This window comes from Micromys minutus (assembly GCF_963924665.1).
Source record: "Micromys minutus genome assembly, chromosome: 12".
Classification (NCBI taxonomy): domain Eukaryota; kingdom Metazoa; phylum Chordata; class Mammalia; order Rodentia; family Muridae; genus Micromys; species Micromys minutus.
In genome coordinates, this window is record NC_137981.1 from 28,476,286 (window position 1) to 28,597,164 (window position 120,879).

Here is a 120,879-nt window from a genome sequence, read left to right on the forward strand (position 1 = left end):
TACACTCTCTCCAGTTTCTTTTTGGAGGCACCCAGAGCTATGAGTTTTCTTCCTAGCTCTGCTTTTATTATATCCCATAAGTTTGGGTACGTTGTGCCTTCATTTTCATTAAATTCTAAAGAGTCTTTAATTTCTTTCTTTATTTCTTCCTTGACCAAGTTATTATTGAGTAGAACATTGTATAGCTTCCATGTATGTGTGGGCTTTCTGTTGTTTTTGTTGTTATTGAAGACCAGCCTTAGTCTGTGGTGATCTGATAGGATGCATGGGACTATTTCAATATTCTTGTATCTGTTGAGGCCTGTTTTATAACTGATTATATGGTCAGTTTTGGAGAAGATACTACGAGGAGCCAAGAAGAAGATATATTCTTTTGTTTTCGAATGAAATGTTCTATAGATATCTGTTAAATCCTTTTGGTGCATAACTTCTGTTGGCTTCACTGTGTCTCTGTTTAGTTTCTGTTTCCATGATCTTTCCATTGATGAGAGTGAGGTGTTGAAGTCTCCCACTATTATGTATGAGATGCAATTTATGCTTTGTGCTTTAGTAGTTTCTTTTATGAATGTGGGTGCCCTTGCATTTAGAGCATAGATGTTAAGAATTGTGAGTTCATCTTGGTAGATATTTTTTTTGATGAGTATGAAGTGTCCGTCCTTATCTTTCTTGATAACTTTTGGTTGAATGTCTATTTTATTTAATGTTAGGATGACTACTCCAGTTTGTTTCTAGCTTTCATAGTCTCTGTTGAGAAGTCTGGTATAATTCTGATAGGTCTGCCTTTAAATGTTATTTGACCTTTTTCTCTTACTGCTTTTAATATTCTTTCTTTGTTTTGTGCATTTGGTGTTTTGACTATTATGTGACAGGAGGAATTTCTCTTCTGGTCCAATCTGTTTAGAGTTCTGTAAGCTTCTTGTATGTTCATGGGCATCTCTTTCTTTAGGTTAGGGACGTTATCTTCTATAATTTTGTTGAAAATATTTACTGGCCCTTTAAGTTGGGAATCTTTGCTCTCTTCTACACCTATTATCCTTAGGTTTGTTCTTCTCATTGTGTCATGGATTTCCTGGATGTTTTGGGTTAGGAGCTTTTTGCATTTTACATTTTCTTTGACTAGTGTGTCAATGTTTTCTATGGTATCTTCTGCACCTGAGATTCTCTCTTCTTTTTCTTGTATTCTGTTGGTAATGCTTGCATTTATGAGTCCTGATCTCTTTCCTAGGTTTTCCATCTTCAGGATTGTCCCCCTTTTTGATTTCTTTATTATTTCTATTTCCATTTTTAGATCCTGAATGGTTTTGTTCAATTCCTTCACCTGTTTGGTTGTTTTTCTGTAATTCTTTAAGGAGTTTCTGTGTTTCCTCTTTAAGAGCTTCTACCTGTTCACCTGTGTTCTCCTGTATTTCTTTAAGGGAGTTATTTATGTCCTTTTTAAAGTCCTCTATCACCATCACAAGATGTGATTTTTAAATCCAAATCTTGCTTTTCCAGTGTGTTGAGGTATCCGGGACTTGCTGTAGTGGGAGAACTGGGTTCTGATAATGCCACGTAGCCTTGGTTTCTGATGCTTAGGTTCTTGTTTGCCTCTTGCCATTTGGGGTATCTCTGGTGTTAGCTACTTTTGGTGTTTCTGACTGAAACCTGTCCTTCCTCTGAGCCTGTGAGCCTGTGCACTTAGGAGTGACAGCACTCCTGGGAAACTAGCTCTCTCCAGGTAGGATTTGGGTCCTTAACGTTGTGCCACAGGGTTAACTCCAGGGTGTAGATGGAGACTGGAAGGATTATGTCCCCAGTTGCTCCGTGGTTCCTGAGCCCTGTGGTCTCCTGGAAGGTCTCTCTTTGGCTGGTTATTGGAGCTAAAGTGTTCGTCTCACCTTCCAAGGCTCCAAATGTTTTGCTCCAGATAGATGACCAAGTGTATGTCATCACTCTGGGACCTGGTACTCTGTTCTGCTAAATTGCTGCCAGCACTTCCACTTTTCCATGGACACCCCTTGTTCAGCTGCACTGCCCAGTGCTCCGTGGCATGAGCTTGCTCACTCTAGCCCTGAGCAACCCCTAACCCACCCTTTATTGAACGTTTTCATTCTAAGGTCTGAGAAACCCGTTCCTGCTGGTCTGGAGCTGCAATAGAGGGCAGAGACAGCAGCTTTGTTACCAAGGCAAAATTCTCCTTTGTGAGATCCATCTTCTTGTAAATTTTGTTAAAATACAGCAGTAGTCTGTGTTGGGATTCTGTAAACCCCACCCCTCAGTTACCTGGCAACAGCCAGGTATGCTCCGCCCCAGTTACCTGGCACTATAAAAGGGGCTGCTTGCCCCCTCCTCTCTCTCTCTCTCTTGCTTTCTTGTGCTCTTGCTCTCCCCTCTTGCTCCTCCTCTTTCCATTCCGTTCCCCCCTCTCTCCACGTGTTCATGGCTGGCGTCTACTTCTCTACTCTCCTCTCTCTCCCCCTCTCTCTCTCTTTCTCTGCCTCTACTACCTTTTTAACTACCCTCATGACCTCATGACCTGAATAAATTCTATTCTGTACTATACTGTCGTGTGGCTGGTCCCTCAGTGGGAAGGGATTCCCAACATGGGTCCCCAGAAGCACCCCCTTTGCCCCTAGGCCTCCATGGACCATATCTCCCCCCACACACACTCCCTTCATCCTTTTCCCTAACGTTGGCGCCGAAACCTGCGGCATCATCTTTTAACAACAGTCTGCCTATCACAGTTTTACACAGAAAGTTGTCAGAAAAAACAACATTTTGTGGATATGGGATTTTTCTTTGATCAATTCCAAGTGGGCCATAAGTCCCTGCAAATAGTAGTGGCCAGGCAAGAAAAATGGCCTAGAAATACACAATGAGTGGAAGGCTTAGTGCAGTTTTCCCATAATAGAAGACCTCTGATGTCTGACCAAGGACTGTTTGCAGAAATACATGCACATTAGAGTGACTTTGAAACATGGTTTTGATAATACACTTGAATACATTTTTTAAAATTAATCTTTTACTTACTCACTTTACATCCAGCTCACTGGCCCCTCCCCCAACCCTTTCTTCATTTCCCGCTTCCTCTCTCCTTTGAGTGGGTGGGGGCCCCCTGGGTATCCTCCCCACTCCCAGTGCTTCAAGTCTCTTTGAGGCTAGGTGCTTTCTCTCCCACTGAGACCAAACAAAGCAGCCCAGCTAGAAGAACATATTTCATGTACGAACAACAGCTTTTGGGACAGACAGCCCCTGCTCCACTTGTTTGGGACCCACATGAAGACCAAGCTGCACATCTGCTACATACGTGTGCGGAGGCCTAGGTCCAGCCCGTGTGTGTTCTTTGGTTAGTGTTTCAATCTCTGAGAGCCCAAGGGTCCAGGTTAGTTGACTGTTGGTCTTCCTGTGGAGTCCCTGTCCCCTTCAGAGCCCACAATCTTTCCCCTCTGCTTCCACAACAGTCCCAAAGCAAGCATTGCCAACAGAATGCAGGAGATGGGAGGAAGAATCTGAGGCAGAGAAGACACGCCTAAATACATTTGAACAAATCCAGTGTATTATTTCAATGCTGTCAGAAATCTCCCATGAGCCTTTACCTTCAGCATACCTGCAGGGAGGTCTCATCTTCCCTCGGACACTCCTGATTTATAATCACACATAGGAGCATCCTCTCTGTTTCTGTCTGTGCTTCTATATTTTGACTAACAAAAAAATGTGGAAATAAACATTTGCCAACTGTTCCTCAAAATCCACCTCATGAGGAGATTGTGGCATGTTTTTTTATTTGATTCCAGTAGCAATAGGTTTAAAACTATTTGTCTGACAAATGAACACACGTTTGGGACAAATCGACAACCATTCCTAGAAGCAGACATCCAACGGGCAGAGAGTAACATTTAAACTGCTAAAGTATTTGTTGTATTTTACATTAAAAAAAATACCCACCGTATTCCTTGTACCACGTTCTAAAATTTCAAATATCAGAAGGCTTCCAGTTCCTTATATATTCATGTTAAAGCCACCTCATCGCTGTAAACTGCCGGAGCTTAATAAACCTGCTTGTTCGAGGCCTGGAGCCCTAGAGTGAGTGTGCGAATTACAGGAAGCATTTTAATGGTGCGTGTGAATGAATGAAAGGACAAGTGCATCACTATCAAGCAGCAATGTGGATGACAGTGATCGTTAAACCAACAGGCTTTCCAAAGGATGTTTTTGCTAATGTTCCGGCAATAAAGAAGAAAACAAATGAGAGACTGGACCAGGAGGAAAGGAGTTTGCAGTGTATCCCTAGCATCCTCCAACTGTGATCTTGAGTTAGGATTTAAATGAATACTTCTTGAACCTTTTTGGCTACATCTTCTATTGTACTCCAGCTGTCTTTTCTAGCTGAAAAGACATTATTCTCCAGAATCCTGATTCCTGATTCTTTTTTTCCCAAGTAGAAAACGGAAGGCACACTGGGCAGAGAGAAAGCCCAGGTCAGGGGTCCTTCCTCATGAAAGAAGAACAGGAGGGATTGTGGGAGCGAGAGAGGTCAAAGACACTGGGAGAGCATATCTCACAGAATCACCTAAGGAGGTGACCAAAGTAGCAATTGTAGAGCCTGCATGTGTCTGTGCTAGGTCCTTTGCATGCTTTAGACTTGTTGGCTTAGTGTTCTGGGATGACTCCTTAGTCACTGTCAGGGTATCTCTGACTCTTTTGCTTGCTTTTGAGACCCTTTTCCTCCTGCTGGGTTGCTTTCCCAGCCTTGATGTGAGGGTTTGTGCCTGGTCTTATTGTATCTTGTGCCAGGTTTGGTTGCTGTCCCTTGAATGCCTGTTTGTTTGTTTGGTTTGGTTTGTTTCTGGCGGGGTCGGGGGGGGGGATGAATCTGGAACTGAGGGTGGCTGGGAGAAGAACTGGAAGGAGTAAAGGGAGGGGAAACTGTATGAAAGAAAATAAATAATCTCAGTGGCAGTGTGGATCGGAAGGGCTATGATGAGCAACTCGATCTAGTCCTCACCCTTCAGTCTCATCTTCAGCCTAAAGCAGAGCTTCTCAACCTGTGGAGGGAGACTCTTTGGCAAACCTCTATCTCCTAAAAATTACATCCTGATTCATAACAGTAGCAAAATAACTGTTATGAATTAGCAACAAAAATAACTTTAGGATTAAGGTCACCACACCATGAGGAACTGTATTAAAGCAGTGGAAAGGTTGAGACCGTCTGATCTAGAGAAACATTCCACGACTAGGTGAGGAATAGGGCCTCTGTGAGGTGATCCTCCTGAGAACAGATCCTTCCCAACATGGCCTGCTCATGTATCTGAGAGCTACGACCCCTGGGATAACCCCAACCCACTGAGGTGCTTGGTCACTTTCTATAGTGACCCCTCTCATCCTTGATGTCCTGCCATGGGCTGACACTGCCATGACAACCCACATGGTTACTGCAATTATTTGGACAATTGTTCCAAGTCTGGAATGTGCCAGTCAAAACCACAGATGCCTGTGAACAGGCCTCCATGTACCATGAATGGGGTACACAGCCTAATCCCAGACCCATGGAGGGCCATGGTCACCTTGTCCATCTCTAATACACACATATGCCTTTCTTGGAAACAGAAAGTGATTATAGAAATAACAACACATGAAGCAAATGAAGCCATGGTACGTGCTCAGAAGAGGTAGTACTAACATCCAGGTCTGACGGGTAGTGAGAGCCAGGAGGAGGTACTGGAGAGAAAGTGTAAGTTGGGACAAAGGCAGACAGACCTCTGTCCTAAGCAAAGCTTGCCCTTCTTTCTGCCTTTAGATTGTTCCTAGCCTGGCCTCTCTGGCCCTTCATTGACATTGTACAGCCCAGACTAGGATCATTTAATTCTGTGCACTTAATGTCCAGTGCAGACTTAATGTGCATTCCTGGCAACCAGCCAGAATTATTAATACATTGAATAAAATTCATGTACTAAGCACCATACCCTGCTACCTCCTTCAACATTAATATGTCTCAGTGAACTCTGTTTCCCTACCTATGAAATGGGAATATTATGGGAAGGCTCTGGGCAAGGGTTTTCCAGCTATAAGGGGAACTTTTCTTCTGGCTTGTAACCTACCTCTTCCCTTTATAGGACAGAGGGCAGAAGTGGGCATCAGTAACCTTCCAATTCCCCAGTTGATAACATTTAACCATTTTGCTTCCTTCTCTTGGTGTCTATACATGTGTGCATATAATTTTTACAAACCACTTGAATAGAAACCTCACCAGACATTTGATGTTACTTTGAAATTGAGGCTACATTAAGACAGGTATGTGGGCTGAAGACATGGCTCAGAGCTTGAGTTCCTGCTACTCTTGCAGGACTGGAGGAGTGCAGTTTCCAACACAAGGTGGCTCCTAACTGGCTGTAATTCCAGGTCCAGGGTTCTAGCGCCCTCTTCCTGTGCTTGCAGCCAATGTACACCACATGGTGCGTAAACATACATGTAGACTTATGTATATTTTGTGTGTATATATGTATGTATTGCTATGTAGTCAAACCTCGCCTCCACATGCTATGTGCTGGGACTACAGGTCTGAGCCACTATTTCTATGCATAATACAAAAATAAACAACTCTTTTAAAATGACATTAAAAAAAGGACAGTCCCCTATATATCACAGTAACAAGTATCATATTAAAAATGATAACAACTTACCAGATATAAAGGCATATACCTTTACCTCCAGAAGTCAAGAGGCAGAGGCCAGCAGATCCCTAACGACATACTGAGACCCTTTTCTGAAACAACTGAAAACATAAAACGACTCGATATTCAGGATGGATCAAGGAGCAAACCTATGCCCAGTGTGAAGTATTTGCAGACATTAGACGGGTGACACCTACTATAGGGGAGGGTGATGAAAGCACAGACACTGCCCAGCCACAAAAGGCAGATGCAGTCCCCACAGGGAGCTGGGACTTGGGGGGGGGTGTGGCTAGTGAGTGCAGACCCTCCCGAGAACCTGCGCTGTGATCTGCTGTCTGCAGCTACAGTTTGAACAATAAGTTCCAACTCACAATCTCCTCACATCCTTTCTGTGGATGTTTAGTAGCTGGTTATTGTTGAAGTCATGCTGTTGTTTGAGATGGGGTCTCTTATAGCCAAGAATGACCTTAAAGTTCTGGTCGCCTTGCCTCTACCTCCCTACTGCCGGAATAACGGGTGTGCAGACAGGCCAAGTCTCTAACAACTGAGGAAATCCCCAGTCCCAGTAGCTTTGTTTTGACATGGTTTCGGGGAGCCCAGGTTTTCCTCAGATTTGCTATGTATTCAAGGACACCTTGACTCCACTTGGTATGTGCTGGGACTACAGGTCTGAGTCACCACTCCTGCCTTTAAATCACCCCTATTGTTCAAAGCTGTCATGATGCCTTTGGCTGTTTTGTCTTTTACTGCTAGACGACCCCTAAAGGAGGAAGTGGGTAATGCAGTCTGAATTTTAGAATTAATTATCCGGACCCGCTACTGCCTGAAGAACCAGACCTCCAGGGCGTGAGCGGTCCTGGGGGAAGTTCCTAGCCGGAAGCTTCCGCCCGCGGTGCCGAATGGTCCCGCCCCCTCGCAACGGGCCCAGCGTCCTTCCCTAGAGACAGGAGGCACCGAAAACTTTGCTGTTTTGGGGAGCCGGTAGGTCCATGAGGCGGCGGGATGACTGGGTTGGGGAAAGATTCATTAAGACGCAGAAGTGAGTGGACACAGAGGAAGCACCCTTCCCCCTTAAGATCACCATCCTTTCCCCCAACCTTACCCCAACGACTGTCCCCTACGAACCTTGACAGGGTCGGGGCTGAGGGACTAGAATATAGGAGAAGGCACTTTAAGGGCCTTGCTGTTAAATCCCGATTTAGCACAGCATTTGGGGTGAGGATTCTAATCCTATACAGGGAGTGTGCGACTCAATGCCCTCCTCCTACCAGACACCCATTCTCTCTCTTTATCTGACCACAGAGTTGTTACAGAGATCCCATTGCTTCCTTTACAAACCTCATTCAATTATTTGTTGGTTCATACATTCACTCAGCAAATGCATTCTGAGGATCTGCATCCCAAGCCAGTGACTTCCCGGGGTAGGCACCCAATTTCCAGAGATCAATGTTACTTGAAAGTTCCCATACAGCAGGCAGGGGAGAACAAAGTGCCATATAACTTCAGCCTGTGTTCAGTGGTACAATGGCACAGAACCAGTTTTCCTCAGAAGGATGGAGGAAGCCCCGAGCTTGTGAGAGAAATGACCACCGACCATGCTCTTTGCCCAGTAGTCTCAGCAGAGGCTTCCAAAATCCTTTAAAGTTCACATTCTTTGCCAAATAAGAACCTACATTGTACCCTCTTCAAAGAGATGCAAGTACAGGGTACTTTTGGAGTCAGCAGGTGGGTAATTTGGAAGCCTTCTTGCTTGGGCCCTCCTTGGGCAGCTATTTTGCACACATTTCAGAGCTTCTCCATACACCACTTTGGACCTGAGTTTCCTTGTTTGAAGTGGTGGTGGTGGAGGTGGTGGTGGTAACAGTGTCTGTTATGAGGACCACACACCTCTGAGAAACGAGAATAGCCTTAATTCCCACATTGGTTTAAAATAGGATTGTGTTATGAAATGAGTCTACAAGCCCAATAACACCGTTCCTAGTTTGGGACCTGCTAGGACCAAACCTGCCATCTCACCAGCTTGTTTCTTCACACACAAGAAAGGGTAGGGAGTAGAAAGGAGTTCCCAGGGTGACATGCCACAGAGGCTAGACACACTCATTCCCAGACCAAGGTCCCTGTCACCCATGGTAAGGCGGCGGAAACTTGTCTTTCTGTTACAATTCCTGCACATGCTGGTCTGTTTAGATACCCAATGTTGGGGCAGAACTGGAAGACATTTGTTGTGATGGTTTGGGAAGTCGTAGAGAACGGGGTTCTGGGTCTACTGAGAATGGGTGACACCCAAAACATCTACGACCCACATGCCAAGCACCTGCTTGCTTTGTCACTGTGTGTAGAGGAAGTGACAGAATGAGATGAAGGCTCACCAGCTCAGTCCTTGGCTTCTTTTTGTTAAGATGCCTTCTTTTGTGAGGGAGAGATGGCTCAGCAGGTATAGTGCTTGATGCACACACCTGAGGACTTGAGTTCAAATCCCCAACCCACGGAAAAGCCAGGTGTGATGACACACATATAAATCCAGTGCTAGGGAATGTCAGAGATAGGTGGATTCTGGGAGCTCACTGACCTGATACCTTAGCTGAACTGGTGACCTCTAGGTTCCATGAGGTACCTGGTCTAAGAAGAAAAAGAATGGGGCCTGCAAAATATCTCAGTGAGGAAAGAAAGGCACTTGTCACAGAGCCTGAATTCAGTCCCCCGGACTCATACATTGGACAGAACTCCCAGAAGTTGTCCTCTGACTTCCACACATAGGCTGTGGCACATGCACATACACACATACTAAGTAAATGTATAAAAATATATGGAGAAGTCTAGAGAAATATAGCTGAATTCAGCCTCTGGCCTCTGCACATGTACACACAGCTGAGCACGTCCAGACACATGAAGACACACGTTTATTGAGCTGACTGTAGACTTTCTTCTTACTAATGTGCCTTAACTGAAAACCTTCCCCACATATATATCTAATGTGCTGTAACTGTCTCCTGCTTTAAGGGTTTCCCCGATGATAAAATGTTTTGGGGTATCGAAAAAGCAGCAGTAGTCCTGGAAGGACTTGCTAATAATGACCTGTAAACCCTTCTCCTCAAGGTGGTGGATGGACACATGGCCCAGTGTCAACTGCTACTCCCTATGTGAAGACAGGAGGGTATATGTTCCTTGAGTTGAGCTGACCCTTGAGTCAGGATGCCAATTGTAGCTAATAGGAGGATCTGTGGGTCTAGGGATGGTTATATTTGGCCTACTATCGGCAAGATCATGGAGTCCTCTGACTCCTGGGGTGTGGGAGAGATGGAGCGGGCAAGCACACGTGTGGACAGGTATGGAAGCCTTGTGTCCACATGGAGGAGAAGGAAGCCCAGCAGATCTCAGGACACTGGACCTGCTTCTGAGTCTATGAAAGCCTTTCACCGGGTAGGTGAGCTCTGGGAGGTGCTTAATTGGAGGCATCTACAGAGTTTTCCTTCCCTCAACCCTTGACTCTCAAGGAGAGCCATTGTCACCTGTGGGACTCCTGGCATCGTCTGTCCTCTTGTGTTACCCATGACTTGGACTTGAGGTAGAGGCAGTCTGACCATCTGTGAGTCACAGTGTTAACTGGGCTGACACAGGCTGTCAGAGTATGAACAATACTGCGTCTTTTCCTAGGACCTCTGGCTGGGACAGCTCTCTGAAGAACAGCATGGAGGAGTGTAATAAAGAAGAACCAAGCAGTAGCTCTCAGGGCCCGAGATACTGTCCAAGGAAGGTCTCTGAGAGCCATAACCTGGAGAAGATATTACAAGAATCAAGTAATCATCCAGAAAAAACTCCCCCAAATCCTGAACCCAAGACCCCACCTTTGCCCCTCACAGACTTAGGGCAACCCAGGAAGTCACCTTTGACAGGCACAGACAAGAAGTACCCCCTCATGAGGCAGCGTGGATTCTATTCTGACATCCTCAGCCCTGGAACCTTAGACCAGCTTGGGGTGAGTATGCCAGCTGTCCCTTGCCAGCCACGATCCCACCATGCAAGTCCCGCCCACCTTTGTCCTGCTCAGTGTCAGCTCTTCGGTTCACTTCCGAGCTGTTATCTGTCCATCTGTCTGTCCATCCATCCGCCTAGCTATCCCATTCTTCAGCTCCTCGCTAAGCCCCTCCTATGGGCCAGTCCCAGGACTGAGCATCGGAGACATAGCAAAGCTAAGACAGTCACATCCCTGTTGTGATGGCCTTTGGAAGTCCCCCAGCACCTGTTCTGGTTAAGGAGGGGTGTGTGGATGAGATCTAAAGGTTAGGGGTTTATTTGCTGGATAAGATAGGGGCTGAAGTGCACACCAAAGCAGGGAGAGATGTGAGTACAAAGCTGCTGGGACCCTGAGAAGGCATGGCCCATGTGAAGAAGTGGTGGAGGGGGTCGGAGAGATCAAGGGATGATGCTGGGGCCTGGGGGAAGATGGGATGAAAGCAACTAGAAGAGAGTTCCCGGATCCCTGTAGGTTCCAAGTATCCTTAGGAATGTTTTAGGCAGGAGAAAGACTGGAAAAGCAGCAAGATCCACTGGTGCCCAGCTCACCAGGAGTGCCACAGTGGCCTCTGGGAAAGAAAGTACACCCAGTGACAACTCCTGACTTTGCAGTTCCTGCCTCATGGCCTGGCCCTTGGACATATGCTGAAATGTTCTCTGGAAGGAAGGAAGCTAAGCTGAACTCAAATGGGGCAGCCAGCCAGGGGTGTCCCAGGTGGCCTCAGCCAGACATCCCCCATGGCCTCTGAACAATGTGTCTGAGCTCACCCCCATACTTCTGGGGTGCTGTCTGCTGGGCTGTTGGGAAACACCCAGCCTTGGAGTGACCCCTAGGTCCTGACTGTGTAAAGTGTTTGTACACATTCAGGGTTCTGGGCTTTGTTTCAGGATGTGTGCTGTGGCCCCTACATGTCCCAGAATTTGATTCGTCAAGCTGACCTCGACAAGTTCACCCCAAAAGGTCAGTGCCAGGAGCATTGGACGGGTAGTGGTAATGGGCATTCAGACTACCTCAGGTCTCACGGTAATAGCCTCTTCTTGACAGCTTCAGTTTGCTCAAGGGTGAAATGGTGTTAGTGAATCACAAGCTTTGCAAAGGCCCAGTTCTCAGGAGTGCTTCATCATGACCCTCAGCAGAGGCGTGTACGGGTGGGACACTAGCCTCGGGCTTCTGAAGGCCACAGTTCTCTCTAATGGACCAGGCTTTAGTAGGGTTTGGGTCTCCTCTCCCAGAATCTGGACTGTAGGGAAGCCAAGGTCATATCTGAGCCATGCCTGAAACAGTCTGGAATAGGTAGGCGCCTGAGAGATCTTTGCAAAAGGGCAGGAGACTGCCCGTGGGCTTCATGGTATGTCTTGGAACATGCCTAAGGGCAGGCCTGTGGCAGAGAGAAGATGGTTGTGGCAGAGTCCAGGTTCTAAGGACTTGTCCTCCTCCAACAGATAGCACACCGGCCCATCAGATCCAGATGCCCCATGGTAGCGGGTATCTATCCCATGTCCACCCGAAGAAAGGCCTGGCTCCTTCCTAACACTGCTCAAAATATCCCTGTCAGCCCCCGAGTCTATGCACCCTTAAAATGGCACAGAAAACACCACAGCCACGGGTGTATTTGTACGGTTGTGCAAGGGTCTAGCCTTTTCTCAACAATCTCAGGTGAAGAGCCATGGGTCTCAGCCTGTGGAGGATGTGACTGATGTTCCTACCATCCACATCAGGGCTGCGCTGTGACTAAGGCCAGTGGCTCAGCAGCCTACCCACAGAAGGAAGAACATCCAGACGGGCCCCAGGGTGGTGCCAGTCAGAGGCCTTGGCAGGCACAGATCGTCTATTCAGTTACCCAAAGAAGAACCTCAGACACTAGTCCAGGGTTCTGTGGGATTCCAAAGGACACCCCCAAAGTTAGCTCATGCAGTATAACTGCTTTTTTACTCCAGAGAGGAGGTGGGATACCAGGGTGCCACAGAACACAGAGGAGAGTAGTCGCCCATGGAATTCTATAGCATATTCCCACACCCCCTTTCTCCACCTATGTGGTCTTGCTTTACCTGGTACTTTTACCTTAACACCTTGTGTTACAGGATACCCCTGCCCTGGCCATCTGGGATGGTCAGCCAACCTATCTAAGACCCTCTTCCCACTGACTCCCTCTCCCAGAATTAAGAATGGACACTCTGTCTGACATTGTCTAAATAGGGCTGACAACCATTTGGTGGTATAGGGGTCCCAGGGAGACCACTCGCTCCTACAGTATCCAGGATGCCTCACTCCTGAAACGTGGAATTCAGACACTAACATGTAACACACCATCTCTGTCTGGGATTAAGTAACAGGAAGGGATCCCACTTTACCTTTCTTTCCAGCTGAGCCCCTCACCAAAGCTGCAGCTTGAGCCCTGGCCCCAGCATTGGAATAATCGGTAGCTTGAACAGGAATGAGTAAACATGCTGGCCTTGCACTGGCAGAACGGCCCAGGGGTTCTCATTTCTCTGTGAGCATGCCAAGCCACAGGCAGGCCTACCTGGTAACTGCCTGAGGACGTGCCATATGGGATGGCTCTGGGTCAAGTCAACGGCCCTGGCCTGAACCCTCGGCTACTCTCCTTTGTCTTCCCGTAGTTGAATCGTTCATCATTCCTGAGGACTTTCAGGAGCGTGTGGAGCAGCAGAGCATTGGGACTACCACACAGCTACTCACCCAGACGGACTTCCTCTTACAGTCCTACGAGCCCAAGGTGCAGGTCCCGTTCCAGGTGCTGCCAGGCCAGTGCCCTCGGAAGATTGAGATTGAGAGGTATGCTGGGGAGGTAGCATCTGCCAGGCTAGAGGGGCGGGGCACTGAGGCGGCAAGCCCTGCAGCAGAGCCTGTGAAAATGGCCAAGCAACTCTCCTTCAATAGGAACACACAGCTTTCCTTGCTGTGGAACTGGGAGGGTAGCAATTAAGTCACTGAAATGGGGCTGCCAGGGCAACACAGAAGTGGCACTTGGAGTCCCTGAAGCTACTTCATGAGCTTCCCCTGCTCTGGCTAGGAGGAAACAGCAGTACTTGCGCCTGGACATTGAGAAGCTGTTGGCCAGTGAGGGCATCGACTCTAACAAGCTCATGCCCAGACACCCAGACCTGCAGCACCCACAAACCATCGAGCAGGGCCATGACCCACTCTTTCCCATATATCTCCCACTGAAGGTGAGTCACGCTTCCATGTGTGCTGATACACAGCAGTCCTGAAGGTGTCACAGTCTAACGGCAATTCCCACTCCAGTCACGGGCACTCATTTGTCACGCAGAGCAATAACCAGAACCCACTCTGCATGTTTCAAGCATCCTGGGTTGAAGCAGGAGTGGTTCCCAAACCAATAGGTTACTGATTCCCTACTTCTTCCCTGGAGTCCTGGACAGCCTAGGTGCCAGTTCCCTACCCCAACCCTGAGCACGGCATCTATGAACAGGTTGAAATGTGGAATGATATACAGACCCCCTAACTAGAGTCATCCTGAGGGTGGGAGATTGTGAAATGGGGGAGAGTGGGGTATAGGAGGGATTTGGTACCATGTCCTCAAGGTACAAGCAAGGAAGCTGAGTCTGGAGAGGAGAAAGGAGGAGCACAGCCAGGCCTTGGCTCTTGCTGTCCTCTCCTCCCTTCCTCTGTGTCCTGTGTATCTCTTGCCTGCAGTCCCCGTGGGAAGCAGAACTGAATCCAGATGAGTATCACTCTACTAAGGTTGCCTGCTGACAGCACCGAGTCTCTGTTGTTTCTGGTCCGCATAGATTTCTCTGGAAATCCCAGAGCCACCTGTCCCCTTGGGCCTGAGCTCGGTGCTTCCCCACAGTGGTCAAAAGAGCACACATCCTCCTCTGAGACCCTAAACATCCTCAGACTGAGCCTTGAGTGGCTTGGCTAGCCATGGATCCAGAGCACCACCCCGTTCAAGCATCACGAGTCAGTGGAAGCAGCAGGGGTCTTACAGACCAGTCTAGGACAGCCTGTAGCTGCCTGCTGTGGGGAGGCTGCAGAGGCTTCTGGCATGCTTAGTTTTGCTTGGCCACTAGAGGAGCTGTTTCACTGGACAGTTGACTGTTTTCTCCAAGGTGTTTGACAATGAAGAGTTTGATTGCCGGACTCCCACAGAGTGGCTCAACATGGGCTTGGAGCCAGGCTCACAAAACAGGAAGCCCGTCCCTGGAAAAGCCCTTCTTCCCACAGATGATGTTCTGGGGCACGGTGAGCAGAAACTCCACAGGGTGGCAGAACTGTCTTGTCCCAGCAATCCCTGCGAAGACCTTTAGGCTCCTTTGGAATCTGGAAGCCAGGAAAGCTGAAATCTCCCAGCTGTGATGTAGTCTAAGGATCTGGCCACACTGAGGCAAAAGCAAAGACAGTATTGTCAGAGGGCTGGGAACAGAACAGCTAGGTGCTGTCATGGATTTTCAAACAAACAAACTGGGAGGTTAGGAGATGGCTCAGTGGGTGAGAACACTTGCTTCTCAAGCATGAGGACCTCTGTTAGATCCCTAACACCGTGTGAAAAGTGAGGTTTGGTGGGTACCTCTATAAACCACAGTACTAGCAATGTGGCTAGAGACAGGGAGATCACAGGGGCTTGCTAGATGCCAGCCCCCACACACACACCCCAAAATCAGTGAGTTCTAGATTCAGGGAGATGGTGAGATACTTGGTATGAAGGAAACAGCAGAAAGCAGCAGAGGAAGACACTTGATGTCCCTCTTTGGCACCCATGAGCATGTATACAGGTATGTTTATCTTCCCACATACACACGCACACACATATACACACATGCACAGCACATACATACATGCACAGGCATGTACACACATATACACAAGCACACACATGCACAGCACATACATACATGCACAGGCATGTACACACATACACACAAGCACACACACGCTCACACACACACACACAGCAGACACAAGAAAACCCTTTATTGGCAGTAATGTAAACATACTGAAGATGTCTAAGGGCACAATTACAGACCCTTCATACTGTGCTCCTGCCCTCAGTGAGTTCTCAGCTCTCTCTTTTGCATGGACTTCACACATTGGCTTTGCAGGAGCACAAATGCGTAGGTTGTCACATGCCATCATGCCATTGAGCTCAAACACATATCCACTACCAGTACTCATGTATCTCTTCCACAGCCACACATTCACAACCACATATGCCCACGGGATACCACCCAGACGGGCATGTCTCATCCTTGCCCACATCTGCTTACAGGGCGCCCATGGTTCCTCCACTGTCCCCCAGTCTGCCGTGATGGCCACAGAGGTTGTCCCTGATTGCCTGCTGTCAGGAACAGTGACAGGGTACACACAGATGCCACTCTGACCTGCATGGCTCGGTCTTGTGCAGCCTCCTTAGGCAGAATCCCAAGTATGGTCTGGGGGTTGGTAATGGAAGAGCTGAAGGCTGTGCAGGATTGGAGGCCACTCTGCTCCATGTTTTGGGGTGGGCAGCCACGTCGTGGTGTGAGTAAAGTCAGTTACCCAGTCACCAGGTGGAAGGCAAGACTGTGGGAGCAAGGACAGGCTTTAAAACTGTCATGGCAGCTCACCGAGCAGGCAGCAAACAGGTTTCATTTTTAGGATGTATTAATATTGGAATCAGTTTATCAGAAGCAGACCAGAAGCAGAGTGCTTTCTTCACTTTGGACTCAAATGACAGAAATAACTTGACTAAATTGATCTCAGATCTCCTGTTCCTGGCAACGGAGCCATAAGGAATAGGGCTGCATCAGATGCACTGAGTACCAGCTTCCTTGCTTCACTGTGGCCCCGGCCTTAAGCAGGAACACTAGAGCAAAGAGAGGCTCACAGGAAGCATTTGCCAGGGACCTCTCAGCTTTTGGTAGTCTCTTGGGACAGATTTTTCTGTAAGTTGAGCCAAGATGAAGTTGGTGTTTTCACAAAGGAAGCATCCCAGGAAGGAAAAGGCAAAGTCAAACCTGGGCAGGTGAAGTCACAGAAGTGGCCTCCTTGACCCATCTGACGGCAGAGGCCGGGGTCATTTTCCTAGAATTTTAGCCCTTTCTTCCTTAACCCAATCTGGAGAACCCCCAGTTTGTTTTAAGCCACTACAGGTTGTGAAGTTCTCTGCTGAGTACTATGTGTGTGCCCCATTTTTTTCAATAACTTACTTAGCACCAACTATGCACCAGTTTCTATCCTGGTCCCAAGTCTTCTGTTGTACTTAAGATAGAACTAAAATGGCTCCTGCCCTTAGGGAACTGGCAACAGCATGGCCAAGTTGGGGTGAAAAATACAAAAAGAACAGGTTAGAAAGCACATGGGCCAAAGATGCTATGTGGAGCAGAGGTGCTTCTCCAGTGAGGAGCTGGGAATTAATCATCAGGCAGAGGTCGTGGTCAGTGCAAAGGGACCAAAGCAGAAGACAGCCCCAAAGTCACAAAGATAGGCACACATGCAGCATATGGGCAGAGCAGTGGTTCCTTCCCTCTTCTGACACAAAGAGGCCAGAGGTGCTTTGGGGAGGGCTTTACCTGGCCTTGGTCACCTTAAACAGAGTCATGTCAAGAGTGCTGTTTATAGTCCTGGTTTTTGTTTTGTTTTGCTTATGAATATTTTGTCTACATGTATGTCTGTGCACCTTGCACGCGTGCGTGCGTGCGTGCGTGCGTGCGTGCGTGTGTGTGTGTGTGTGTGTGTGTGTTTTCATTAAAGGTCAGAAGACAGTGTGTCAGATCCCCTGGAACTAGAGTTACCAACAGATGTGACCTGCCATGAGTGCTGGGAATCAAACCCAGGTTTTCTGAGAGCAGCAGTGTTCTTACCACTGAGCCATCTCTCCAGCCCCATCCCACATCCCTTTTAAAATAAAACCTTTTTTGTCTTGAGACAGGGTAGGCTTGAGTTTCCAAACGATCCCTGAACTCACTTTGCAGCCCAGTCTGGCCCTGAACTTGCCGCTGTTTCCCAAAGTAGCCAGAGTTACAGGCACGTGCCCCAGGCTCTACCCTCAGCCCACCAGGTGTTGTGTTTGGTCACACCTTCCATGGTTCCCCATCAGTCTGTGTCTCTTTGCTCTTGTGAGGGTTGTGCCAAGAGGCCCAGTCTGTTGGGTCCTCCCGTGGCTAAAGTTTTCTCAGAGGCCAGCTTTTCTGAGAGGAAGCAGGATTGGCCCTTGCTCAGCTGGAGCCAGAAACTATCCTGGAAGAAAAGACACCAGTCAGGTGACCTCTGACATCCATTCCCAACATCAGCTACCACATGCAGAAACCCCTCTTCGTTTTCAAGGCAGAGAATACTGGTAGGGTGTCCCCATCTGTTTTAGAGGACCCCAAGAGTCGGGAACTGAACTACATATGGTGCGAAGTTGGCGTCCTTGACTACGATGAAGAAAAGAAACTGTACTTGGTGCAGAAAACTGACAAGAGAGGCTTGGTGCGCGATGAGATGGGGATGCCCATCGTGAATGGAGGGGTCACCCCTACAGGTACAAGCTCTACACCTTCCCTGGGTGGGCCCCAGCTCAGGATTGGTTCAGGCTATGACTACAGCCCAATCCCTCCAACTCGGCCCTGAATTTTACCTTACTGGGGTTATTAATCAGGGTATGGCCCCTCACCAGTTTGAATCAGAGGACCTGGTGAAGGCAAATGACCATCGGTTGGCATGTTGCTGTGAGCAGCTAGCCCGGTAGCTTTCAGCATGGTGTTGTAAAGGAAACCGGGGACTCCTAATCAGTAGTTTGCCTGGAGTAGTGTGGAGGATGGAACAAGTGAATAGCCATCCCTGTGTAACTCCTGCCAGTACAAGGCTCTTTACTGGTTACTATGGATTTCACGAAATGCCATTTTGCCCATTTCATATATTTGGCTATTGGGAGGCACCACGCACCATGACAGCGACAAACTACTGAGAGCCACCAGCTGAGGTGACCAGAGATGAGAGCCTCAGATGACCAGAGTCAGTACCCCAGCCCAGAAAGCCTGACTGTGTGCCCCTTTCACCTCCCTCCCACCCGATTACCAGGAAGGCCACCACTCCTGACCACCCAGTACTGGGTTCCGAGGATCCAGCTCCTCTTCTGCGCTGAGGATCCACGTGTGTTCACACAGCGCGTGGTCCAGGCCAACGCTCTGCGCAAGAACACAGAGGCGCTGTTGCTGTACAACTTGTACGTCGATTGCATGCCCACAGAGGGCCTGCGAATCATCAATGAGCAGAGCTTGAGCAAGATAAAACAGTGGGCTTTGAGCACACCACGCATGCGCAAGGGGCCAAGGTGCGTCGTGTGCGTCAGCCAACGTGAACCTTTCTTTGTGGGTGGTGTTGCCAGAGCAATCGCTGAGACATCTCTACTAGGTGATGTCATGGGGCTTCTGTTGCTGTGGTAAAATACTGACCAAAAGCAACTTGGGAAGGAAAGGGTTTATTTTATCTTGTACTTCCAGGTCCATTACCAAGGAAATTCAGGGCAGGAACGCAAGAAGAGCAGGAATCTGAAGGCAGGAACTGAAGTCGAGTCCATGGAGGATTGCTGCTTACTGACTTGCACCTCATGGCTTGCTCCTCATGGCTTTATCAGCCTTATGTTTTTTATACAACTCAGGACCGCCTGCTCGTGGGTGGCACTGGGCTGGGTTCACCCACATTAATCATTAATCAAGAAAATGTCCTATTGACATGGCAATGGGCAATCTGATGGAGGCATTTCTCTTTGAGGTTCCTCTTTGTAAATAAATACACTAGTATGCATTGAGTTGGCACAGATGTCTTGCTGATACACAGACTGTAAATTCTAAGCACTGTCTGGTTGTCCCCAGGAGCTTCATTGTGGAGTCTTATGGACTTGTGGATTCCTGCTAGGTTGAAAGGCCTAGAGTGCATTGTACCCTTTTTAATTTCCATGCTGGAATGTGGCCAGTGCCCTATCCAGGCTAACCTCCTGCCACTTTGCTATGTTCTCATCATGTTCTGAATAAGTTCACACTTCTTGGGGTAGCAGGAAGTCCTCAGCTTAATTTGTATTTTCCCAGTTCAGCCTTGAAATGGACTTTTAAAGACTTTTAAATTTTGAATTTATTTGTGTGTGTGTGTGTGTGTGTGTGTGTGTGTGTGTGTGTAACATGTGTTTGTCTGATGTCTGTGGAGGCCAAAAGAAGGAGTCAGAGCCCCTGGATCTGGAGTTACACGTGGGTGTGAGCTGCTTTCTGAGTTCTGGGAACTGAGCCCAGGTCCTGGAGAAAAACAGACAGTGCTCTTAACTACAGAGCCACTCTCCAGCCTCTGAAATTTTTTTTCCTTCCAAGAAGACCCTGTTGCTTTCTGTGTGGGAATTTAGAAGCTAGGATTTAGGCATTCAGTGTAGTCATTGATACTGGGAAATGATTCCTGTAAGGTTCTTAGAGTAGAAAGATCTAGGGGAAATATTTTTTCTAGATATCGTTAATCTTATATATAGCACCTCCCCACACCTCCATATTTTCTCTATGTCAATCTGCTTTTTCAAAGTGTGAGCCTCTAATAATACCCTCATGCTGACTGCAGCACCACGTGGCTCATTCTGACTTCTACAGACTGTGGCTTTCTTCACCTGAGGAGGATTAGTGTCTATCGTTGGCCTATTTGCTTGGTCCTAGAGTACAGCAAAAGTAGCTTCAAGTGGCTGGTCTATGCTGGTTAGAATAAAGAGTCTACAGCTTTTAAATTCTTTTTGTTGTTTTGAGACAGTTCTCAACTCACCAATTCTTCCCCACAGGACCGCCATTCCTGCTTCTCTGTGAACATTTCTGGCATTTGTGTCCTTTTTCCCATTAGGATGAGGGAAATAATCAAAATATTGTGTTCAAGGCTGATTTGGTTTGATTATCCTACATCAGTAGGGTATAATATACTTACCATTTTATGAGATATAGTTTGGTTCAATAGTTTTAATTTTTTTCTTTTTTAAATTATATTTGTTTAGTGTGTGTGTATGAGTCTCTCTCTCTCTCTCTCTCTCTCTCTCTCTCTCTCTCTGTGTGTGTGTGTGTGTGTGTGTGTGTGTGTGTGTGCATACACACCAAACTACATATAGAGGTCACAAGATGACTTTTGGGAGTCTGTTCTCTCCTTCCACCATGTGGTTCCTGCGAATCAAATTGCAAGTCATCAGCCTTGGTGACAAGCCCCTTTACCCACCGAGCCTTCTCACGGGCCCTTGACTTGTTTCTGTTACAAATAAACCATATTACATTAATAATTTATGCTCAGGAGTGTGTGTGAACCTCCTGTCTCCTCTCTCCCACAGTGTTCTAGAGCACCTTAGCAGCCTGGCCAGAGAAGTGAACCTGGACTATGAACGTAGCATGAACAAGATCAACTTTGACCAAATTGTCTCTTCTAAGCCAGAGACATTCTCCTATGTGACTCTTCCCAAAAAAGAGGAAGAAAAGGTGCCCAATCAAGGTGAGAACCACTGGACCCTGGCTGCCCACCTGGCTAGCTCACTCCACCTCTGCCTCTCCTGATAGGATTTTGTTCAGTCACTAGGTCTTTCATAAACCTGGTATTCTCTGTGCCCACCCTGCCCCTACTATTTCCATTCTTATTTTGCCAGATGCCAGGAAATCTTGTCTGATGAACGACTGAGTGTGTGTCTGCCTGCCTGTGTGTATGTGTGTGTGTGTGTGTGTGTGTATCTGAGTCTGTGAGTGTGTCCCAGTACTGAAGAAGCCACGAGGTAAGTGGTATGTATGTACCAGGAAAGCCATGGTTCAGGGTAGATTTTAGGCACCTGATAGTCAGACCTGAAAGACATATAAGCCTTCTTCCTCCTATAACAAGAATAGAGTTGCCATTGCTACAGCTCCGTGGACATATAGAAAACCAAGTCACTGAATAAGACGCCAAAAGTCCTCCTTGCTTTGAGCCCACGCATACATGCTGAGTACATTTTCCGGTCCTAGATTTATGGGTGTGGTGTATGTGCCCAGGATACAGGCTGGACTGTGGATAGCAAGCATTCTTATACCCAAATATTCATTCTTTGGGCTCCCAGGGCAGGCTCCAGACCAGCCTCTGGCTTTGTGTAGCAAGGATAAGAGATAGGGAGGCGATCTACAGGTGTCACACTACTCACAGGGGCCAATGATGACCAGTGTACCCAGAGGGGACTTACTATGGACCTTGGGGAATACCCCCAAAGACTAGAGCAAAAAAAAAAAAAAAAAAAAAAACAAAAAAACAGGAGGGTTCTGGGAATGAAGTTGACGCTTCTGAGGAGGAAGCTGTTGTGTCTCCTCCATCAGACACTCTGTAAATGAGTCCTAAGGGCTCTGATGTGTGTGATGTGTGTCCCAGGCTGCTCTAATGCTGGGTCTTGCCCCCTCCTCAGGGCTGGTGAGTGTCCCGGAATACCCCTTCCGGGAGCAAAAGGAGGATTTCACTTTTGTGTCCCTGCTTACTCGGCCAGAAGTCATCACGGCTCTGAGCAAAGTGCGGGCTGAATGCAACAAGGTCACCTCTATGTCCCTGTTCCACTCAAACCTCTCCAAGTACAGCCGCCTGGAGGAATTTGAGCAGATCCAGTCTCAAACCTTCTCCCAGGTACATGGGCATCGGAGCATGGAGTATGGGGCCTCGGGCCCTTAGAGCCAACAATCACAGGCCTCAAGGCCTGAAGTAGGACGAGGGTGGGACAGTGGTTTAGTCCATCTTGCAGCGCAAGGAAAACCAGGGTGGGATTCTTCCTTCCCAGTCCTTCTGAGTCAGCCCTAATAGTGTTAGGGGAAATCTCCTGTCTTAAAAGAGAGAGCAGGAACCCCACTCCCATATCACAACACCAGGGGACAGGGAGCAAGACACATGGCTATAGCCTCTCTCCACTCAGTTCTATCTGACTCTCATTCCTGTGTTCTTGTTTCTCTCTGCCTCTTTCTCTTCTGTGTGCCTGTCTCTTTTCCATGGCCGTGAGTCCCACGTTCCCTGCCTTCCTTCTAAGCATCCCTGGATCCCAGATATTACACTGAGGCCTTGGCCTGCTTGCTGCTTGGCAACAAATTGTGGGAGATGTCCCTCCATTGTCATACACATGAGTCCTGGGGCGGCCATCTTAAAAACCTTGCTATATTATCTTTGAGCACAATAGCTTTGAATGGTGGGTGCCTGGGATGGCATTTTGATGACAGGTGTGTCCACACCAGGTACAGATGTTCCTCAAGGACAGCTGGGTCAGCACACTGAAAGTAGCTATGCGCAGCAGCCTCCGAGACATGAGCAAGGGGTGGTACAACCTCTATGAGACCAACTGGGAGGTTTATCTCATGTCAAAGCTGCGCAAGCTGATGGAGCTCATCAAGTACATGCTGCAGGACACGCTGCGTTTCCTGGTGCAGGACTCCCTGGGCAGCTTCACCCAGTTCATTGGTGATGCTTGCTACAGCGTGCTTGAGTGCACAGATAACATGGACTGGGGGGAAGAGCTCGTCTACAGTCCCTACAAGTGAGTCCAGATGCACAGAGGCACGGGGCGTGGGGGGGGAGTGGCTTTGTTTTTGCAACCAAGGGCAAATGCCCAGCACATCAGGTTCTTGACATCAGAGAGAGTTTGGCCATCTCATGAGTGTCTCCTCCAGCTCTGGCTTACATTCGAGTGTCCATCATCTTTGTGGTCACTCTTTGAGTGACTCAGTTGATAATACTGAGCCCTTAGCAAGAACCAGATGTTGGTATTAGGGGACTCTGAGATAGAGTTCTTACTGCCAGTGCAAGGCAGGCATAGCAGGACATTTAGTACATACTATCATTGCCAGTTCTCTGATGAACTCTGGGGACGGGCCCTAGCCTTGGACAGAGGGCCAAGAGTGGCATCTGAGGCATGGGGACACTAGAGATAATTAGCAGGACCGAAGGGAACAGGAACAGCACAAGTAAAAAGGACTTGGGGCAGCTGAGGGAGGACAGGCTACCAAGTGGAGCTGGAAAAGAAAGGGCAGGTAGGTGTGGGCAGAGGAAATTAGACAGGACAAAGGGACCAGTCCAGACCACCAAATGTTTCCTGGGTATTTTTAGTAAGGCAGAAGCTATCCACAGGGTCCAGCTGGGATGTGTCATCAAGGCTTTTGATGTGCCTCAGACTTGAGAAACTGGTAATGATGTGCTCCTAGGAAGAACATGGAACCTTTATCAAGTGCTTGTGCTAGACCAGCCTTTCCAACGACCTCAAGACCTTAGGATGCTGCTACCTCTGTAGCTCTCTGGGGCAAGAATCTAAAAACCTTTCTGATTGGCCCCGAGCCTTTCTCTCTTAGTAAATTGGGGGTTTCTGTAGGGAGGAGAAAGCACTGCTATACTTGAAGAAGCTTGAGATCACAATGCTGGCAGGACAGGCCTTCCTAATCAGCCCAGTCATTTGCCTTCAGGCCCCGGAAGAATCCTCTGTTCATTGTAGACTTGGTGCTGGACAACTCAGGGGTTCACTACAGCACACCTCTGGAGCAGTTTGAGATGATTCTGCTCAACCTCTTTGACAAGGGTATCCTGGCCACCCATGCTGTGCCCCAACTGGAGAAGGTACAAGCTACAAGCTGGGCAGGGCCATGGGGTGCTCTCCACGTTCAGATACTCAGCTGTCTGACAGTGCCATTGAACCCTGTAAGAGTCATCACAAATACTGGAGCGGTTTGTTACACCAGCCTTCCGCTTAACAGGCAGTGGGTGTGGCTCTGAAAATTACAGATATGTACCCAAGCTACACACAACCCACTTTCCAGGCCCAAGAGCCTCCATAGCTCAAGTCCATTCCTATATGTCCTGCTGTCAGTTAAAGCCATCAGCAGCCTGTCCTTGGCAAGTCTGAATCACACCAAGCAGAGAGGATATGGTCCCTCTGAGCATCACAGTAGCTTCTGCATTTGTATCAGTCCATAGTCATTTCTCAGATATGTCTTTGCAGCCCTTCCTCCACTCCTGTGCCATATTGCCTATGCTTGCCCATGTCACTCTCATTCAGTCTTTAGACCACTCTGCCAACCACTCCAGGGCTCATCCACCTCTGCCTTTTCTGTTCTTTTTCATAAAGCTGGTGATGGAGGACATCTTTATCAGTGGTGACCCTCTGCTGGAGTCGGTGGGGCTTCATGAGCCACTGGTAGAAGAGCTGCGAGCTAACATCACCAATGCTATGCACAAGGCCATGATACCACTGAAGGCCTATGCTAAGAAGTACAGAAAGTATCTGGAGCTGAACAACAATGACATTAGCACCTTCCTCAAGTATGTGTGTGTGTGTGAGTGTATCAGTGTTCGCGAGTGTATGTCTGCCCTGCTGTCTGTCTGTCTGTGTATGCATTCCTTCCAATCCTGCTAACCATCCTCTGCTCCCTGCACATGCACGCTGCCTTCAGGACCTACCAGGCTCAGTGCCCAGCAGCAGAGGAGGTCCGAGAAGTGGTAATTACCCACCTGAAAGAGAAAGAGATCCTAGACAACTCACTGCCTGGCAGCATCATCATTGGTCCCTTCTACATCAATATCGACAACGTTAAGCAGAGCCTGTCCAAAAAACGCAAGGCCCTGGCCACTTCTATGCTGGATATCCTAGCCAAGAACTTACACAAGGAGGTAGACAGTGTAAGTAACTACCAGCCTAGCCCTAGCAACCACAGCAACCACAAGCAGCCTTGAACACATGGTGTATCCCCACCAGTACGATGCCCTAGGCAAAGCCTGGGGTGTCTTCAGGTGCCTGGGTCAAAGAAAGGACCTGGAAGTCATTCTGCCTTGATCCCTATCTGCAGTCATATGTATCCATGTTAGTAGAAGGTTGATATCTCCACCCCTAGACTTCCAGAATCCTGGGAAGTTCTTGTGAAGTACAGGCTGAGCTGTATTGCTCCATGGATCTGAGGGGTATGCCAGTGCAGATATCAGAGACCCTACGTGTGTCCCTGGGTCCAGAGGAGACTAAGAGGTGACACCTTTGTCTCAGAAGAGATCTTAGCAACCTGTCAGGAACCTCTTCTCTTGGGAAGAATGGCAGAGGGTGGCCATGGTCGAATAATTGACTTTGAGGCCCTGGGGACATTGAAGAGAAACAGGTCCCATTGTAGGCAAGGCACATAACTGTCCCTGGAACCCTTCAACGCCCACCCACCAGATCTGTGAGGAGTTCCGCAGCATTAGCCGCAAGATCTATGAGAAGCCCAACAGCATCGAGGAGCTTGCTGAGCTTCGAGACTGGATGAAGGGAATTCCTGAAAAGCTGGTATTTCTGGAGGTAAGGCAGGCACACTGGTGCTGGGCACCCAGGAGCCTGTGGGGCCAGGGACTGGGTGGTTCATTTGGGACACAGGAGCTGGATACATAAAACTATCGGTCAGAGACTAGGGGCTGAAACAGGCAGAGGTTGGGAGGTCAGAGCCAGTAGGTAAGGTAAAACAGATACCCTGGGACTAGTGGGGGCCCAGGGTAAAGTTTGAGGGGTACAGGAGTTATTCAGAGCTGTACTCTCTGGGAAGTCAGGAAGACTGAAGGCATAAGTCAGAGGACTAGACCCAGAGATGTGTTGACAATGGCTTCTAGAGCCCTGGGCCTGGCCTTGAATTCTGTTAAGGTTTACCCTCTCTAAAAGAAAGTGCCTTTTCCTTGGCCCCAGCCACTTTGGAGATCCCATCCAAGTAACCCCTCCCCAGCATGGCTCATTTCCTGCTCATGCAGGAGCGGATTGTAAAGGTCATGTCTGACTACGAGGTCATGGATGAATTCTTTTACAACCTTACCACAGACGACTTCAATGACAAGTAAGTGGGAGCATTGTTTCCAACACTGGATAGTGGGTGGGCAGCAGGCGATGCCAGGCTTCAGTGTTGCTCAAAAGTGCCAGCTGTCGTAAGCTATGGAATCACACCAGAAATGCCCTGCCAAGATGCCCTAAACCATGAGGAGCTGGGAGCAGGCAGGGTCAAGAAGCTTATGGGCAGAAAGAAATCATGTGGGAGTAAATTCCTTGGTCTGGGGACCCTGTCACTGCCCTACCAATGGTCTTGTATACATATATACACTGAACGCGGACTGGCTGGGGAACCGTGAGGGAAAGCAAACATTAGAAACAAACCCCTCACTCAGTTCTGCCTTACAGATGGAGGTCCAACACATCAGCCTTGACAAGGCATCCTGTTCAGACGGAACCTTCCCAGGGGCTGACACCCCTGAGCCAGCTGCAATTAGAAACCTTAAGTTTCATTGAGCCTTTGTGTCACGTGGTAGAGGAAGTTGGTGGTGAGCCGGAAGGTGGCCCGATGGCTCTGGCTGGCCAACAGAGGCACGAGGGCTAGAGACTAGCCTTGATTTTGCTTCCTCTGAGAACCCAAGGATTTCAGGGGGAATATATTGTCTTAGCTAAGGGTTCTGTTGCTGTGATGAAATGTCGTGACCAAAAGCAACTTGGGGAGGAACAGGTTTATTTTGCTCTCAGTTGCATATCCCACTTCATCAGCGAAGGTAGTTAGTATAGGAACCTGGAGGCAGGAGCTGATGGAGTGGCCATGGAAGATGTTACTCTCTGGCTCTCTCCCCAGGGTTTGCCCAGCCTGCTTTTCTATAGCACCCAGGACTACCAGCCCAGGGGTAGCACCACCCACGATGGGCTGAGCCCTCTGACATCAATCACTAATAAAGAAAGTGGCCTCTAGGCTTGCCTACAGCTGGTTCTTACGGAGACAGTCCCTCAGAAGAAGTTCCCTCCTCTAATTATTCTAGCTTGTGTCAAGTTGACGCAAAACTAGTCAGCGTACTTGACGTCACCCTCTTGTTATTTCTGCTGTGCCCTTTTGCATGGGCACACTAGAGCTGCACCTCACTGGGCAGGGGTGGCAATGGCAGACTCCCAGCTAACTCAGACTCCCCGGTACCCCAGTTCCAACTAGATCCATCAGACATCTGGATTCTCCAATCCTACTCCAACCCAGCCTGCTCACAGCCTAGCTGCCTGGGCTTGGGGCCTGGGCACCTGGAAGGGTGGCCCTCCCTTTCTGTGCTATCATTTCAACTGTGACATCTCAAATCCTGATCGTCCTTCCTGCCAGATGGGCTGCCAACAACTGGCCCTCTAAGATCCTTGGGCAGATAGATATGGTACGGCAGCAACATGTTGAGGATGAGGAGAAGTTCCGCAAAATCCAGCTCATGGACCAAAACAACTTCCAGGAGAAGCTGGAAGGGCTGCAGGTAAGGCTTGTTTTGGAGCTTTCCTAGGAACTATTTTCCATGTCTCCCTCCCCCACACACAATGCTGTCCTACATATGATGGCTGACTGGATGAACAATTTTTTTAAATGGCTGAAGGAATGAACTGAAGAACAAAGAGAAGCCCAGATAGAACATTTCAGAAAAATTTACCAGTAGTGGACCCAGTCCACTTGGTTATGTAACTGGCACCCCAGTGGGCAGTGAGCACGGTGTTCAAGGAGTCACATCTGTTCCCCAGTCCTGGAACGGCCTGCTTGTGTGATTGGCCGGCAGGTGGCTCACTACAAAACGGTGCCCCAGGTATGTGGAATGAGTGCTCCACAGTCATAGGATTCTGGTGCATTTGACTCTTGCTCTTTGGCCCACAGCTGGTAGTGGCTGGCTTCTCCATCCATGTGGAGATTGTACGAGCACACGAGATTGCCAACGAGGTGCGGCGGGTCAAGAAGCAGCTGAAGGACTGCCAGCAGCTGGCGATGCTCTACAACAACCGCGAGCGAATCTTTGGCTTGCCAATCACCAACGTAGGCCTACTGTGGGCTCTTGCCCTACTTCCCACACTTCAGGAAGCAACTTGGATCTGCAGCCATAGCAGAGCCCAGCTGCTATGGGGCAGGGCTTGGGCTTGTTGGGGTAGAACTGAGCTGGCTGCAGGGTAGAGCTAAACTTCTTGGCTCTGGAGATGGGTAGTATAGACGAGCGGGAGGTTTGGTGGAGTGAGTAGGGGGTCAGTCTAGACTCTGGAAGCTCAGCATCCAGATCTTACATATAGCAGGGGAAAGGAAGTTCTGACTGAGCCCTTGCGGGCAAGAGCAGAGATAGCAGCCAAGAACAACAAAGCAGATAGGGCTTGGCCAATGTAGAGATGGTGTGGGAGAAAACCCAGCGAGCATCCTGACAGTCTCACCCTCTGCCCCTGTAGTATGAAAAGCTCTCAAGAATGGTGAAGGAATTCCAACCCTACCTGGACCTGTGGACCACAGCCTCAGACTGGCTGCGCTGGTCCGAGAGCTGGATGAATGATCCTCTGTCAGCCATTGATGCTGAGCAGCTGGAGAAGAATGTCATTGAGTCATTCAAGACCATGCACAAGTGTGTGAAGCAGTTCAGGGACATCCCAGGTAGCTGAGGATATTTGCTGGTGGGGCCCATGCAAGTCGTGACATCTTTTGTTGGATGGGTTTGCTCTTTCCTGTGGACCTAGCCTATCCTCTTTCTCTGGACTGGCTGACTTTCACACTTTCCTGCCTACCCGGCAGCCTGCCAGGACGTGGCTTTGGATATCCGAGCACGCATAGAAGAGTTCAAGCCATACATCCCGCTGATCCAAGGCCTGCGCAACCCTGGTATGCGGAACCGGCACTGGGACATACTGTCCAATGAGATCAGCATCAATGTTAGGCCCAAGGCCAACCTGACCTTTGCCCGCTGCCTTGAGATGAACCTTCAGGACCACATAGAGAGTATCAGCAAAGTGGCTGAGGTGGCCGGCAAGGAGTATGCTATTGAACAGGTGGGTAGCCAACCACCAGCAGGTCTGATCCCACCACTTAGCCCTTGCTGAACAGGCTGATCTCTAGCCCTTGCAGTGACAGCCATTTGGGAAGGTAGCCGTAATGGCTTCCTGGGGTTAAGAGTACATTTTATTAAAAGTTAATAAGGTGTGTGGAGTGCTTGGCATAGTACCCACCATTGCTATAATGCTCCGTTTCCCTGCCAAGATTCTAGCAAGGAGCTAATGGCATTATCATCACTGAACAGGTGAGCACAAGACCTGAGGATGCAGCTAGCCCAGACGCACAAGTTTAATCCCCTGCATTGTTAATAATTAACTAATTAATTAACTAACTAATTAATTAATTAGAGAACCTTAAGGCTCAAGGAGGTTCAGTCGTGCCCAAAATAATATTCTTTAGGTGTGAGCAAACGCCTAACTGGCACCCAAGTGCCTCTCATGTTGCACACACGTGAGCGTGAGGCCACCCTGCATTCAGACAGAGGCTCACTGGGGACTTGCGGATTTGGCGAGCTGGGAGTATTTGCCAGCGTGGCTCACACAAAACCATGGCCTGGCAGAGCCCATTGTTCCTTGCTGGTTGGACAGCATGTCCTTTCCCAGCACACAGCTCTGACTGTCTCCCCTGTCACAGGCACTAGACAAGATGGAGAAGGAATGGTCATCCATCCTGTTCAACATATTGCCCTACAAGGAGACAGACACCTATATCCTCAAGAGCCCAGACGAAGCCTCACAGCTGCTTGATGACCACATCGTCATGACTCAGAGCATGTCCTTCTCACCGTACAAGAAACCCTTTGAGCAGCGCATCAACTCCTGGGAGACCAAACTGAAGCTGACCCAGGTGAGCCTTCCTCCCTTTGTCCTCCCCTCCAAAGGAGCATTGTCCACCAAGTGGCACTTGCTGTATTTAGGTGTAGCCTGCTGCACCTGTTCCCCCCAGCCCCTGGCTCTCTGACAAGCCTCCATCTGGAAGAGGGTGCCCCACTTTCCCAGGAGGTGCTGGAGGAATGGCTGAACTGCCAGCGCTCCTGGCTCTACCTGGAGCCCATCTTCAGCTCTGAGGACATCACCCGGCAGCTGCCCGTGGAAAGCAAGCGTTACCAAACCATGGAGCGAATCTGGAGGAAGATCATGAAGAATGCCTATGAAAACCGGGAGGTGAGGGGGAGATGGGAAGGCAACTAGGACCCCCAAAAGTCCTAATCACATTGCTGGGGACTTCTCCATTTGCCCCACCACCACCACCACCAAACAATGGTTAAAGACCAATCTGAAGGCTTTGTTTATGGCTCATGCCCTTGGATGTGGACTCCCAGTACAGAGATGCTCCTTAGAAACACAGTGGTTTTAGCAGTTTAGAGATCCTCCCAAATCTGCAGCAAGACAGCTCCTCGGTCTGCTGCTTCTTTTATGACCGCAGAATGGTTGCTTGGGGCTGAAGGAGGCAGTCCTGAGCCTAGGAATCAATTCCTGCCCCTTACACACTCTGGTGGCATCTGGCTGTCATAGGCACTGTCTAGTGAACCCACCTTGCCACTTCCCCGCTGATTGTACTCACCTTCTCTCTCTCTAACCCCCACTGGGTCTGCTTCCTGCAGGTGATCAATGTGTGTTCTGACCAGAGGCTGCTGGACAGCCTCAGGGACTGCAACAAGTTGCTGGACCTGGTACAGAAGGGCCTCAGCGAGTACCTGGAGACCAAGCGGACTGCCTTTCCCAGGTAGGCACCAGAGCCTAAGTCCACACCGTGGGCCCTCAAGTGCTCTGCCAAGCTAGTGTATAAGCACCATGTCAGTGGTGCTGGGGATGCCAGGGCCCAAGTCCACCTGACCTTTGTTCCTCACCTGTATTCCCTTGGAAGATTCTACTTCCTGTCAGATGATGAACTGCTGGAGATCCTGTCACAGACAAAGGACCCCACAGCTGTGCAGCCCCACCTGCGAAAGTGCTTCGAGAACATTTCCCGGGTTTGTAGCCATGCCTGAAGCTCGGCCAGTGCACTAGGGCACTTTCCAAAGACCTCTCTCCTTCCATGTCAAGGCCTCTTAGAGATGAGGTGACAAGACAGACCCTCAGAGTTTAACCTGGGGCTGATGGGAAGAAAGTTAGGTGAAGAACCCATCCCTCCCCTTGAGCCTGGGAGCCCCCGGGGTCCTAACTCAACCAAGCAGCTCCTGTTTTCCCAGAATACTGAGATCTGGGAAGGGTAAAAACACAGAGGGCAAGTTTAGCTTCATTTCCCAAGGGCTTAAGCATGTGCTGACAAATTGCTGTCAGTGAAGGCCCAGTGAAGACAAACACCGAGGGGGCCCCAGCACAGAGCTAGCTCCTCTAGGGGGCAAGAGTCTGGCCAGGTCAGACTGGGGCTGAGGGCTGGCCCTTGGGAACACCAGAGTAATTCACTTCTACCCACCTCCATTGCCTATAGCTGCTGTTTCAGGAAGATCTGGAGATCACACACATGTACTCAGCTGAGGGAGAGGAGGTGGAGCTGTCCTTCTCCATCTACCCCTCCAGCAATGTGGAGGACTGGTTGCTGGAAGTGGAGCATAGTATGAAGGCCAGTTTGCATGACATCATCGAGATGGCCATCCAGGCCTACCCTACAGTGAGTGCAGCCTTCTTGCTTAGCTCCACTGTGCTCCCTCCTCGGTGCTCTCTGCCCGAGCCCGAGATGAGGAAGGGTTAGAGTTGGCAGCACCGGGGTCAGCCTGCTCATGTTTGCCTTTCCAGATGCTCAGAACTGAGTGGGTTCTGAACTGGCCGGGCCAGGTGACCATTGCTGGCTGCCAGACATACTGGACACTGGAGGTAGCCCAGGCACTGGAGGCCGGTAACATCAGTAGCAAGTTGTTCCCCCAGCTCTCCATACAGGTAGAACTTAAGAGGATTGGTGCACCCCACACCCAGTTCTCCTAGCAACATTCTCCTGCATCAATCCTAAAAGAGGCCAAAGGTCAGGTCCAAGGAGCAGATCAGACTCTGTAACACCAGCAAGAGGGGACCTAAGGAGGGCTCTGAGACTAGGCAGGTGCCCCTCCTTTAATGATCAGTGACCGGGTTCTTCCTATACCGTCCCTTGGACTCCCCATGATCCACACCTCTAACCACACGGCAGACTCCATTTCCAGCCATGAGCACGCCAACGGACTGTACACCACAGAGGCAGGTCCCACGTGTGCGACTTGTACGGTCTTCTGCCTTCCCGTGCCCCGGTCCTTCCTCTCCTCCCATCTCAGATCAGAAGCCTCCAGAATATACACCCTCCCTCTGTGCAAGGGATGAGGAACTATAGACCCCAGGTCTCTACAGTGATTTCCTGATTCTTTCAGCTCAGTGACCTGGTGGCCCTGGTGCGGGGGAAGCTGTCCCGCATGCAGCGGATGGTGCTTTCGGCACTCATTGTCATTGAGGTCCACGCCAAGGACGTGGTGAGCAAGCTGATCGATGAGAATGTCGTCAGCGTACACGACTTTGAGTGGATCTCACAGCTCAGGTGAGGCCAGGGTGGATGAGGCCGGGGTTGAAGATACTGTCAATTCACACTAGGCTTGTCCCTGCCCACAAAGCAGAGACAAGACAGATAGAGGTACTTTGATGTCCTTATGTTCTAAAAGAACCCCCTCTTTTTAACTGCATACCTACTCTCTGGCCTATGACCCTATGTCCAGAACCCTGTGTATATTGCTAGGTACTACTGGACAAAAGATGACCTGTACATCCGTGCTGTGAATGCTGAGTTCATCTATGGCTACGAGTACCTCGGCAACAGTGGGAGGCTGGTGATCACACCCCTCACTGACAGGTGAACCCTCCCCAGCTGGGTTCTGAATAAGAGAAATGGGTAGAGGTCAGCCAGCCCCATGGGTCTCTAAACAAAGCTCTGAGTGGCTCAGAACACTACACAGGCAGCCAGTCCCAACCCTGGCAGTGAGGATTGGCATACCTGTGCCTCAGAGGAGTAAGGAGAAACAAGAGATGCTGATCTATAGGGTCCTAAAGGAGGAAACACTCCGGAAAGGGGATCACCCAAGATGGGTGTGGCCCGTGTCTATGTGCTTTTATTCCCACAGATGCTATCTGACCCTGACTGGAGCTTTGCACCTCAAGTTTGGAGGTGCACCAGCTGGCCCAGCTGGTACAGGGAAAACAGAGACCACAAAGGACCTGGGGAAGGCCTTGGCCATACAAACAGTTGTGTTCAACTGCTCTGACCAGCTCGACTTCATGGCCATGGGCAAGTTCTTCAAGGGTCTGGCCAGGTGAGGCTGGATGTGAGATGGCACAGGGCAGGGACAAGTAGGGGAGAACACTGGCCAAGAGGAGTCTCACAAGGGACGGGATGAAGTGACAGGAGTCAAAGGCCCAGCTCAGAGGGGGAGGCATGGGATTGTAGTTGAGCTGGTGATCACCACTGAGAGCTTCCTCCCCAGTGAAGTCAGAGGGTTGCTGGAAGGAGGTACCACACACATGCTCCAAGTGCACACCCTACCCAAATGCCTTGCTTTATTTAGTGCGGGGGCCTGGGCCTGCTTTGATGAGTTTAATCGGATTGACATTGAGGTGCTATCCGTGGTAGCGCAGCAGATTACCACCATCCAGAAGGCACAGCAGCAGAGGGTGAGCCTTGGGTACCCTAGAGGGATGGTACTGCCCCTTCATAACCTGTAGTGCTGTGTTTAGAGAGGTGGCCAGGTAAAGGGAGTACCTTCCTATACAAGGGAGGGCCGGGGCATTGGTCCTTTGACCAGCTTTATTGTTCACAGTAGTCTAATGACAAGAGCTGAGGGGCAGATAGATCCCACTTGAGGTAATGCCCAAAGTTCTGTTCTTGGCTGAGTCTGAGTAAATCCGAAGGGCTCAGTCAGAACTGGGACTAGAGGAGGTAGGGAATCAGCAATGGTGTGGAAGCCTTTGAGGACCTGGAGCTAGGTCCATGGGAGTCCATGGGTGATCAGTGAGACCTGAGATCTTAGGCTAGATTTCCCTGGAGAAGATCTAATCATGACCAGGAGTCCAGTCTGACTGACCTCTGATGTCAGGTCAGTGGCATGGCAGAGCCCCAGTCAGAGGAGGTGAAGGTCTGGGCATCTTCTCTCTAATGTGGGTCAACCCCTTTACCCCACATACAGGTGGAACGCTTCATGTTTGAGGGTGTTGAAATCCCCCTTGTACCATCCTGTGCTGTGTTTATCACCATGAACCCAGGGTATGCTGGCCGCACAGAGCTACCTGACAATCTGAAGGCAAGTTCATGCCCAGGGTGGCCAGAGAGTGTCCGAGCTTTAGACTGAACCCTAAGATGTTACAGGTCTGATTTGAGAACACATAGCTAGCTGCCTGGCATGAAGAACCAGGATTCCCTGTCCAGAGAACCTATTGGACCACACCCAGCTACAGGGTTGGGAAGCCCTGGACTTGTCTTCAGGGCATGGGGCAGGTCTGGAGTTCTTATGGGGTTGGGCCTGATAGAAGGCGCTAAGGTGGATCTGTGAGAAAAATGAGAAGACAGGAACCAAGAATGGCCTGCTCCTGGAAGTTTCGTGGGGAATGTGTTCATCAACACAAAACACCCATTCTTAATGGTAAGAGCTGCACCACCACTGAGGAGTGGAAGCCTCAGTGTGACAGGTGTGGAACAGAGAATCCCAGCATTAGCTATGAATCAGACAGTCCAGAGAGTGTGTTAAGTCCCTGGACAGGAATGTGACACGTCTACCTTCCCTGTATGTGTTATGTGTCCAGGCCCTCTTCCGACCTGTGGCCATGATGGTCCCAGATTACGCCATGATTGCTGAGATCTCACTCTATTCCTTCGGCTTCAATGAGGCCAATGTGCTGGCCAAGAAGATCACCACCACCTTCAAACTGTCTTCTGAGCAGCTCAGCTCCCAGGTAAGGGATCATTCTACAGCCTCCAGTCAAAATATTGCCACCTCCAGAGCTGTTCTGAACTCCCCTTCTGTGAGAGTGCTTCAGAAAGGGGACTCCTATAGCCAGAGGACTGTTGGAATGGTGACCTAGAAGGTGCCAAAGCAGCCCAAAGGAGGGCACCTAGCCCAGGCTGCAGTGTGCAGGTGAGTCACCACATCAGGCCTGTGAGCAAAATGATATCTCAGCTCCAGAATATGTGATGAGACATTAACCAGGTTCCATGTGGGAGGCCATGTTCACAAGGCAGCATCCGCATATGCCTCTTCTGTGTGGAATGTACAGGACCACTATGACTTTGGGATGAGAGCTGTGAAGACTGTCATCTCAGCAGCCGGGAACCTTAAGAGAGAAAACCCTACTATGAATGAGGTGAGATCTATCCACAGAGCTCCTGGGAGGAAGGCTTCAGGACAGTCCTGACACCTACCATTCTAAAGCCCTTTCTGGGCCTTACTACAGGAGCTGATCTGCCTTCGGGCCATCCGGGATGTGAATGTGCCCAAGTTCCTGCAGGAAGACCTCAAGCTCTTCTCAGGGATTGTGTCCGACCTGTTCCCTACCATCAAGGAAGAGGAGACTGACTATGGCATCCTGGACCAGGCCATCCGCAGGGCCTGTGAGAAGAAAAACCTCAAGGATGTGGAGGGTGAGCTGCCAGTGCTGGGAATCCTGCAGGCCCATGGTGTTCCAATCTGAGGAAGTGTTGGCTCCAGCCACCTTGGAGTCCAATGTTTGAGACAGGGACAGGGCAATGCTGTAGCAGGGACCCTCGTTGCTGACCTGGCCTTGTCTTTACTAGTGCTCTCCAGGTAAAGGGCAGCGTGTCTTTTTACTGGGACCTCACAATCTAGGTTCTCTGCCCATGGTAGGAACCATCCCTACCCAAGGTCCCCTCTCTAGCTCTGTTTCATCCAACAGTGAGTCTCTGCTGAATGTCTTAGTTAGGGTTTCCTATTGCTGTGACGAAACACTATAACCAGAACACCTTGGAGAGAAGGGGGGTTATTTCACCTTCTCAGCTCACAACCCATCACTGGAGGAAGTTAGGAGAGGAACCTGAGAACAGATACTAAAGCAGAGACCATGGAGGAATGCTGCTTATGGTTTGCTCCTTTGGCTTGCTCAGCCTGCTTTCTTATAGCACCAGGATCACCAACACAGGGATGGCACTGCCCACCACACCAGCCATCAATCAAGAAAATGTATCCACACACTTGCCCACAGCCCAATATGATGGGAACATTTTCTCAACTGAGATTCCCTCGGCCTGGTCACCACATACGCATACAGCTAGAGCTCTTGATCTCCCCAGCACAGTTTCCCCCTCTCCCCTCCCAGTACCTCCCAGATGGTCCTTAGGGGTGGGGGCTCTCCAAGGAAGGATATCTGTGCACACAGGCTCTCCACGAGGCCTGTTGATTAGCTTGTCTCAGCCCTGCAGGACCTATACCTCGGTGCTCCCTGTTCCATGTGTAGCTTAACACTTTCTTCCCTGGCCACCCCCTGCACTGAGACCCAGCAAGCTTGTTAAACCAAGCCCTGGCCTCTTCTCTTTCCCCACAGCCTTAAGTCAGCTTTGTCATCCCTAGGTAACTGCACCCTGTCCCTTTGGCAGGGACCCCTGGGCCTGCCAGAGCCACAACCACTACAAACCCTTGGGCCTAAACAATGAGCTCTGTTTAAAGCTTCTGACTGACTAGGACTCTGATCTTTGAATTTGATCTCTTGATCTCGCACTGGACAGCACCTTCTCAGGCTGGTACCCTTGGGAGGCCAGGCAGGCTGCTTTGGGAAAGAAATTGATTCTGAGACCCCATAATGTCTGTCCACCCAACTAAATGACCGTAGGCAGTGGTAGTAACAGTAATAGTGACTGGCATCTAGAGAGGTCCTACTCTGCGGCCTGTAGGCCCTGTGTGTGGGTCTTCACCTGCCCTGCCTATGGCATAGGCGTTACTGCCTTCCCCACTGTGCTCACGAAGACACGGAAGCTCAGGGGACCAAGTGACTCAGCTAAGACCACACAAGCTAGCCTCAGAGCCATGGTCCAGTTCCATCCTTTAACCCACGTTCCCCCGCCTTGTCCCCTAGGCTTCCTGATCAAGTGCATCCAGCTGTATGAGACCACAGTGGTACGGCACGGCCTCATGCTTGTTGGACCCACAGGCTCTGGCAAGAGTAATGTAAGCAGAGCCAAGCATGGCCAGGGTGGGGGTTAGGGGACGTGCATCTCCAACAAGGGTGTCAGCCTCCACCTGTACCCCTCTGGCATCCAGACTGCCTTCCCTACTTCCTGTAGTGCCCCAGCCCACTGCACCCCTGCTCTCTGAGAAGCCACGGAGGGTCACTTTCTGGTGGTGACTCCCCAGTGTTACAGAGTCCTGGCCGCTGCCATGACGATGCTGAAAGGGAAGCCATCCATTAGTGGTGGCGTGTATGAAGCTGTCAACTACTACGTGCTCAACCCCAAGTCCATCACAATGGGCCAGCTGTATGGGGAGTTTGACCTGCTCACCCATGAGTGGTGAGTGACCCCCAAGCTGCTTCCGGTGACGGTGACGCACTCCCAGGCTGCCTGCAGTGTCTGTGAGGAGCTCAAGCCCTCAGCAGAAGGCCTGGGATGATTCACACCGTCCCACTTCATCCCTTCGCACTTTCCTCACTTCTGCTATTGGCACAGTGACACCAATCATGGCAGCATTATGGTGGCAAGGAACCTTAAGGTGACACATGAAATGCACTGGGGAACGGTGGCTGGCATGGATGAACATTCAACAAATGGCTGTCATTACCCTGAAGAGGTCACTTCCAGGCCTTGCTCTCAGGCTAGGGCATGTGTTTTAGGGAGATGCATGTATCTGGGAGAAGGACAGAATGAGGGAAACAGCCTTGAGTGTTAAAACCCAAAGCTCTTAACAATTAACAGCAATACAAAAAGCAAAAACCCCAAGTATCTTCTCTGTTCTCTCTGCTGGATGTGTGGGCTTAGCTGTGGTGCCCTGTAAGCCAGTAAGGTACCTTCCTCTTGCAGTGCGACTGCTCAGCTTCCCCATTCCTGTCTAATGGTCTTTCCTGTATCCACTAGAGACTCACATAGGTGGTGGTGGGGTCCACAGGTCAGCCCAGGAAAATGTACCATTGAAGAAAAATATTTAACTGTATATCAAAGCATACTAAAGAAGACTTTATTTGGGCCCATGACCACAAGTATAGAAACCACCTGGGCATGGTCTCAAGATCAGGAACAGAATGAACTCAACTCCAAATACAGCATGGGCCAATGGGGCAGGGTAAACACCAGTAGGTAGAAAATTCCTAAGAGGGCACATCAGGGGTAAGGGTGTTTGTGGCTGACCGGACCTCACAGGGTTTCTGCTTAAGATGGACCAAGTGGTCAAACCTCACCTGCAGCAGGAGGGGAGTGAGGGCCTGAACAGGTGCTGAGGTGGGTAAGTAAGTATTCGAGGTGAGGGCTTGTCTAAGCTGACTTTGCAGGGCTGGTTGCTAACGATTTCATGAAGAAATGCGCATGTGAGCCTGGGAGACTCAGGAACCAAGCAGAGACTCCCTAGCATATAAAACTGAAGACTGAGCCTTTCTTGGGTTATAAAGCAGAACATATCCCTTCTCCAGCTCCTCCCACCTCCCCTCCCCACTTCTTCCTCCCACTGGGACACCACCATTTACCTTCATGCACTGTGACTTCCATGGGACTCAGCAGGGGGTGTAAGCATGCTCTCATTATGCCGCATTACATTTTTCCCATCATAATGTTTTGATGAGTGAAGACACGAAAGAGTTAAAAAGATGAGAACCAGTAATCCGAGATTCATAATACATACATAATACACTAGCCAGAGACATTTAAAGACACCACTAAAGAAATCAACGGACAGGTCATAGATTTGGAAATACATTTGTATCTATGTGTGTGACCTTAGAGTTTTATTTAAAATGTAGTAGAATCCTGGCTATCCACACCCCAACCCATCAGACAGTTCACTTCTGTAGATTCATTTGCCCGAGGTCAAGAGGAAAGTCCAGATATGCGGAATTCATGCATTTTAAATCGTACACCATTCCGAACAGTGGAAAGGACTCTTGTATGGATCCATTCCATCCCACATGGGAAATGAACCTGCCTGCTGCCCACTGTGTTCTTTCTCTCCCCATTAGCACCTATGAGCCGTGTCAGTTACCAGACTGACTCATGGTCTTGCTGTTTATGTTAAGTAACCCCTAGTCTAACCAACTGTGGTGCCATAGTGTAAACTTTTATTACAGTATCCTACCACAAGTGTTCTGTCTGTTAATATATCTAAATTACAAATCAACTTCCTCGTATGTATTTATATATAGAATAAACCAGCTTGTATATAGGATTCTGTACTATACACAGTTTCGGATATCCACAATGGGGATGGGGGTGGGGAATCCTAGAATGTATCTTTTTAAGATTAATCAATGTCCTGTATCTGCTTGGTAACCACTCAAAAACTGTATTATATCAGTGTATGACCACAACATGATGGGGCCCATTGTTAGACATAATTAATATGTGCTGATATAAATTTTAAAGGGTAAGAGCCAGCAGGGTGACTAGGTTTCCCTGAGGACCATTTTTGTGCCATCGCCCTGCCTCCCTGTCACCTACATCCCTTCTCCTCCTTGGTGGTTATAGGACAGATGGGATCTTCTCCTCCCTCATCCGGGCCGGGGCCATTGCTTCTGACACCAACAAGAAATGGTACATGTTTGACGGGCCAGTGGATGCCGTCTGGATCGAGAACATGAACACCGTGCTGGATGACAACAAGAAACTGTGCCTCAGCTCTGGGGAGATCATCAAACTCACAGAGGTGTGCTGCCCACCCAGCCACCCACTCGTCCCCTTCCACAGCCATGCCGGCCTGGCCTCATCCCACACCAAGCACACCAAGGATCAGGGATGACAGGATCTTGGGCCTGGTCCCCAGCACCTCCTCCCAGCCTCTCATCCCCTTCTTGAGGCCATGCCCTCTGCGGCTATCTTTCAGGCGGCCTGCTTTCTGGGGTGTTCCAAGCCTAGGGCCATGGCAGTCGCCCTGCTGGTGCCCTCACTCATGCTGCCTCGTGCCTCCCAGGTCCACTCCACTCTTGGCCATGTCTATGGCCCGGGGTTGAGAGCATCTCAGAGTGTATATGCACTAAACCCCTGAGAACATGCGGCAGTCAGCATGAGCCTATGCATGTGACTGGGGCTATGAAGCAAAAACAAAACAAACAAACAAACAAAAAAAAAACATATTTCCTGTCTGGTTTTTCAGGCTTCTAGAAACTCCTCATTGGCCAGAAAGTCTAGGACTGCCCAACTTTGGCTCTCCCTCAGAGCTCTGTGGAGGGCCACATTATCAAATGAGGATTCGGGGATCCCTGAACCTCAGATGCAGCCCTGATCCTCCAGAGAGCCTTCTGGCAGGATGGGCAAGCAGTTCCCCCAAAGCCCTGCATCTCTTTTCCTCCATCGGGGTCTGGTAGCTGACCCACTTCCATGTTGTGTACCAGGCAATGACCATGATGTTCGAGGTGCAGGACCTGGCAGTGGCCTCTCCAGCCACCGTATCTCGCTGTGGCATGGTGTACCTGGAGCCCAGCATCCTAGGCCTCCTGCCATTCGTCGAGTGCTGGCTCAAACATCTCCCTTCCATAATAAAGCCCTACGAGGAGCAGTTCAACAGTCTCTTTCTCAAGTTCCTGGAGGTAGGTGAGGCCACAGGTACGCCCAGCCAAAGAGGTGGCAGAGGACTGTCATCACTGGCCATGCGAGCCTGGTGCTTGTTCCCAACAGAGTTCCATCACCTTCGTTCGAGCCACTGTGAAGGAAGTGATTGCCTCCACCAACAGCAACCTGATAATGAGCCTCCTCAAACTACTCGACTGTTTCTTCAGACCTTTCCTACCCAGAGAGGTACAGCCCAAACGGTGGAGCTGGAGGCCTCTTCCCTCCTACCTCTTGTTCTTCTTGCTTGGGCTGCAAAGAGCCTACGCAGCCTTCTGGAAGTACTGAACCATGACCCCCTCCCCCATCCAATGTGTTGCAGGGAAACAAAAGCTGTCGTGATCTGCCCACTGAGGTTTCCCACAAGTGCCTCAGACTTAGCCTAATGCTACTCCCTCTGTTCCCAGGGCCTCAAGAAGATACCCTCTGAAAAGTTGAGTCACATCCCAGAGCTGATAGAGCCCTGGTTCATCTTCTCTCTCATCTGGAGTGTAGGCGCCACAGGGGACTACAACAGCCGCATCAGCTTCAGCCAGTGGCTAAGGATGAAGATGATGCTTGAACAGGTAAGAGGTGGAAGGAGCAGGCCAGGTCCCAGGGAGGTGGGGGAGGCAACGGCAGGCAGCCTGCCTGGCCTCACAGGCTGCATCCCTTGGTTCTGACAGATAAAACTACTTTTCCCTGAAGAAGGGCTGGTGTTCGATTACAGACTGGATGACGCAGGAATCAGCAATACTGAGGATGATGATGATGAAGAGGATGAGAACAAACAGGTAGCCGTGGGGCTGCCCAGGAAGAAGGAAGGGTAGAGCCCCAATGGGCTGTGGTGATTTCCCCCTCAGTGAATAGCGGCCACTTAGAGAACGTCACATTGATGGCCACCAGGTCAGAAGCCGTTGGCTATTTATTACTGTGTTCATTTTATAGACATGGAAACTGAGACACAAACTCATAATCAGCTAGTCAGTGGGAGAGCTGACCTTGAGCATGGAGCTTGGAGGCTTCAGTGTGCCTCGCTTCTCAGACAAATGTTTCTTCTATACTAGTCCAGGGCCCAGCCCTCTTTTCTAGTTAGCAGCTCTCATTTTTCCTGAAGCCTCACTCCCTAAGGGCCCAGGAGCGTGCCTGCATCCTGCTTGAGTGCCCCCATCTTAACTACCAGCCAGCCAAAGCTCTTGAGTTCACCACCATCCCAGGATCAGGGCCCTCGAGCACCTGAGGAGGTGACAGGAAATCACTGTGTAGAGTCCTACTATGGAGCTTTGAGTAACAGCCAGTGGGACATGTTGTTTTGGCCAAACTGAGACCTTTGTCAAAGGAGTTTTGCAAGGGTCATGGGTGAGGGAATTTGTGAGGCAGGAGCAGTGGGGAGGCGTGCCAGGGGGCCTCTAGCATCCAGCTGCCAGTGCCCTGGGCTCTGGTGTTCCCACTCCTCGTTAGCCTCAAAATAAACAGCACCTTTGCATCCCTGGGCTATTCAGTTCCCAGAGCATCTTCTTGCCAAGACCTGGGGACTGGCTGTGTGTAGGAGAGCCGCCACCTCAGCAGCTGCAGTCAGGTAGCTCCTACCTCTCAGCTGTGTTCAGAGAACCTCCATTCCTGGAAGTTTGTGGTAGGATGACATTATCTTCCCCTGATGTTCTTGCCAAGGTCCAGCAGGATAATAAATAATACCTCTTCCTCTTGCTGTGAGGTCACAGCCAGGAGTGGAAAGGGATTTCAGACCCATCCTGAATCACATGTGGTTCCAGGTTGCCTGGGTAAAGTGGATGGACTACTCGGCTCCATTCACCATGATGCCAGACACCAACTACTGCAACATCATTGTGCCCACCATGGACACCATGCAGATGTCCTACCTGCTGGGCATGCTGATCACCAATCACAAGCCTGTGAGTGCCCCATCATACCCTGTCCCTGCTCACCTGAGGCTCGGGTTAGGGCACGGCTAGTCTTACACACCAACAAGTTGGTAGCCCCCTCTGCATCTGTTCTGTGTGTGCCCCACCTTCCTGTTCACCACACTCCCAGGTGCTGTGTATCGGGCCGACGGGCACAGGGAAGACACTCACGGTCTCTAACAAGCTTCTCAAGAACCTGCCACTGGAATATATCAGCCACTTCCTCACCTTCTCAGCCCGCACTTCAGCCAACCAGACCCAGGACCTCATTGACAGCAAACTGGACAAGAGGCAGGACAGCTCTGGTTCCTTCCTCTGCCACAGTGTCACCAGCCTAGCTGAACCAGCTGCTGTGTCACTCCACCCCCACCAAATTCCATTCCTGGCTTTGCCTGAAATGACCCAGCAGGAGAACCAGGAAGCCCCACAGGGAACCTTAGGTTGCCTTTTGGGATCTCCCCTGCCCTCTTTCAGAGTCTGTCTAATCAATCTGCAGGGCTTTCACTGGCCACTAAGACAGGGCTGTGCACTTATTATCCACTTTTCTGGGAAGTAGGACTCTTTTTAAAGACCTAAGATAGAGGTCAACTCATCCCAAATGTCCCAAGATGGAGGGCTGGTCTTGAGTTTTAGCAATTTGGAGGAGGCTAAAGTTTAGTGAGGGGCACCCATGGGTGCTAGGCTCACAAAGCTCCTCCCACAGGCGAAAGGGTGTGTTTGGGCCACCCCTAGGACGCAACTTCATCTTCTTCATCGATGACCTAAACATGCCAGCCCTGGAGACATATGGTGCCCAGCCACCTATTGAGCTGCTGCGCCAGTGGATGGACCATGGTGGCTGGTATGACCGAAAGATCATCGGTGCGTGCTGTCATGGGGTAGCGAGGAGTGGGCTGCATATGCTAGGCAAAAAGTACAGTAGACACAGCAAAGGCCATGTTAGGGGTCTGCAGATGTCTTAATTTCTCTTAGAACAAGGGAATGAACTGTCAGGGCACAGAGAAATTTCAGTGTCCATTAACACATTTTCTTTATATCAGGAAATCACAGTTTTTGCATGCATATATGTACATGAGTTTGCATGAGTGTGAGCACGTGTGTTTGTGAGTTCATGTTGGGTATCTCCCTTGATCGATGTCCATTTGATTGTGGCAGGGTCTCTCACTGAACCTAGAACTTGCCAATTCAACTTGTCTAGCTAGCCAACTTACCCATCTCTACCTCCTGAGTTGCTAGAATTACAGACACATTGTCACACTTACCTGGCTTTTATGTTGGTAGTGGGAATGCAAATTACAGTTTCAACATATATTCTGGCTTCCCACTCCCACTCAGGAGCCTTCAAGAACCTGGTGGATATCAACTTTGTCTGTGCCATGGGTCCCCCAGGGGGAGGCAGGAATGCTATCACTCCAAGGCTGACACGCCACTTCAACTACCTGTCTTTCATTGAGATGGATGACATCAGCAAGAAACGCATCTTCTCTATAATCCTGGGATGTTGGATGGGTGAGTATCAGGTTGGGCCAAGAGAGGCCATGGACAAAAGCCAAGCTAATTGTCACACCAAAGACAGCTAACAGCACTGGGCAGGAAGAAGGTTCTGAGCCACATTAATATTGTAATAGCAGCCCAGCTTTTACTTTGCTGTTTGAACTAGCAAGTTCAAGAACCTCTCTGAACCTTGGTTTCTTTACCAGTGGGTGCTAATATTAGTACCTACTATTATGAGTCTTGAGAATTGAGTAATATATGGCACATAGTGTCTAAAATAAAGCCATGCAGCAAATCTGCACATTGCTTATGGAATAGATATGCTTCTCCACATTTGCATTGGCTTGGGGAGAGACATGTGCAAGCTCATGTGGAATGACCGCCACTTTCCTAGAACAGGAAAGCCTAGAGCGACCAAAGGGGGAAAGTTACCCTGATCCACCCAGGAACTTGGAAAAAGTGACCCTGGATGCTGTTTCTCTAGTAGCACACCCTGTCCATGAAGCGCCACTGGCACCATGCTGGGTAGAGAGTGCTGGAAAGTCCAGCCTTCCATCTGGCCTGGGCTGCCCTGCCAGAGCCCTAAGCCTGGTCTCTTTCATGTACAGCTGGGGGAGGGGCATATTTCTCTGATAAAGGATAGGAAGCAGCTGCTTCAGGAGCTTCCTAGTGGGCCTCAGCTGGCCTAGATGGGCAAGCAAGTGATGAACTAACTGAACCTTATAGCTGTCTCTCAACCCTGCAGATGGACTCCTTGGGGAGAAAAGTTACCGAGAGCCTGTGCGTAAGTATGACCAGGACCTGAAGGGTCTTGAAGGAAAGGGGCTGTAGGCTGAGGACAACCCTGGACTCTGGCTAAAGGTAGGTTAAGGTTAGGACCATGGATCACAAAGGGCCCTCCTCAGACTGGAGCCAGAGCACAAGTCACCACTTCTGCGGCCCCTCTTCAGGGTCCTGTACCGCTCTTGGAGCTACTCTATCCCGTGGTGCCTAGCTTCATGTCACACTCAGATCGGGGACTGAAAGAGGAAATGGAGTCAACAAGCTCCACAGTCTGAAGGAGCCACAGTGAAGAGAAAGAAGCCTGCTTCTCCAGGGAGCAGGCACAAGCAGGAAAGTGGATGGTTTGCAGCTCTGTGGCAGCCTCAGACTCAGGAAGCTCTAACCTGTCAGTCATCACTTCAGGGCAGCTGACCACGTCAGACTCTCTCAGCTGAAAAAGGTTGTCAAACTCCCTCTCTGAGCCTCAGGATCTACATCTCAACCTATTACAGGGATTCCCCTGTGGCTCCTGTCACCTTGACTGGGGGTGAACTTTCTCTTCTGGTGCATGCCTGGCTTCTCCTCTTTGGCCTAATGGAGGATGGGAGTCACACACACCCCCCAGTAGCAGTATTTTATGTTCCACTGGGCCGCTCCGTCAACATATAAACCATGTTGTGGGGCATGATGGTATACACCTTCAATGCCAGCACTCAAGAGGCAATGGCAGTCATATCTCTGTTTGAGGCCAGCCTGATCTACTGGTCTACATGCTAAGTTTGAGGACAGCCAGAGCTACATAGTGAGACCCTGCTCTAAAACAAACAAACAAACAAAGAAACAGACAATCATGTCCCAGTTTCTCCAGTCCTAATTAAACAAAACCCCAAATCATCACCCAGATCTCTCCTTCCCCGACTGTTGCACTTGGGCTACTTAGCACAGCATTTCTAGAATCACTCCAACGCCCAACTTAGAGGTTTCCCAAACCTTCTTCTTGCTGCAAGTCTCTCTGTAGCATTTTCCACATGGTCACTGTCTCCTTGTCATCCACTTCCAGGACAAGGCTTGCCAAGGGTGAAGGGCATTTGTGTATGTCAACCTCTTGCTCATCACCTGGAATATGCTTCGTCTCCTGACCCTTTGTCCCTTCTGAGTTCTCCCTGTATCCTAAGTTCCCACTCTGAGAGTTCAGTTCCAGGTGGAGACAGGAACTTTTTTCATGGAGCCAGCATGTGGGTATGGTTATGATTAAAGCCAGATGGAGCTTTAGCAACCGGACAGAGGTTAGTGAGCCTGCAGAGTCAAGCCCGAGGTCGAGGTCACCCTACACCCACCATAAAGTTACTCCTGAAGCCTGTAGACCCATGTGTGACTTAGCATTGCCATGTTCAGGTCTGGCCATAGGCTCATGAGGCAAGGCAGGAAGGGTTCACCCAGTCCTAAGCCCATTCATGCCCACAACTCTGTGACTGCATCTCAGTGCCCTGTGCATGACTAATTGTCACGAATGTAGGGTCAAATTTAGGGCACCGAGAACAAGAGATCCCCACTCTAGAGACATCAGGAAGGCCTTACAAAGAAGAAAGCGTCTAAGAAGGGGCTGAAACAAATATGGAATCCAAGCCTAAGGCTATGGAACAGGTGCTGGGGGGAGATCAAAGGAGCAAAGGTAGGACCTGTGTAACCCAGCCCACTTTCCTGTCCCACAGCTGGGGCCCCCAACATCGTCCATTTGACGGAGCCCATCGTGGATGCCACCATTGGTGTGTATGCTGTCATTACCTCCCAGCTGCTGCCCACGCCAGCCAAGTCCCACTATACCTTTAACCTGAGGGACCTGTCCAAAGTCTTCCAGGGAATGCTCATGGCTGAACCAGCTAAGGTTGAGGTGAGTATCTGCCAGGCCTCCACCCCGTGTCCCCGATGCCCTTGCCATCTTCTCTGGACATCCCACAAGTTTAAGCCTTCAGTCTCTAGCCCTAATGTAGCTAGGCCCAGAAGAGACTGGGACGCGAAGGTCAGGCCCACCAGAGCCTGTGCAGCTAAGCCTATCTTGTGAGCCAAACTCCTGTCCAAAATTGTGACCATGATGAGGTCATAAAAAGAACAAGCCAGGAGAAGACAAGGAGGCAGGAGAATTTCTAGTAGAGGCCTTCCATGTGAGAAGACTTGGGTGGAGACAAACAGGGGCCTTTGGAAACTGAGCATGTGGAGATATAAGGAGGAACAGTGGGATGCACGGGAGCCAGAATGTACAGGCTGTGGGTGTTCAGTAGAGAGCTCAAATAGGGAGCCACATAGAGCCACTGGCTAAACAAAATGTGGCTAGTCCTAGGAAGGTAGGGTGGGTAAGACAAAAGTTGGTTCTGCCCTTGCTGAGCTCATAGCCAATGAATTAAGAGAAGAGTCTGGAACTTCCTTAGTGTTCCCAGGGACCCTAGGGGAGAGGCATGGAAGCTGGAACAGAGTGGGCAGCGGAGCTAAACACAGAGAGATTGGTGGGGCTTGCTGGGCAGTTAGATGTGAGGTGTCAGAATACGTACAACCAGCTGCTAGTGCTGGTGCCTGGTGGGCCCTGGGAGCTGGGGATAGGGAGGCTCAGGGTATTCTGCCATCTGCTTAGTCTTCAGCTGTGCAGAAGGCCTGTCTCCCAGCAGTCCCTGTGTGTGGCTCTAGCTCTGGGTCGAAGGAGACTAGTCCTGTGAGCCACGTCCCTGTCACCTGGTCTGTCTCCCCTGGCATTTCAAATGATGACTTTGGGCCAGGGACCAAGGCAGGCCCTGACACTGGGCACCCACAGGACAAGGTGCAGCTGCTGCGTCTGTGGTACCATGAGAACTGCCGTGTGTTCCGTGACCGCCTAGTGAGTGAGGAAGACCGCAACTGGTTTGATGATCTCCTTGAAAGCCAGATGGAGGAGTTTGAGGTGGCCTTCAACAAAGTCTGTCCCTTCCAACCCATTCTTTATGGAGACTTCATGTCACCAGGCTCAGATGTAAAGTCCTATGAGCTCATCACCAGTGAGAGTAAGGTGAGCTGGTGTTCTACTCTGGTAGGTGTTCTTCAGTCTGTCCCCTGGGATCCAGAAAACAGTAAGTATAGTGGCTAGAGTCTGAGAGTCTACACAGGATAGGTGTAAAACCCTAGACCCTCTTCCATAACCATCAGAAAGTCAGGATAGTCAAAAAAAAAAAAAAAAAAAAAAAGGCTTTCGACTTCTCTGAGCCCCCATTTCCCCTTCACATGGGTTTAGTGAGGCGGCCCATCTGTGAGAACAAGAGTTCATCTGAGACAAACCCTGCTAACAGTGACACGCCACACCCATTTGCCATGCTGCCATTCTTGTTCATAAAGGGGCAGAAGGGGTGCCATGGCTCACTTAGGTAGGATCTTGAGAAACAGAGTTGAGGTTTTCGCGATGGCCTCAAAGCTGTGAGGCTGCTGTGGACCTCCTGGTGGGTTTTCCCATACACATCCTCTCCTAGTTCCCAGACGGTCTCACCTGAGTTGCTACAGACTGGTGTGTCTCATAGGTCAGGCTTCTCAGAGGCAGACCTGACTTCTGAAAGCCAGCAATCCTTCCGTGCACAGGGCACAGAACTAGCTGTGGTCAGCTCTCTGTCATTCCGATGTTCCAGCTACCAAACCTATCTATAGCGAGAGCGGCCACAAAACCAGTGGCGGGGGATTCCTACAAGGGCATCCCCAAACACTTTCAAAGTAGAGCTGGCTAGAATCCAAGGAAAGCAGCAAGAGGCAATGGGCCCAAGGCATCTCCTGAGGGCCTTATGAATAGAGAGTTACAGTTTCCTCAGGAAGCTAAGTGAGAGAAGATAGCCTAGTGTGTCCACAATGGGGGGGGGGGGAATAGGTGCTGGAGCTAACTAGAGTACAGAGACTTGGCTGGGGAGTGGGGGAGGGGGAGCTAGCATCTGCATAGGGTTCTCCCAGTATGTCGAATGGCATCCTGAGCCAACTCAGCTGCACCTAACAATATACAGGGTTCGAGCCCCCAGGAGAAAAATCTGCACCTGGCCAGGTCACAGAGTGGCCAATCACTGACGTTCCTGGGTCTGAACACAGAGAAGTGGGGAACTGGGGACCCCTCCATGGAAGACGGCCTACCATGTCCCACCATCCCCGTGTTCCCAGATGATGCAGGTAATCGAGGAGTACATGGAGGATTACAACCAGATCAACACGGCCAAACTGAAGCTGGTCCTCTTTGTGGATGCCATGAGCCATATCTGTCGCATCAGCCGGACTCTGCGCCAGGCCCTGGGCAACGCACTCCTGTTGGGTGTGGGTGGCAGTGGCCGAAGCTCCCTCACTCGACTGGCTTCCCACATGTAAGGGATTGGGGTGGGCAGTGGGTGGCATGTGGCAGACTGCTTATAAAGATGCCCCCAAAATAAACCTACTCAGCCCGTGAGGTTCTAGAAGAGCTGCAAATGGGACCTGGACCTCAAGAAGTGGTGCTTCTTGAGGAAATCAGCTCAGAAAGATGCCTCAGAGAGAGAACCCTGGGCCTGCTTTCAGAATTTGAGCATGGAGGGCAGGTGGTGGAAGGGACAGGGTTGTGGGCTATAGGAATAGTAGGCAAAGGTCAGGAAACAAGAGAGTGGGTGCAGGGCCTGGAGGATCTACAAGTCTACCCTGGATATGAGCACCCATCACCCATCGGTGCCTGGCTCCAGGCCTCTGGCACAGCTTGACTCAAACTCCTGCCTCCAGGGCCGAATATGAGTGCTTCCAGATTGAGCTGTCCAAGAACTATGGCATGTCCGAGTGGCGTGAAGATGTCAAGAAGGTTCTGCTCAAGGCTGGCCTGCAGAACCTGCCCATCACCTTCCTGTTCTCAGACACTCAGGTGCACTCACCACAGCACAGCAGTGGGCAGGGCTCAGGGTGGGCTGAACATGGAGCATCCCCAAGTGGTATCCTATAGGGTGCTCAGTCCTACATGCTCAACTCCCCATATGTTAGGTTCGGGTGAGATTATGATTAGGCTGGTCAAGAGAGGAACAAAGGCTAAGGGGAGGCAGAGATCATCACTCATGCTCCGAGAGTAAAGAATAACCATGGTACTATAACACACTACTCACAGCTCGATGGCTTCCTGCCTTAAGAACCACAAGTTTGTCTCTGGGGTACAGGGAACCCATATCTCCACTTTAGGGCTAAGGCCTCTTTTCAGGTCTCTGAGAGGCCACAAGACAAACAGGACAGTGCTTAAACCTGATTGGTAGTACAGGTTGTATCAAGGGCTCCAAGACCTTGCCCCAGCCCTAGACAAAGCTCCTCCACTGTCCAGCCCTTTCATGTAGCCAAGAAAGTGAGGTTTCCCTCTAACACAGGCCAGATGCCTCTGTTTGGTGGCCATGGTTTCTTCCTGGAGGAAAGCTAGAGAAGGATCAGCAAGAGCCCATACCACCACCCCAGTTCTGGGCCCCTGCCACAGCCCACAGATTATATTCAGAGCTTCCACACTGGGGCAGATCTGAGTACAAGTCCAGGACTTACAAGGTCAATGGCATGACCTTGGCCTAGTTTCTGTATGGGGCTGCTACAAAGGCTCATGGAATGTGATTCTTGGGGGCTTTCATAAATGCTTAGCTCTTACCCCTTGTCCTTCTCCAGATCAAGAATGAGTCCTTCCTAGAGGACATTAACAATGTCCTGAACTCAGGCGACATCCCCAACCTCTACAATGCAGATGAGCAAGACCAGATCGTCAATACCATGCGGCCCTACATACAGGAGCAGGGCCTGCAGCCTACCAAAGCCAATCTCATGGCTGCCTATACTGGACGTGTGCGTAACAACATCCACATGGTGCTGTGCATGAGGTACATGTAGTTATTACCGAACCACACTGGGACCAAAGGGATGTGAGAGAGTAATTCTGAAATGAAAAGTGGCCCCAGGCCTGGCCACCATGCCATTTAGACAGGACTACTAGGGTGGTTTGGCCTGGGTACTATGACATAGGACTATAGACAGGCCATGAGTGCTGAGTGCCTAAGTCAGTGTTGCTAGGTCTCATGTGGATCCTTCTCCCTCAGTCCCATTGGAGAGGTGTTCCGAGCTCGCCTGAGGCAGTTCCCCTCACTTGTCAACTGCTGTACCATTGACTGGTTTAACGAGTGGCCAGCAGAGGCCCTGCAATCTGTGGCCACCATGTTCCTAAGTGAGATCCCAGAACTGGAATGTTCGAGTGAAGTAATCCAGGGGCTGGTAGGTATCTTGGTGAGAAGCAGTCTCTTGGGGAGAGATGTCTCACTTAATAGAGGCTCGGGGTCACTGAGGCCTACCACTGCCAGAAAAGGGTTGGTGACATGGCATTACCAGGCTATGCTTCAGTTCTCTCATGTGTGAGACGAGGCCATGAATCACATGGTAACCTAGAGTGTTCTACTGATGGCTAATACCCCTTTCTTCTAAGGGCCCCCGATACCTCTTTAGAGCTGGCCCTCTGAGGTCCAAGAGCTAAAATGAAGCCAACGTTTCCCTGACTTAGACCCAGCCTCTGATGGGACACCATCTTAGGCTTTTTAGAGGGAGGCAACTCATGGAGCTGTGCCAAGGGCCCCGGGCTGGGAGACAAATACCTAGGTCCATGGCCAAGGCCAGGTCTGTTCTTGACTAGTATGGGCCTTGGGCTTTTCATCTACAGAAAAGGTTACCTAGGCCTGGAGGTCATGAGGATCTTAGGAAACTATTTGTTTGAGGTATAGTTGTGGTTTTGTGGGTACCTGTTAACTGGTCTTTGCTGAAGTGCCACAAGAATCCATGATCTATCTCCGCCTTCACAGATTCAGGTTTGTGTATATATCCACCAGTCAGTGGCCAGGAAATGTGTTGAGTACCTGGCAGAGCTGGCCCGCCACAACTATGTGACCCCCAAGAGCTATTTGGAGCTGCTCAATATTTTCTCCATCCTCATTGGGCAGAAGAAAATGGAACTGAAGACTGCCAAGAATCGCATGAAGAGTGGCCTAGATAAGGTAGGCCTAAGGTAGGCCTGAGGTAGGCCTGAGGTAGGCCTGAGGATAGCAGTTAGCTACCTGTGCTGGGTCTCAGCAGTCTTTGATGCCAAGGTGACCTGGCATCAAACTGTATAGCCCAAAGTGTTGCAAAGGGTGACTTCCTTCTCAGTGAAAAAATAGAAATTATCAGTGAAGGGTGAGGGAAAACAGAGGCACACCCCTCCCACCCCAACTTCTCAGGGAGTGAGGCCTCCTCCTCTAGAAACCGCTGAGCAACTTGGGTGTCCACGAGTGGAGGCGATTCAGCAGGACCCTCTCCTCAGACCCCTAAGGCCTGGTGTCTCTCTAGTCCCTGTAACACCTGTTTTTGGTTTTGTTTTGTTTTGTTTTGTTTTGTCTGCTCCCAAACTCAGCTGTTGCGCACTTCTGAGGATGTGGCCAAGATGCAGGAGGAGCTGGAGATTATGCGCCCTCTGCTGGAAGAAGCTGCCAAGGACACCTTGCTCACTATGGAGCAGATCAAGGTTGGGGTGCTCAACAGAGAGCTCTTGAGCCCACCACCTCTCTGGTCCTGTGTGTGGATGCTCAACATCTCAAACATCCAATGGCTAGCCCCTGGCTTTCACACTTCATTTTCCTCGTTCACCAGTTGCTCCTTACCCTGGTAGATACTTAGGCAGAACTATTGCCACGCTAAGCCAGGCACTCCTTTGGCAGAGGCTGGGAACTGATGATGTCACGACTCGGACTGAGCAGCAGAACTGGCACACGCAGACGTGCAGATGCTGCATAGAATCAGGGTTTACATCGAGGGCTCCGCCCTCCCAGAACAGAGCACCGTTACCATGACAGCGTCCTGCCAGCATTCGAGGGTCCTTGTTTACAAAATCAGAGTATCACAAAATGTTCCCTGAACAAATGGGGAGGTACACCTTTGCATCGTGCACAGACGGCAATGTGGGCCTGTAGGGCTGCAATGCCCAAACCTGGAAACTCCTAAGCCCTGTTGTGGGCCCTGGAAATGTCTGGGAGGAATTCCTAGACTTATGTCTCAGCAACCTATTGTAGCTAAGAGGCCTTTGTAAAGGCTGAACATCTAAGCCCTCAGAAAGAAGGGGATAGGTATTCCTGCCCTTACCCCTGGCCACTGACTGGATGCCCTGTCTCCCATCCCCAGGTGGACACAGCCATAGCTGAGGAAACCCGGAAATCAGTGCAGGCAGAAGAGATTAGGGCCAATGAGAAGGCCAGTAAGGCCCAAGCTATTGCTGATGATGCTCAGAAGGATCTGGATGAGGCCCTGCCAGCCCTGGATGCAGCCCTGGCCAGCCTTCGAAACCTCAACAAGAATGATGTGACAGAGGTGGGCCGCCAGGCATCTCCTCACACTTACAATCATATCCCTCCCTCTCCGTGTCCTCTTAGTTCCTAATGGTGTCCCCAGGCCCACCTTTGGTGACTGTATACCAACAAGGGAGAGCAGAACAAGGGCCAGATCTTTACTGCTGTCCCACCTTCCTGATGCCAATACCACTGCAGTCCTAAGACCCTCCCTAGGTCCTGTGGCAGTAAAGACTTTATTGGTAGGGCCCACCTTGCCCGAGCTGGTAGGACCTTCCCCTTCTATACCTTTTGGCATGGCCCATAGGTGCGTGCCATGCAGCGCCCACCCCCAGGAGTGAAGCTGGTCATAGAAGCCGTGTGCATCATGAAGGGCATAAAGCCCAAGAAGGTACCTGGAGAGAAGCCAGGCTCCAAAGTGGATGACTACTGGGAGCCAGGCAAGGGGTTGCTGCAAGACCCGGGCCGCTTCCTTGAAAGCCTCTTCAAGTTTGACAAGGTAAACCACACTAAGCACACGGGTAAGCCAGTGGGTGGGCGCTGGCCAAGTTGCAATGTCTGCAGGCTCTATGCTGTCTATTCTGTGACCACCTGCCCCACCAGCAGCTGCAGCATGCATGCCCCTGGGGCACAGAGAGCTGTCGGGGCCATTGGACATAGAGTCTGCCCAAGGAGCTGTCAGGTGGGGTGACAACATCCTCTTCCCCAACAGAAGTCTGCTGAGGATACTGGAATCAGGGGAGGAACTGTGCCTATAGGATGTCACCCACAGTCACCCCAAGGCTCCCCAGCTTGGAGATTCTTCTTGTCATAGTCCTACATGGGCAGGACCAGAGACACCTTTCTTAGAGAGACACCCAGTCCAAGGTGGCTCACAGCCTGCGCTCTGTCTGCCTAGGCTTGCCTTAGCCCTGGCCTCTGGAAGTACACTGTGGGTTCCCAGGCCCGTCACCCACGATGGTTGAACTCAGCTGAGGCAGAGCATGAGTGTGAGAGGCTCTCCAGCCCCTGAAATATAGGGAAACAGGATCTTAGTTGTCCCTCTTAGGAAGCAGCATCCTGAGAACAGTGATTTCTGCCTCAGGACAACATTGGGGAGGCAATTATCAAAGCCATCCAGCCATATATTGACAACGAGGAGTTCCAGCCAGCTGCCATTGCCAAGGTGTCTAAGGCCTGCACGTCTATCTGCCAGTGGGTGCGCGCCATGCACAAGTACCATTTTGTAGCCAAAGCTGTGGAGCCCAAACGGGTGAGGACTGCATAGAGCTGGGGGTGGTGGGGGATGGCTCCCCTACCCAGGTCCTGGCTAGGAGCTGGACCTCTTTCTGTCTGCAGCAAGCCTTGCGAGAAGCCCAGGATGACCTGGAAGTAACCCAAAGGATACTAGAAGAGGCAAAGCATCACCTGCGTGAAGTGGAGGACGGCATCGCCACAATGCAGGCCAAGTACCGAGAGTGTGTGGCCAAGAAGGAGGAGCTGGAGATGAAGTGTGAACAGTGTGAACAGCGCTTAGGCCGAGCTGACAAGGTAGGTGTGCATGCCTCTTCCACAGAGCCCACGGGCAGTCCTACTGGGAAGAGGAGGACACGGTGCTGTAGAGAAATTATGGGTTGGCTCTCCCTACCCGCCCCCCTCTTTAGCAACCTGTGGGTGGGGTCACAGTGGGCAGAGATAGCCCCAGGCCCCAGGCCAGCCTCCCAGAGCCCACTCCACACAAGGCCGCTTCTACAGCTCATCAATGGGCTAGCAGACGAAAAGGTGCGCTGGCAGGAGACCGTGGAGAATCTGGAGAATATGCTTGACAACATTTCTGGTGATGTGCTGGTAGCTGCTGGCTCTGTGGCCTACCTGGGCCCCTTCACGGTAAAGAATCCCCCACTGTACCCCTGACCAGCTTTAATCCCAGAAAGAGATCCTCCCTTGAGGCCTTACCTCTGTGAGGGCAACCTGTGGAGCAGCTCTGCGCACACAAGTCAGAAGAGCTCCTATTAGAAGTATATAAAGGCTCATACAGGGGCACCCATGCTAGACACTGCTCTAAAATACTTCATTGTGTATCCCATTTAATCCTCACAGCCATTGGGGGGCGGGAAGACATTGCAGGCATGGCCCATAGACAGGTTTGTAGGGTCCAAGCATGCCTGAAGTGTCTATAATGCCTAGCTCTTCATCTGAGATCTGGCTTCTGCATGCAGTATTGTGGCAAGAGGGGAGGAGAACACTGTGTGCCTAGCGTGGTGGTCTTAAGTTTCGTATCTCTCCAGGGCCAGTACCGTGCAACACTCTACGAGTACTGGGTCAGCCAGCTCACAGTTTACCATGTCCCGCATACCGCCAAACCCACACTGATTACAACACTGGGAAATCCTGTGAAGATCCGCTCTTGGCAGGTAACTATCAGAAGATGTCAGAATATGCTTCAGGCTGGGCCTAGAGCCCCCCTGCCTCCTTTCTACCCTTCTTTCCCATGGATGCCTCCTCTGAATCCTCCTGGTTGTAGTAAGAGGGTGGTGAGTAGAAAAAGAAGCAAGAACCAGGCCAAGTGCATAGATGCAGCTGTAGGAGAACCAGGCCAGGTGCATAGATTCAGCTGTAGGAGAACCAGGCCAGGTGCATAGATTCAGCTGTAGGAGAACCAGGCCAGGTGCATAGATTCAGCTGTAGGAGAACCAGGCCAGGTACATACATACAGCTGTAGGAAGAGGTTTCAGGTCAGGTCTAAGCAAGACCCAGTGGCAAAGAGGGAGGCCAAGGGTAGGCCAATGGGATTTGGGTACCCTGAAGGTGATATCACTAAGCAAGAATGCAGAAGCCACATGGACAAAAAGGCCCAGCAAAGGAGGGTATCAGAAGACCATCCAGCAGCAGAAGAGAATCCTGGAGACACGTCCTTATCCACATTGCCATCTCCATTCCTCATGCTCCCCCATCCAAAACATACGACAGGAGAAACCTACAGCCATACAGAGTTAGGCATAGCTAATGTCCTAGCCAGCTGTGCTCGTACAAGAACCTTGGCCAAGCATGGTACCTGGCTTCCCACAGATTGCTGGCCTCCCCAATGACACTCTGTCCGTGGAGAATGGGGTCATCAATCAATACTCCCAGCGCTGGACTCACTTCATTGATCCCCAGGGTCAGGCTAACAAGTGGATCAAGAACATGGTAAGACCTACTAACTCTGCCTCCTCGGAAAGGCTCAAGATGTCTTTCCCAGTGCTTGGGGAAGCAACTGAGCCTTGGGCCCACTCTAAGCTGCTGTAACCCCACCTTCCCCTGCAGGAGAAGGAAAATGGGCTGGATGTGTTCAAGTTGAGTGACCGTGACTTCCTGCGCAGCATGGAGAATGCTATCCGCTTTGGCAAGCCATGCCTTCTAGAAAACGTGGGTGAGGAGCTGGATCCAGCACTGGAGCCTGTGCTGCTTAAGCAGGTAGGCCTATTGAGAAAGGGGACGCTATAGACTACAGGCCTGGACAAGGAGCTGTCCACACTCCAACCACTGCCAGCCCATCCTACCTACTACAGACATACAAGCAGCAAGGGAATACGGTCCTGAAGTTGGGAGACACGGTGATCCCCTACCATGAGGACTTCAGAATGTACATCACCACCAAGCTGCCCAATCCTCACTATTCACCAGAGATCTCCACCAAACTCACCCTCATCAACTTTACACTGTCCCCCAGGTAAGACCCTCCACCAGAGAAAACACAAGCATCAGCTGTCCCTTCCTGACAGCTGTCCCTTGGCCATCCCTTGGCCATCCCCTAAGCTACCGGAATCAAGAAGTCTGTCTTTCCTGTTCAGTGACCCCCATCAACTTCCTCCCAGGTACCCTGGCATCTCAAGGCTTTCAAGACCCTCCACTGGCTCTGCTTACTTAGCTTCATTTCCACCAACACCAACACCAACACACATACACACACACACACACACACACACACACACACACACACACACACATACACGAACACAGCCTGCTATATACCAAAGTCTTCATTTGAGTAGCTACAGCCAGTGGGAGGAAGAACAGGCACTCGTAAGCCTTATCTTACTGGATTATTCACAGCACCCATTGCCAGTGGAGAATCTGGCTGGTCAGTCCCTGCTCCTTGAAGTCTCCCTGAGAACTGCTGGTTTAAAAGCAACCCTGCATCAGTCCCACAGATTGAGGCTAGGCCTCCCAGGCTGACACTGGCAATGGTGCTGGGCTCTTGATAGATAAATGTGGACTTAACACTGATCCCTGGAGTTCCCGGGGTGTTATTAGCATGATGTCCTCCACCCCTGGTAGTGGCCTAGAGGACCAGCTACTGGGTCAGGTAGTGGCGGAGGAACGGCCTGATCTGGAAGAGGCCAAGAACCAGCTGATCATCAGTAATGCCAAGATGCGCCAAGAGCTAAAGGACATTGAAGACCAGATACTGTACCGTCTCAGCTCCTCTGAGGGTAACCCTGTAGATGACATGGAGCTTATCAAGGTGCTAGAGGCTTCCAAGATGAAGGCTGCTGAGATCCAGGTTGGGAAATACCTTCCTACCACCCTGACCCTCCCCACTTGCCCCAACCCTGCTCCCATCTACCTTTACCTACTGCTCGTTGCAGCCTCCTTGGACCTAACACCTTTCCCATTGCCCCTCTACCCAGGCTAAGGTCAGGATTGCAGAGCAGACAGAGAGGGACATTGACCTCACACGCATGGAGTACATACCTGTGGCTGTCCGCACCCAGATCCTCTTCTTCTGTGTGTCAGACCTGGCCAACGTGGACCCCATGTACCAGTACTCTCTCGAGTGGTTCCTCAACATCTTCCTCTCTGGCATCGCCAACTCAGAGAGGGCAGGTAGCTCTAGCCCACTGACACAGCAGCCCTGATCTGAGATGGATGGAATTCTTATGGGTACATTCCTATGAGCACTCATCTCTCTTCACCCTTACATCATACTCTCGTGATACCTATGAACATACCATCTCTCATCCCTACCCTACTTAGCCCCTTACTGGAAACACTAGCTATCCAAGGAGATACACAGACTGCCCCAATAGCTGCTAGGAAGACTTTCTCCCGTTTCCCCATGCTCTGCCACCACTTCTTCTACCCTGTAGACAATCTGAAGAAGCGCATCATCAACATCAACCGCTACCTAACCTTCAGCCTCTATAGCAATGTCTGCCGCAGCCTCTTTGAGAAGCACAAGCTGATGTTCGCCTTCCTACTGTGTGCCCGTATTATGATGAATGAGGGCAAGATCAACCAGGTGCAGGAGCATGCAGATGGCTCAGGGACCATCTGTCTGAGGGGTTACCCTATTGTGGGCCTGAGGGCACAGGATAGGTATAAAATAAAAGCCACGCCAAAAAAAAAAAAAAAAAAAGCATACCACAGTTAAAGGGAACAGAGATCGTTGGGAACACAATTTATTGCTTAAACGCAACAGGGGGCTCTAGATTAATATGGTCCAACTGATGCCATGAGAAGAACACAGGTCTTCTCAGAGCCTTAAATATGCTACTGAGCAGAGAGATTGTCCCTGGGGGCAAATTGTCCTGAGCCTCCCATACTTGTCTAATCAGGAGCTTCTGTTAACTTCATATCCAAGAAAGGGTAGAGTAGTGGACAGCACGAGTGACTCAGTTTCTCTGGGTAAGGTGCTAGCTACATGATGTGGGCATCAGCTCCGTCTGTACTCTACTAGGCTGAGTGGCGCTACCTCTTGTCTGGAGGCTCCATCCAGACCATGTCTGAGAACCCTGCACCACAGTGGCTATCAGATCGGGCCTGGCGAGACATCTTGGCACTTTCAAACCTGCCAGCCTTTGCCACCTTCCCGGATAACTTCTTGTTGCACCTCTCAGAATTCCAGGCCATCTTTGACAGTGCTGAGCCTCACAGGTGAGTTGGATCCCATTATATACTAGCAGAAACATAAGACCCCAGAAATAGGCCTGCCCAGAGACTTCCCAGAAAGATTACTTAGTATTACCTTGCATCTATGGTCATATCTCCCTGGGCTTCTAGCCTGTTCTCTTGGGAACCCCCATACATCTGGCAAAGTCCATTGGCCAGTGGTTTCCTGTAGGCTGGCTCTGAGTGATATGTGGGCTTTATTGCAGGGAGATCTTGCCTGGCATCTGGGATACATACCTAGACCAGTTCCAGAAACTGCTTATTCTTCGTTGCCTGCGTGGGGATAAAGTTACTAATGCCATGCAGGACTTTGTGGCCACCCACCTGGAACCCCGATTCATTGAGCCCCAGGCAAGTGCTGGTATCTGGGTCTCAGGAATATGGCTGCTTTGAGAACTACCTCCCAGCCTTGCCCAAACTAGAACTCTTGGAACACAGATGATCTAAGACTTTGAAGGCCCTTCTGGAACTACTTCAGGAACCTTAGAAATCCCTTTCCTTGCCCTAAACCCTGCCTCTCACCAGCCCCATATGATCTCAGCATCTCTCCCTATTCTTCCAGACAGCCAATCTGTCTGCAGTGTTCAAAGAGTCCAACTCTACAACACCCCTCATCTTTGTGCTGTCTCCTGGCACTGACCCTGCTGCTGACCTCTATAAATTTGCAGAAGAAATGAAGTTTTCCAAGAAGCTCTCTGCCATCTCCTTGGGACAGGGTCAGGTAAGGGTAAGGCAAGGAAGGGTGTCTTAGTTAGGGTTTTATTGCTTTGAACAGACACCATGACCAAGGCAAGTCTTATAAGGACACCATTTAATTGAGGCTGGCTTACAGGTTCAGAGATTCATTATCATCAAGGTGAGAACATGGCAGTATCCAGGCAGGCTTGATGCAGGAGGAGATAAGAGTTCTACATTTTCATCCAAAGGAAGCCAGGAACAGACTGAGCATCTTTAGATAGCTAGGAGGAGTGTCTCCAAGCCCACCCCCAGAGTGACACACTTCCCCCAACAAGGCCACACCTTCTAATAGTGCCACTCCCTGGGCCAAGCATATGCAAACCATCACAAAGGGGTAGGCTAGAGAAGATGAACAGCAGTCCCCTACTCAATGTTCCTGTCCCCACAGGGCCCTCGAGCAGAAGCTATGATGCGCAGCTCCATAGAGAGGGGCAAATGGGTCTTCTTTCAGAACTGCCACTTAGCACCAAGCTGGATGCCAGCCCTGGAGCGTCTCATCGAGCACATTAATCCTGATAAGGTGTGCCATGATGCCTGTCCACAAAGCATGTATTCCATGATGCCACTAGATTATTCTGGAGTATTAACTAGATTATTATTGGCCCTCTGAGTTGCTGAGTCTCAGGGGGTTGGTGACTTCCCAGGGTTACCCAGTATAGACTGGTGGCCCCAGGACTTGTTAAGGCCTGTTCTTAGCCAGTTGTCTGCATAGCCTTATATCCTAACCAACTCAAAGAAGGAGTAAGTCAGAGGATGAGCTTGAGTTCCTGGGTGGAAGAAACAGAAGCCTAAGTCTTTGTGCTCATGCGGTGCTGTGGTGACCAGGTACACCGGGACTTCCGTTTATGGCTCACCAGCCTTCCCAGCAACAAGTTCCCAGTGTCCATCCTACAAAATGGCTCCAAAATGACTATCGAACCACCACGTGGCGTCAAAGCCAATCTGTTGAAGTCCTACAACAACCTAAGTGATGACTTCCTCCACTCCTGTCAAAAGGTAAGGCATCAGCCAGAGAGATGATGGTTCAGTGGTTGAGAGCACTGGTGGTTCTTCCAGATGAACCTGAGTTCAGTTCCCAGCATCCACATCAGGCAGCTCAAAGTAGCCTGAAAGACCAGCTCCATAGGGATCTGACACCTCTGGCCTCTGTGAGCAACATCACTCATTCACATAACCATATAACTCATACATATGATTAAAAATGATTTTAAAGGTGAGACCCATTCTAAGCACCCACCTTCCTGTCCCAGCCCTTCCTCTTATGACCTTGTCCCTACGCTTTCTCTTACAACTCTATCCCTTTGTCCTGCAGGTAGTGGAGTTCAAGTCCCTGCTGCTATCTCTGTGTTTGTTCCATGGAAATGCACTCGAACGCCGCAAATTTGGGCCCCTGGGTTTCAACATCCCCTATGAGTTCACAGATGGAGACCTGCGCATCTGCATCAGCCAGCTCAGGATGTTCCTAGATGAATATGATGATATTCCCTATAAGGTAGGCAAGGGGCAGGCTCGGTACCACTGACTTGGACACCTATAACAGGGACCATTGTTCACCCACCCCAAAGGTTCTCAAGTATACAGCTGGAGAGATCAACTACGGTGGTCGTGTCACTGATGACTGGGACCGCCGCTGTGTCATGAACATACTAGAAGATTTCTACAACCCCGCTGTGCTCTCTCCTGAGCACAGCTACAGCAACTCTGGTATCTACCACCAGATCCCACCCACCTATGACCTCAATGTGAGTCCACAGGAAGGGGCCTGACAGGAGTTCCTGGGGTCCCATGGAACATTAATACAGGAGGAGGCAATACAAACAGCTGGGTCTTCCAAGGTGCCAAATGAAAAACCCATCCCACAGTAAGAAACCTAGTTAATCCAGAGAGCAGGTTCTGTGGGGAGAGATGAATCCAGCCTCACCAATTCTAAGTATCGCTCAGTGTGGTGGTAATGCAGACTATGGGGTAGCACTCACTAAGGACATACTTCTAGGGTAGTGGGGGAAGCATCCTGAACTGTGGCTAGGTTGGGAGAGTACCACATAGGGTGACAAGAGGGAGAATGTTAGATTTGAGCAGCTACAGGTGGGAGGGCAGTAAAGGGCTGAGAGGGAGGCAAGAGCCATGATATACAGCATTACAGAGAGACCATTTTAGTTCCAGAAGCAACCGTAAAATGAAATAGGAAGAGTAGCAGTGAGTCTGAAGGCTGGGATAGAGCAGGCTTCAGTTTCAGCCATCTTGCTTCCTAGGGCTACCTCACCTACATCAAGAGCCTTCCACTCAATGACATGCCTGAGATCTTCGGTCTGCATGACAACGCCAACATCACCTTTGCCCAGAATGAGACATTTGCCTTATTTGGTGCCATTCTCCAGTTGCAGCCCAAATCGTCCTCCATGGGCGGCCAGAGCCGGGAGGAGGTGAGTAGTAGGAAAGGGCCGAGGCCTGTGCAAAGCCAGGCTGCCCTGTCCCGCCTGCACCTGGGAGTACAACGCAACTAGAATCTTGCCGTGGCTAAGAGTAGCCAGCCTTATCCTTCATGTTTCTTTGGCCCTGCAGTTAGTAGAAGATGTGGCTGAGGACATTCTGAACCAGGTGCCCGAACCTGTTGATTTGAAAGAGGTGATAAGCAAGTTCCCTGTGCTGTATGAAGAGTCAATGAACACGGTGCTGGTACAAGAGGTCATTAGGTAATTTCTTGCCATACCTAGGCAACCCAAGTCAGGGCCACTGCTGTAAAGGAACAGGTGTTACTATAAGCCAGTTGTCGTGCTAAATGCTAGACAGCTGTCCTCTAATTCAGCTGCGATTTATCATTTTATGGATGAATAGACCTAGGCCCCCAAGACCGTTAACTGTCTTAAGTCACATATTTGCTGAGGGCCAGGGCTGGTGTTGTACCCAGTATGCCTCATCCAGTTCTGCACTTTTGTGTTCTATCACTGTAGTCTCAGATAGAGAGGCACAGATACTACCGTAGAACTCCAGCCCACTAATATACCTTGCCACTGACCCCACAGGTACAACAAGCTCCTAATGGTAATCACACAGACACTTAGTGACATGCTCAAGGCAATAAAGGGACTAGTGGTAATGTCCTTGGAGCTAGAGCTGATGTCCATCAGCCTATACAACAACACTGTGCCTGAGCTCTGGAAAAGCAAGGCTTACCCATCACTCAAGCCACTGGCTTCATGGATCATGGACCTGCTGCAGCGCCTGGACTTCCTGGATTCCTGGATCAAAAATGGCATCCCACCTGTCTTCTGGATTAGTGGCTTCTTCTTCCCTCAGGCTTTCCTGACAGGCACTCTACAAAACTTTGCCCGAAAGTTCGTCATCTCTATCGACACTATCTCCTTTGATTTCAAGGTCTGAGGGGACAGGGCGGGGGCCTTAAAGGTTGGAGTAATCCTATGTAGGAGATGAAAAGACCCAGGGGAAATCAGAGGGACAGACTACAGATAAGAGTATAATGGCGGATAGATGAGGGGCAGGCTGCAGCTTTCAGGAGACCTGCCTCCTGATGCAAATCCTAATCTTGTTTCCAATGTGGGTGTCTGTGTGCCCACCACAGGTGTTGTCCCAGGCAACAACAGAAATTAAGGAAAGGCCCCAAACAGGGTGCTATATCCATGGACTGTTCCTGGAAGGTGCTCGCTGGGACCCACTGAATTTCCAGCTGGCTGAGTCACGGCCCAAAGAGCTATATACAGAGATGGCGGTTATCTGGCTCTTGCCAGTAGCTAACCGAAAGGTCCAGAACCAGGACTTCTACCTGTGCCCCATCTACAAGACTCTGACCCGTGCTGGTAAGGCTCTACCAAGACAGAATCTTCATTACAGGTGGAAGTCTAGTAAGTTTACATAGACCCAGATTAGCTGACCAGGAAGGCTGGTAGAGGCTTGGCCAGTCCAAAGCCCAATGCAGCCAAGGTAGTATTTGGAGGTTCAATTCCCAACCTGCTTGCCTTCCTTAGAAATCTACTGTGCATCCTACAAACCCATAGACTTCATCTTTTGCCAGGGGCTCAGACAAACTGAGGCCAAAAGCAGAGATGAGGCAGTGCTGAGCCCAATAGGGAATGAGAGGTAGCATCTTCCTCTTCAGCACCGTAACTCTAGGCAGGCCTGAACCTTGACCACATCCAGTCACAAAGGGGCCTGACTGTGGGGCCAGAGTCCCTCCCTATCCCCAACCCAGGTCTGTCAAACTCACTGTCTATACCCAGCCTTTCTCTAGCTGTGATAAGGTATAACCTAAATTTCCCCTTCTTGTCTGCTTCAGGAACATTATCAACTACAGGGCATTCAACCAACTATGTCATTGCTGTGGAGATCCCCAGCAACCAGCCTCAGCGACACTGGATAAAGCGTGGTGTAGCTCTCATCTGTGCCCTAGATTACTAGACCCAAATAGAAGGGCAAGGGCCATTAAAAGTTCTCCAGTAAGTCCTGCTGTGCCTTGGCTATGTACTTGAGGCCCCACAGGGGAAAGGGCTAGAGTATTCTCAGTAAGGAATAATAGTACAGAGAAGCAGAGGCAGCTCTGGCCTGCTGTACCTGCCCAAATGCCGTAAAGGATGAGACATACACCATCTCAGGTCCCAGTGACTCTCCACGAATGCACCAGGTAGATATATGGGCAGCCTGGCTTTGAGCTAGAGCCCCAGCATCTTTTCAGGTTCATAGTCATCAAATCTGGTGAAAGCCAAGCACCTCAACTCAGTATACCTTGACCACAGCCCATCTGAAATCTTCCCATTTTAGGTCCTAAATCCCATCCCAGGCCTACCATAGAAATTTCTACCTCAGAAATAGCCTGCCATCAACAGAGCTTTGGGCCAGTCTAGTCAGTCTCTCATTCCACCATAGACCAGCCTACCAACCTCAAGATAGCAACCAGATCATTTATTAGCACACTTTTATTCACTCACTGATTCAGTATTTACAGAAACTAGAGGGGTCCGACTGCTGTACCATCTCCCCCACCGTTACTATGTACAGATAAGGGGCCTGCTTGGATCACCTCTATCTAGCAGAGGGCACAGGGCTATTTGGGGCTGGAGCTTGAAGCAGTGCTGTGCTTACTACCCCACTGGCATCAAGCCCTATGGGAACACAGAAGTTCTAACTCCTCTTGACCCTGTCCCCTACCCTGAGTACCTTGCAAGAGGCCAAGGAAGGTGGCACAGTAGAACTTCATAGTGCCAGCTTCATTCAAGCAGCCCTTCCTCTGATGTTCTAAGAGGAGACATGGTAATACTGAGGGGCTAGGTAGAGGCTCCTCTGGGCCCCAGAGACAGAGATTAGGAGCCTAAGGTAGGCCCACAGCCAGGGCCACAACACTGAAGGCAAAAAGCCCCAGAGCCTTGCTCTGACTCACTAACAAGTCTGGATGGTACTAGGACAGGCTGCACGCCACTGGGACAGTTTAAACACTTCTACTATAGCTGTGGGATGCTGACAGGCTGTACATCCTACTAGGATACCCATGCCCATTCCAGCTCAGCAGCCCGGTCCCTGAGTTTGGCGCTTTCCCAGGAGAAATGGAGAGTAGGCCAAGCTTCTTCACAAGGACAGACTAGTGGTTGGTACTAGAGCACCAGGACCAAAGCCTTCAGAGTTTCCCAGCTGGGACTGTGGTGTGTTATAAGAGATCTGGCACCAGCAGAATGACAGCTGCTGGGAGAGAAAGCAGAGTCAGGAAGCTGGCCATGTTAATACAGTGGCAAGATGGCCAAAAGCCCCCCCCAAAAGACATCTCCAATAGGAAGAATGTATATCCTGCTGCCCAAGTGGCAAGGGCTGGTCCTGCTGCTCCTCAGATGGCTGTGGAGGCCAAGCATCCTCCAACTCCAGCTGCTGCTTCCTGAGCATTGTGGAGCTGCGTTGTCCCTGCCAGACCCCAGAATGTAATGCAGAACACATCTCATCCCCATTTCCAGGGCCTGGACTCTAGATGAACTATTCAGTAATACTTGGAAAAGTGGGACAGTGAAAGGCCCTGTCGAGGGCCTTGCGGCAAGAGAGGCTGCAGAGTCAGGGTCAGAGGTCCTCACTGGCGTTTGGCCTTGTAGGGGCGAGAGCGTTTCCGTCGGTCTGGCTTCCGCTGCTTGTGAAGCCGACCAATGCTGACCCCTTGGCGGCGCCGCACTGAGATGTTCTGTTCTACTAGGTTGGCCAGCATTCCTGTAGAAAGCAAAAAGCTCCTTAGTAGATGCTGTCTCCCAGGTTCAGGAGAGGAACAGAGACTCTCTCACAGCCCTCCCTGTGCTTTAGTCTGATCAGCCTAAGATGAATTCTTGGAAGGTGTGGGTAGGAGGGGATGTGAGGAACATGACCTTCAGCAGGACAGGACAATTAGACATAGTAGGCACCTCCTCACCTTCCTGAGCCAGCATGGATATGAAGGTACAGATAAACTCATCATAGTTGTGGGTTCTTCGCTGGTCATCAATCTGTGAAAGGAAGGCACATGAGGGCATCAAGGCTCACCATAGGGCAGCTGTCCGTGGGAGAGGACAGAGCGGGCAGTACAGGGTCACCCACCTTGAACTTCTTCCTTTTCTCCACCTCCTCCTTCAGACAGGCCTCATAGTTTGCGATCTCAGCTTCTACACACTTTAACAGTGCTAGCAGCTCCTGCCACAACCCAACATTGTAGCTTAGAGGCCTGACTGGCACCAAAGCTCCATTACTAAGAAGCAACTAGAAACAAGGGTGAACAGCCACAGTCCATGTGGCTACCAATACCATCCAATGCCAAAAGATGTCCTGGCTTTAGCCACCAACTTTCACACCAAAATTCCAATCAAGAACCCAAAACCTGGGAGTAGGGGCCTGGGTCCTTCCCTCTGCTAAGAAAAGGCTGTAATTACCTTGGGTGAGTACTTCTCTCCACTCAAGGGCTCGCTGGACCTGTTCATCCCAGGCTTGTCTCTGCTATCTGTGACTTCCACCGCCTCCTTTTCCTCTAGGCTACTGGACCCCTGGCTGCCTTGGCTTGATCTGGTAGAAGGTGAGGAACCCTTCCCACCCTCTAGGAGAGAACAAAAAGAGATGCATCAGAGTACATGATACTTTGTAGTCACCAGGCCACCTCCCTCCTTCTCCTTGGGTATACCAAGTGAACAGTGAGAGTCCAAGGCCCACCTGTGAGTGCCAGGGGACTCAGTACACCATCTTCAGCAAGGTGTAGCAGGCCCGTGCTAATGACAGGACCCAGGTCACGGACAGCACGGTTGTAGCGTATGCAGTCAACACGAAGTAGGCTGTCATCTTCTCCAAAAAGCACCTTGGAGATGTGAGAGGTGACAGGGCTAGAGGGCCGTGTTGGGTTGGCCGAGCGGATGGGTGAGCGCAAGGGTGAGTTGAAAGCACTGCCAATCTCAGAGGCTGTGTCCGTGCTCTCATTGCTAGGGGTGGGTGAAGGCTGCGAGTGTGTGGGCACAGCCACAGCTGGACTCCCAGCCCCACTGCTAGTCTTGATGGACAGAGGAATTGAAAGGTCTTTCTGAGACTCTTGAAGCTTCTCAGTTAAGACATTGATGGTGTTTGGCTGCAGCACTGACAGCTGCCCATCTGAAGAATTGCTCAACGATCCTGGCTTCCCTGTCCCCTTCCGCTTGTATCTGTGGGGTCCAATAAGAGGTAAAAACAGGGAATGGGCCAGGTGACCACACCCAGCAGTGTCCAGAAGGGGTCAAATATAATCTCTTCTTCAAAAGCCCAACTGGAAGCTCCTTACACTTGGTCCAAACAATCTGACAGCAATGGCACCTTAAGTGCCACAGTACAGACAGTGGCCCCTCCACTCTAGCTTCCTCACTTCTAAGTTTCCAGTTAAACTCCTCCAACAAAACTGCCATCCTACTTAATAAATCATCTCTCCAACTTCTCCTACACCAATTCTTTGAGATAGGGATGAAAGATCACCTCAACAAAACGTTATAGACACATACATGGTACGATGCTTACCTCCCCCTAAACCTGCCATACATTTTTTGAAGACTTGGGGTTAGCCCCTCAGGCCAGCCTCCTCCAGGGTCTAAGTGCCTAGTGTATTCTGAAGAAATGCCTTCTCAGATACAGGGTGGAGTATTCATAACAGGATCTGAAGTACCAGAGCTTGACAGCTTCTCAGAGTCAGGACTGACCTGATGGCAGAACTGGTGTTCTGCACGTCATCCTCATCTTCCTCATAGTCATCCTCATCATCAGAGTACTGCTGGGGCGGTCGGACTGGAACTCGGCTGCGGCCCACACCTGCCGCCAGGTCTTCCTCCTCCTGGGGCAGGCATGAATGACAATAAGGACAGAGCTAGGCATGGTATAACAGCTAGGAAAAAAGGTAACTTGGCTCTGGGCTGTGCAAAGTGCTTCTAAAACAAACAGAATGCCTTGCCATACAGTTTTGAGTTACCAGGAAAAACCTTCCCATGTGCCATGGAGTATGCCCAACTGTGTAGTGGCAAAATAGACTTAACTCTCTTGGCCATGCTACTGTGCTGTGGTGGGGCCTGTAAGTATTAGAGGTGCCTGGTCATCAAGGCCCAATCAGAGAATCAAATAATAACACTGGGAACCCAACACTGTGGCCTCTCAGATAAGGGTACTTCCATATTACCTGCATAGGGGATTTGGCATAATTGTGATTGTCTAGAAAGGCTGGCAACCGCTGGACAAGAGGGGTAGGGTTTGGGGGAACCCCATTGAGGCTGCTCCCTGAAGGCTTCACCACCAGCTTAGACTTGCTGGGAGGACTTTGGGTTGTAGTTTGTGGGCACAAACCAGCCACCTCCTCTGCACCATCTGAGACAAGGAAGAATATAAATAGGATATTCAGCTGGGTCCTTAAGAAAAGCCAACAGTCTATAATCCTGTGACAGTTGCTTCCCCCAGTGAAGACAGCTAACAGGATAGGCAGGTAAGCTCTAAGTCACATAGTGAGATGGGGAAAAAACAAGACACAACAAGAAGGCAGCCTATAGAGAAAATAATAGAGGTGGGGGTATGGGACGGGATGGACCACCCAATACAGAGAGGGGCATGGGTCTAGGGTCATGACAGTCCTTTTCAGGTATCCTTAGAGAAAGCCCAATCTACTCTCCCTGTGTTTTATGGGGAAAGCTTCAGGTACTGGGATTGCAGGCCTCCTGCTAGAGCCCCATGTACCACTGTCCAAGTGCCTTCTTGAAGTGCTTGTGCTTGGGCCTCCCATGTCAAGCTATAATGGACAGCTGAGGCCCCAAGTCCCTCCAGTACCTGTGTGAGTGCACTCAGAGGCTGCTGGGGTTCTGCCTGCCTCCAGCCCAAGGGGGGACTTGTTGCTGGCTGGTTTGCTCTCTTCAGTCAATTGTGACTCTTGAGATTTGTGGGTCTGAATCAGCTCCGGCTGTGTTACTCTAATCAGCTTAAAACAAAACTTAAAGCTTAGAAGAGAAGGACAGAGCCAGGTTTCCACCTTACATAAATAGCTAAGGGCCTTAACCCTACCCATTCATTTATTTATTGAAAAAAAAAAAATCTTTTTAGAAACCAAGTTCCACCACCCCTACAAAGCAAAGAAATAAGTGGTTAGTTAAGGCCTCAATCTACAAGACACTGATTTGGGAATTAGAGACAGATGCTAAAACGTAGGAGAGAAAGGGAGCATTGAGTTGGCATGGCCAGGAAACTTACCTGCTGCAGGGCCTCCAGGACTGTTTGTCGGTTCACCTTCAGTACATGCAGCCTGGCCTCATACTTAATCCTTCGGTCAGGCACCACTGCCATCAGGTTGAAGCGAATGTCATGGTAGGGCTCCCTGCAATCACAGTGACAGCCATGAGAGAAGTTCCCACCCCAACCCTGCTGTAAGACTGAGGCAAGTATCTTGCCAGAGCTCCACTCAGTCACATCTGTAACTGTAAACATAGGTCCCACTCCAAGCAACCAAAGACACACACCAGAAACCTAGCTATACCTTCCCATGAACTATGAAAGGGGCCTGTTAGGAAGTAAGCCAGCACACCTGTGGAACCCAAGCCCCCTCCTCCAGCCCAGCCCAGAACAGGCCACAGGCAACCTAGGCTGTAAAGCAAAAATTGAAATCCCAAGCCCCAAGCCTGTCTTGCCAGATACCATGTGACCTTACAGTCTACAGATCATCAGGCTTCTCTTTCCCACCCAAAGGGGACATAGCTCCAGAAGGACACAACCAAGAGTCCTTACCCTGCAGTAGCGAGGCCGATTCGCTCCATGATGACCCTGCGAGCTTTATCTGTCCACTCTTCATCCTCACCCCAGGGTCCTAGGGAAGACCAAGACGAGGAATCAGCAGGTGGGAAACCCTGAGATGGGGTAGGCAGGGTTAACAGATGCTATAAGCTAGTCGCATAAACAGTACAAGATGAAATCATGGCAAGAGTTAGATGTCCCTGGTACCCACTCATACTCCTGTGTCTCAAGGATCCAGAAAATCAGAAGAAAGCATGAGAGACCCAACAGGCCACTTCTTCAGGCCTACCATGATCAATAGGATAGACTTTCAACCCATCCAATTCAAAGAGACGCCCAGTGATAGGCACATAGCTGACAAAGTGAAACGCCTCCATGGTCCGCACTGCACTGAGACCATTCTGTTTCTCAGGAAGGTGACGTGGTTCTGGCCTGGAAAAGGATAAATCAAGTCAAGAGATATCCTCCACCACCCTACCCCACATCAGCAACCACAGCTCTCACATACCTGGCATGGCTATTGTGTGCCTTGGCCAGTTCAGGAGCATTGCCAATTGCATATCCTTTGCTCTGAAAAGAAAGTAAGACTACATAAGAACAGATTCTTGGGTGAGCCTCTGAGTAGGGGATGAGTTCCATAAAATAGGCTTAGAGGTATTCCAGGAATCTCAAGCAGCGCAGATGAACGTTCCTACGGGGCTAGCTAGTGGTGACAGGCGAAACCTTGCTGGCTTTGCTCAGTGATCAGTGATTACTGGGGAGCAGCTCAGCCTGACAGAAAAAGTCACAGCAGAAAAGGTTCTGACACAGGTCGCTGAAGTCTTTTCCTTTTCTACTTCTAGCATCTCAATTCTTAACAGTGAAGCCTAAAATCAACTTTCTTCCACGTTACTTATGAGTCAAACAGGTGCCAATAAGCATTTGAAAAAGAAATGGCCAAAAAATATCAGATACCATGTAGTGGCATTGGCTCTGAGGATCAGATGTACCCAGCCATCTGATTTAAGGTACTGCATCATACCTCAGGGCTGAAGCCTTTGGTGAAATCCTTCATTCGACTCAGCGTGGGCCCCAGATCCACATTGCTGCAGTTCAGAAGCACGCTCAACAAGGCGTGAGTGGCACAAGAGTTGGGAATCAGCTATAAATCAAGAACAGTCACTCATACACCTTCATAGACTCTTCACCCCAGGCTCCCCCATGTCCACATTCATTGAGAATGAAAAATAAAAAGATGTCAACATCCTTCAGTTTCCTTTGTCTTGCCCAGTCTTTATTCACTTAACATAGACCAACTAAATACCTCCTATCTAAGGGCCCGGAGACTGTACTAAGATACCACTCTACAGAGATATTCCCCTTATGAAAAAGAGCTAGGTTCTGCCTGCCACAGGACTTCTGCAACTGCCACTCTTGGTACTGGTCTAGCTCTTCTTCCTGCTCCCCCACTGCCACTTTCCACACAATACCAAAAACAAACGAAAACAAAAATAGCATCCTGGCCTTCATACAAGCTCAGAACTCAGCAGACCTGGTGAGCAAAGAACATGTTATTCACAATATCATCATCAATCACAGACGTATCATCCACCAACGTAGAAACTTTGCGGCGGGACCTGCGTTCTTCGATCCATTTGAACAGGAAGATAAATCCATATACAGGCCTAGAGAAGCAAGAGGCAGAAGACAATCAGCATTCCCTTCTTTCTCTCCCTAATCCTTTGCACTGAAGTGCTCTTGCACTGAGCCCCTCACTCTTACCAATACTGTATCCAACATGGTTCTGAGACCTCAAACCCGAGAAGCCTATCACAGGCAGTCAAGTTTGAGCTTGATGCTCTGAAACCCCACTCAGTCTCATTATGAAGTCTAGGCAAGAGAAGAAGGAAATCTGGCCCAGGATGAAGCGAGGTAGGGACACAATAAAAGGCACAAAAACTTTGATGAAGAACAAATACCAACTCTCACTGGTGGACCTCAGCCTCCAGCCCTAGGAAAATTAGTAAAGTACATGAACTCCTGAACCAGCTCCTTCAAAGCTGTTAGGATTTCTATGCCTCTACTCTATATAATACAAAACCAAGAATCTGAGTTTAGGTACCTAAAAAGGGCCTTGTCACACTAACTAATCAATACAGGACAACTTTGTTTAGTTTTGTTGAGACATGGTCTCACTATGTAGCTTAGGTTGGTCTCAAACTCAGGGATCTGCCTGCCTCTGCCTCCCAAGCACTGGGATTAAAGGCAGAGCACACACGGTTATGCAATTGATGGACTGTACGATTACAAAACACCAGAAAGGCAGCTGAACTGTACTCCATGAGTGCTTAGGGTTGAAAGTGGGCTACAACTTCCTAAGGGGAAACAGTGAGGGAAGACTGAGAAGGAAAAAAATGTCCTAGAGGATACCCATAAAGAATGACGTTTCTTATGTGGTATTTTATACAACTTAGGTTTTATAATACTACCTCCCTTGAAGGGGTACTATTATTCCCCTGCCCTTTCTCAGACCTCCGGAGGTAAAGGGCGTCCCAGCCACTCACCCCTGGCATTTACTCTGAAGGTCATAGATCTCCTCCACTTGCACCCCTTTGACACCTACGATCAGGAAAAGGAGAGGTCGGCAGGACAGCCCCAGGCTCTGCAGCGAGAACTCAAGGACCACCCTCACATACACACCAGCCAGGGCCCGGCGTTCGGGGTTAAAGGGGTTCTTACCGAAATCTTCCACCAGGAGGGTGAAGAGGCCTGGGTGGGAACGACAAGAAGAGGGATTTATCAGGCAGGTGCGTCCGGGGCCCATCCGGCCTCCCCAGCCCCCGGCTCGCCCAGGCCCCTCCGTACCCGGGTCACTCTCCAGCTCCAGCCAGCCCTTATTCATCTTCCCGCGGAGCGGCCTCTCAGCGCCATGTCCAGGCCCTGCTAACTCCGCGTCGCCCCCACCGGGAGCGCCCACCGCCCTCGGGGCTTCTCAGCCCCACACAGACAACGGGCCGCGCCGCGTCACTCGCCCGCGCCGGGCGTATAACGTCATCATTACACGACGAGTCTAACCTGGAGCTGGTCTTCCGCCTGCAGAAAGGCGGGGGAGGCGCGCGCCGGATGCGCACGCGCAGAGTGTGGGTCGGGCGCGCGCCGCGGCGAGGATGCGCACGAGCAGTGAGGGTCGGGCGCGCGGCCGTTAGCGCGCGGCCGTTAGCGGTCCTCGTTTTGACAACTGTTTTCAACGCTGAGGTTCCCGCGGGCCACAGTCCGCGTGACCCATCCCCCGTTAGCTCGCTCGCCTCCTTAGACGGCGCAGTCACCGCGCGGGGCGGCCGCCCGTGAAGTAGCTACCACGTCTTGTGTCAACGAATAAAGCTCCGGACAGCGGCGCCCTCGGCGACAGCTGGGTGGGCAGCCTGGGCTGGGAGCGGTGGCCCGTAGCTTCCGTGAGAGCGAACAGCGGAAGCAACCTCCAGCCTGGCCTCGCAACAGCCGCCCGACAGGCGAGACCTGAGCCTGGTCTGGCATGCGCGGAATGCCCCTTGAGCCCTCTTCTGGCTGTTACCTTCGGGGGACGGTTGTGGCCACACCGACACGTATTTTCCAAATAAATCGTTTATTCTTGCGGCGGCGGGACCGAACACGTTAATATATTTTTAATTTACCCAACACTTCTATCCAGTGATACAACTTGGTAAGCGTTTCGAGCGAGTATCCGCCGGGTTAAGAAGACGCGGACTGAGCAGCTTGCTTTTGCCACGACCGTCCTCAACTGTTTTGAAGATTGTTCCATCTTCCAACTACCAGTGTGCACAGACTCCTACTCAAGTAACGTCGTGGTCCAGCGATGCAAAGAACTGAAATCTTAAGGTTTACTTCTTTTCTAACACGGTCGGGTTTAGCGCCAACAACTAGGAAGTAGTTAAAATAGATCCCACTGGGGATATGGAAAGGTTGAAAGCCAGCATCTCGCTCAGCTCATCCACGTTTAGTAAGAAAACAAACGATGTCAGCTCTGCAACTGCATCTCCTGTGTTGAGAAAAGCTAGCCTTAACGATGATGGCTTGTAAGCAGTTAGTTAGTTAGCACTTAGAATAGTTTGACATTCATGAAAAGATTCATAATCCCCAGCCTTGATCTGAGTCTCTGAGTACTGAAGTATATAGTGCAATAAGATAAAATTTTAACTCGGTAGTTGATGGCAGCCTTTGTTACCATCAAATCTCACCTAGGATCACTGACTCTGACCTTGGCCCTGATGTTTATCTCTCTGTAACTCAGTCTCCTCAACTTGAAAACAAGGGTTAGTATTGTGTCTAGTGTGAAGTGCCTAAACGGATTTTGGCACAATTTAATTATTATTGACCATTACTAGCATTAATACTAGCTATAACCCTTTGATCAAATGAATTGAGAAGTACACTGTTGCTTTGATCTTGTAGAACTTGACAACCAAATATAAAATTAAATTGCTAACCTACCTCATTTATGTTTGTAGCTGGAAAAGCCTGTATTGTCTTCATAATAGCACAGAAGAATTGTAGATAGGAAAGACAGAGGGAAACGAATGAAGACTTTAAAAGAAAAAAAGGAACATCCAAGATTAAGGTAGAGTGGGTGACCTAAAAGAGTTGGGGGGGGGTATAGTGGCCATTGATAACAGGCTGTATCTTCTGCTCCCTTTGGCATATTCTCGGGCTACAGTGTCACAGCATACACCAGAGCTCCCTCTTTCCAGAAGCCCTTCCTGTCTTCCCAGTGCTGTCCCAGTGGCTGAGTGACAGCTGCAGAACTTTACTATTTTAACCTCTGTCGTTGGTGGCCTGAGACAGATCAAGTGTGCCTCAGTTTACTCATGCCAAAAATAAGTGCCATATAGTGCTCCTCAGCAGGGCTAATCCCAGAACAGGCAAAACTCTTGAGTCTGGTCTATAGAGTTGAGTTCCAGGACATCCAGGGTGGTTACACAGAGAAACCCTGTCTCCAAAAACAAAAACAAAAAACAACAAAAAAAAGAAGAAATAGTACTCCCTTTTTAAAATGTTCTGCAGATTTGTGGAACTAATCCATGATAAAGTACCAAAAATAGTACCTGTCACTAGAAAACAGCCTGCTTCGGGGTGATTTTAGTGTACCTGGGAAGCTGGCAGAAAAAAATAAAAGTAGAATTACACCTGAGTCTTTCAACCCCAGGCAGTATAGGCACCAAGATGGCCCCACCTCAAGTACTTTAGTATATTTTACACTGTAAAAATAAAATATGAAAAGCCATCACAGAATTTGGTTATTAATCAGACTGGGTGGCATTCTGAGGGAGATTCAGAAGGCTTGTCAGTGGGGTCCTCAATGCTTCTACTTTTCTTTCTCTTCTGTAGAAAAACTGCCAGGACTAAGAAGGGAACCCAGAGGAAGCTGTCCTCAGGTCCTGGTAAGAGATTAGGTGATATTGAGTTGTTGCTTGCAGCCATTAGCAAAGAAAACCATTCTGTGGGGCAGGACACATGTTCTTGCATTGCCAACCCTGCTTCTTTCCCAGATTCTCTAAGATCCTAAAGAATTTGTGTCTGAAGTTTTAAAGTTTCGTATCTGAGGTTCAAGAAAGAATTTACTTAAAGCCAGTTGAGAAGAAAACAGTATGAAGTAGTTAGTCAGCCTATTCTGTCAGTGTGACCAAAATTATATCAGTTCCTGATACCCACTAAGAGTTAAACCTTTGTTCTTGCCAAAATTACCCTCTTCCCCAGTAAAGATGCTTCCTTATTACAATGTTTTAATTTTATTTTTGTTTTGTTTTTACATTAAGGTAATGCAAAAGTAGCGTGCACTCAATAGAAACCCATACTTCAAATTTTGGGCTTTGATCTTTTCCCAAGTTAATGATGTGTAGTCCAATATTCTCTCTCAGTTCTGGGTAGTGGTAACAAGGCACGGGTCCTTATAAGCCAACACAATAGGAAACAACTATATTTGCAGTGTGCTATGCTGCTAAGCTATGGTGTTTGTTAGGCTACATGTAGTGAATGCACTTCCAACTTAGGATATTCCTTATGTATGGGAATTTTATTTAGATAAAACCCCTTTGTAAGTCAAGGAGCCTCTAGACTCCTTGCTTGTTCTTAGGTGTTTTTAGTGTTTTGCTTGTATTTATTTATGTGAGGGTGTTGGATTCCCAGGAACTGAAATTGCAGATAGTTATAAGCTATGTGTGGGTGCTGGGAATTGAACAAGGGTTCTCTGGACTAGCAGCCAGTACTCTTAACCGATGAGCATCTCTCCAGCCTCCCACTTTTCTATTCTAATGGTCAACTGAAGTCACTCCTTTATTCCTAATGTGCACTCTTTCAGTTTGCCTTCTATGCCTTCAAGAACCTGGCGATCCTGAAAAACTAGGAGAATTTCTTCAGAAAGACAATCTGTGTGTCCATTATTTCTGTCTTGTAAGTATAAGGGCCTCTTTGCTTTGACCCGGTTACAGCTTTTTCTATACAGACTACTTTTGCATCTAGCCTCAAATTTATAGACATGTTTGTTTCCATATGCTTTTTAATATTTTAAAATCCATTTTAAAAAATAAACAATATGATCTAAAATCCTGACAGTATAAGGCATGAACAGTTGAACACAATCCTAGGCCTCTCTTTCTCTTCCTCCCTGAAACAAACGTTCAGTTGGATTGTCCTTATGTGTTTTAGTAAGTATAATCTGAAAACTATAAAATGAACTTTGCCTGTGTATGTCTGTGCACCATGTGTATGCAATGCCCTCAGAGACCAGAAGAGAGCATCCCCTAGAAGTACAGTTACAGGCAGTTGTGAGCTTCCATGTGGATAACTAGGACTCAAACCTGGTCCTGCGCAAGAGCAGCCAGCACTCTTAACCACTTAAACCATACGTTTATATTCTTTGTGTTAGGCTCAGTCAGATTGGACTCTGACCAGGCAAACAGAAGGATTGCTACTTAAAATCAGCATTCCTCAGAAAACGTATAAACCTGGCAAAGTGGGTTTGTAATTGTCAAGAAACTCCTTCATTTTCCTATCTACACCCTTCCCCCAGCCACCTAACTCCAGAAAAGGCATCTAGTTCCCTATTAAACAAACCTCGAACAGATCGAAACCCTATGCTAGTTCCCAGGCTATGCCAGCTAACTCACCTTCCTCTTACAAAAGATAAGTTCTTATGACTATGTTCTCTATCACACAGCAGTTTCATATTTCCAATAAGCGTTCCTTTGCACCCATGGAGCTCTCTCACTCAGTGGTTCACTGCACTCTCACATCTGCTGCAGAAACATGGGAGAAGACATTGGGCCCCACCCTAGAGGGGCTCTCTGCCCCTTGTAACCAAATTGGGTGCAGATCATTTGCAGCTTCTGGCTCCTGCCACCCACCATATTTGACTTCAAACTTCAGAGTTTACATCTCCAGCCATTTCTCTACCTACTCTACCACTCCTCCCCCAGCTGAATGTCTTCCTGGAGCTCCCTGCCCTGTCTAGAGCCTGCTTACTACAAGTCATACCAGTAGCTAAGCAAGTCTCCCTGCACCAGCCTGTGCTCCCCATCAACGTGGACAGGGACACCTGTCCACTTATGCCCTTAGATTAAGACACTGTCCTGTAGTGCTTACCCCTTCCTTTCTGTATCTTATCCCTGTGCTAAAGGAATCCTCCCTCAGGTGAAGTTACTGTTTACAGCCCCTTTACCCAAGTCTCTCCCAATGTCCTCCTCAATCTGCTCCTGGAAATATTTCACTGCCACCCTTTAAGGATGTCTCCCTTCCTATTTTGCCTCTCTCTCTCTCTCCCCCTCTCTCTGGTTTGCCTGCTGGAGCCTGACCTGACCAATGGGTCCTAATTACACGTGTTAGCTCCTCTCTCCTTCCTCCTTTAATCTCTTTCCTACAATGGATTTGGAGATTCCATTAAGCCTGACTCACATATGGTGCCAAATGATTCCTCCCAGCATACAAATTGCTTAAATATGTTAAAGATATCTTTTCAACAGTTGGTAGACATTATGTTTCAGTTTGGTGGGCTTTTGTGAAAATGTTATCTTTTCAACAGTTGGTAGACACTATGTTTCAGTTTGGTGAACTGTGAATAAACCTGCTAAGAATTACATGCTACTCTTCTTGTGACATGCGTTCTTCATTCTCTTGGGCCTAGGAGTGGGATTGCTGGTTCCATGTAAGTAGACATGTATGTGAAGTTGCCAAGTCACTTTTCCACAGTTGTTGAACCAGTTCACACACCCACTAGCAATGTGTGAGAGTTCCAGCTGACAATTTTTACCAAAGCTTGGTGCTGTCCATCTTTTCATTTCAGTCTACCTGCTGGATGTTACTGACTGGATTGTGCTCATAATTTGCACTTGTTTGAGGAGTAAAAATGTTCAGCTTTTCACGTGTTTAATTTTCTATTTTCAAATATTCTGCATATTTTTACTGAATTTATATGAATATTTTCTTGTGTTAAAAGAAACCAGATTTGGAGGCTGGAGAGTTGGCTCGGAGGTTAAGAGCACTGACTGACTGCTCTTCCAGAGGTCCTGAGTTCAGTTCCCAGCAACCACATGGTGGCTCACAACCACCTCTGATGGTGCCCTCTTCTGGCCTGCAGGCATACATGCAGACTGAACACTATAAATAATAAGTAAATTTCAAACCAAACCCTAGTCATACTATGTAACTGTTTAAAAAAAGAAAGAAAGAAACAAACAAACAAACCAGATTTTGATCTGGACATTGTGGTGAATGTCTTTAATCCCAGCGCTTGGGAGTCAGAGGCAGGCAGATTTCTGTGAGTTCAAAGCCAGCCTGGACTTATAGTGAGTTCCAGAACAGCCAGGGCTATACAGAGAAACCCTGTCTCAAAAGAAGAAGGAAAAGAGGAAGAGAAGAAAAGAAAGTGTATTCTTTTGTCTTGCTGGATTATAAAAATTGTTTATATGTTCTGGATAAAATCCTTTTTATATAGTTATATATTATTTCTAGTGATGTCTTAACATTTTTTAAATTTTGATGTTGTATTTATCAGTTTTTCTTTTAGATTAGAAACTTTTGTGTGTCATAAATAGTACTTATATACTATTACTTAGATGCCTTTATCAAACTCAATTGGATATATATGTGTGATTATTTATACTATTAATCTATATGTGTCTATGAGTTAGCACTCTACTGTCTTAATTCTTGTGATTTTATAATGTCTTAAAATTAAATATGGGTGGCGAATGGTGGCTTGCAGGGCGGGCTTGGGTTGTGTGGCCATTGTGAAGCAGGAGGGCAAAGTCACCGCCCGGCTGGGTTAGGGTCCAGCCTACCTGTACCCAGCAGCATCCCAGAGCCTTGCAGTATGACTAAAATCTCAAAAAAAAAAAAAAAAAAAAAAAAAATGGCCGTTAGCCCAACAGTTACCCAGATGGTTCAACTCAGTTAAACTGAGCAGCTTCATTAAAGCCACAGAAGTCATAAAACACTCTGCAAGAACGGGAAAACACTGTTGACTGGCTTCTCAGCTCAGGCTCCAACGTCCTCTGACACTTGCTTTCACCAGTGGGGAACTAAGACACACAGGACTTTGTTCTTCTGGAATGGTTTCCAGTTTGCCAACACAAGTAGGAAAGAGAGTTCTGCTTCCTTTAGTGAGGGAAAACAAGAGAAGATGCCTAGTCTTGAATCTGAGCTGCCTCTGAAAGAACTGAATGACTTGCCTCCATACTCTCCATCACAGCCAGTTTCAGAGGAGGAAGCTATTCAAATTCCTGCACACTCTGCTTCCCCTTTCCTCCTTCACACTTAAGACTACATAGGCCATTCCAAGACTCTGCAGAGCTAGTGCAAGTTGGCATGGACTTGTCTAAGATAGAGAGGCGTCCAGATGGAGCCAACCTTCTTATAAGGCTGGGTTTTGAAAAAGACATTAAGCAAATACTGCTATTTCTTAAAGATTTGGGTTTAGAAGATAACCAACTGGGACCATTTCTGACAAAAAATAATATGCTATTTTCTCTGAAGACCTTGAAAATCTTAAGACCAGAGTAGCTTTTCTACAGTCAAAAAATTTCAGTAAGACAGATATCGCACGGATGGTCAGAAGTGCACTATTTCTGTTGAGCTTCTCCGTGGAAAGACTAGATAACAGACAGGAATTTCTTCAGAAAGAACTTGAACTGAATGTGAAGAAGACTGGAGATCTGATTGTCTTCCAAGGCTACTAACAGGAAGTCTGGAGCCTGTGAAGGAAAACATGAAGGTTTATCTCCTTGAACTTGGTTTTAAACATAATGAAATTGAACACACGGTAACCAAAATTCCTAAGATGCTAACTGCAAACAAAAGAAAACTTAGAGACTTTTGATTATGTACACAATATGATGAATATTCCCCCACCACATCATTGTCAAGTTTCCACAGGTATTTAATACAAGGGTATTTAAAATTAAAGAAAGACACTTGTTTCTTGCCTACTTGGGAAAAGCACAGGATGATCCAGAAAAAGCTAACTATGTCTCTTTGGACAAGTTCGTATCTCTTACTGATGAAGTATTTTGTAAAGAGATCACCAAAGTTTCAGTAAATGATTATGAGAAATTCTTAAAAACTCTTCAGTTTTTGATAAATGTTTAAATATATTCTTGTAAAGTAAATATATACATGAATAAATGTATTTTTAAAATAAAAATTAAATATGGTAAAATTTCCAGTCATTTTCAGGATTGTTGGTTATCAATTTCTTTCCATTTTTTATTCATAATGTTCTGTAATCCTAGTGAAAATATGGTATTATTCACCTTTTGTTAATATTTTATTATTGGGTTATAGATGTTTATACAGTTATTTTGCATATTGACTTTATATTTTATAATTTTACCATTTTAAAATACACCAATTGTATTTATTTATTTACTTGGTGCTCTATGTAGATAGTCAGTGCCAAATTTTGTCTTTTTTTTTTTTTTTCTTTTCAAGATAGACTCTCCTAATATGTTTTGTCAGTTGAAATTATCTTATTTCTGGTTTGCTGAGGATATCTCATGAATGGACTGAGTTTTTCAGATGTTTTGCATCTACTGACACGATTTTTCTCTTTCTATGGTTTGTTGTATCAACTGCATTCTTGGTACAGGCCTTTCTTGGTCATGCTTTATTATTCATTAAATGGGGGGCTGAATTAAACTTACCAGTACCTAAGGTTTTGTATCTATCCTCATGAGAAAAATTGATGTGTGATTTTTAGTTATTGCAAGTCCTGCCAGGTATTAGCACTTAGTCACTTCTGATACATCAATAAGCATATACACTTTAACCTAAAGTTAACATATATGATGTTTTGTAGGGTTTTCTTTCCATCTCATGTATTGTGGAGATCTGACCATATAGAACATATAGACCTACTTCTTTAAATAAGTGACTGGTATTTCTTTTTCTAAAATATTGAACTCCCATTAGAGGCTCTCTACAGTTGGGCACGGTGGTCCAGATACACAGTCTCAGCAAGTGGGAGGTAGAGGTGATAATCGTGAGCTCAAATTCTAACTCACCCTCGGAGCCCAGAGTCAGCCTGGATTACATGAGACTCTGTCTCTGTCTCAAAAAACTAAGGAGATACCAAAACATTAAAAAGCACATTTAAATTGTTTCTATTCTATATTGATTTTTTGTTTATAAAAATAGCACATGTCCATTATAGAAAACATGACTAACACTTAAAAAGTATAAATGAGACAAAAGTCACTCATTGTGATAAAGCCTTGAAATAGTGGTAAAATATGTGTGAAATGTTTTAAGCATCATTAGATGGAGCCTGATGGTGGAAGACTGAGGCAGGAGTATCATGAGTTCAAGACTAGCCTTGACTACACAGAGAACCCCTCTCAAAAATTAATATTGGGGCTAAAGCCTAATTTCTTTAGCCAGGGTTCAGTTCCTAGAATTCACATGGCATTTCCCAATCGTCTGTAACCCCAGTTCTAGGGGATCTTCCCACCTCTTCTGATTGCCTCACATACTGCACACATGCAGACACTCATACACGTTTAAAAATCTTCCAAAAATAAGTTAAATAGATACATAATCTAAGCTCCCATTACATACTTTATAACCACTGCAAGAAGTCCAACATCCTAATACCTTTGAAATATTACATGAGCAGAATGTCCCAATGGATTTAATAAAATCAGATAGCTTTTCTTAATTACTCATTCCAAAACCAGGTTTGACACTTTTAAAGAAACAGCCTTTTAAAGTATGCTTTTAAAAGTGCAACTCCTTATCTTTTTCTATTAATGAAGAATGGCTATTAGGAAACTTTAAAATTCCATTTTCCTTTTTGTGATACTCTGAGAAAAGGGTATTCTTAAAACTCCTGCACTAATGGGAAATATAGCAAAGGGGGTATGAGTTTGGGTTCTGTAGGCTCAGGTGTGAAGGCCACCTTTGTAACTCTTTGTCATGTGACTCCAACCATGTCACTTGCTACATTACACTTCAGTGGCCTTTTCTGTAAGATAAAAGCCACAATAGCTTCTGTGTCATTTTTATAAAAGTATGAAATGAATCAATCTAGAGAGAACATGTTCCTAGTGTTCACACAACAGCAAGAACAGCCCTTAGCAAGTGAGAACCTGTTCTGAACCTCTATGGCCTTTAACAAGTTGTTTCTCCATGTTGGGTTGTCCAAAGAGTTAAAAAAAAAGAAGTGCTGGAGTATCCAATTCATACCATTATATAAGACGTCATTAAATAATCATATATACACAAATGAGTTCCAAGCTCCATTTCTTAGTTCTTTTCCCTAATTATTAGCACCCCACAGTACTATTTATATATGTTGATAGCCTGGTTCTGCTGCTCCCTTAGATCCTATCTAGCAAACTGCTTCAGAAGGGCCAACCCAACAGAGGTCTCCATGGATTTCTGCCTGAAGACATCAAAAAGGAGGCAGTCCGGGCTTCTAGGAAGGTTAGAATTTCTTGAAATGGGGTCCTTGGGATAGGCCTTTCCTATTCATGTTTCAGAATTCATGTGTGTGTATGTGTGTGTGTGTGTGTTTGAGTGCCAAACCTAGTTCTTAAGTCCCATCTCTTCTATAATGTATCCTAAGAGGAAGCAGCACCCTAAGAAACGGAAGAAAATTTAGTGCTTCTTGGAGTTGAGCTCTAGGGTACCCTGGGTCGCTGAGGGAAAGGCATAGTTGTTGCTTCCCAGAATTTCCATTCTTGAGAAAGAAAAACCACAACTTCTGTTTGTTTGGGTTTTTTTTTTTTTGTTGTTGTTGTTGTTTTGTTTTGTTTTGTTTTGTTTTGTTTTTGCCGGGTCACAAATTTTGTCTGGAATCTCATTTGCAGATCTGCTTTGTGTGCAAGAAAAAAGGAGCTGCTATCAAATGCCAGAATGATCAGTGTGCCCAAAACTTCCATCTGCCTTGTGGCCAAGAAAGGGGTTGCCTTTCACAGTTTTTTGGAGAGTACAAGTGAGTGAGGAAGGAAAACTGTTGGGTTACCCTTCTGCAACCTGCTGTTTAGACAGCACTGAAGTCAGAACCCAGTTCCCATGAAACTGTTTTGACTCTCTAACAAATCTGTCCCTCCACTCGATAATGGGAAACAGTGTCTTGTCTAGGAAGTTTCACAGGGGTTTCTTCTTGCTTCCTGTCCCCTCCTTAAATTACAAGCAGCTGGGTTCTTAGACAGCTGCTCGGAACTAAATAGGGCATTTGGTAATGGGATGCCATGGGGGCGGTCCTCCATAGCTCAGTGGGTAAGCAGCCAGGAGAAGTCATATAGCTGTTCTTCACCCTTCAGTGTGCCGATTCACTGAGCACCAAGCAAATAGCTGATCACCCTTCCTAGACCAGGCAGCTAGGAATCTGCACCAGTGACAAGCCAGAAACCACATTTATTTACCCACCACAGATCGTATTGTGGAAAACATCGCCCAACACAGAACATCCGCCAGGGGAGTTTGGGGGAGGAAAGCTGCTGTGTCTTGTGTTGCGAAGACTTATCCAAAACAAGTGTTGAGAACATCCGGAGCCCATGTTGTAGTCAAGCTATCTACCACCGAAAGTGTATCCAGGTGGGGCTCTGTGTTCTGGGGGACCTTCCATGATTGCCCTGGCCCTGTGCTTGGAACCAGGGCATTCTGGGAATGCTCAAGCATGGGTAAGATTCAGAACTACATACTGTTGGGATTCTGTAAACCCCACCCCTCAGTTACCTGGCAATAGCCAGGTATGCTCTGCCCCAGTGACCTGCCATTATAAAAGGGACTGCTTACCCCCTCCTCTCTCTTGCCTCTTTGCTCTCTTGGCTCTCTTGCTTTCCCACTGTTACCCCTCCTCTTCTCCTTCCCTCCCCCCTCCCTCCACATGCTCATGGCCGGCCTCTACTCCTCTATTCTCCATTCCTCTCTTCTCCTCCTCTCTCTCTCTCTCTCTCTCTCTCTCTCTCTCTCTCTCTCTCTCTCTCTGCCTCTACTACCCTCTTAACTCTTCCATGACCCAAATAAACTCTATTCTGTACTATTCTGTTGTGTGGCTGGTCCCTCATGGGGAAGGGATTCCCAACATGGGCCCCTCAGAGGCATCTATCTGCCTTGACCCCAGGCCTCACCACACCTCCGTGGGCCATATCTTCCCCCTACTCTCTTATCCTTCTCCTAACACATACTGCAGGCATGTACACAGGGACTGCTTCCAGGTCTGTGAGGGAATAGTCAACCCAGTCTCTGGTCATCCTTGGCCTAAGGCCTCACTCATCATAAGATTTAAACTAGGCAAAATCTTCGAGGTTTCCAAAACAAATAGGTGCTTCCATGAACGAGTTAAGGAGCTCAAACTCTATCCTACTACTAGGATGAAAGGGAAGGGAATGTAGCCAAGTATCTGACCCCTGCTGTGTCAACCCTGCCAAGCCCCATGGCCAGAGAGGACATCTGAGGCACTCCTGGGAACTCTCTTCAAAAGCCTTTAGGTCCCAGGCCTGACACCTGGTGGCATCCTTCATCGTAGTACATCCAGACTGCCTTTCCTGAATGTGCATGCAGTGAGGCAGACATGGGAAGGTAGCCTGCTTATTTTCACAAATGCATTCTTGTCTTACAGAAATATGCCCACACATCAGCAAAGCACTTCTTCAAGTGCCCCCAGTGCAACAACCGAGAAGAGTTTCCACAGGAGATGCTGAGGATGGGAATCCACATTCCAGACAGGTAGACGAAAGTCTGTACAGCAGAAGCTGAGCCAGGGGTGGGTTGTGCGGATTTCTAGACAGGAGATGAGTGTGAAGATAGAGATTGGCAGCAGCTGAGGCACTGATGTACAGTGAAGAGAGAATGGTGGCAAGTGTGCTTTTCAGTAGTCGAAAGAAGAGGGAAATGGGCAGCAGGCATGTTCCTGAAAAGGCACTCAGAAAACAAGTCTCTGGGGATGGGGAGTTTGAACCACTACCCCATCCCCCATCTTCTGCTCTGATTACACCAGGTCTAGTCTCCTGGCCAGACCACCTGCCAGCCTTACTGGCAGTGCTTGGGCCTTTGAACTCTTGCTGTGTTTAGCTTGGACTCTTCCTAATAGACAAAGGTTCACCAGCAGCGTGTGTGTCCCTTACAACTTCGTTTTTCACTGCAGAGACGCTGCCTGGGAACTCGAGCCAGGGGCCTTCTCCGAGTTGTATCAGCGCTATCAGCATTGTGATGCCCCCATCTGTCTATATGAACAAGGCAGAGACAGCTTTGAGGATGAAGGGTAGGAAGAAGCTCCTGGGTAGAGAGCTCTGGCACTGTTATTAAAGCAGGAAGTCTGTTCTTGTCCACAAGCCTCAGAATGAACCCAGTTGCCAGTTCTCATATTTGACCATCCCCTGACTTACTCATGCATAATGGTGGGTCTTCTCTGCAGGTCTGCTTTTTGAGTCTGTTGGGAAGACACTCAGGGTCAGTTACTTTCCAGATCCATCCTGCCCTGGATGTGTCTACCTGTAGCCTCTCGGAATCAACACTTACCATCCCAGAGACATGGAATAATATGTATAGCAAAATTACATTGATTTAAATGCCTTTGGGGCTAGAGAGATGGCCCAGTGGTTAAGAGTACTCATTGCCCTTCCAAATTACCCAGCTGCTATTCCCACCATCCACATAGCAATCCCCAACTGTCTGCAACTCTAGTCCCAGGAGATCTGGCATACTCTTTGGCCTTTGTGGGCATCTGTATGCATATGATCCACATACATACATGTAGTCAAAAGATCCAGACACATAAAACATAAAATTCCCAGGAAGTTCTTTCTCCTCATAGCTTAGGCTGGATGGTAGCTAACATTCAAGAGTGACAGTTGGTGTCCTGATTGTCCTTACATCTCGCCATCTTCTGTAGGCGGTGGCGCCTCATTTTGTGTGCTACATGTGGATCCCATGGAACCCACCGGGACTGCTCCTCTCTTAGACCCAACAGCAAGAAATGGGAGTGTAATGAGTGTTTGCCTGCTTCAACCATGGGTGAGGTTGGAAGGATGGTCTGCTGTAAGAACTTGGATGGGTCTTGGGGCTGTCATACCTGGGAATGTGACAGCATGTCACAGAGGGGAGCTCTGGAAGGAAGTGGCTGGTGAGAGGCTTCAGGTCATGTACACAGGAGAAACAAAGGTGAGTTATCTTTCCTCTCCTGTTCCCTTTCACCACAGATTATGTATCTGAAGACTCGAGTGACACCCCCTGCTGCAGCAGCAGCACCTTCTGCTCTCATGAGCACTTAAGGGCCACCAACCTGGAAGAGAACCCAGGCTCTTCCTGGACCGAGTGGCTAGAACCTACCTTCCCTATTAGAAAAGCCTGAGTCTTCAGGTGGAAGAAGCTGCCAGTCCTGGCGATCCAAAGGAATCAAAGTCACTAAAGATTGCAAAAAATCTAAGTAATAGCTTCAGAGTGGTTCCTGCCCAGGACAGTGAAGTACAAAACAGCACTGCTGCATCAGTTTGGAGAGGTAGCAGTTTGAAACCATGAGACAGGAGGGGCCAAGTGAAGAGGTCTCAGGGGACACTGAGTCTGTGTGCCAACAGCAGAGTGTAAGGGCACTGTCCACTGTAATGTGGCTCTCATGTGCTTCCTCAAGCTTCACTCATTTGTTATTGACAAATAAAGGTCATCTCTCCACTTGGGTCTCCTTGTGAATCTCTAGTACACCAGAGAATCTGGAGGGTACACAGAAGGAGTAAGACAACTTGGCCTTCTCGTTCCAAAAATTAGTCACTAGGATTTCAAAATAGACATAGATGTATTGTTTGGGAGGGAATCAGGTTTCTAGGTTAAGGGGCTTCCAGGGCAGAGAGAGTCACCCTCATGTAAGTGTGTGAGTTCTGGTCAGTGAGCCAGCAGAGCAGCCCACTTTGGTTCCAGAGCAGACCTTGGTGGTGAGGCTGGGGTCCCTGAACTCAGCATAGTAGGACTACTATATTTGTGTGGGGCAAAAGGCTTCCACTCCTTCTAGCCAGTGTGGCCTTAGCTCTGCATCTGCCAAACTATCATCCCCCAGCATTTCTGACTGGTGTGACGAAGCACTTGCATACCAGAACATTTGAATTAGGCAAGGCCTTTGGGATGGGAATCTGGCAGAAGGCCTGAGAGAAACCGAATAGAGCCTATCTTACATTTGTATGTTTTTAATGATTTCATGGGGCTTGGCTTAGTGGAGGAAACTCAGAGAATTGCCACATACTGAATTCCCAAGGTTTCAGTGAGTCATTGTCACGAATGGTGGAGAAGAGTGTTCTCATTTCAATCCTGCTGAATCCTGCAGACTTAGATCCAAGATGTGGAGGGTGATTGCCTTCAGCTTTGACTAGATTTGCTTGAAAACATAAGCATTGTTTTATCACTATCAAAGTGTATAGGGAAGTAATATATTTTTAATACTTATTTTAAATCTGTAATACATTCATTTAAAAGTATGCAGTGCCTAGGAGCAGAGCTCAGTCCTCTAGCACGCACATGCTTATAAAAGTCATTAGACTATAAAGTCCCAAAAGGACTAGAATGGAAACCCCTCCCCAGTCACTCTTCTCTATTTCTAGTCCCATTTCCTAAAGGCAACTACTGCCATTTTTAAAGCAGTTTTTTGATTTAGTAATATTAGACATTATTGACTTTATATGCACCTTCAGAGACTTCCCATTTTCAATGTCCTTATCTTAAATAGTTGCATTATAATTTTTGTCATAGTATGTCATGAGTATAATAATGTGATTTACTATTGATCCAGACACGACATTATGTTTTAACTTTTCTTTCCCTAATTTACTAACTGCCCCTTTTTTAAAGGGAGGTGATAATGTTTTGTTTTGAGATGGCATCTTGATATATAACCCTGACTGGCCTAACACTTGCTATGTAGGTAGACCGGGGTGCCCTTGAATATACACACAAAGATCTCCTTGTCTCTCTGGCTAGAGTCCTGCGATTAAAGGCATGCACCACCACTGCCTCTCTTACTTGCTGTGTGCCTACTGTGAGCTCTGGACACTATATCATAGTCAATTTCCCTCGCTTCTGGGAGGCCTGGCCCACCTTCTACCACCCAGCCTGAGCTGGCTCTTCTGGGCATCCCGAACAAGTACTATTCTAGGTCTTCCAGGAACTAGGCTCTTCATTTCTCTATTTTATGGGGAGGGGGTGTCTTGTTCTGCAGCTCAGGCTGGCTCAGAACTCACTGCAGCCTAGGCTGGTGTTGAACTCTCTAGGCTAGCCTCAGTGTTAAAATGACAGCTTTGAGCCACCATTTTTTTAGTGGAATTTACTTTCTTAACCTATAGTTACTATGAGTGTTATTTTTCTTAGAGATTGGTATTAGTACCCTTTTGTTTATAGGAATCAATTTGTATGATACTAAAATGTGAGATACCATCATCCTAACTGAAAGTAATGGCTTCCCAACAGTGAGTGCCCTCACTAGCTAGCTTCAAATAAAAGGCAGAGTTTGTAGAAGTGTGGGAGCATTTGTGCCCAGGCATCCAGCTGTCATAGCTTTGTGTATCTGACCTTATGGGGTACATGTGCTCACATGTATGCACGCACACCCCCCTACTGACCATATCTTCCTCTATGCTTATACTCTCCACTGATTTTACTACCTGCCCCCATTCTTACAGACCAGAAAAATCAATTGTAAATATTTTTCCTCGGGGCCACACCAGTCATTTTACATTAGCTATCTGGATTATTTCTCTTCAATGGACTTTTGAAAGATTCATTTTATGCATATGAATGTTTTTCCTGAATGTGCACCACCTGCATGCCTGGTGCCCTTGGAGGTCAAAAGTGAGAAGGAGCCCCTAGGACCAGAGTTACTGATGGTTGTGAGCCACCATGTGCATTCTGGGAACTAACCTGGCCTCTAGAACAGCAACAAGTGCTCTTAACCTGAGCTGTCTTACCAGCCCCTTAAACAAAATTGTAATTTTAAAACAGTTTACAGGGGAGAAAAGTGTAGGGAACTCTCACATATGCAAGCCCAGAGCCTGTTATTCCTGACGTCTTACTAGATTCATATGGTAAATTTCTCTCAACAAATAAACCAATACTGGGGGTGGGGGCTGGAGAGATGGCTCAGTGGTTAAGAGCACTGGTTGCTCTTCCACAGATCCTGAGATCAATTCCCAGCAACCACATGGTGGCTCACAACCCCCTGTAATGAGAGCTGATGCCCTCTTCTGGTGTGCAAGCATACATGCAGACAAAACACTCATACATAAACTATAAAAATAAAGATTGATACATAATAATCCACTAAAGGCTACACATCATTCAGCTTTTCTTCATTTCCCCTATAGTTTTCTTTTGTTTTTAATTTTTTTGGTGTCATATGAATTTTTATTAAACATTTGTTTGTTTGCCAAGGAGAGAAGCCTCTGGGATGGGAAAAGAAAATTACACAGAAGTATCACAATTCCTCCTACTGGGTCTCTCAGATGATCCTAAATTGCAGCCTATTCTCTTCGCAATGTTCTTATTTATGTATCTGGTCACAGTTCTTGGGAACCTGCTTATCATCCTGGCTGTCAGTTCATTGTTTTTTATTTCTATCCAGGATATTACATAGTCATTATTTTCCTTTTTAAGACAGGCTATCACTATGTTGTCCTGGATGGTCTGGAACTTGATAGTATAAGCTGTGCTGCCCTAGAACGTATCAAAACTCCACCTGCCTCCACCTCTGCCTCCTGAGTGCTGGGGTTAAGACAGGTGCCAACACACCCAGCCACACTGAGTCATTTTTAGGTTCCTCTTGAAGGTGACAGCTTTTTCTGTGACTGTTTTGTGAAGTACTAGTTGGGTATTTTGTATAGTGTCCCCTAAGCAGGATTTATCTAATAACTTTTATCATGATCAAACTAGGGTTCTGACCTCTGAAGACCACAGAGGTAAAGTGCATTTCATTACATGAAGTTTCATGTTGTCAGCACAACTGAAGGCTGTGCATGTCAGCTGTGTCCCTGTGCATGCAGCCTGCAAGGTGTGGAGGACTTAAGCACCCTCCTCTGTGAGAATAGAATTCTACACAAATTACCTATCTGCCCCCATTTGTTTATTGGCTTGTTTGTATTGTCTATATTTTACTGCGTATATGGATTTTATTGTGACAGTCATCTGTTTTTCAAGCTTTCCCTTCCCCCTCTTCTGCCATTGCTAGTGCTCACTCAGACCCTTGAGCCCCTGAGGCCTGCAGCAAGAACCTTCTGTCTACATGCTTTTCTATGTCTACCTCACTGACTCATCCACCCTTTCTCCTTCTACCAGTTATCACATAGCCTGTGGTAGCTCTCGCTTAGGATTGTCATCTGTGGCCTTTTACAAATAGGGCCCTGCAAAGCTGGGCCTCCTAGGGCACCTTGCCCATGGGCGTTCTTCCTTGTCCTTTACTGAATGGCTGGGCCTTGGGTCCCCAGTGTGCAGAACTCTGACTTTCATTCTCAGCCTGTTGAGTCATGGCTACCTCTTCGCCACTGGGTTCCTACTTCTGGTCTCTGCTGATGCCCTTGGAGCCCATGTCCTCTGTCAGTTCTACAACGGTGGGTTTGTCTCTGCTGCTGAATTGAAAGGCCCTTGCAGTCTGAGACCTACTCTGTTAGCCTTTCTTCTTGCTTGCCCAGAATTTGACTGGCATTCAGAGGCAGTTTGCTATCTATTCACACTGGGTTCTTGACCATGTTGTTCTGCTATTGCACACCAGAGGGCAGTGTTAGCAAGTTGAGGAAGGAGATTGGGAAAAGCTTGAGTCTGTTGAGGATAACGCAGTTTTAATGCTCCTCGCTTGTTCTAAACACATTAGTTCAAGTTTATTCACGAGGTGTGTTTGTTAGGCTTAGAGGTGAGTATCAAAACTAACAATGACACTGCTGCTCAGGTCACAGTGTAAACAAGACTGCACATAAAAGTTCCTCTGGCCTCAAAAGTGGCCTTCCTAACCCTGGGGTGGCACCACCCTCACCAACTGGCGACTCCCATTCCCAGGGGATATGTGATATGGTCCTACTGCATATACACGCGCACATGTGCAAACACAGAGTCTGTGCTTGATGCTCCAAAGGCTCCAACCTCTATGGACAAGACAGAGACGCTGTGAAAGGTAGCATTTCTACTGGCCCTGATCCAGGAACACAGTGTCAACTTCCCACCCCCATGCCTCCCCCCACCTCGCTCTCCTGCCCCATGTTCCATGCTGACAGGAGGTGAGTCACAGCACCATGGAGGCCACCAGATAAAAGAAAACTCCTTAGTGACCAAGCAAGGAAACCCCGTTTTAAAGGATCAGAGCTCATGAGGCCCAGAGTGGGAGTGAAGCCTCACAGCCCTTCCCCCCTTGACCTGGCTTCTTGACCCTGGCCTGCATACATGCCTGATAAACAGGAAGGCCACCGCGCCATCAGTATCCATCCGTCGCAGTGCATCTGAAACCTGTCTGTGCCTTCAAAGGCAGCCCTAGGCATCAGGATCAGACTAGAAGGGACGCCATCCTCAAGGAAGCAATTCCCCATTGTGTTCCATTCCTTGGGAATGGTGAATTTGTAAACAGGCTCTTACAGTTAGACAAATCCTGCCCTGGCTTTGTGTTGGGGTGTTGTTTTTTCTCTCCTGAACAATGCCCCTTCCATTCGGGCCAGCCGTTCACACTATTGTCCAAGACCCTTGGACTACAGGAAACAGCGCCAGATTCTTATCAGCCAAGGCGGGTGGAGGTGGTGTGGACAATGACATCATGTCCACAAAGCAAGCTGCTGTTCTGAATGTCATTCTTCTATATCTGTATCTGTGAGAGCAGAGCTGCCTTGACTTCCCAACAGGACAATCTGGACATCACTTGTTCCTAGTGCAGCTCCTTCTATTGGAAGGTAGACACCTGGATTCTGCCCTGGGACTTTTTTTTTTTTTTTTTTTTTTTAATCTCCTCAGGTCACAGTTTTTTGATGGCCCTGGTTGTTCCTCTCTGTCCATGGGAAACAGATATCATTGTTGGAATGGAAGCTATTCCTCCCTGCATTCTCCATCAGCAGAGCTCCTGGGAACAGGCTATCAGTTGGCTGCTGGAGGCCTATGGGTGGAGATCCCAGCATCCCTCTCAAGCCTCCCTGGAGACCTCATGGCAGTTCTTATTCCCGACAGAGAACGATTGAGGAACTAGAAATTTCCTTAATGAAACTGCAGCTCAGAAAGTGAAAGGCTTCATTTCATTGTGAGGCAGTCTTGGAAGAAAGGGGACCAAGGTGAACAGGCTGGGCAGCGGGAAGTGGGCACCAGGCCATGGCTGCCTTCCCGATATCTACAAGAGAAGTAGGTGAGTCCGGAAAAGGAGCCAGGGTGGGATCTCAATCCCTGAGCTTCTTATCAGATATTGTGTCCAAACCTGGCCCTACCTACCCCTTTTTCTCCAAGTCTTAGAAAAACATGGAGATTAATTTTGGGGGTGTGTTCAAGCTTCTCCTTCTACCCCCTTTATCTCAGGACACAAGTGAGCCTAAGCTGGCTCCTTATTGCAGATGAAAAGTGGACTGTTTCTGAGTACCCCCCTCTCCTGGTTTTAAAGCTACCTCCATTATTGGGCTGACAGGCGCATGAACTGATTTTCTAGGGCCTAAGTGGCAGCCTACAAGGTCTAAAAGGAGACCATCTCCTTGGTAGCCGCTATATATCCACTCCTCAAGATCCTTGGGTATCTAGAACCTGACCCAAGCTTGGCTAAGAAAGCAAAGCACAGAAGCCAATAGAGAGAGCAAAGGGTCTGTTTGCTCTTGTTCTGACAAGCCCCCCACCATCCCTGAGAAACTGCTTTGTTCAACGTCACCTCAGGCTTGAGGTGAAACTCAGCCACACCCATGCCACAGACTTAACCATGTTAGACACTGGAAGAGCCAAAAGAGGCTGAGGAGGCCGGCTAAGAGTGGGAGAATGGAAGCCAGGGCTGGAAAGATCCTCTCAAGTGTTACGATGCTAGAGGGTTTACAGCTCTGTCCCCAGGGTAGTAGGTCCTCTCTTGGTGACATCTGGGAATCAGGGCCTCTAGTTCTTACAAACGTGGGAGGCAAGGATTAACAAATTAGTCCCGTGTGTAAAGGGAAGGAGTCAGTCTAATCAGCACTTTTCCAAAATGAAAAGGAAAAACAAAAGGCTATGCCACAGTAGTTAGGAGCTGGGCGAGAGCATCACAGGACTTCCCAGGGCAGAGAGCACCCGGGCCTGGGGCAGCCAAAAGCACACAAATCCTGGAATCTGACAGATCATGAAGAGCAGGTCATGGAAGGTTTCCTGGGATTAGCAGGTCTCAGGACAACACTCAACTAGTCTCTTTGTCCAACCCTCTTTTCAGCTCTAAACCTGTGTGGGGAAATGGTGAACCAGGGATCCAGATACCAGGGGATGTGTGAGACATAGAGGGAAAGCTGCAGGGCAGAGATAGAGAGAAGGTGAAATTACTGAGGCCGGAAACTGGGCTTGAGCTGATAAGTGCAAGGGGAGGGGAGATGGCAGGAGACTTTGGGAGCAGAGGCTGTGGGGTGAGGTAGGGGCCACACCTGTACTCTTTTCTGGGCCACTGCTAGGGACAGGCAATGGTGACATCTCTTAGTGGCAATTGTGGCTTGCGCTGGGGCAATGGAGCTTCAGGTTCAGTTAAGCCTAGGTGTTTGTGAAGGGACCAACTTAAAAACTTAAGAGCAGTGCCCAGCCTGTTTTGTTAATCTCCCAAGGGACTTATCCAAGCTAGATGCCCCACACTAGCTTCCTGGGGAGGTAGGCTGCCTTCTCTCTGTCTTTGAAATGTTCCTGTAGGTTTTTCCATCTCTGCCTAGTATCAGTGTAGTCTATACTTTGGGCAGGATGTTGAGGGTGATCATGGTCAGAAGAAGGCCTTCTGAGCATGCCCAGGAACCCGGTCTCGAGGCTCTCCCTCCTCCCCAGAAGCTGTAGCCTAGCCCAGCATGGGCATGATTTCAGTGGCCTCGATATACATTAGTATATGGCTCGGAAAGAAGGCAGCAGTGGGCTAAGAGGCACTGTTACAAATGCCAAGTATTGTGAAGAAGGGGCAGAGCTGCCTACGTGCCTCTCTGACCTTTGCGAGCTTCTCCTGCCCCCTCAAAATCCTTCCGAAGTTCCAAGAAGGTCAGCTTTATAAGCCTTCAGACCAGGATTTTCCTGTGTCTTGCAATCTTTGCTTTACAGGCAAAACCCTCAGACCCTGTCTGCTGCCACACATCTCCCTGTCTGCTAGAAGAAAATGCCATAAAGGTTGACCATTTCCGGGAACACACGGCACAGTTCCTTCCTCCCAAGCCAGTGTCCATCAGCTCAGTACAAAGGCACACAGATACAGCCATGAGATGAATAAGTGATATAAATAGTTCTTCATTCCTTTCTTTACAGACTCTGCTTTTCTCATCAGAACCCAAGGGTAGCGTGACAGTAAAAATACCAACAGCAGTTTCAATAAGTACTCTTGGAAGACTGAGAAGCTGAAAAGCCCATTTCAAAACAGTAGCACAGGTACAATTCACACATATGGACGTTTGCAGGGTGCTTGCAGTTACAGTACCATGAGGAAGGTGGTGGTTGGCAAGAGCTGTCCTAGGTTCCCAAGTATAGGGATACATTGTTTAGGATATTTAGTTCTTTCCTCATGTTTTCCAGGGCCACTGCCCTAGAGCACCCTGCCCAGAACTTGCCAAACCTAGAGTCAGTCCAAATGCCACTGAGGGCTAAGTTGCCATCTTCTGTCTTCTCAGGATCTCCTCTACCTCTTTCATCTCCTCTGTCTCCCCAACCCTTCTCCAGCTTTTACCCTCTCCTCTCCTTTTATCCACCAGTATCCCAAGGGACCGCACCCACAAACAAAAGAAATCTGGGTTTGAACAGGTCGATTTCGGGGCTTCTGTTTGCCTGATAAGCAAGGTGGAGTAAGGGCACAAGTTCAGATCTCAGCTCCCTGAGGGTGCCAGGGTACAGGAAATAAAACCCGAGGTCCTCGGGTTTGAACTTCAGTACAGCAAAAAGCTCTATCTTGCTTTTTCACCTCCCCATCCCCCACCCCGCCTCCACCCTTTCCCCCCTTTTCAAAGGAGGGGGGAGCTCAGACATGCCGCCTTGTCTGTCCTGTGCGTCACTAACTTCTTCACCCTCAGGCTGGGAATAACTTTTCATTTAATTGTCCTCCTCCCCCTCTCTGCTCCCCAGCTGCAGAAAGTGCTGATGACAAAGCACCTCCCCACCCCTGGGCACAGGCCAGATGAGCCTGTCACTCAGCCCCAGACCCAGAGCAGCAGGATTTACCACCATACCAGCTTTCTTCCTCATGTTCTCCCATAAAGAGAGCGAGCTGGGCTTTAACTCAGTAGTAGAGCATTTATCTAGCATGCATGAGATCCTAGATTTAATCCCAAGTACCACAAAAACTATGGGAGTCTTGATCACCCTCAGGGTTGGAAATAACTGGCCTGTCCAGTGTCTCCTGAACAAACTGATGACACTTTGATTCTTGAGGATACTTGCTCATGGACCCATGGACCCACCTCTCTGGTTCCTTGTGGCTCTAGACAAAGCCCAGGATGCTGATTCTGACCACCAGCTGCAGTTCTCAGAGTGTCCATTGCTAACCTCACAGGCCTGAGCGTACCCGCCTCACCCTTAGAAAGGTAGCCCGTGCTCCCCATGTCTTCCCTCCAGCTGCCTTCTTCCTCTCTTTGGTCCACAGAACCTTCCCCTGATCCTCAGAAAGTGGTTCTGATGGTGAGGTGTGGACACCCCAGCAAGTCTGGCCTGGCAATTTGGGACCTGGGAAAAGGGTATCATATTGTGAGACAACTTTTCCCGGTTTAAAAGGGGGGCCAGGCCCAGGCCCAGGCAACCTCCAGGTCCCAGCAACTCTTGCCTCTGTGAGTATGAGATGGTAATTGGCTGACACAGGGAATCATCTAGATTCCAAGGCATGAAGGCAGGTAAACAGCACAACCTCACCTCCACTGCACCTCCACCTCCTCTCACAGCTCTGTTGGGACAGAGTTTGTAGCAGGTACTACCTTAGGAATCTACTTTCCCCTCCTCTGGTGGACTCCCAATATACCCTCTCAGAGCCACCCATTTACCCACTCAGAGGGTCACTCAGAATGGTCATTGTTCAGCAAGCTGGGAAAGAACCACCCAACTTGCCTCTGGGCACAACCAGAAATGTGCTCCGGAAACCACACCATCTCTGAGAACAAACAGCATGCCCCTTGGGACTGTAAGTGGTCTGGAGGTGCCAGCTCCAGCCTGGGACTGAGAACACAGAGAAGGGGCGGAGTAGGATGAGGTGAAGGCCCCTCCCACCAGCCCCTAGTCTTTCCTGTAGGTGATAGAGAGTTCCTCTAAGAGGTAGTCAGGTGTCCTGGACTCCTCTTTCCTAGCTGGGTGTTGGGAGAGAGATATTGAGTCTCCCAGCCCAGCCCGACCACCCGGTCCTCAGCCACCTTCTATGTGGCTTCTACCTCCCGGGGTGTCCGATTGTGCTCAGCCAGCACCCTGCTCTTCGTCTTCTTGCCCAGCTCTAGCCCCGCCCAGCTCTTGCCCTTCGCCTGCTTTCCCTTCCCGCGGAAGGAACCTGAGCGCTCCCCGGCACCCCTGCACCATACACGTTCACAGTACTCATCTACACGGGGCAGGTTGGCGAAACCAGTGAGCTGAAGGACGTCCTTATACCAAGCCTTGGGTGAGGCAGAGGCCAGGCTTCCCCAGGCTGAGGGCTCCGCTAGCCTTGGCTCCCGAAGGAACAGGCTGTCCAGCTGCACAGCTGCAATCACCTCCAAGGCAAAACGAACCACAGTCTGGGAGAAGCCATGCTCCAGAGTGCTACAGGTGTAGTTCCCTGCATCAAGGCGGCTGAGCCTTCGGAACAGCAGCCCCTGATCCGTCTGCACAACTCGTTCATCTGTCTTCACCTGTAGGGGGAGTAGGAGGGTACAGGAGACATAAGTAAAGATTTGGGGAGGACATTCACCTCCATTTCTTTAACTCTGCTTTTCCACGTTTACCATTCTCAGGGTCCAAGCCCTACCCCCGCCCCTTGCCTATTCCCTCTTTCCCACTGTGGGCCTAACCAGTTGACAGGATCTCAGACAGACCATGAGCTAATTGCAGACAGGCAGGCCTCACCTTTCTGCAGAACAGGGCAAGAAACTATGAAGAAGGCTTTCCTAACAGTGAATGGCTGTGTGTCCCCAGGTCAGAGCCCTAAGACCTTCAGAGAAATCTATGCAAAAACCTAGGGAGCTGAGGAGTTAGGTTCGAGTCCATGAGGTAAAGAAAACTCTACACACACACACACACACACACACACACACACACAGAGAGAGAGAGAGAGAGAGAGAGAGAGAGAGAGAGAGTGTCATACCCAGCCTTCCTTGTCTTGGTCTGTCCTGTTCACTCCCCCTCAGTGTGAGGCCCACAGCCCAAGCCTGGGGTGGGCTAAGTGCCCACTTGAGTGTGGGAGGCAAGAGCTGGCTCTGGTCCCAAGCTCCTCTGCTAACCCTGTCTGTGCATCTGAGCACGGAGGGTGAGCCGCCTGGGTGGTTAGCATTGTGTAACCTCATCTCATTGGTCTCCCTACTCCAGGGAGTCTCCTCGGTGCTCAGCCCTACAGCTGGTCCCAGGCTTGCCTCCCCTGGCTCCTGAGCTGGAGGAAGAGCCCCTCCTGTAACCAAACCCCTCCTTTTCCCCCTCCCCATGGGAACGCAGTTCCAGACTTTGGTCTGCCCATGGTTGGCCTCAAGCCCTAGAGTGAAGCCATCTTAGGGGTTGACAAACCTTCCCAGTCAGGGGGAAAAGAGGACTTGGGCAGACAACTTGCTTCTGAGGAAAGAAGCATAAGGCTAGGAATGGGAGGTAATGCTGTGGTCAGGGACTAGGCTTGACGCAGAGAATTAAGAAACTCTAGGGAAGAGATCGCCTCAAAGCTAAACCACACACGTTAGCATAAGAGCTTCCAGAACAACTTAGTCCCCATTCCCTCTCAACCTCTGGCACCCCCTCACAGACTAGGGAGGCTGGAGCTACATGCAGCCTAGATACTCCCAGGAGCAGAAATGGGGACGGCTCCTCATAGGTACCTCAGGGTACAAGACACATTTTTCTCAGGAAGATCTTGGCTAGCTCACTCTAGAGTCCCCTTCTAGAACTTAGGATTTGGGGTTCAGGGAGAGAAGTGGATCTCTGGGCAGGGTCTCTACTCACCTGGTCAGTCCCCTTATCCCCTGGCCTTTGTAAGAACCAGCGCACTGCAGCCTGAGGAGACTTGGGCAGGCACTCAAGGAAGGTACTGTTGTGCTCTGTGCCAAAGACTCTGGTCACCAGTCCTGAAGCTGATTCTGTAGAGAGGATCAGGCCAGATCAGCTTAGGAACTAAGGGACCCAGACTCTGAGGGCCACCGACTAACGCTCACAGGATACCTGTGTGGTGAGGACTTAGGTAACATTACCCTAAGGCACCAAATGGAGCTGCACAGATAGGGAAACTGAGGACTTTTCCAAGACGATGCTTCCCAGGATAGAGCCCGGTCCAAAGGGTGACCCACATCCCGGGGCCCACCACCACTCACTGTCTTGGCTCTGGCCCTGGCCCAGACACTGCACAGCAGGGTTGCCATGTCGGATGTCCTGACGACGGAACCTGCGCTTGCCTGAGCTGGGGCGGTAGCGGGCACAGGAAGTGCCATCCCAAGCACAGTACGGGTCCCGGGCCAGGCAGCACTCAGCACAGGCACTGCCATAAGTCTCACAGTGGTGCAGCTGCAGCCGGGCCACGCCCAGTGGAGAGCCCACATACAGTGTTTGCTGGGGAAGGAATGCAAACAGAGCCCCAGTGAATTGGGCTTCACCAACAGGCTCTCAACCCCCAGGCTTTCCTGAGACCCATCAGTTTCAGGAAGGCTTCCAGAACCTCTTGAATCCATTCACAAGGATAGAGATACTGAATGTATTCCAGAGCCCTTGCTAGGCTGTGAGTAGGTGGGGTGGAGCTGGGGTCTTTTCTATAAGGGACTTATTCAAGCCTTCAGTGCCGTCCACCTCTGCCTCTAGCCTAATAGAATGACTCTGTGTGACTGGCCTCTGGCTTGTACCTTGCAGGCCTGTCTAAACTTTTGAACCTGTGATATGAAGTTGTCACCTGCAAAGTTCGTGTACGAGCAACTGAGTAGCCAAAAACAATTAGAAAAAAAATTCATGTTTTAAGTAAGTTTATGATTTTGTGTTGGGCCACAGGCATGGCTATTCTCAGCTGCTTGTGGCCATCGGGCTGTAGACTGGGCATGTCTAAAGTACAAAAGCTGAGCTGTGGAGCAGTAAGATAGCTCAGCAGAAATAGGTGCTGGCCACCTAACCTGACATCTAAGCTTGCTCCCCTCGGCCCTATGTGGTAAAAGGAGAGAACTGGGCTCCTACAAATTGTTCTCTGATCTCTAGGCTCCATTTGTCACGAGAACTTTTAGGGCCCTATAGACTTATTGCCTTGCTCACTGCAACTTGGGCTTGGCAGGGCTTTACCAAAATAAATAAAATAAATTTTAAGAAGTTCAAAAAGTTGGGATTTACGCCCAGAGGCTAGGGATGGAGGCTCAAACAATGCTTCAGCACAAAGAGCAGAACCTCAGTCTTCAGAACCTCCATGTAAAGAAAAGCAGGGCATTGAGTTCCCACTTAGGATTCCAGGCTGGGATGCAGAGATGTGGGCTTTAGGGCTTGCTGGCTTGGCAAGCTCTAGGCCAATGACTCTGTCTCAAAATAGAAGAGTAGCATCTAAGGAGGTCCTTTGGCACACACACACACACTCATGCACTCATGCACACACAGGCACACATGAACACACACACATGCACACACACACACACACACACACACACACACACAGGCACACACACAGAGGCAAACACACTCACAGGCGATAGGCCCAGCTCTCCAGTAGAGTCACAGCAAGTTTAGGAGTGGAGATTCAGGGCTAGCCTTACCCTTTTGACAGAGATCTCCATCTCGGTGATGGGTGTTGGTACCTAGAGAAGGAATAGGGTCTTAGGATAGGGTGGGTGGAGGCTCTGCATAACTTCCCTGCTTTCACCACTGCCCAAGCCCCTCACCTGATCACTGTACCTCCTGGCAGCAAAGGCTGGGCAGGATTCGGGAAAGGGGATGCATACCCACAAACTCAGCTCTTGAGCAGCTGAGGCAGGAAGATGGAGAGTTCAATGCCAGGCCTCTCTCTATAGTAAGTCTCAATCTAAGCTAAGCTACAGAGAGAGACATGGTCTCAAAAATACAAACACATGCTGGGTGTGATCACACAGGCCTTAAATCCCAGCATTCAGGAGGCAGCGGCAGGTGGATTTTCATGAGTTTGGGTCCAGCTTAGTCAACACGGTGTACACCAGGCCAGCCAAGAATATGTAGCAAGACCTTGTCTCAAAAAAGAGGTGGGGGAGAGTGTTTTCCAAACATCCAAGAAGGTACCCTCATCCTGGCCTGCTTCCAAGAGGGAGGCTTGGCACAGAGTTCCATTGTCTCCTCCTACAATGTTCCCCAGCCATGAACCAGCTGTCCTAAATCACTAGCCTCGTGTCTAGAGGCAAAATACCCCCCAAACACAAATAATCCCTGTCCAGTTATATGGGGGAGGGGAGGACTTGGAGTCTCAGCCACTTTGCACTGCACCTCGAGCCTGACAAGGCTTTGTCTAATGCTCACCTTGGCTGCCCCTCCCCAGAGAGCACCGGCATCCACAGCCTGCTACTCCAGCTCTCCCAGTAACTCCGTAGCATCCCTGCATCTCTTCAGCCTTGTGCACCACATTTGAGCCTCTCCCCTGGGTTCACTCTTCTGGAGTTTTTCCCAGGTCCAGGGATGGAAGGTGGAGCCATTCATTAACCCCTGCTTACCTTAAACACCTGGAGCTCCTCCAGAAGAACCTCTTCCGGTTCAGTTAAGCCACTACCCTGGAGGGCAATGACTTTGAGCACGGAACCTGAATCTGGAGCAGGGGAACAAAGGTTAATGAGACAAGAAGGAAGAAGCTACCCTCCCCCCACAAACCTGGCTATCTCTGTTCTGCCCGCTTACCGGTCCCTAGGAAGATGACATCATAGGTCCCATCCTCAGCCTCCACTCGGTCCACCACAATCTGGCGAAGTTGCTGAGCCAAGTGAGTTTTAACCAGGACAGGGCGGCCACGCCGAGGCCTCACAGACTGGAACATGAGTGGGTGGTCTCGGACAAACTGCAGCACCTCATCCGGGTAGTCCTTGGTGCTGCCAAAGGGTCGGCCTGGCTGTGCAGTCATCTTGCTAGGACACTGTGAGCCACAGCAGAGGGAACACTTGAAGTCCCTAGGATGGCACTATCCGGCCTCTTTCCATCTCCAGGGGGTCATGCACACAGCAGAAACTCTCCTCCCAAACCCTTTGGAGGTCCAGCCCACTACTGCCAAGTAGGCTGAATGTAAACCTGAAGCGTTTCTATGAAGGAGTCCCTGTTATCTACTTAGGCCTCTATTGCCTGACCCAAAGCAGCCAACTTACCACACCAGGGTGGGGGAAGGGCACCTTGCCCCCATAGGGTCCCCACTGATGCTGAGGGCCATCTCGGTGGGCAAAGGGCCCATTGAAGACCTCCCAGATGTCTACCATGTGGTACACACAGACAGCAAAACCCTGGAACACAGCACTGCCGAAGACAAACAGGGACAGTCAGGCCAGGCCGTGGTGGTTGGGGAAGGGGGACACAAGCTGACTTCATAGGTGATAAAGAAGACAATAGTGGCTGCTGAAAACAAAGATTGGGACACAGGATACCGAGGCAGAGAGAAACAGAGCTAGAGATCAGAAAATCGTCAGTCACCGAATCAAGGAGAAGGACCATCTAAGGTTGTTAGTATGAGGGCAAGGGGCTCAACAGAAAAAGCAGCCTGGTACAGAGACCATACTGGGGTGGCAGGGTACAGGGGAGCGTGTAGCTCACCTGACAGTGCTGAACAGTGCATATACTTCAAGGTTCTTCCCAACTTTGGGCCACAGCAGGAACACATCCTCTGGGACACAGAAAAGGCTTAAGTGTTACAGCCGCTGCCAATGATCTGTGCCCTCCCCACTCCCAGAACCTAAGCTCAGTTGGCCATTCCCTTACCCAGTTGGTCAAAGTGAGTCTCAGCCCCACCCGGGCTAGGCACAGAGCATACCAGTCTGGCCTTGAGGAAGGTGCTCCATTTATTCACCAGCACCCGCTGGCCACCAGCGTCATTCTGGGGAATGGAGGGTGGGGTCAGCTTTATGCCCCATGAGTATGGGCCCTGCCTCCTGTTCCTCTACCCTCTACCACAGAGAGAGGGGTGTACGTTAGTGCTGTATCCCTACCTCAGTTTCTCTACTGCGAAGGGACAGTCTAGGAAAGAGGTCACTACAGGGGTCTTTAATCTCACCACCCCACCACAGCTCTTACCACACAGACACGGCCCACGCGGCTGATGGTGACATGACCTGGGCCACCATCTGGTGATGGGACAGTCTCGGAGAAGAAGAAGTACACTTTGTCATCATCACGGTCAGAGTTATCTGGGATCCGAGCAGCCATCACAAACCGGGGATCTGAGAAGGCGACAGGGTAATGATGTGCCAGGGGAAGCCACAGACCTCCCCCACCCCAGGAGCTGGAGGTGTGGCCTGTCCAGCTTGGCCCACATTTTATGTCTTCTCTCTTCCTAGTTAGAGGAATGGGTCCCAAGCAGCCTTGCCCTCAGGGGGCCTCACCATGTAGGAGGCTCTGGTCAGAGTCAGAACGCAGGGCTGGTCGGGGACCCCCACTCCGGAAAATCATGGCCTCACGTCCCAGGAAATCAGCAGTGAGGCCTGTGTACAGCTCTCCACCTAGAGGGGGCCAGAGTCAGGAGAGAGGGCCAAACCTAGCAACCAGTCCCCTCCCTTCCCAGCGCTATGGGCCAACTCCTGCCCTCCTGGCCCACTCTGGCTTGCTATCACCCACCTACAAAGGTGCTGGCAAAGGGACGGCTGGGCTCATGTGGGCAACGCCCCCTTCCATTTTCCACACTGCCAGGATCCAAGTGGAGCACATGCTAGACAGAGGGAGGAGAGGGGTATGAACGGGGTCACCTGGGAAAGAAGCAGAGCCTCGGGCAGACAGTGATCTTTGCGTGCAACTGGAGCATAGGGTTGGGGGTGGGAGAAGAGATCCTCATCCATGGCCTCTCTGATGGGGTCAGGACCTCAGCACAAAGGCGCCTTTCAAGCCCCTGCCCCCTCTGCCCTACCCTGGTTCAATGGGAAGCGTTCAGACAGCAGGGAGAAAATGTCACAGCTACCCAACTTCTCATGGGACCAGGCCCGGGCTCACCTCCCCTCGATGGCCCACTGTGATGAAGGTGCAGATGGGCTGGAAGGCTCCAGTGCCGCAGGCCAGCAGATGGGTCCGGTTATGGGGCTGTAAGACCCGCACGAAGTTGGCACACTCCGTCTGTGGAAGGAAGGTGTCTGAGGGTGAGGGTGAAGCACACAGTCTCCTGGAGTTCTAACGCTCAGCTCTGCTTCATATCAGCTCTGGGAACATGGTGAGGATCACATTCCCTCGAGGTGTCCCGAAAGACTTAGGACCTGCTCCAAATCCTCCCAGAGGCACCAGGGGAGTGGCTGCAGGCCATTTCGAGAATGCAGGTTGAATGAGCCAACAATACTCACCAAAGGGTCTTTTCCCTTTCGGACACATTCCACCTTCTGTCCTGGCTGTGGCGGCCACAAGACCTGAAACACAGCCAGCAAACAATGTCAACTCGTGGTCTCAGTTTCTCCATCTGGCCTCCACTGGAAAGTGCCCAGTTTCACCCCCATTAGTCTGGCTCACCTCCCGGGGATCTGGCTGTGCCTGATCCAGTCTCAGAGAGTAAAGGGCATCTCGGCCTCCCAGAAAGAGGCGATCCCGATACTCATCCAGGTACATGACTTGGAGGTCTAGGGAGCCCCGTGGGCCCAGAAAGATGGCAGAGCGGTTGGTAGACAGGAGATCTAGTGGAAAGCAAAGGAAGAGAATTAGGGTCTGCTACTGAGCCCACGTCCCCAGCCAGAGAGTGGGATCGAGGGTCTCAACTATGCACTCACCACACATGCACATCTGGAAAATGTCCATCCACAGCATTGCTACAAGGCTTTTGGGACATGGTTCTTGGGGCAAGTGGTACCAGTGTCTCTCAATTCCCACCCCACCCTGCCCAGTTTGCCTTCATTTTTAAAAAAAGGGGGGATTTGTTTACTTAATGTATGTGAGTGCTCTATCTGCATGTATGTCTGTATGTCAGAAGAGAGCATCAGATCCCATTATAAATGGGTGTGAACCACCATGTGGTTGCTGGGAATTGAACTCAGGACCTCTGGAAGAGTAGCCAGTGCTCTTAACTGCTGAGCCATCTCTCTAGTTTTTGTTGTTGTTGTTGTTTTAGTGGTCCTGGTGATTAAACTTAGGGCCATCCTCCACCATGTGTCAAGCATTCTGCCACCATGTCATCCTAATGGTCCCCTGCCCTCCATTCTTCAGTCCTTGGTCTTTCAGTTGACAGCTTCTCAGTATCCTATGTAAGTGCTTGGATCCTCATATCCCAGTATCTATGTGCCCAGGGAGGACAATCCCGCTGACATATATTATGTCCAAGAGCCTGGTGAAGAGCTGGGAGAGCCAGGAAGAAGGAAGAAGAGTGTGAACACTCAAAAGACTGGATCCATTGGGAATGGGGGTGGGGGAGTCAGAGGAACATTCCTCAGCAGAAAGCATACCAAGACATGGGACAGACTGGGCATGGCCAGAAAGAACTTCAGCCTCAGATTTGTGGACAAATGACATTCTCCCTTGTACAGAATTTCTATCAACCGACCCCAAAGATGGAGGGATCAAGAGCCCTAAGAGTTTTGATATAGTTCCTTGGGTCTGCTTGGGGAGGCGGAAGTGAGGCCTCAGCAAAGGGCTGGTAAAGTTGTCCAGAAGGGGCTGCCTGGCCACCCTTGGGAGAGCCCAGAGTAACCCTTTGTCCAGAACTCCTCAAGCACTCCACCCTGTCCCTAAATTCACTGGTGGCCTCTTCAGGACGCCCTGCTTGGCTGATACAGACTCTGAGACTTCGCTTTCATGGGCCATTCCCAATAGCCAGCCTGATTGCCCCCCAAAGTCACAGCTCCCAGAACAAAGACTCCTTTACTGGAGAGTCCCATGGTCTCCACTGCAAGCCCGTGCTGTCCCCCTTCTAACTGAGGTTCCCTGAGGAAGATGATTCTTCTCCCCCAAGAAAATCTGCAGGGCTGGCGGGATGACTCAGTGGGGAAAGGCACTTGTCAAACCTGAGTCTGATCCCCAGAGCCTCACATGGTCGAGAGAACCAGTTCCTAGAAGTTGTCTTCTGACCTATACACATGGACAACATGCAAAGTAGCACATGTGCACCTAGACAAGACACTGTCACATCCTCTCTCTCACATAGATAGATAGATAGATAGATAGATAGATAGATAGATAGATAGATAGATAGAGATGTGGTACATTTTTGTTGAAGAAGAATCTATAATTAAATCTTAGTCTCAGTTGTCTCATAGACTACCAAAAAAGGCAGAACCACACTGCTAGGTTAGAATAGAGGACCACCTCTACACACACACACACACACACACACACACACAGAGAGAGAGAGAGAGAGAGAGAGAGAGAGAGAGAGAGAGAGAGAGACAGAGACACAGAGACACGGAGGGAAGGAGCATGGCAGAGGAAAGCCGCCACTTTTCGGGATGATAGATGGAGAGGGGATGATCAAGTAAGTGTGGATGATAAGTCAGGACAGGCTGCAAGAGGTGGGAGAGGCTCCCCCCTTCCCTGTGACTCAGAAACAGAGGGACAGACTTCCACCCACTCCTGTGATGTCTGCCCAGACCCTTTTTATACCCTCCCTCTGCCCAGTCCTCCTTCCTTCTCTGTGCCCATCCCTACAGACGGCTCTCAGGGTTTCCATCTCCCTCCCTCCCTTCGTAGCAGCTTCCTCAGTTTCCCCCTTGTATCGGCCATGGCTCCCAGAATGTGTCTACCTTTCCTGCTTACAGTCATCCCTAGGGTCCGACTAGGAAATCTTTTCCTAGGGATATGCAGGGTCTGACTTTACCCACGCTGCTGGTGGCTGACTAAAGGATATCCTAGAGCCCCAGACATTCACACACATTCATTCACAACAAGCACGCGAGCAGGGCAGCGCTGGCCAGTACCTCTGTAGGAGAGCCGCAGACGAGGCACGCTGGGGCTGGCACTGGGGCTCGGGCTGCCCACATGGAACAGGAGGCTCCCCAGGAGGCAGCAGATGGCCCAAGCAGAGGGGACCATGCTGGGAAAAAAATACGAGCTGCCCTCTGATCCTGCTGCTGAATGTAGTTTGCTCCGCTGCCTCCTGGCCAGTCACTTATAAGGCAGTGGCTCCGCCCAATGCTGGGCGGGAAGGCAGGAGAGGAAGCGCGAAGTGCTCCAAGCCTGCCATCTACCTGCAGTTTCTCCAGCCACCTCAGCTGGCCCACTCAATGCCTGTGCAGCAAACTGGCCTGCTCCCCTCTTGGGAGACTCTACCCAACTTCGGTGTGGACAGTTTGAATGACAGCCGCTCACCAGTGCAAGTACCTAGGCTCCAGCAAAGTGGCAAAGGAGAGGGATAACCTGGAAAGGAGGTCAGGAATCATGTGGGAGTCTGGCTTCACTCTCTGTCTCTCCAAAGACATCCTCATCACTAGCCCTGAGCCAGCTGGGTATCCTTGACCTGGCTGCTAAGCTCTCCCCTGTGCCTAAGCTGATGTGGGTAGAGGAACCACTTCAACTTCATCCTGGTAGGGCTTAAGATATGTTATGTTCTAGATATGTTCTTCATAGGTCTGGCACTAGTAAGAAGTTCATGTCTGAGTCAATGGTTCTCAACCTGTGGGCTATGACCCCTTTAAAGGTCAAATGAACTTTTCACAGGAGGCTCCTGAGACTATCTGAAAACACGGATATGTACATTGCAATTCATAATGTTAACAAAATGACAGATATGAAGTAGCAATGAAAATAATGTTACAGTTGGGGACCATCACACCATGAAGAACTGTATTAAAAGGTTGCAGCATTAGGAAGGTTGAGAAACACTGACCTAAGGTCTCCTACCCAGACCTCCCCAGGCTCCACATTCCCTCTCTGAATCTACCAGGCTCTATCTCAGCTCAGCAGGCTTGCTCTGAGGTAAGATACAAGGTTTATTTGATGCTTAGGAGAGCTTCCATTGTCCGGCCTCCTTCAGGCCCCGATGTGTTAGAGGCCCTGGAGACAGAGCACAAGAGATTAGTGGTGATTTCTTCCCAAGCCCATTGGCTCTACATATGGGCCCTACACACGGGTTCTGCCAGAAATCACTGTTCTGCCCTAAACTCTGGTGTGGTGTGTATGAGAAGAAGACGCACCAAGGAACTGAATCTGGGTAAGTGGGAACCCCAAACCCTCCTTTCAGAGAATTTTCTTTAAAAAAAAAATCTTAGAAAGTTTATTTAGTTTATTTTTTTAATATTTATTTATTTTATGTACATGATTACACTGTAGCTGTCTTCAGACACACCAGAAGAAGGCATCGGATCCCATTACAGATGGTTGTGAGCCGCCACCATGTGGTTGCTGGGATTTGAACTCAGGACCCCTGGAAGAGCAGTCAGTGCTCTTAACCACTGAGCCATCTCTCCAGCCCCCAGAGAATTTTCTAGACCTCCTGTCCCCACCTCTCACCTCACCCTGCCCTAAACCCACCTTTCAGGATCCGTGATCTTCAAAGTTAGAGTTTCCAAGATCCTAGAAACACCTATAGGGTGGGCCTCCCAGACAAAATGGCCTGAGACCTCATAAGGTCAGCAGCAGAATGTTCACCACCAACCTTCAGAGAGAGTCATGACCAAGATCACAGAAGCCTGAGAACAGGCTCTTTTGCTGTTCAACCCTGGAACCCTCTTTTGCTGCTAAGAGGGCTAGAGTCCTGGGACTCTACCTCCCCTCCCTATCTCTCCTCTAGAAAGAAAACAGATTAGCCCCTGGCTTGGCACAAGAAGAACCCGTGGCTTGCATCTCCTCTCCCAGTTCCCCTTGGATCTTAGAACATTAATATGGTGGGGGTTTCTTACATGGAAGCAGATCAGGGGCTGCTCAGAGACACCAGGAAATAGCTCCATCCCACCTCTATATGAGTCTGCTGAAGAGCCCTAACCAATGGCTTTTATTTCCTGGATCTGCCTTCTCCTAAGGCAAGGACCAGCCATCCTGGATATGAACTTACAAAGTGAAGAACAATGCCTGTACAGGGCCTGCTAAAGTGGTGGCTCTGTCCTGGGCTCTCAGTACTGTGGAGGCTCCAGCTCCCTGAGGAAACGTGGTATCTAGCCCAGGCCGGGTACCAGCTGAACAGCCAGGCCTTCAGCCAGCATGTGGCCCCAAGTTGAGGGCGTGAGCAGGAGACCAAACCACTCCTCAACCGGCCACCCTTGGGGTCTCTACTCAGCCAGCCCTTCAGCTGTGGCTGTAGAGAGGGCTGTGTCTACCTGGACAGGCATGTGGGGTAAGCAGGCTTTACATCACAGATCCTGGAAACCCAAACTCAAGTGTGTGGACCCAGTCAGATTTCTCACTCTTTCACCCCCCATCCATCCCTCCCTTTCTCATTCTCTTCCTCAGTTTCCCATCTAGAGAACAGGATAAAGGGCTTTCCCTCAGTTTCCCCTCCTGCCGGATGCAGATGGCATTCGGAAAGGCACCCTGAAGGTACAGATCCTTAATCCTAACACAGACACCCCCTGCCACCTAATGGACAAAGGTGGAACTTCATGACAGAGCAAAGGCGCCCGTCTATTTTTGTGCTAAAACCATCTCCTGAGCATTACCTAGGCACCACAATACAAAGACACAGATGCAAAGAAAGATGCTCCAGTGGTTTCTTCTAATGGGAAAAACCAAAGGAGGCTTCATGGAGAAAGCGCTACCTGGGTAAAGGATGACGTAACTCATCAGTGAGGAGGACAGAATTAGGTGATGCACTCAAGTGGCATGGCCTAGCTTCGGGGAGCTGGTGCTCCCTGGGTTGATTCATATGTGATGTGTGTGTTCCTACAGCAGGTGCCATCAGGTGGATACATACAGGGTCATATAGCTTAGCTATTCCTGGGAAGAATTCTGAGGCAGTGATGTGTAGATTGTCCTGAAGCTGTTTGTATTTTAATGTTAATTCCACTTCCCCAAGAAGGGTTGCCTAGTCATATGACTCCAACTGAAGCTGTCCATTTTAACTAGTAAAACAAAGAAAAGCCAGTGACTGGGCGGGGCGAGGGAGGTGGAGAGGGCAGAGAAGTCGGAGAAGGTCAGAGGACGGGGAGGGGGGAAGGTCGTGGCAACTTGGAGCTTCCCAAGGACCAGCGAGACCCAGGTGGGATTGATTGGTGTTAAAAAGCTATGAACATGAAGGATTTTACAGGTCTAGTATCTCATATAGAAGGGCAGTTTGTATCTTTGTCTATCTGATGCAATCTTGTTGTGTATCGGGTTTGGTGATTGAGAGTTGAATATATAAACCTGTATGAAAAGCTATCTGGCTTTAGAGTTGTACTTATGTGGGATTTTGGGGTACAGAAACACCCCAGGACAGAGGCGGAGAACAGGCGGTAGAAAACGGTCAGGGAAGGGAGTTACGCGGACAAGTTGGGCCGTGGTGGTGGCTCAGACCGGGTGCCAGAGGTGTGTGCAGCTCCAAACTAAAATCGGGCCTGAGGAGTGAGACCACAGGACCGGTAAAGAGATATGCATTTTTATATTTTTTTAATATTTACTGCAACAGTAATGCCCAGAAAAATCAATTTCCCTTCTGTCCTCAATCCACATGACCTTTTATAGAATTCCCTTCAGCAGATGGATCACGATCTCCTTCATCTCTCCCAGAACTCTTTTTGCCTCTGGCAGATGAGGAGGAGAGAGTCAGGGTGGGCAAAGGCATTCCCTTCCTCTCTCTCTAATGCTTCCTCTGGGCAGTTCTCACGTCTAACCCCCAGGTAGAGGGCTGCTGGGAGCAGTACTAAGCAGAGGCAGCTGTAGCCGCTCAGTCACCTTCCTCCATCCACCACAATGGGTTTGACTCTGTTCCCTTCCCATCAGCGCTCACCGCCCAGCACCTTCTGTCTCCCCACAGATACCTCAGCCATTCTTCAAGTAGTCACCCAGGCCATGCCTTCCTTCCTCTGGGCTCCACCACTACGCTCAGTACCCACACCTACATCACCAATGTACCACAATCACTCCCTCACTGAGGCCACTTGCCTACACCAGCCCCCATTTTGTCAAGCCTCACCCTCCTTGCCTAGTTTAAATCTTGGGCCTAGTACTATGACCCAGCCTTGTAGACAATGGTGACTGAGCTTTCCTGCTTCTTTGTCACCCGTGACAAGTTCTTATCAGCATGCCAGTCGTCCTCTATGCAGCGTCAGACACTTCTTCCATTTTCCCTCATCTTCCCTCAGCCCCTATCCTTCCTCTGTGTCCCTGTCCTTCCTTTGTGTCCCTTCCTCTATGTCCCTTCCTCTGGGCCCCTGTCCTTCCTCTGTGTCCCTGTCCTTCCTCTGTGTCCCTTCCTCTATGTCCCTTCCTCTGTGTCCCTGTCCTTCCTCTGTGTCCCTGTCCTTCCTCTGTGTCCCTTCCTCTGTGTCCCTGTCCTTCCTCTGTGTCCCTTCCTCTGTGTCCCTGTCCTTCCTCTGTGTCCCTGTCCTTCCTCTGTGTCCCTGTCCTTCCTCTGTGTCCCTGTCCTTCCTCTGTGTCCCTGTCCTTCCTTTGTGTCCCTTCCTCTATGTCCCTTCCTCTGGGCCCCTGTCCTTCCTCTGTGTCCCTGTCCTTCCTCTGTGTCCCTGTCCTTCCTCTGTGTCCCTGTCCTTCCTCTGTGTCCCTGTCCTTCCTCTGTGTCCCTGTCCTTCCTCTGTGTCCCTGTCCTTCCTTTGTGTCCCTGTCCTTCCTTTGTGTCCCTTCCTCTATGTCCCTTCCTCTGTGTCCCTGTCCTTCCTCTGTGTCCCTGTCCTTCCTTTGTGTCCCTTCCTCTATGTCCCTTCCTCTGTGTCCCTGTCCTTCCTCTGTGTCCCTGTCCTTCCTTTGTGTCCCTTCCTCTATGTCCCTTCCTCTGTGTCCCTGTCCTTCCTCTGTGTCCCTGTCCTTCCTCTGTGTCCCTGTCCTTCCTTTGTGTCCCTTCCTCTATGTCCCTTCCTCTGGGCCCCTGTCCTTCCTCTGTGTCCCTGTCCTTCCTCTGTGTCCCTGTCCTTCCTCTGTGTCCCTGTCCTTCCTCTGTGTCCCTGTCCTTCCTCTGTGCCTCTGTCCTTCCTCTGGTTGTTGGCTGTTGTCCACACACCTCACCACCTCCCCCATTTCTGCTCACTTTCTTCAGGCCCCTCCACTCTGACTTTTATCCCACTTCTTCCCTGGGACCCTCCCATGCAGATAGCTAAGGCCTAAGGGGAGGGGGAGGCCCAATTCTAAGATCCTGGAGCCACCAGCTGTTGTCCAGGCTTGTTTAACCCACCAACTCTTGTCCATGTGTTCTTCCCAACTGCTTATTTTAGGTACAGGAGCCTGGTCTCTGGGAGTGTCTTTTATGGACAAAACTAGCAAAGGGTCTCCTGCTCTGCTGACACCTCTCTTTCTGGCTCTCACTCAGCCCCTACTGCTCCATTCATCTGGTTTCTGTCTTCCCAATGTCTCAGGCCCTCCTCAACTTTGTTCTCCAGCTTTCTTGTAATCAAGCCTTCGGAAATGCCCTGTCTAAATTTTAACCTGAGGAAACCCACCAGAACTTCGATAAAGCTGACAAAAGAACCATCCTGGGAGCTGGGGTGATGACTCTAGCTAATCTGAGTCTGATCCCAGAGCCCACTTAATAAAGCGGGTGTGATGCTCGCTTTTGTGATTCCGGCAAGTGGACGGCAGGGACAGCAGATCCCTGGGATGCGCTGGGCAGTCAGCCTAGCCAGTCAGTGAGTTTTAGGTCAAGAAAAGATTTCCTTAGAAAATAAGCTGGGCAGGACCCGAGGAATAACATTCTGAAACCAACCTCGGGCCTACACACAGACACACACAAACACACACACAGACACACAACCATAGATACACATGGAAGCACACAGACACACATAAAAATACACACAGAGATTTACACAGACAAGAGGGAGTCTAAAGAGGGAGTTTCAGGACAGTCAGGCCACCTAAAGAAATACTATCTCAAAACAAACAAACAAACAAACAACAACAAAACAAACAAAAGACAAAACAACAAAGTTAAAGTTCAAGCCAGTGCAGTCCTACATCTGTTGGCCCAGCCCTTGGGTGACAAGGTGGGAGGCTAGTAAACTTGAGCCTAACCTGAACTACATTGAAACCTTGTCAAAGTTCGAGGAAGCTGGTTAAAGTGCAGTAGAGCCATTTGAATATTTTTTTCTTTTTTCTTTTTTAAGGTTTATTTATTACAGATAGGCAGGGCAGGATGCCCAGAAGAGAGCATCAGGTTCCATTACAGATGACTGTGAGCCACCATGTGGTTGCTGGGAATTGAACTCAGGACCTCTGGAAGAGCAGTCAGTGCTCTTAACCACTGAGCCATCTCTCCAGCCCGAATACTTTTGCACTTATGTGTTTGTGTACACGTGTAAGGATGGGAAGGGGTGAAAGCATGCCTCTTTGCATGTGAAAGTCAGAGAAAAACTTGCAAAAAGACTCCCACCATCCCTCTGAGACAGGCTAGTTCTCTCTGTGACAGGGAGGGATCGAACAGTAAAACAGTCTGCTGGGTCCCAGGGATTAAACTCAGGTCATCCAGCTTGGTCGCAGGTGCCTTTACTCATTGAGGCATCTCCCTGAACTGAAAATGGAAGTATTTTGTACCCTTTTCCACAGCACGTTTGAAAGTCTAGAATTCCATAAAAAGATAAATACCAAAACTGAATACAAAGAAACCTCCATCCCCAATACCTCTGATCTAAACCTGTGCCTCCCTAGACTTCCATATCTCAAGAAATATCACTGTGCCCAAAACTTGAAGGGTCACCCTAAAGTCCCTGGTCCTCTCAAGTTTGAGCCTTCGCAATTCCCTTTACTAGTTTTAAAATATTCCCCAAACCCAAGACCTGATGTGCCCTTTGTTCCAGCATCCCACAGTACCAAGAGCCACCCTGCCCTCTCTTGCAGGCGCTGACAGGCCTCCTGACTCTGTCACAGCCCTCCTCCCTTCTGCAGCTCCAAGACTGCACTCCTTAGTTAAGCCGAGTTTCTCGGTATGTGCAATGTATATTATATTGGTAAATTGTCCTGTGCTGTGTAAGCTTGTTGGAATTGGACTCTGGGAGCAAGGGGAGGTTCTTCTGTCTCAGATTCTAGAATGTTTATTTCAAATATTCTCCAAAATATCTGTGGCAAACTCACCCCCTAGCTGTGCAACAGGAGAGAGATGAGTCTAAGAGTAAGAACACTGTGCCCTTGAGACTAGCTAGAAGGTCAACCATTTCCAACTGATATGACTACTATTTAATCCTATAATGTATGAACGGCTGCAATGGGGCTGAAGCCATGGGGAAGAAGGCTCCATTGGGAACATCTGGCTGTTTCAGCTTGTCTCATTGGAGTCTATGGATGTTGTGAGGGCTTGATATTGTCTCTCTGGGCTTTATGTTATTTTACTTGGAAGCCTCACTAGCCTCAGTGATTAGACAGCCTCCTCCAACCAAGACTCGATCCATGGGGAACTCCAGACAGTTGCCCAAACAGGGCTTCCCCAGTTGATTTCAGCTGGATGGCTATAATCTCCTTTGGGTGGTATTTTCTATAGCACTCTCAATGGAGCTGAGAGAGCATCTGTTGAGTGTTTCCAGTACCTGGTTTGATGTCAGCTAGCTGCTGCTGCTTCTCTCTGTGTGGGACTGATGTACTGGTGGGCAGCACCATCCACCATGGCTCCTCCTCCTCCTCTGGGACATCAGCCTTACTGGGTCACTCTGGATGTCTTCATAGGATCCCAAACTCTCCAGTCCTCAATCCCGAGGGCAGAGCAAGAAGACTCCTCTCCACTCCACCCATTACTTTGCAGGGACTGGGAACTCCTAGCAGCTCTTGCTTGGCCAGAGGCATGTCTAGAATTCCAAGACTGTCTCTGGAATGTGCAGCCTGGCTGGAGAATGCTTAGGCTGGGGCGCAGGTGCAGAGGCAACACAGTAACAGGGCAGAGAAGGGACAGCTGCTGGCATTCTGGCTGGAGCCTGGTTGTCATTATCAGCTGTCCCTCCTGAAGGTATTGCTACCAATTCCTCCACTTCCTCATAAACCTCCAACTTCCCCTCCCTAGTCACTGTTCTGGCTGCAGCTCTGACCAGCCCTACCCCTTTTCCCCTCACAACACCTCTAAGCTCAGATGTCACCAGACCTCAGACTTTCATTTCCTGTCAGGGAAAAAGACCAGGTGGGTGTAACTGGAGGCTGGCCTCGAGAGCCAAAGGAACTAGACAGTAGGTCTATTTGAACCTGGTCTGTCAGATAGAGTCCTTGGTTGGCTGCAAGGTAGCTGAGTCCTCCTGCGAATTTTCCAGTTGACATTGGCTCTTTGGGCCATGGGGTCCTCATCTGTAAAATGAGTACTCGAGGGAGGGACAAACTGCACAATCCCCAGAGCCCGCAAGTCAATATTCCCGACGAAAAACCCGAAGGGCACTAGGAAGATAGCAGACTGTAAGTCTGCTGAGTCTCAGGAGATTTCTCTTCATTCCAAACAAGATGGAGAGGCTGCTGTGCCAAGGAGCATCTAGTGCCCTCTGAACTAACTGCTTCCCTCCTGAGAGAGTATCTGTTGCCTGATAGTTCACCCCCAGTGGGAAAGTGGGAACAAGGCAACTCTGAATGAAGGTCAAATGTCTACTCCACACCTTTCATGAACTCCAGGAACTTGTTAAAATGCAGGCTCTGGGGCTACAGCAGGGCTCAGTCATCAGTGGGTATAAAGCAAGGTATCTCTGGCCTAATGGACGTGCTCTTTCAGAGGTAGGTTGAGCAGTCAGAATACAGGTTCTGCAGCCAGCCCGATAGGAATGGTGTCATGGGGCAGGGGGGAACCCCAAGAAAAGACTGTGACTCCAGGAAAATCAGAGCAAGATACCAGGTCTCAGGGGAGCAAGGATTTATTTATGTTCCCCAGGACAGGAACGAGAAGAGTCCAGAAGGGCCAAGGTTTCAAGGACACAACCAGGTTCAGAATCTAGAGAACCCTGGTGCACTCCTACCACAGGGTCTGGCTGGAGAGAGAGAACAGACACAGGCAACTCTGTGCAAAATCAGTGTCTACTCCACACCCTTCATGAATTCCAGGAACTCTGTGGAAAGAGGACCATGTATGTGTCAGCGGTAAGAGTCAAGCAAAGGATGAAGAAGAGGGGTCAGTCCTCCCACCCCCTCCTCCCACTCCCTCCTCCCACCCCTCACCGTCATAGTCGATTCTGCCATCGTTGTTCTTGTCGCCGTCCTTCATGAGCTCTTCAATGTCATCTTCTGTAATGGTCTCCCCTGTGGCCTGCAGCATCATCTTCAGCTCGTCCAAGTCAATGTAGCCATCGGAATTTCTACAGGGAGGGCAAGGGGCATCTCAGAGCCCAGGATGGGGAGGAGGAAGAGGAGGAGAGAAAGAGCCACCCCACACATACAACCCCAGGAGGCAGGACAGGAGACCGGCCCTCCTGTGTCTTATCACATAGGATGGAAAACAAAGACTGCAGGGTATCTAGCCTGGGATCTGAGACTACTCTTTCCTTCTTTCTTTTTTTTTTTTTTTCTTCATTTTTTATTAGTTATTTTACTCATTTACATTTCATTTTAAATTTTTTTCTGTTTATTTATTATCTTTTTTTAAAAATTGGTTATTCTCTGTATTTACTTTTCTGAGTAGCCTTGGCTGTCCTGGGACTCACTCTGCAGACTAGGTTGACCTCAAACTCAGAGATTCGCCTGCCTCTGTCTCTCCTGAGTGCTGGGATTAAAGATGTGCATCACTACTGCCCAGCTGAGACCATCCCTTTCTCCTCTCTGCTTGGGTCAGGGTCAGAAGCCAAACGGGTTCTCACTTGTCAAACATGCGGAAGAGATCTGACAGCTCCTCCTCAGACTTCCCTTTGCTGTCATCTTTCATACACCGAACCATCATGACAAGGAACTCGTCGAAGTCCACTGTACCACTGCCTGTGGGTAGGCAGCAGGGCCAGAGGGAGAGAATGGTTAGCGTTCTGGCAGCGGCCCCCCCCAACACATACATACATACACACCAACACTATAGGGCTACTGTGTTCCTTTGCCCACTCTTCTTGTAGGAGATAGAACCATGTTCTGCAGCCCAAGCTGGCCTGGAGCTCTCTATGTGACCCAGTCAGACTAGCTTCAAAGTTACGGCAATTCTGCTGCCTCGGCCTTCTTGATATTAGAGCATGAGCTACTTGCCAAGTTTCTGCATGAGATGGTTAAGACATTGGGGGTATCTCCTGGACCAGTGAACCCTAGCTGCTACACGCAGGGAGAGTGGAGTGGATGAGGGACTCACCATCCTCATCTACTTCGTCAATCATCTCCTGAAGCTCCTCAGGTGTGGGGTTCTGGCCCAGCATCCTCATCACCTTGCCCAGCTCCTTGGTGCTGATACAGCCATCCTCCGCGCCCAGGACAAAGATATCAAAGGCAGCCTTGAACTCTGTGTCCAACATAGGGCAAGAAGATTGGATCAGCAGCCAGGACACTAGAAATCCAGGTCCCTGGGGCCACCAGCAAATTGTCCACCTCCCTTCAAGAGCTCTTTGAGGTCATACAAAGAGAACCCTCAGATTGTAGCCTCTAGTCTGGGATTCTTTCCTGGAAAGACATCCCCACTTCGCCCTGCTCCCCCTCAGTGGAAGACACTTACCATTCTTCTGTTCTTCTGTCAACTGCTCTACCTAGGGAGGAAAAGGGACTCAGGACCCATGCAGACTTGGGCCTTGGCAGAGACTGTTGTAGAGATTGCCCCATTCCACAGGTGGGAAGAATGACAATGGAAGGAGGCATATACTCCAGGGTACAGAAAAAGTCCTCAGTCCTCCTTTTCTGCCCCAGAGGCTGAGCTATGGCCAAGGTGACAGGCAGCCACCCCTCCCAGGACCAAGGTGCCCTGAGTAACAATACTCAACGACCATTCCATGTCCTTTAGATCATCCTAATGAAACTTAAGCTGTGTGGCCTGAGAGACAGCTGTCCCTCAGGTTGAGACAATAAAACTAACGTGGGGGCGAGCAAAGCCACCCACTGTAACCTGACCAGGGTTGCCACTGAGCTATTTTTAAAGGGGGACAAAGTTAAACCTGGTGATTGTTCTGGGGACGTTGGTATGCAGGGGGTGGGGCAGTGTTATCTGCCCCCCTGGCCTACTGGTGCTGCCTCAGGAGCCAAAATTAGTCCCCAGCCCCGCCAGGCCTTGTATGGGCACTGGGTGGAGGGCCACCCCCCTATTCCAGCTCCACAGACTCCTACAAAATAGCCAAGGATACCATAGGAACCAGCTGCAGCCCTTCCCTGCTCACAAGTGGGGTCATATTCCGGGGGTTGGCAGAGAATTTCCTGGGAACAGCTGTTTGCTAGGATTTTCTTGTCCCTGGAGCAGGTATATCAAAAGCCTCTCAGTGCCCCCAGGAAATTGAAGAGTCTTAGGGCAACTGTTCTCTAGCCCTGACTCCTATCACCCTCAACTCCTACCTAACCCCTGAGCCTGCCAGGGACTGGGCTCTCAACAGTCTGTTCCTTCTCCCTTACCTCTCTCCAAGCCTGTACTTTCAAAACACCTTCCCCATCCCAGAACTCAAGTTCTCCAGCCCTCTCACAATCACCTCCCAACTTCCAAAGCCTCTTCAGCCAGCTAAGGGGCTAGAGGAGAGTGGCAGATCTGAGCATGTAAGAAGCAGGTTGTGAGAAATAGAAGGGGGAAAAGGGGGTCTGCAGATACACAGAAAGACAGCGACTCAGAGACACAGTGAGGAAGGAACAAAGATGGAAAGACCTCGAGAAAGGCCAAAAGATGTCTAAAGAATAGAAACACAAACTCAGCCAAGACAGTGAGGAGACAGAGGGAGACACAGGATGCTGAAAGCCCAAACCACACCCTCTAGCCACACTGACAAACCCCAAAACTGCTACCTTTTCTGCATCCCGCAAATGTCATCTTGAGGGGCTGGGCTACAGGTGAGTGGGGACCCTTTTGAGTCCTCAATCACTTGCCTAGGGTAACCCTGCCCCCCATTCTTAGACGAGTGAACCCCCAATGGCCCTACCCACCCCAACCTCTGTAAGATTCATATCTCACCGCAGCTTTGTAGATGTCATCCATGCTAGCTGCAGCTCCTGAGACAGGCTACTGGGGTTGCCAGCCAGCCAGCCCTCAGCCTGGGCTTAAATAGCCCTGCCTCCCTCCACCTCCTGCTGCATTCCCAGCCCAGCCCACCACTGCCTGGAATATCCTCCACCCCCTCCCTGGTCCCCTGTAATCTCAGGCTGGCCAAAGTCCCTGTATCCTCTTCCTAGGGCCAGGGACTATGAAGGACTGCAAGGATCAGGTCTCTTGCCATGTACTCCCCAGATGCCCCCAGGGAAGTCTCAAGAAAAAAAGAATGTATTGCTTTTATTTATGAGTTCATGTGGAAGTCGGGCAACAACTTGCAGGAGTCATTTATCTCTCTCTACTACCTAGGTTCCTAGGACTGAACTCAAGTTCTCAAGTTTTTAGGTTTGGGAGTAAGCACCTAAATGCAATATTATATATATATATATATATATATATATATATATATATATATATATATATATATATATATCAATGGCCTCAGGAAGTTTCCTGAATGAATGAAAACATGAGCCTGGACCCACACAGGAAATGTGAAGTCGTGGGCTCCAGGTCAGCCAGTCTCTAAAAACAGTTCAATCTTCTATGCCGAGAGGTGGATGATAGCACCCCTATTTTACAGATGAGGAGACAAGAGGCTCTCGGATGGACAGTGCTTGCCTGAGGTCAGGCTGATTGGAGAATCCTAACTTATATTATGCCCCCACCCACCCAAGATGGTAACATGCCCACAGAAGCTGGAAGTGTACGTCCTGCTAAGGGAAGCCTCCTATGTGAGGTTCAGAGTATAATAAGAAACTGATGAGGGAAGAAATCACTGACCCACAAAGGACGGGCTGGCCTGAGGCTCTTCAGCCAGATCTACCATGCCTCAATGGTTCATCTTTCAAGGATAACAATCAATGCTCACTTTGGGCTTGAGTCAGCTGAGATCTGTGAATCAACAAGTGTCCCTAAAGAAACCTGTCTACATCAGGATGCTCTCTCTTCATCCTCTGGGTTATCTCTTCTCCAGCTAGGTCTTCCCCATGGTTAAGGATGTTTCCTCATTGAAGCACTGAAGCTCTTGTGTCCAGCCCAGTCTGTCTCCTCCTCAGCTTGAGCTTTTGCAGATGTCATCTGGGTAACCAGATGGACAACACATAAGCCTTCCTTCCACGTTCATGTCTACTTCATATACATTCTACCTGAACACACCAGTGTGGCACCTAGCACATTGCTGAGGGAAAGCGGGTGGGTGCTGAGCACTGCAGAATCACCACAATCAATTCTCCACCAGTACACGTTAACAACAAACTGAGTGTCAGAGAGTCTCACTCTGGTCCTTGCTCCAGCTCTAAGTCTAGTCTTATCTAAGTCTTATCTTCTTCATTTTGCTCTTGCTACACGGGAATGAGCCTAACAGCCAGGCGAGACTCTATTAATGTCCC

General features: G+C 49.3%; 5 protein-coding genes and 1 pseudogene across 8 annotated transcripts; 3 read left to right on the top strand and 3 right to left on the bottom strand.

The window, feature by feature from the left end:
* Nucleotides 1-10,338: 10,338 nt before the first annotated feature.
* DNAH1 (dynein axonemal heavy chain 1) lies at nucleotides 10,339-64,653 on the top strand (the record flags this gene model as incomplete). Its single annotated transcript, XM_080926019.1, has 77 exons — nucleotides 10,339-10,626; nucleotides 11,553-11,625; nucleotides 13,284-13,458; nucleotides 13,697-13,853; nucleotides 14,757-14,889; nucleotides 17,987-18,148; nucleotides 18,688-18,940; nucleotides 20,948-21,105; nucleotides 22,034-22,245; nucleotides 22,842-23,140; nucleotides 24,060-24,210; nucleotides 24,719-24,912; nucleotides 25,044-25,269; nucleotides 25,796-25,915; nucleotides 26,356-26,438; nucleotides 27,723-27,864; nucleotides 28,254-28,409; nucleotides 28,808-29,006; nucleotides 29,145-29,398; nucleotides 30,036-30,248; nucleotides 30,401-30,565; nucleotides 31,006-31,127; nucleotides 31,269-31,374; nucleotides 31,836-32,015; nucleotides 32,141-32,281; nucleotides 32,740-32,903; nucleotides 33,099-33,212; nucleotides 33,481-33,669; nucleotides 33,922-34,027; nucleotides 34,540-34,653; nucleotides 35,153-35,302; nucleotides 35,624-35,710; nucleotides 35,801-35,987; nucleotides 37,433-37,524; nucleotides 37,711-37,865; nucleotides 40,023-40,200; nucleotides 40,886-41,080; nucleotides 41,169-41,288; nucleotides 41,507-41,665; nucleotides 41,765-41,872; nucleotides 42,851-42,991; nucleotides 43,131-43,291; nucleotides 43,704-43,861; nucleotides 44,336-44,509; nucleotides 45,240-45,278; nucleotides 46,969-47,147; nucleotides 48,060-48,290; nucleotides 49,412-49,608; nucleotides 49,994-50,129; nucleotides 50,900-51,108; nucleotides 51,325-51,496; nucleotides 52,075-52,266; nucleotides 52,662-52,772; nucleotides 53,426-53,611; nucleotides 53,897-54,088; nucleotides 54,674-54,841; nucleotides 54,928-55,119; nucleotides 55,324-55,455; nucleotides 55,857-55,982; nucleotides 56,638-56,757; nucleotides 56,875-57,024; nucleotides 57,120-57,280; nucleotides 57,889-58,114; nucleotides 58,242-58,437; nucleotides 58,701-58,852; nucleotides 59,291-59,487; nucleotides 59,709-59,857; nucleotides 60,069-60,223; nucleotides 60,629-60,760; nucleotides 61,066-61,236; nucleotides 61,553-61,732; nucleotides 61,806-61,982; nucleotides 62,493-62,663; nucleotides 62,803-62,933; nucleotides 63,264-63,615; nucleotides 63,821-64,055; nucleotides 64,532-64,653. 77 exons carry the CDS (start codon nucleotides 10,339-10,341, stop codon nucleotides 64,651-64,653), a joined length of 12,753 nt encoding a protein of 4,250 aa, XP_080782145.1.
* Nucleotides 64,654-65,025: 372 nt separating this feature from the next.
* BAP1 (BRCA1 associated deubiquitinase 1) lies at nucleotides 65,026-73,475 on the bottom strand. 3 transcript variants are annotated; one of them, XM_080926407.1, is made up of 17 exons: nucleotides 73,309-73,475; nucleotides 73,183-73,212; nucleotides 73,008-73,062; nucleotides 71,996-72,128; nucleotides 71,486-71,605; nucleotides 70,973-71,034; nucleotides 70,754-70,896; nucleotides 70,459-70,537; nucleotides 69,928-70,051; nucleotides 69,511-69,658; nucleotides 68,873-69,057; nucleotides 68,403-68,533; nucleotides 67,399-67,877; nucleotides 67,125-67,285; nucleotides 66,796-66,888; nucleotides 66,632-66,704; nucleotides 65,031-66,435 (listed from the first exon to the last, which is right to left on the bottom strand). In XM_080926407.1, exons 1-17 carry the CDS (start codon nucleotides 73,343-73,345, stop codon nucleotides 66,302-66,304), a joined length of 2,187 nt encoding a protein of 728 aa, XP_080782533.1. In that variant the 5' UTR covers nucleotides 73,346-73,475; the 3' UTR covers nucleotides 65,031-66,301. The 3 variants fall into 3 exon arrangements, with proteins under 3 accessions (XP_080782532.1, XP_080782533.1, XP_080782534.1); XM_080926406.1 differs by having other exon boundaries at nucleotides 65,026-66,435; nucleotides 73,008-73,212; XM_080926408.1 differs by lacking the exon at nucleotides 73,008-73,062 and having other exon boundaries at nucleotides 65,033-66,435; nucleotides 73,309-73,378.
* Nucleotides 73,476-73,578: 103 nt separating this feature from the next.
* Nucleotides 73,579-87,552, top strand: PHF7 (PHD finger protein 7). Its single transcript, XM_080926944.1, is given in 12 exon segments — nucleotides 73,579-74,319; nucleotides 74,949-75,058; nucleotides 75,826-75,878; nucleotides 76,796-76,887; nucleotides 83,311-83,412; nucleotides 83,799-83,923; nucleotides 84,366-84,528; nucleotides 85,556-85,662; nucleotides 86,081-86,197; nucleotides 86,828-86,949; nucleotides 87,135-87,261; nucleotides 87,263-87,552. Coding segments are annotated over 11 exon segments (1,152 nt in total). The 5' UTR covers nucleotides 73,579-74,319; nucleotides 74,949-75,017; the 3' UTR covers nucleotides 87,366-87,552.
* Nucleotides 80,113-81,078, top strand: LOC308427986 (transcription termination factor 3, mitochondrial-like; annotated as a pseudogene). Its single transcript has one exon. The product of its transcript is annotated as a transcription termination factor 3, mitochondrial-like (transcript).
* Nucleotides 87,553-95,243: 7,691 nt separating the features above from the next.
* SEMA3G (semaphorin 3G) lies at nucleotides 95,244-107,394 on the bottom strand. The gene is made up of 16 exons (XM_080925897.1): nucleotides 107,250-107,394; nucleotides 104,860-105,020; nucleotides 104,697-104,759; nucleotides 104,356-104,475; nucleotides 103,987-104,077; nucleotides 103,755-103,871; nucleotides 103,447-103,592; nucleotides 103,135-103,249; nucleotides 102,970-103,039; nucleotides 102,531-102,675; nucleotides 102,073-102,304; nucleotides 101,892-101,983; nucleotides 100,971-101,012; nucleotides 99,564-99,798; nucleotides 99,199-99,332; nucleotides 95,244-97,907 (listed from the first exon to the last, which is right to left on the bottom strand). Exons 1-16 carry the CDS (start codon nucleotides 107,362-107,364, stop codon nucleotides 97,443-97,445), a joined length of 2,343 nt encoding a protein of 780 aa, XP_080782023.1. The 5' UTR covers nucleotides 107,365-107,394; the 3' UTR covers nucleotides 95,244-97,442.
* Nucleotides 107,395-116,204: 8,810 nt separating this feature from the next.
* On the bottom strand, nucleotides 116,205-119,520 carry TNNC1 (troponin C1, slow skeletal and cardiac type). Its single transcript, XM_080926150.1, has 6 exons — nucleotides 119,414-119,520; nucleotides 117,986-118,016; nucleotides 117,629-117,775; nucleotides 117,159-117,273; nucleotides 116,524-116,660; nucleotides 116,205-116,414 (listed from the first exon to the last, which is right to left on the bottom strand). The coding sequence occupies exons 1-6, from the start codon at nucleotides 119,435-119,437 to the stop codon at nucleotides 116,383-116,385; spliced, it is 486 nt and encodes a 161-aa protein (XP_080782276.1). The 5' UTR covers nucleotides 119,438-119,520; the 3' UTR covers nucleotides 116,205-116,382.
* Nucleotides 119,521-120,879: the final 1,359 nt, after the last annotated feature.

Excerpts from the sequence above, each read along its gene's own strand:
- TNNC1 (XM_080926150.1), bottom strand. The coding sequence starts at position 119,437 with ATGGATGACATCTACAAAGCTGCG. Across the intron at positions 117,776-117,985 it reads GACAGAAGAACAGAAGAATG|AGTTCAAGGCTGCCTTTGAT; the intron begins GTAAGTGTCTTC and ends TGTTGGACACAG. Across the intron at positions 116,661-117,158 it reads CTCTTCCGCATGTTTGACAA|AAATTCCGATGGCTACATTG; the intron begins GTGAGAACCCGT and ends CCCTCCCTGTAG.
- BAP1 (XM_080926406.1), bottom strand. The coding sequence starts at position 73,345 with ATGAATAAGGGCTGGCTGGAGCTGGAGAGTGACCCGG. Across the intron at positions 70,538-70,753 it reads AGTCTATCCTATTGATCATG|GACCCTGGGGTGAGGATGAA; the intron begins GTAGGCCTGAAG and ends GGTCTTCCCTAG. Across the intron at positions 66,889-67,124 it reads GAGAGAAGTACTCACCCAAG|GAGCTGCTAGCACTGTTAAA; the intron begins GTAATTACAGCC and ends GGGTTGTGGCAG.
- SEMA3G (XM_080925897.1), bottom strand. The coding sequence starts at position 107,364 with ATGGTCCCCTCTGCTTGGGCCATCTGCTGCCTCCTGGGGAGCCTCCTG. Across the intron at positions 103,872-103,986 it reads CTTTGCCAGCACCTTTGTAG|GTGGAGAGCTGTACACAGGC; the intron begins GTGGGTGATAGC and ends GGCCCCCTCTAG. Across the intron at positions 99,799-100,970 it reads TGGAGATCTCTGTCAAAAGG|CAAACACTGTATGTGGGCTC; the intron begins GTAAGGCTAGCC and ends TTCCTTCCCCAG.